Source organism: Carassius carassius, chromosome 5, assembly GCF_963082965.1.
Source record: "Carassius carassius chromosome 5, fCarCar2.1, whole genome shotgun sequence".
Classification (NCBI taxonomy): Eukaryota; Metazoa; Chordata; class Actinopteri; order Cypriniformes; family Cyprinidae; genus Carassius; species Carassius carassius.
In genome coordinates, this window is record NC_081759.1 from 16,563,406 (window position 1) to 16,673,253 (window position 109,848).

The window sequence follows — 109,848 nt, forward strand, 5'->3', positions numbered from 1 at the left end:
ACACATTTGGCTCCCAAACTCTGGAATTGCCCTCCTGATAATGTTCGGGGTTCAGACACACTCTCTCTGTTTAAATCTAGATTAAAAACGCATCTCTTTCGCCAAGCATTCGAATAATGTATCTTAAATTGTGAGTGTAGTTGCATCTGATCAAATTCGCATTTTATTCTTTAGCTTGGGTTAAACTAATTAATTTTACTTTGTTGGATCAGCAGTTATGCTAATGATGTCTCTATTTGTTTCTATGTTTTGCCACGGGATTTACACAAGCTCCAGTATGGATCCAGAACACCTGAGAAGAGATGATGCTGACCCTCAGAGGACCCCAGATGATGCTAACCCTGAATCAACAAACAGAACTAACAAATTTTGCTTCAAGTGTGACTGCATCATATAATCACATGCAATTAACAAACGCGCTGCAAATAGCACTGACCACTATGGAAATGTTTCAAGGAGACCTCAAAAAGTGTCGGACCCGACTTGGATTTGCTTATCGTGCAGTGGCTACTGGTCAGTGGAGTTGTTGGTGAACTGAAAGGTGAGTTTTTTTTTTCATGGTGTTTTTTTTATGTATTTGCAGCGCGTTTCGTGTTGTGAAGTATTTGCAGCGCGTTTCACTATAGGGCTTGGGCACCGTGTTGCATTCTGGGACGCGGCGGCCATGTTAATGGCCTCGCGAATGTAAAAATACAGCAAGTTGAACGAGAAGAAGCAGAGTTGAGAGAAAGAAAAAATATGTTAAAATCACAAAAAAGGTCGTGGGATTTATAGGGATACACTAAATAGGCATGTAAGGGACCGGTATGTGGACAAAATCGGCACTATTAACGGTTTGGATCCATATGAAATTTCCAACAAAGAGTGGAGCACAGACGACGACTTGCTGCCGCACTTTTGCATTACAGAGATCTTCGGCTACCTTGTTTGTTTTGTGAGTGCCTACACTTCAGAATAGCTACAAAGCTACAAGTCATTGGAGTCTAATGTTCAGTTCACAAATGGATGAGTTCAGGAGCTGCAAATCATAGAACTGGAACAGCGTCAAACAGTATACAGTAATCCGGTAAGCTGCGCTCTACCTAGCTGCTAGTTTAGTAACCGTTAGTGTTAACAACCATTCACACATGGACTTTTAACTGTGTTTCAAAAGTGTAATTAATGACTGTCAACCCTCCCGTTTTTTCCACATATTTGAGCTCTTTTCTCGCTGTCTTCCCATTTTAGTATTTTCCTGTAAAATAAAATAGCCCCTCCATCAGACCTGTCAAGTCTCTGTGCTGTTGTCCTGTTGTCACACCCTTGCCCTTCCAGCGAACAGATGTTTTCAAAGCATCGTTTTGCTTACTTTAAAGCAACCTTAGTGTGATGTTGGGCTTTTTAAGATAGCGTGGTTGTTGTGAGAGCACGATTTCACACCAATCTGTAACTAAAGTCACGTTAGACCTAGCTTCACAAATCGCTTAACGTTAGTTAATACAGTAGTTTTGTTGTACGGATTTCTGCTGTCAGCAGAGGGATAGCAACAGAAAGATGAATGTTGAAATTTCCCGTATTTTGGATGAGTAATCCGAGAAATTTCCCTTATTTTCAATGTTGACTTAAGCTATATAAATTAATATTCAGATGTTATGGTCTCCGTGGTCGCGCCTCCAAGCAGGAAAGCGGTGTAAAGTTAATCCATTCTCATTTTATTTTCCCCATGGCAATTATATATTGCGCTATTACATCCCACAATACAGCAACGGTTTAACATGGTTGAAATAGATTTTTAATTAATCAAATTAAGACACACGGATGAGAGGGAGTAGGTCTAAACACTGTGCAGTAGTCCGAGTAGCAGTAAAGGAGGCCATCAACATGGCAGCCACGCCACTAATGACGTCACAACGCCCAAGCCCTATTAGCATTTGTTGTGATGATTTGCAGCGTGTTTCGCTATATGCATGTGTTGTGAAGTATTTGCAGCGCGTTTTGTTGTATGCAAGTATTGTGAGGATTTGAAACACTTGTGTTGTCAAACTGAATAAAGATGTTTTCTTCACTTCACTACAGTTTTTTCAATTTGCATGTGTTTTCTTGTTGCAGCATGTTGAGCTGTCTCGGCCACCGTACTGATCCCCTGATTTAATACTAAGGATAAAACAAAGGACCAGAGGAAGTTACAAATGATGATTCTATCTCATATCAATCATGAGAGACTCATTTTGGTCTACCAATTCACCATACTTAATAAATAACCCCGAGCGAAAATTGCACTTGATAAACATTCTGTAATTAAGTTCATGATATGTAATTTGTTCTTCTTGAATTTTACCCATGGATGGCTTTGTTTTTTTGCACATGCTGTCTGCTCGTTTTGGCATCAAAATCAATGTAGGAATTATACTAAAACAACAACAGTGTAATAATTATTAATAATACATATTTGTGGTAACAATCAATTATGAACATTAGTTAATGCATTAGATAGTTTTTGTTTGATCAAACACACAATATTATTCAAATGTGAAATATCTATTTTAAAGTGTAGTTTATTCTTGTGATTGCAAAGCTGAATTTCAGCAGTCTTCAATATCACATGATCATTAAAAAATCATTCTAATAGAATGATTTGCTGCTCAAGAAACAAAATGCTGAAAACAGTTATGCCTCTATTATGCTTTTTTGCAGGATTTGTTGATTAATAGAAAGAACAGCATTCTTTATGATCACTATTGATCAGTTTAAAGCATATAAATGGGGGACGGTATGATGACAAATGTATTAGTGTATTCATATTATTTTATTTCTTTATTTAGCTTTGTACCCTGTTGCTGTACTTTATAAAAGGCCAACGATTATGTAACAGTGATTTTAACATGGCTAGGAAGGTTGCACCACAACAAAGAGGTTCAGCATCATTGTATTTGCAGATTGGCCTCTGCCAACTTGAAACCTCAGATTACCCTTATCTTTCCCGTGTCCTAAAAGCTATAAGTCTTTAAGTTCAAAGGATTCTGTTTAAGTCGTTCTCTATCCTTTTGAAAACGTCTTATAGTAATACACACAGACAGACTGCCTTGATGTTTAATGCTAGCTGAAATATTCAAATGAGAGCCCATCATATCTCACTATTGTCAGGATGGGGTATGTGAAAAGAGCCTCAAATACAAACTGTCACATTTTTTCCTTGTTTTGACGGATGTTGGGTAGGCAGCCTGCTGAATGCAGTATCAGCTGGAATGTAATGAGAAAATGAGAATGATGTAAAGCCACCTTTAATCCTCCACTGCTTTTATCAACTGAATCAACTAGCTGCAGTGCACAAGGTTGTAAATTTGGCAAGCTGTTTATACGAAAGGGTGTGAGAGAAAGAAATATGGAGAGAAGGCAGAACAACAAAGCCATTTATCACAAACCACTGAACCATATCAGATATGATAAGTCAGTCCCATGTCTCTGTTTAAGATGCTGCAGTTTTTTATCAATGTTTGGTTAAAGGCAAGTTGGATTATGCGACGGCCATCTTGGTAATACAAATAGCCATATAACCATTTTGATTACTTCCTCAAACATCTCTAACAAGGCAAATACATTTTTTTTTTTACTGTAGTAAAATTGTAGTAACCATGTTTTTTGGCATTTTTAACTTTTATATAACCACAGTTTTACTACATAAACCATTGTTAAACTATATGCTTAGTGTAGCAGGCCATTTGTTTTTGTTTTTTGTTTTTTTAGTAAACAGCACAGTTAAGTTTTGTAAGGGATTGCTATTTGAAAGTTAGAAGAAAAAAAAGTAAGCTACGATTGCAAATCAATGTAACATACGGTAACTTTTACTTTTTGGAAAAGAAGATTATAACCAGAAAGCTGCCTTATTTCTAACAGATGACCTAAAAATTAGTTGACTACATTTAGTTAGTGACTCCCCAAAACTGATATACAGTATTCCTACTATCTACTTAAATGGTAACTTCCAACACTGTCTAATTTATGAAAACAAGACATTTTCTGATCATCAGTAAAATTTGGCAAAAAAATATCATACATGAAACCATGTCTTGAACACTGGGAAGACTTAAATTTTTTATTTGAAGAAATATAATACTTAAAACATTAAAGGCATTAAGGGGAAAAATTAACAATTATTTGCAAATAACACTTTCATTTTAAAATCTGCTCACATTCACTATTAACCTTCGAAAATGCCTTTGTTAATGTTTCTTGTCGGCACATTTAATGATGAATCATCTCAATCAGAAATGCTTATGATAGCTTATATTTTTCTTTAAAATGGCAAATTTTAACAAAAATTAGTTGAGTAGTTTGCATTACCGTCAGGTCTCTTAAAATTTCTGACTCAACAGTTGAGAAATACACCATTTTTACCCACTTACATCTTATCTCACACCCACTTACACTCACCACTAAAACGGAAGAGAGTTGCACTGGAACGGTTAGGCCAACCTCCTTTAATTTGATCATCTCAATCATTTTGACATTGACGAGCACTGTTGACACAGACCAGACTAAAATTGAAAACTTGTTGCAACAAACAGAGAAGTGCGTAATGATGTGTAGAATCAAGAATATTAAACTGAATTTTAACACTGGGGTCGACAATTCACCATGATTGCAGGTGGTTACAGCTACAGTATGCAGAAATGTAGGTTCTTCAGTTCAACTCGCACAACAAAAGAAGAAGAAAAACAAGAGTTTTTCAGGCTGGTCCACAGCAGTGTTGTGTCATGTCTGTGAGTGCTCTTTCTCCTCCTCTTGCATCAGCTTGCACATGTTTCGTGCTTCTATAAGGGAACATCATTCTATAGACTGATCACATTTGCCCTGGAGGGCAGTGACAATCTAGTCTTAATTAAGTGACATTATGGGAGACAGCATTGTTTGAGTCATATACTTCGAGTGTATGGTACATGCATGATGGACTGACATTCAAGGGCAAGACAGCGAGTGCATTTAACCGGTGTAGATAGGATTCAACATCTCACATTGGCCTACAAATAAACACAAATGAGCTATATAGCATATATGCATCAAGTCTTAAGCACATAATAGCATGTAGGCCCTACATCTATACTGAGACACACACATATTTGCACACGTGTACTACTGGGTGCACACGTGTTTTTGCCCTACATGAAATAGTGGAGGCTGGGTTATCACACGTTTTAGTAAACTAAAACATTTTCCTGGCTGGGCTGATTTTTTAAACATCTCTTCAAGTTTGGCTACACAAATTGGTTATTGCACAGAAAAAAAAAAATACTGTGCAGTTAATTAAACACATTTTGTTTCTGACAATATGCCCCAATAGTGTTTCCTATGTTATCCTGATTTATCCTCTTAATGCATAGTGATTTTTCACCTGGCTATTGATAGTATTTTCTGATTTATGGAGTGTTAAAAGAGACATCCAAAATCCCCTTGATAAACATTTTGACAACTAAATTAAACCAAACTTTGGAACCTGTTTATGCAATGTTCATAAAATGTTGAAATCTATGCAGATTAATGTATATTTAAATAGATCATGAATTAGATCATGAAAACATCTTATACAAAACAATTGTCTTTACTGTGGTTAACAAGAAGTATGGTGAGATTTAACTGTTACAATTTGTACCATATCCCTCAATAGTTGATCGCTGAAAGCCTAAAAGACATTTTACTGGAAGACAAGACAAAATACTTTTTAAGAGGAAGATTTAAAATGAAAGGCAAAAAAACAGCAGGAAGACAGTATAGGGGTATATCATGCAGTGATTCCAGCTCGCTCCAGCATGTAGGAGGAATTGCCCTACACGCACCGTTTGTGATTACAATCGGAAAATCAACAGCTGCATTGAGTGTGGATCAGATCTCACAATCACAGCCGGGTGGAGATGTGAGATACTGCTATGGTTGAATTCTGCTGAATATTTCACTGCACACTGATAGCTAATGAAATCCAAACAGCCCGTCTGCTGAGCTATCATGCTCACAAGGGACAGTACAATGATTATAATGACGGCTGTAGCCTGGGAAAGCCTATTGCATTTAACATCACATACCGCTGGCATTGACACAGTGTGCAAATTATGTAGCAAGGACACAATACACTTTCTGTTTCATTCTTAATCACTTTTATCAAACATTCTCTCTGTTGCCACTAATCTCACTACAGTCTGTCTTCACTTCCTGGCACAAAAGGGTTAAAGACCCTGGCAGTTATGTCAACACGTGTTAGTGCTGTATGGGTTGATGATGGTGAATGAGTATATGAAGATTGTCCAGGGTTTGTTGGGTCACACAAAGTGTTATGAGATCTGATCTGCATATTCATGAAGACATGTACTAAATTTGATAAGGGTGTAGAATAATATTTGAGCCATTTTAAGGCATGAAGAAACCAGAAAATAAATTTTCAAAGATTCATTTTTAAAGGATAAATCAGTGACTGAAGGGGGATTTCAAATAAAACACACTGGTTCAAATATGTGCAGGTGGTTTAATGATCTGTATAGGGTATGTATCCTAATGCATTTAAATAAAATGGTATCATTATTACTTTTATACCATAAACCCCCATTATCACATGCAGGGCCAGAGACAACATTCCTGTTTTCCTTCTTTGATTGGTTTCAGTGGGTGGTTTATTAAAGCTCTGCATGTGTCAGTTTAACACAGAAGTATTTGAGGAAGGATCTGATGTATGAAATATTTGTTTTGATGTATAGACTTAGTAGAACAAAACAGACTTGGTGGAAGTGGGCTCTGAACAAATAAGGGTGGCAGCTGGCAAGCAATGAAAATGCTGATGACCTTACACTGCCTGTACGCAGGAAACTCCTGTGTCCTGTTGAGGAAGGGTGAGGTGATATCCATAATAAGAAAGACATCGCTGGATAAACTGCACCTTCTCTGCGATAAAATTATTTGCACCATTAAAATTTCTTAAACGGAAACCGGGAGCATTTCCTATTTTAGTGGTCAAATATAGTGGGTTCCCTATACTAATGTTAAAATTAATAATTATGATGTCATCACCCTATCAAAACAGTTAACCACACTATGAAAAGTCAGTAGTGACCACTGTAAATAGCAAGCAGTTCAGAACAATAACTAAATTATGACTTTACAAAAACTCATTATGAAAATATAACCAAATAAATATCAGAAGATATGATAAATAAACTGTAATTAAATTGAATATGTGGAATGATATGAATAAAAAATGTGGTTGAATGCAACGCTTTCTGATTACTTCATGTCTCATACACCAGTGCGAAAGCATTACAGTATAAAGTATGTCTGAGTGAGCAGGGTGCTGAGGTATGCAAATACATACGTTGACGGGCAGTTAGGAGCCTATCGCAGCCCTCGGACCGAGGGATGTGATTGGACGAACATGTTACGGTCCTACGCCTTCCACAGACGATAAATAAATAAATATATTATAAAAAATATGACATTTATACCACTTAAATTAGTGATTGCTGTCAGGATGTGAAGAGACTTTCAACCAGCATAACAAGAAATATTTTTGAACCAAATCACCTACCCTGACACAGTCAATAAACATGTATCTGAACATAAACATCTGATTTTATACAATTAAAATACAAAATAAAAATATGTGCATTTTCTTTACAGATGTAACATAATAAAAGTAGCCACTACTTTTAAAACCAATAATTAGTGTTTGGGACACGTGCTTTATTTCAAATTCTGAACTTATTACTGGAGCATTACTGTTCTTTATTGAAATAAATAAATATTGTGCAGGCATTTATGTACTCCGTAAGATACATGTTATGGCTTATTGCCAGATGCTTCACATTTTACTAAAGATTAAAAGCTGCAGACGGTTAATTAAAGGGTACATAACATACACAGTTTCACCTAATCTCATGTAAATCTTGAGTACCTGTAGAGTAGTACTGCATCCTTCATATATCCAAAAAGTCTTTAGTTTTATCATTTTTTCATAAAAGAAAAATACAGCTTTCCGATTCTTTCCGGAAAAAGCAGAGCTCCTGGAGGCGTGCTGTGAGCGGAGCTATAATACTGATGTTTCGTGTTGTTTCCATTAAGATATATTCACTTATGTGCTGATTTCCAAACAAATACAGAAATCTGATGCAATTGTACTTACGTGAATGGGGTCTTTTATCACAGGGACGGCTCCATGTTTTAATAGCAAACGATGTGCAAATCCAGCGTCGACTTGGGCCTTGTTTATAAAACATTCATCACTCAAATGAACAGAACGCACTTGATACACTCCGTTGCTGCCCCGGAGAAACAAACTGCATCCACTGTTCATGTAACGCTGGGTTATTGGGGAAGCTGAACATGGTAAACTGTTCCTCACATCCAAAAACACACTTATTTGGAGGCATTCTCGAACAAATCCTATGCAGCGCTGATGACGATTTTGAAGCGCATTGATGTGCGTGGTCTCCTCTCCTCTGGTCAAATGTGTGCATGGGTGCGCTTTTCCAGGAGAAATGCTCATTTAAGGACTTCCGCTCTCGTCTACGTCATTAGATCCACGATGGAAAAAAACCAGCCGAAACTTGTACCACCCTGGAAGTAAGATTTTTCTTCACAGAAATTCTCAGTCATTCTTCTAAATTATTTTTTAAAACTTTGGCCATGTTTAGCATGAGAATCCATCTCTTTAATACTGTGAACAACTCTGAATACATGAAACATCACTGTATCCCCCCTTTAAGGAAATCATGCCTCAACTGATTACTTTGCCGTTTTGGACGTCGACATTTTTAATATTTACTCTAGTATCTGTCACTATGGTTACAGGTGCACGTTCATTCTGTTACTTTTATGATGTCATGCACTCCAAGAGCAGCATTGTAGTTGCTTTGGATCATGTTTGACTGCGATGATTCAAGATATCTGTCCATTTATGAAGGTAAATCTCTATAAAAAATACATTAATAGATCGAAAATTATCGCCTTGTTCAAGTTGAACCTTTGATTCTTTCATTATTTCTGAACATGTTCGTTGTTTCTGTCTTTGCATGACCCTTTCCGTCTGCATGTTATGGTTTGAGCCATTACAATGACAAAATTGTGAAAAAATGTCATACGACAGCAGTAAATGGTAAGTCAAATCTCAAAGTTTTATATGAATACATCGAAAAACGTTATTAACTGATGCCTAAAGCATGAACCTTACTGGGAAAATCACTGTATTTCTGAACATATTCTTCTGTTTATTTCTTTGCATGACTCATACATGCTTCTGTTTGATCTGAAATAATGTTATACATGATGAAAAACTTCATGTGACAGCAATAAAGGCAAGTCAAATCTGAATTATGTGTATGTGAATACATCAATAGATTGTATTACAGTGTAGCATGAATCTCACAATCTGGAAAATTACTGAACATGTTTTTCTAATTTCCTTTATTTGCTTTGCTCTTTATGCCTGCATGCCATGGACTGAGGTGCCACAGTGGTGAATATGGTCAAGTCACCTTTATTAATATAATGCTTTTAACAATACAGATTGTGTCAAAGCAACTTTACAGTATTAAATAGAAAAATAGTGTCAATAATGCAAAAATAACATGATTACATGAAAACAACCTGTCTTAACATGCGTAAAAACTGCAAAATGATTTTTTTTTTAAATTATTATTATTATTCTAGAAAATCACTGCATTTCTAAACATGTTCTTCTCTATTTCTTTCTTTGCTGGACTCTTGCCAACCACATGACTTTCATATACTAACTTGTGTTAAAATGGAGCAGAAATCAATGCATTTCTGAAAATGGTCTTCTTCTTTCTTTTTCTTTTTTGGACATGGTTTGAGCCATCCCAATTGTGAATATGGTTAAACAGATCACATGACAGTAATAAAAGGTAAGTCAAATCTGAAGGTTTTGTATGATTATATCAAAATCTGCATTAAATTGTTTTAAAGTACATAATCGTATTTCTAAATAAACATGTTTTTCTCTGCTTCTTTCTTTGTCTGACTCTTTCCAACTACATGCCACGGTTTGATCCACCTCGATGATGTGGTAAAGCAGATCATCTAACAGCAATAAAAGAGTCTATAAAATCAGCAATAATAGTCTAATCTGAATGCTTTTTATATGAATACATTATAAATAAATAAATAAACTGTATTAGCTTGTTTTAAAGTGCAGTGTTTTTCCGATTCTATGCATGACACTTTCCAGCAGCATGTGTTTGAGCCATCACAGAGACAAACATGTGGTAATGCCTCAAAAAACTTTGCAGCATGATTTTTTATTATTATTCTGAATATTATTCTTTGTTTCTTTGCATGATTCTGTCCATCTATGTCATCGTCTGAGCCGTCACAATAAGAAACTTAGTGTCATATGACAGCAATAAAATGTAAGACAAAGCTCAATGTTTTATATGAATACATCAAAAACTGTATGAACTGATGGTAAATTCCAACATGCATGAACTTTTATTTCTGGAAAATCACTGTATTTCTGAACTTGTTTTTTGTTTTTGTTTTTGTTTTTTTCTTTGTTTGCATGACTTTCCAACAACATGCCTCTGTTTGATCTGCTATAATGATAAACATGATGAAAAAGTCCATGTGGCAGCAATAAAAGGCCAATCAAATCTGAATGTTTTGTACATGAATCCATCAAAATGGTAAGATCACATGACAGCAATAGACAGTGCTTGAGTTGGGGCAATATGCACAACAGTACCTGCACTTTACTATACTTTATACTTTATACAATACTTTATTTATAAAAAGGCTTTAATCTTTAGTGTACCTTTACAAGTCATTGTGCTACAACAAATTACCAAAATTTTCCATCAATCAACTTACTCCCCAAGTGCCCATATACCTTTTTCCATCCAAGTACCTAAAAACAATGATTTCCTATTACTCAGAATATATCTGTTGTTCCACAAATGTGTATTATATGGTGTAAAGATGTGTTTAAACATTAGGTTCCAGTACAGAAGAACTTGCTGGTGAAAATCAGATCATTTTACAAGTAATTTGTTTAAATCCGTCACATGGTACATGTTTATTAGATCCGTTTATACTCAAAAAATGATGTAGGTCCACATCCGTCCAGTAGGTGACAGTATATGCGCACTGCCATTGATAAACAAAAGAAGAACTCGAAACTTGGCTCGAAGAAGGCTCTGGAAAAATCATGGCGGCGGCCGATAAGAAAGATGAGCGAGCGGGAAAAGCTCCTAAAAAAGAGTCCCAGCCTTTAATTATCGCCAAAACTCCAGCAGAGGAGCAGCGTTTAAAGTTGGAGAGACTGATGCGAAACCCCGTGAGTTTACTCTTTAACGCAAGTTAGCGGTTTTATTTAGAGTAACTCGTGCTAATGATGCTACTGAACTATTGCAGGAGCACTGAACATAGTATTGAGTTTTATTATTTTCATTTTAAAGGATAAACCTGCGCCTATTCCAGAGAGACCGAAGGAGTGGAATCCTCGCGCTCCGCCAGAGTTTGTGCGCGATGTGATGGGTTTGTGTTGTTTGTTTACGCTTTTAGATTTAGGGATGACGCTAATATGAATTGCTACATAGTTCTAAAATGTCGTAAGTTTTACTTTTTCAATTTGACTTTCAAAAGGAAATTTATATTATCGGTTTGTTTTTGCTAATAGGAAATATATATGTAGGTCTGTTCATCAGACTAAATGGAGTAATTGAAAACCATTGTTTTTCTTATTTTCAAACAGCCTTTGTTTATTTAAAACCTGCAAATGATTGCATTAATTCATTCAAGTCAGTTCTAATATTTTCAGGATTTTTTTTTGCCCTATCAAAAAATCTGTCAGGATTCATTTGTGTTCTGTGTCTCTGTTGAATGTGTGCAGGCTCCAGTGCTGGAGCAGGCAGCGGTGAGTTCCATGTGTATAGACATCTGCGCCGCCGGGAGTATCAGAGACAAGACTTCCTGGAACGTATTTCTGACAAGGTACGTTTCTTTTTCCCCTAAAGCATATGATAATCAAATAGATGTTGCGTTACCATTTATGGATGTTACTAGTTCAATTTGCACTAAGAAAAGCTGAAAATATAGTGTTCTCATCATTGTTCCAAAACAGTACACGTATGAATGATGGGAAAAGCCTGTGTCATGTGTAATGCTTATTGGGGTTATACAGAGTTTTTTCTTTCCCAATCCTCCCTGAGCCTTTTTTTTTTTTTGCATAACTTTAAATTACTGCCACCAAACAGAAATAAAAGCAGGTGCTTCAGTGGAATGTGGATCCACCTGTTATTTGTAGCGGCTTAAAAATAACAGAATTTAGCTGTGAGCAGCTGTGGATCTCACAGAGGTTTTACTGCTGCTGTGACAATCATGTCACTTGATTCATTTCATTGAATTTGTCAGTGTAATATTCTGGTGTGTTATGAGTTGTTCCCCACTATTCCTTTGGAAATACACTTGGGTCACATCAAAAATCAACTCCTATAAAAATTAACTCCTTAACTCCATTCAAGTGAAATTTGATTGAAATTTTGATTTACACTACCATTCAAAATAGGGCTGTGCAAAAAATCGAATGCAATTTTCATGCGTATCTCGTCAGTAAACGCACTCCAGTGATAATAGTAAATCTTCAGCATGTGCGTTCAGATCAGGGTTGCCAGGTTTTCAAAACAAAACCTGCCCAGTTGCTTCTCAAAGCTAGTCCAATCGCGTTTCATTCCATGCGATAAAATACAAGTTTTTTGATGGGGTTCCCTTGGTAAAATTAATAATACTTAATATCACGCTATTGGGATTGGGGTTGCTTCGACCCCCGGACATGAAAAACAGCAGCAGACTTGGCAATGCAATTTTTATCGGAGAACCCCCCTGGAAAGTTTTTAACTAGTTTTGGGAAGCAACTGTGCAGGCTTTGTTGTGAAAACCTGGCAACCCTGATCGGAACGCTCATGCTGGAGATTTACTTCTAATCACAGGAGCGCCTTTACTGATGAGATGTGCTTGAAAATCGCATTTGATTTTTTGCACAGCCCTAATGCAAAAGTTTGGTTTTTGTACAATTTTAAAAGAAGCTTCTTATGCTCAACAAGGCTGCATTTATTTAATCAACACAGTAAATACACTAATATTGTGAAAAATGATTGCACTATAAATGACTATTTTCTATTTTAATTTATTTTCAAATTTAGTAATTAGTCTTTCATGATCTTTTGGAAATCAATCTAATATGCTGATTTGGTGTTTAGGAAAGATTTCTTATTGTTATTATTAATGCTGAAACGTGTTTGCTGGTTAATATTTTTTTTTGTGGAAACGGTGATGCATTTTTCCCCCTAGATTCTTAGTTGAATGGAAAGTTTAAAAGAACAGCATTTATTTGAAATAGATTTTTTGTAACTTTAGAAATTTCTTTATCCCTTGATAAATATAATGCATTCTGGCTGACTAATTTAAAACTTAAAATAAACTCGTTTCAGTATGAATTGATTAAAAATAACACAATAACAACAATAATAGTGTTGAATTTTTTCAACACTATTTATAGAGTATGTTCTGGGTCTTCAACTTCGACTGGGCTGATGGTGGTTCCTCGCCAAAAAAAAAAATCTAAATGTATTACAGTTAGTATTGGTTCACAAACTGTTTCTTTTACTCTTGCAGCAAAAGCTGGATGAAAAATATATTGAGAAGGTGAAAGAAAACCAAAAGGCTGCTGAGGAAAGAACAGCCAAACGCAGAAAGAAGAGGTTTGCAAAATACTGTCTCGTCTGTTTTAAATGCTTTAGAACTAATTGAGAAGTTTATTTTGTGTGATTCTGAATCGCTGTTCTTTTGTGTCATTTAGGGAAAAGTTGAAACAAAAGAAGCTGATGGCCAAGAAAGCCAAGATGGAGGGCCAGAAAGAAGAAGGTACGAGATAATGAAATGATCTTAGAAATCCATCCCATTCTTCCTTGAACGCCAGCTGGAAGACATCTACTAAACTTTGAAGTGTCTGAACACTTAAGTAAACCAATACATTTTAAAATAATCAAATTGTTCATTAATTGTAGTTAATCAAACTGATTGATTTCTATATATTTTCCCTGTTGTGTTTCAAAAAAGCTAAATAAATTCTCTGTGATTCATTGTTGTAAAATAAAACATAAAAACATCGGTAAGGGTGAACGTTTATCATGAACGCTATATTTAAAAGTGCTGTTTATGGATGGCAGCACGGGTCATTGTAATCATCATTATAGTAACTGCAGTTCTTGAATTTCAGCATTCATCAAGCAGTGAGTAATAATGTGTTTGTGTCAGCAGGCTCCGAGGAGAAGTCTTCATCCTCTGCTTCTGAAGAAGAAGAGCAAGAAGATGATGCAGAAGTGCCCAGCTTCATCATGGGGAAGAGGTGACCGTACAAAGAATGGAAGTATCCAGCATATACTACCGTACAATAGCAGAAACCCCTCCAGCAGAGAACTTTAGTGAGCTGTGACGAAAAATACTCCAAATGATGTCTCAGAAGTGCTTTTGTCTTTTGTGCTTGAGTCAGATGTTCAACATTTGAGGTGGACATTGGAAAAGCTGAATGTTTTTCTTTCATTGGAGAGCTGGCGATAAAATAATGTGACCAGGATAGACTTATTCTTGTGTAAATGTTTCTTTTTTTTTTTAAATAAACAACAAAGGGAATAATTTTGGCATTTCAGTTTTTCATGGAACATTGTTCTCACTGTCCTTTAAGTGCTTCTGATTTTCCATTATAAATGATATTTAAAAAGATGTTTAAAATGGTAATATTTTCTATATTACAATAATCACAATTATATTGTTTTTTCCCCAATGCTAAGTATGTTTTACATCACTTTACAGGGTTTCTGCAAGTCTTAATTCACCCTTTAAGGCCTAAAAAGGTCTTTAAATGAGAGCACAAAGGGTTTAAAATCTTGGTGATGGCGTTAAATGTTGCACGTGTTAAAAAAAAACTATTTTATTGTAGTTTGGTCTTTCAATACAAATATCTAAACAACATAAAATCAGGATACTTTACTCGGAACTGCAAATATAAAATGAAGTCAGTGTATAAATTTAACAAATAAATGACAGTTAATTAAAGTGAGTTAAAAAAAAGTTGGCCAATGGCAGATAATTGTTATTGTTTTAATCATAAGCTTTATTTTGATCAGTTTCACACATAAAAAATGCATATAGGTTTGCTTCTAAATGTCTGAGAACATGTCTTTTTGTTTTTTAAACCTGAAACTAAAATGTTGCTCTTTTTAATCATTAATCATGCACACAATTTGTCTTGCCTCATGTTAATGGAGATGCATAATAGATATAGTTTTTGAGTGAGAGAAAAATAAAATCATTTGTACACCCAGGACTATTTAAAATGGCAAAATCTCTAATTGGCAAAAATCACCTAAATGCAAAATAATCTCTGCATTTAAAAAATGTAATTACTGAGAGTGGTGTAATTATTTGTTAGTCACTAATGGACCCTGTTGTCATGTGTACCACATTCCTTTAAAGCACATAAAAACACAAAAACAGCATATTTCTCTCCGCCCTGTATTACCACTCGGCAAACACTGTTAATAGCTCTAGTTCATAGTCTGATTCACCACAATGGGATTCTGGATATGGGTGTTTAACTACTACGTCATTATTTCAACTCGCCCGTCCAGTCTTTGCAAATAATATGAATTCTGAATTTTACATGTTCACACAGAGAGGGAACGTTACAGAGAAGAAGTCAGTCATTTATATCTATAAACAGTGGTTCATTTGCTTCACGTCAAAGCAGGTCTGGTTAAGCTAGTTTTACCAACAAACACAATTCTGATTATTTGATCACAAACACTTCAGACAGTTACTTAGTTTGTGGGGTAAATTAAAAAAAAACATTTTAATTCATATTACATTATTAATTACCATGTAAAACTTCCCTCAAGAAAACAAGAATCTAGGATTATTGATATATTGGATGAATAAACTCCACACCTCTGTTTCTGAAGTCATGTTAACTCCAGTCATGTGTCTTGTTTGGTGGGAATTAAGTCACCGGTATGTGGAGGGTTTGTTGACTTTAACATTAGTCATTCAAACAGACTTTTGCTTTATTTTCCATTTTAAGCGCCAGATAGTTTGATCACAGCTGCCTTGACATTGTAATTGTAGCATGGGCAATGAAAACCTGTTCTGTGCTGTAAGATTAAAGCTAAAAGTAATAACATGATTCAAGCATTTTTGAGAGCTTACAAAGTAGCAACAGTCAGACTTTGGAATTTCAAAGCATTTCTTATGTCCAAAGCACCTCCCAGTTTTTACCTGGGATTCACACACCCTCACGAAAACCTCTCTCCCCTCCCTTCAGCTACTTTTTATAAGAGTTGATTCGTATCTGCCAGACATATTTGTGAGCACAGACACCAGCCAGGTTGACTTGTACTCCAGAATCTATCTGTATCCTTGTTACAAGATGAAGACAAACACAGTGATCCGTTGGATGTCATTGATGTCTATCTGGATGTGGACTGGAGAAGGCAAGTGCATTTTAGCCTTAATTATCCATGTTTGTTCATTTTAGATGGAGGTTACTATAGAGATCTGGTTTCTGCATTATATCACAAATGCACTTCAGTTATATTTTCATTACATTGTTTGCCTTATTCTTCAGTTTAAATGGAGAGAGGCTTTCTCAGGTAATAGCTCATTAAAGAGAGTAAAGTGTACACAAATGTCTCATTAAATTTCCATCATGTTTGATTAGATGTTGTATGTCGGACAGAGATGATTGCAAATTAACAGGCTACGAATCTTCCTTCCGTTCAGCAAAAATACCCAGGCGACTATTATGAACAAATGAGTAAGATCATTTATGAAATCTTTTTAAAGATGTGTACTAATGGCCCGCTGTCCATGGGTCTTATATAAAGTCTGTATCTAAAAATCTGGAATCTAAGGGTGCAAAAAAAAATCGAAATATTGAGAAAATCACCTTTAAAGTTGTCCAAATGAAGTTCTTAGCAATGCATATTACTAATCCAAAATTAAGTTTTGATAATCTTACAGTAGGAAATTTACTAAATATCTCAATGGAACATGATCTTTACTTGATATGCTAATGAGTTTTGTCATAAACGAAAAATCAATCATTTTGACCCATACAATGCATTTTTGGCTATTGCTATAAATTTTACTGTGCTACTTATGACTGGTTTTGTGGTCCAGCGTCATATTTAAACTTTTGAATGGGGTCATTTTTTAAGCTATTATTTCATCCTGTGTGCTATATTTGTTATAAATAGGTGAAACAGCTCATAAGTCATAGGAAGTCACACTCATCACATATATTTTTTAAATGACCTACTACAGAAATAAATACTGATACAATGATGCCTTTCATATGTCATGGTAATACTAGTTGTAAAAAGAGAATCTATATCGAGACTCGAGGGGAAACACACACACACACACACACACACACACTAGTATGCAAGACTGAACCTGTATGTTTTGTGGCCAGTTTTCCATCAATACACCTGTAGCACTGCAGTTACAGCATTTAGGGTTGGTAGGTGTTACACAATCCTTTTTTCCCTGGGACAGGTGCATGTGAATCAGACTGAACCTGCTATTATTCTGTGACAGACTTAAATGGGGATCAAGTTGGAACAATGAGGTCACTTTAAAAATGCCTCATCAAATTCTTTTTCTCTGTCTGCAGGTCAGATATTCCAGCCTGAGCTTACATCTAATGCTTTCCTAGCCAAGGTCACCAGTAATACAGTGATACTGAAGCAGCCATATTGTGTTTTTAATCAGCCGTGTCCTGGCTGTGAGATATGGCTGGTGGCTGGGCTGTGCTCAGGTAAAAACATCTTTAGAAATTGTAATACTATTTCACAATATTGCTCTTTTATGTATTTGATCAAATAAATGCAGCCACATATTGAGCATAAAAGGCTAAAAAAAAAAAAAAAAAAAGATCTAATGCAAATTCTCCCATCTGCTTGCATTATCAATCCTCTTTCACTTTTAGCGAACGGCACCTTTGATGCTCTAGTAAACAGCTCAACTACCAACATCCTCAGCTTGTCACCCTACCCAACAGCATTCAACCCATCATTAAACAACTTCTTTCTGACCAGAGTTGGACTTCTGTCAGACTTCCCCTGTAATCAGTACCCCAATGATCGCTACTTCGTAGTCGGCGCTGATGGGATTTGTAGTGGGGTCAACTGTAACGGAGTATTACCTGATGGATCCACCGTTTGGTAGGACCTTTTGATGGATTGTGCAACATGAATGGAAGAAATTATTTAAGAAAAGTTCCAAATTTGTCATTCTAAAAACCCATAGAACAATTGTGTTGACTCTGAAATTTTGTTTCGTTTTAGATAACAAAAGCTAACTGAACTCTCATTTTGATGTAATGTGGTCATATAGCTACATTTAGCTGAACTACAGTGCGTAGTGATGACAAAACACGAGGAAAAATTGCCAAAAATGTCCACCGCCGTTAGTTACATTTTAGTGAAATTTTGCGGGCAAAAATAAAATCCGAGACCCTGCATCGACTGCAACACGTTCAAGGCCCAGAAATGTAATAAGGACATTGTTAAAATAGTCCATGTGACATCAATGGTTCAACCTTAATTTTATGAAACTACGAGAATACTTTTTGTACGCAAAGAAAAGAAGCATAACGACCTTAATTAACAATTTCTTTACATTCATTTCAGTCTTCGCCGTATGTTCTAGAGACTACCAAAACGCGAGTGTCATATCTTTTGTTTTGTTTTGCAAAATGTTAGGGTTTGAGCCACTGATGTCACATGGACTATTTTAAGTCCTTACTTGGTTTCTGGGCTTTGAATGTGTAAGTTCAACGCTATCTCACGACCAGTTCGTATGTGTTTTACGAGCTGGCTAATGATGGTCATATGAATTTGTACGAATGACCTACAACTAACCCCGCCCCTAAACCTACCCATAACTGGGGCCTAGACAAATCGTACAAAATCGTACAAGTGAGGTACGATTTGTCTACTTAGTTTTTTCTCTTCAACAAAAAATAGTTGAAAGCTCAGTCAACTTTTGCACATTTCTGAGCAACACAGAGCAGTTCTATTCATTCCTGAAATAATCAGTACATTTGAGCCAATCAGAATCACTGAATCATTCACTCATAAAAACAAACACTTGTCGCCACCTACTGGTGTAACAATGTAACCTGCAGAAACAGTTACTGAAAACCCCCACATCTAATGCGCAGACTTACGATATTTATTTACATGATTCTTTTAACAAATCTAAAACCATTCAAATGCTGGTATTCTTATCCAATGATGTCCTTAAAGGAGACTGTTATCTGAATCATTGATAGTTTTATGTTTTAAAAGATTTTTCAAATTAGGCCCTACTTTACATTGTCAAAAGGTATCTTGCATGCAGTTTCAAAACACTAGATTTGCGTTTGCTTTTAATGTATTGTAACTATTTTTCACTGACAGTTTCAAGTATCTTCTAATCGATGCTAATGGGACTCTTGTTAATTCGTCAGACTGGTCTGGCAACATTACTCTTCCCAAACGTAAGAATTCATATAAAATCCTTTGAACTACTGCTATATAATATTGGAGTCATCCTAACAGCCGTTGGCATTAATAGATATCTTAATAATCTTTTTATACAGTACTAGCCCTTAACACCATTTCTGATGGTCTGAGTGCGAGATCTGGTGCCATGGTTGTCATTACTACCATCCTATGTGTGGCTGCGGCTCTGCTTTTACTGCTTTTCCTCATCATGTTATGTGTAACCTGGTGAGTGAATTACACTTAAATCACACTTGTGTACATATTTGATATGTTATCAATATATTATTTCTTAATTGTCCAAATGTAATTTGTTTTTCTAACACATGACTGAATCTTGTCCCTGCAGCTGTACCAAGAAAGACGGTAAGAAAATTTCAGTCATGAACTCAATCCGTATCCCCCGCTATGACACCCACAACCTAAAGGAGCGTGTGCACCCCTACGACAACCCAGCTTACCAGCCGGATTTGAAAAATTACTCCACATCATCCACTCTGCCCAGGGATGGCGCACGAAAGCTGTGAGCTCCCAAAGACACCGTTACTGCACTGCATATTTCATGGGAAGGCAAACTACTTTGCAGTATTTTCTCTTTCATTGTTAGTTACAAGGCAAAATAGAGGACAGAAGTAAACTTGAAATTAACCCATCAAATATCAACATATGTTACATTGCTGTTTTGCACGGTTGTGCTAAAAGCTTCTTTTTAGTCATCATCTTCCATGTTTTTGTAATGTCTTGTGTCCTCAGTATTGTTTGTGATCAAAGGAACACTGCACTGCACTGACTATAACATGCAAATTCACTAGATGGCACTGTTTAGTGGGAAATATGTGGCAGAGTGCCAGTCATAGTGTAGTAGTGCTTTCTTGTCTTAGGGGTCAAATAGGTCTAAATAACCCTTTATTAACAAAGCAGGTGAACTTGTTTCTTTTAACTCATATTACACTGGATATATTTTGTATTATTGATATCCTTTCTTTTTCATGTTTTAATCATGATCATAGTCATCATTCTCTTAGTTAGTGGTTTTATAGTTTTAATCTTTGTCGGCTGTGTATGTGCTGTATGTATACAAAGCAGTTACCCTGGTCTTTAATCCTTTAGGTTAAAACATTATGAAGTTTAAGTATGAGCTTTAGGTTAAAATGTTATGAATTTACTCATATTACAGGTGTTTTAAGTTTTTTTTTGTTTATGATTGTTAATCACGTTTTATGCAGAAATCTTGCTTAGACAGTCTTGGAGTACAGTCAAATGTTCAGCCATTCCATGTAGTTTCTCAGTTAAGACTTAATAAAAACAGCATGTTTAATAATTAGCCTATACAGTCAACTTTTAAGGAAGTATCCTAACTGTGATGCAGCCTCATAATCGAGTAAAGTTTAATGATACTCTAACAAGCATAAAAATAATAAGCAAACACAAATATTGGATAACTCCAATATTTATATGACTCATTTTGTTAATACTACTCAGTATTTAATTAAGTAAAAGTTTATAATGCCACCTTAAATTTAAGCCTTCAGTTATTTTATATAATATAAATATAAAATCTGATTATTATTTGCTTATTTGGACATAATCCACTTTACAGTTTATTGTCTGGGTAATTGCACTCTATACCTTACTATACTTTCATGGCAATTTGAAACTGTTTTAATTTTTGGCGAATAGGAGGTGAATAGGAATCATTTGTCAAGTTAATTTGTATGTTTTTGTACTAACTGCTTATGGCCCATTAATGGTCAGATTTATTCTTGGGCTTAATGCTTACATTTCCATACAAATTGCAAAGTACAAATTGAAATTTCCACACCGTTTTATCATGACTTTTAACATCACTTGCTGACCAATGGATCCTCTGCAGTGAATGGGTGCCGTCAGAATAAGAGTCCAAACAGCTGATAAAAACATCATGTTTGTAATCATGTTTCTCACCTGATTCAGACTAGATGACTGTTCACTGGACAAAGCAATATTGAGAGGATTCATATTTTAGCCAGAAGATAAATTTCAAGTTAAAAGATGATGAATCTATAACAAACATTTAGCTTTTCGCTGTACAAAACCTTCATTTGATTAATCTAGATTACTTGTGGATTATTGAATTGTTTTTTTTTAATCAGCTGTTTAGACTCTTATTCTGACGGCACCCATTCACTGCAGAGGATCCACTCACTGGAGCAAGTGCTACATTTGCTAAACAATAATAATAATAATGATAATGATAATTATAATTATACATTTCTCCAAATCTGTTCTGATAAAGAAACAAACTCATCTCCATTTACTGTAAATTTTCAGCAAATCTAATTTTTGGGTGAACTATTCCTTTAACATTAACTAACATAACACATAGCCGATTAACTAATGTGATCAGGATTAATAAATACTGTAACAAATATACTGCTCATTTAATGTTTGTAATTGTTAATTAATGGGAGCTTATTGTAAAGTGTTACTTGAAATAATATGCAAAAAAAGGGACATCCTCATATTCCAGATAAAAAAGCCTCTGCTAAACGGCAACTCACATAGCCTCTGCTAAACGGCAACTCACATTCACACACACACACACACACACACACACACACACACACACACACACACACACACACACACACACACACACACACACACACACACACACACTTTATATCTAAAAACAGGGCTGTGCCGATAACTCTTTGATAGACTGGTGAGTCACAAGAAGCCCACACAGTGTATCCCCTCCTCTGGTCACAGCTCTAAAGGTGCGTCTGTATTCCTGGATCAATGAGTCAGCTGTGCCCACACTCACACGCATGAATTACGTGGCCTCTCGCCTCTCGCCCTTTATTTTGTATAAACATATAATTTTAAGGAAAACTTCACTGGAGCCTTTACAACATTCTCCTACATTTTACCATGTTTGAGAATGTTTTTGAATCAAGACTCCTATTGTCCTATCAAGACTTCCCTTTTTCATTTTGGTCAGTTTATTTATCTCCGTCTGGAAGGAAACTACGTTGTGATTTGTCAGTGAATCACCTTCCTTTTTCCATGATAAAGGAGCACTGCTCATGTTGACAGCACTTGTGCATATCAGAATATGTGAGTGCTGACATTATATGAGAGTCTATGCTTTGATTTCCTCCGAGACCATAATCAAGGAGTCGTTCAGTTTTCCACCTTGTTTATTCTGCTTTGTGCATTTAGCGAGGCTGTTAGCCTTCAAAAACAGCTAAAAAGATATTTTCTTTCAGTTTTCCTAGTGTTCTTACATGAGTCATTTCAGTTAAAGTGAAGTGTCTTTCCATTACGATGGCAAACTGGGGATATTTGGTCAGATCATGAGGTAATCGGTCAGAATAACTTAAAAATAACGTGTTAAGGAATAATACCTCTGTGAAAAGGAAGTGCACAGCCATAATATTACACTTACAGCTCTCTTATGTTCTGAATCACCATTCACCATTGAACGCAACATTTACTCTTCTGCTTTTTTAACACTAAATTATATTTACTTAATCATTAGAAAAAAAGCACTTTAGCATTTCACCAAGGCTTGTGCCACGGAAAAAGAAGGAAGGGTCTAGCAATGCCTCTATAAAGATTTGAATTAAAGAAATAATAGAGATGTGGATAGCTCTTAAAAATAAAGGTTCAAAAGGGGGGTTTTCATAATGATGCCATAAAAAAACAGTATGAAGAAACTTTTCTGTGAACAGTTCTTAAAATAACCTTTTTTTCCCTTAACATTAAAAACATAATCTAATAACGGAACAGTTCCATGGATGTTAAAGGTTCTTCAGGAGCCATATAAGTAATAACAAAATAAAAGATAGTAAAAGAAAGAGATCAAAATGTGTGTTCCTATTTTGGTTTCAAATATCTATTTCAAAATCCTCTTAAATTAGGGCATTCTTTAGAATTATGCCCTCTAATATCATCATATATTTGGCTAACCAAGTGAACACAGTAAAACCACACTGACATACATTCAGACAATTTCAGCCTAGTCTTTATAATGAAGGAACTAGACTTTAAATCAAAAGGTGAGCTGTAAATGTCAAGTCAGGGCAGGTTGTCACATTTTTTATTAGGGCAGTTGTCAGATACACTGGCAACGTTTAATATTTTAATCGTTTTGCGTTTTATATTTATTTTACTGTTTAAATTTACAGCTGAAAATCCTGTAATAGGATGGTTCCTTTGTTACCCCAGTCTTAAGTGAGAACGTGCGTTCAATAAACTATCTTTTAGACAATAAAAACGCTGGAAATGTTCAACTGGTTCCTGTAGCCAGCCCTTCGAGGTACAATTGATACAAAATTTGACTTTCAAAAATGAACCAACGCTGAGAAATATTTACTGGAGTGTGTGACCTAGTGTTTACTGTTCAGTAGTCCATCAACTCCACTGTTTGTTTGCTCATCTCAGCTATGTTTGCTCTTGTTAAGCAGGGTTAAGAAATGACTGCTTTTCCCCTCACACTGAGAATTCATTTCACGCGTCGCGTCGCGCCACACCTCGTCTCCACTTGACGCGACGCAACAAAAGTAGCTACAACATTCAACACAGCCGCCTATACAGTCGCGCAATTGTCTTGTAGTTCATAACCAGTAGTGTTGATTCTAAAGGGAGCGTTGTAGTTCTGTCGCGTCGCGTCTGTTTAATACCTTCTCTCTCAAGTGTGTGATCCAGTCAGTCACTCCTCCTACAAACAACCCACAGAGATCAAACCCACCCGCTTCTAACGCGTGGATTGTGTGGACGACCGCTGGACCGAGCACAGCGGTGCTGCTTCTCAGTACAGCGTTGTGTATGACGAGCTTTATTGATAGAACAGTTTATTTGCCATTTGTGCAATGCTTGGAAACATGCGTGTTATTGAAGGAATAAGAAGTGTCGGCGCGTGAATATCCTCTGAATGACAGCATGGCTAAACGAAGCACACTATTCATCAGGATTGTGGAAGGAAAGAACCTGCCAATCAAGGACATGTAAGTGCCGATGACTTTATGTGATAATTATAAGATCAATTACACAGAAATATGTTGGAAGACGTGTTCAGTATACATGATGATAAAGAAACTGAAAACAGTATGGGATTTGACAGATCTTTTTTGACTAATCATGCTACTGTACTTCCATTTTTTTAAACAATGGATTACGTGATAAAACAAATACAGTTTATAAATTGATTACAAAAAGAAAGGAAAAAAATGCCCTTCTGGCATTTTAATCATAAACATGAACAAATAGCCTATATGTCCTACATCTGTATCTGAAACATCTACAAGTGTTATGTGTATTATCATTATATTATGAGCATTATCATATAAATATTAAGTTATATACATATTTCTAAATGGATATTTCAGTTATTTTTAGGAGACATTGTGTAGAACAGTTGAAAAACTGAAGAATTAAAGTTAAAAAGCTGTTTTAGTGTGTAATTTGTTCACTTTTGGCACAGATGCCCCCTTACAGCGAAATACATAACAGATATATATATATGTGTATATATATATATATATATATATATATATATATAATGCATTTCTCTTAATCATCAGATATTATTCATCAATGTAAAAATCACACCATGAGATTCAGTCAATTTAATTATATTCAGATATTTTACACTTTATTATTAAATTTTTTTCAAAGCTCATGCCAAAACACTGCATAAAAACTCTTTTCAAACCCTTAATGAACATTATGAATGAAATAAGCTTGTTAATTGGTTCCCTGTTTGGAATTGGCAGCATTCCATTGTGAATAACACAAATTCATTTGGTGCTCAGCTCAGTGTGTTCTTTGTCTGGCATGAGGTTGGAAACTCACATGGTTATGATTTTATAACGGTAGCCCAGATGACAATGGTTTATATGTTTCTATTTGTGGAAAGGACAGCTCTGCCACATTCTGTGAGGAAATGACTTTATTGGTTAGTAAGGTCATCCATATTAACATTTCAGCACTGTGTTCATGTCAGTGTGAAGAAAATGTGATTCGCTGCCCTTCTCTTCCTGAGTTACTGATTCCACTTCCTAGTATGATTAGATTAAATAACTAGTCATTTATCAAATTTGCTGAGCTGTTTAGTTGGTGGGCCGAACAGCAGGAGCAGATGTTGCAAGGAGTGTTTGCATTTAGACTGTGGTGGTGGTGACGCTGCCAAAAGTGCACAATGGCAGATTGCACACGTTCTCTACAAACATGCTTTATTTACATAGGACCTGGGTGAGTTTTAGTAAAGAGTGCGCACCTTTTTGGATTTCATTAGATTTTTCTTTAAATGATTGCAAGGTTCTGGAAAGCTTAGCTTGTATATTCCGAACTGTTTAGGTGAGCTCATTATAATCAAGCAGGCGGTGAGCAAACAGCACCCAGGCACAGGAAATATGAGCACTTGTTTTCTGAGATAAATGTTCCTTGATTGGGACATTTACAAGATCAAAGTAGAGAATGCAATCAGATAGGCCAACTAGATATTGTTGTCAGTCATCATCATTTTTTGTTTGTAATTTTTGTAATGATATATCAACTTGAATATAAAATAACAATAATAATTGATTTATTATAATTATTATATTATATTATTATATTATATTACGCGGCTCTGTGGAATACTCGATTCTGATTGGACAGTCACCACATTCCGAGGTATGTTATTTCCTGATAACAACCGGTAAAAACTAATATAACACATGCTCATCCAGGTGACTGCAACTGCGGGTTAATACTATTTCGCTTTCTGCGACCATTTTTTCTTCTTGGAAGCTTTGCGTTTGGTTGGCTAATAACATTTTAAAACTCTGTACAAATATTCAGTAGTTAATGGCTTGTTCGAGTCTGTCCTCCAACAAAAAACGACCATATAGAATGTTGATAGCAAGAATTGGACCTTAAAATAATGTGTCATCGTAAAAGCCATTGCGATATGTTTTCCAGCAACTTATGCAATAATCGCATGCATTATAATATTTGAAGAATCCTTGTTGCATCTGAAATTGGTTCTTTGTTTTTATTTATTATATTATCTCAAGGTCTCACGATGAATAGATCAGTGTTATAATGTATATGGTTGCAACTGTTAATAGGAAATTACTTTAATAAAGCCTTATATAAATGCTTCAAGTAAAGTGTTAACAAAATGTCTTATTACATAGGTTATATTTGAGTCAGGTGGCATTTTTAGCATAAAGTCAAGAATTAACAACCTGTTACTTAAGGTCATGTTGAAATGAACATAGCGGCAGATATTTTCTTATGTATTGCGATGTGCATCCGAGTTTAACAGATTTTAGAAAAAAGAAGAAAAAATATAGGGGGACTTGTTTCATCCCATGAAAAATGAATTTGGTGGATTGAGAAGGGCTGGGATTGAGTGCACTAAATGAGTTTGACATATGTCTGCCATTTTCACTGTCAAGTTTTGATTCTATTTTTTAATAAAGATTACATGGTCAAAGATGCTTTTACAAAATAGAGTGTATTTTCATTTCATGCTGACTTTAAATTTCAAGTATGTGTTTAACATATAAAATGTGTCAAAGTCCCCAGACAGAACATCATGGCTGCAGAAGATAAGAGAAGCAGAGAGAATGAGAGAGGATTCTCTCCTCTTCCTTCTTTTGTCATCATCTCTATCCTGCTCCTGCAGGTGTCTTGAGGATGATAGTATGTGGTTCAACTGCCAAGCTACAGTGCTGTTTGATGTAGCACCTGATTCTGACAGCCACAGGTTTCCCCATTACACTGATAACAACAGGCGAAGATGAATCACCGCACGATGCACTCATTCTCCTCTCCCTCAGCACACACACACACGCATGCACGCAAATACTCATACAGCTCACCAAAGTTGCCAAGGGCAGTCATTACCTCCACAGAGGAATTTCAATATCCTCGCAGTGACAACAGACATCTCAACACATGCTCTGAGACGGCATGCAATGATAAAATGCTCACCTATCAGACAGCGGGATGTCGAAATGAAAATAGGAGTCATAAAAAATAAAAAAAAACTTGGAATGCCCACTGTATAGTTGCAAAAAGGTGACAAAAAATAGCATGTCATGATTTTATATCTGAAATTTAAAGCTGAGGAGTGTATAGTTCCTAGGAATCTATGTTATTCATTCCAGTGGAATTTGCTTTGTGCAGGATGAAGTAAAAAAAAAAAAGATCTGCAAATATTTTGGCATAAAGTTTAATTAAATACACCCTCACATTTCAGGGTCTCTCAGAAGGTTAAGTCGTCATAGTTGGGTACAGTTTTACAGCTGTGAATGGGAGACTACATCAAATATATTTTTGCATTCCTATTTACTCAAATAGTAAAGACAAATAGAGCGAGACTGACAATGGTAGTCAGAAGAGGACCTTATCGAATTTACTGTCCCTATAGCTGCTGAATTGAAAACTTCCTCACAGCATTATTATTATTATTATTTTTTTGTAATTTGATGCAAAGGTAATATAATACTAAGAGTAGTGTTATAAACAAATGTGATGCAGATGATCCTTGAAACACAAGGTCTGTGAAATTGGTCCTTGAAGTAGTTGTGGTGAAATGTTATTTTATTTTTTCATGTTGTGTCATGTTGTGTGAGCAACAAAGTAAAGGGAAGAGTGTGCAAAAAAAGGGAAACCCATAAAAATAGGACATTATTATAATAGAGAGGACCCTTGAAGATCCTCCTAATTATGTGTCTATATCAGTAATTCTCCTAACATATGACATAATTTGACAAGGTCAATGTTAGCTCAGTTTGTAAAAAGTCATGTGCAGCAGCTCTCCAAAAGCTTAATGATTTATTAATGACTAATTCATGATATTTAAAAAAACTATAATAACCAACATGAATACAAAGACTACATTTCTATGTGTTTTTAAACTAGATTTTTAAATATATCTAGGAAAGTCTTTGACCCCCATAAATGACTTTCCTCTGGAATCTCATTAATATCATGGTTGGATAGATAACGATTCTGTGAAATAAAAGATTAATAAGTAATTTCATTATTTTCTTAAAGCTCCAAAAAGGAAGATTCTTTGTGGGACTTGAAAAGGTTCTTCTATGGAATTTTTTTATTATTAATTAATTAATTAATTTATTTTGTGTGTGTGTTTATAATTAAACATTACTTTTGAAGTGTATAAGGAGACAAAAATATTTTCCATTGAACCTTGTAAACCATAAAAATATAAAGTCTTTCTATATTTAAATATGCTTTGTTGATCTGAGAGAGCAACTGCATCATAATTAGCATGTAATTATTTCCTATTTGCATAAACCAACCATGTGTGATCATGAGATTAATACCTATTGCCAGTATGCAATAACATTATTGTTCATTTCACTTGCAGAACTGGAAGCAGTGATCCATACTGCATCGTGAAAATTGATAACGAGGCAATAATTCGGTAGGTATGATTTTTTTCCCCCTGACATTTCAGTTTGAGTCCCAGTCTTTGGGGAGCTAATATTGGTCCACGTTGCTATACAGCCTATAATAAGTCAATTATCACAAATTGAACAGGTTAGAAATGAAATTTTCTGTGAAGCAGAACTAATTTCATTTGTGCCACATAATTGAAATCTCTGCTGTTCCATAGATTGCTGTGTGGTTGTTCCAGAGCTTGTGTACCTCCACATTTGGCAGCTATATAAAGGCCACACTAAACAAACCTAGGATTTAAGGAGTCTGAGGTGGAGGTTCAAAATGCAAAATATATATGCTGTGACCATAAGTACAGTGTGGGCATATTGATTGGTGGTGCTCCACACAGAATTAAGAGTAGCAGGTAGAAGGTAGAAGAAATGAAAATCCATCTTACATGCATGAAAACCCTGCTAGGAAGGAACCACTAGCACAATGAGAGCAGTGAGAATTCTGTGACTCACTTTATTCCTAGTGCATATAAAAAGAACTTATTTTCCAGCTGAACTGAAAGGTTTATCAATCACTCGATTGATATCAACAGTGAATGATACAGAGTGGGAGTGTTTTCTGAGCCACTGTGATTTTTGGGGTCAATAATATATATTCTTTCCCTGGAATACCAAATCTGAAGGTGAATAAATGTTAAGTATGGATTGTAGTCTGATGTTTGTTTCCACAGGATCATTACCATGGTAAATAAGTCTGTTGCCGCAAGAGTGAAAATCTGATATGCTGCGTTTACGAAACATGTTTGCCTTAAGAGATTAACAAAATGCTAATCTTTTTTGATCAGATATTGACATTTCTATCTGAACCACCTGTCTGCCTATCACTGTGGTTAAAATAAAACCACTGTCTGGTTTTGTTATTGTTTAAATAGAAATCATCATGTTTATACCGATTCTACAGACATTGTTTATTCATTTAGACTAGACATATATCAAACAGGGGTCTTTGCCAGACTTCAAATTCATTCAGCGATTGCTTTTTTTTGTTTTTATTATTTTTTTTACAAATATTTCTATTTAGCTTTTTTTTTTTAATTTTTTTTTTTTGTAAGTTTAGTATTTTTTACTATTTAATTTAGTTGCAAATTCAGCATTTCTTACTTACATTTGAGGTTTTTTTTTAAGTTAAAGTTTTTTCCTAATATATTTTATGTTATTTTAGTTGAAAAGTTTTTTTTTTACAGTTTAGATTAAGTTCGTTCTTTTTTTTGTTGTTGTTTAACTCTTTCCCTGCCAGCATTTTTGAATAAAAGTTGTCAGCCACCGCCGGCGATTTTGATGAGTTTTACTCAAATATGAAATATGACAATACAACAACAACTACAACAAAAAAGATCAGAGACCCTACTTTTAAACAAAAAAATCTGTCTTATTCTAGCTTAAAGCATTCTTTTTAATCAAAAATTGAATATAGGTAGGTTTCATAAAAATGCATAATTTTGAGCAAAAAGCTGAGAAAATCACATTTTTGTCAAAAACTATTTCTGGATAATATTCAGTACGATTATAAAACCATAAATCCAGTAAATAGCTTCAATCAATACCTTCAAAGCTTCCACAGACATACATATACCACTTCCTGGATCAACATTTTACTCTTTAACATTATGCATTTTAATTTATATGCTGTCTATTGCTGATGATCGCATTAATTTTTAATACGCATCTGTTTACATAAGAGAAGAGCTCATTTCTCCGTCCTGTTCACGTGTGTTTCTGTTCAAGAGGTTTTGTACTTGATCAGAAGATGTATAGTAGCTCCCCCGAGTGTATTACATTGAAAACACGAAATGCTGTAAAAACTCGTCAATGCTGAGGAAGTGTTGTCTTCTAAATGGCGAGATAACTCGTCAATGGCGGGGAAAGAGTTAAAAAAACATTCAACATTCAGCTGTCCAACATTTCAGAGGATGACATTTTTAATTTATAGACACACCAGGCAGATTTTTAACTTTCCCTACATTGTGTACAGAGTAATAATTCTTGTTTGTTTGTTTTTTCATCTATTTGTTTGTTTCATTCATCTTTTAGGACAGCAACAATATGGAAGACATTGTCTCCATTTTGGGGTGAAGAATACACCGTCCATCTTCCTCCCTACTTTCGTACGGTGTCTTTTTATGTCCTGGATGAGGACTCTCTCAGGTCTGACCCTACACTAACCTATGTACTACTTACTTGGTTGAAGGTGAAGTGTGATATTTGTCTGTAAAAATACCGTTTTAACTGCTGATACGTTGTAAAATTTAACAGCACTATAACTGTGATTCAAATCATACTTAGTACTTATGTTTGCTTTACGGATACCTGCTGTCTGAAAAACCTCATTCTGTTCACAGCCGAGATGATGTCATTGGGAAGGTGTCAATCAGCAAGGAGCTTCTCACTGCTAAACCTCAAGGTAAGAGAGAGTATTTACACCCTTTATTCACTCGCTGTGGTGAAATGGGAAATCAATATCCAGAGCCAACAAGGCATTTCTCAGTGTCAACAAGATTGAGACAGCAAGACAAGTGTTGCAAGAAAGTTGTGACAAATAATGGACGTAAAAGCGGACTTTAAACTAAAAGACATTTGACTGTCATGTGACTGTGATAAACCACAAACTTCCTCAAGTCATATTTAGTTAATATTGCTACATCTAATCATAATACTAAGTTTAGAGATTAGATTAACCTCCAACTTTGAGTATTCAAGACATTTTCACATGGTTGACATGGAAGAGCTGAAAAATGCCAGAGATTTACATTAAAACAACCATCAAACAACATTGGCTTCCTAAAAAATCCCAGAAAGCACAGTCACAATCAGTGGTTATCAGTTGTCTTCTATTCACTTACCAACAATGCAGATGTTGTACAAATGTATATAAATAAAGCTTTATTTTTTTTTTGATTTTTGTAATTATCTTTCATTCCCAATGTGCATTAAAGGAGAACCGTCCTTCAAACTTAGAAGTATGACACAGGAGTGACAATGTAGGAATTTGAAGGAATTCATTGAATAGTTCATTTATTTATGATCTGCATGGTTCGGTTTAATGTTTTAATATGTGAACGTCATTATGCATGTTACACTACCATTCAGTATGTTTTAAATTTTTCCAGAAATTCATTGAGCATTGATTCATTTTTATTGAGCAAGGATGCATTAATCAAAGACTTTTATTTCAAACAAATGCTTTTTTTTTAAAATCCTTCTATTCATCAAAGAATCATGACACAAATGCATTATATATATATATATATATATATATATATATATGTTTTTCAACATTAATAAACATACAGTAAGAATGTTTCTTGAGCAGCAAATCAGCACATTAGAATGATTTATGAAGAATTATGTGACACTGAAGATGGAAGGATTTCATAGCAATGTACTTTTGTACACCAATGTACTCCAGCTACAGCAAGCATCCATGATGCACAGGGATGTTGTTAATAACACCAGCTGCGTTTTAATGTGTGACTTCATACATGTGTCACAGGTAATCGAGTCATCAGTGTCCCAAATTCATGTTCGCAATATACTGATTCACAACATAGAGAACTAGGGAATGAAATGAGTCACAGACATATTCTCTTCAATTTGCAAGCAGATGTAATTTATTTACTCTGAAAACAGGACAACAATACTGATGAGAAAAATAGTATAACTGCATGAACTGATTTGAAATCAACTGGAGTAGGACTCCTTTGTGTACTATGACCACACGTTTTAGTGAGGTTCCTGTGAGGTGGTGTTTTGAGATTGGTGCTGGTGAGTCATTGAGGTTGTCTGGGCTTGCAACTCGTGTGTTGTGCCTGAGGGGCAAGGACACGGCAGGGTTATCCATTATCATGGCACAAAATAGAAGAGAGCATCACTCTTTGTGCCCCCTGTGACGTGTTGATGAATAGTCAGACAACCAAGGCCATCCGTGATGAAATAGAAAAGCAAAATGACAGCAGTCATTAACATTGTTTAGTTCACTGTGTTGGTGTCTCAGAGAGATAGGGTATAATAACGATTGTTTGGATATGCAGCTCAGCTTGTTAGTGTTAACAATAGTCTAAACACGATCGAGAGCCCGTTAAATGTTGCCCAGCAACCCTAGCCTCATTTCAGGACTGCAGCAGCTTTGTCAGAGGTAGTGCACTTCTCAACATATTGAGCTTTGCTTCTCATGTGGGTAATGCTGGTTCGAATTTGGCTCACAACAGTTTTTTATCTGGTTCCCTAGAATTTGTATCTTACATATGTATTTGTGTGTGTGTGTGTTTGTGTATATATATATATATATATATATATATATATATATATATATATATATAATCTGTATTCCTGTGATGGCAAAGCTGAATGTTCAGCATCATTACTCCAGTGTGTCACATGACTCTTCAAAACTATGCTGATTTTGTAAAACATTTCTTAGCATTATCAGTGTTGAAAACTGTCTTTAATGACTAATTTTATTTATTTATTTATTTTTGAAAGCCATAAAAATACTTTTTTTTTCCCACCAAGGATGGATTGTAGTGATCTGAAGTGTCAGTAAAGCCATGTATAATGTTACAAAACATATTCATTTGCATTTTCTATTAATTGAATCTTGCCGTTTCCACAAAAGTATTATGCAGCAAAAACTGTTTTCAACATTGATATCAGTAGTAACAATCATTAATAATAACTGAGCACCAAATCAGCATATGAGAAGGATTTCTAAAGGATAATTTGACACTGAAATCTGGAGCAGTAAAATTGTTCTATTTAAATATATATATATATATATATATATATATATATATATATATATATATATATATATATATATATATATGTATATTTTAATAATGTTTTACAATGCGATTGTTTTAATGTATTTTTAATCAAACAAGCATGTGAGCATAAGAGACTTTTATTGAAAACATAAAATTTAAATAGGGTACATATCCTAACCAGGCATTATATGATGAAAATGAGCCGATAAATATTTAAGATGCATCTAGAAGAAGTAGATCTGACAGTAGCTGTAACTCAAGTCAGTCTTCATTGACTTTTAAATGACTCTTTATGCTGGTCCTCTTCTCACCCTCAATCTCTCTGCAGCTACAACAGCAAATGGCCTCACATAACCTTTCTCTCCAAGGGCTCTGAAATAGCATTTAGTGAAAGGACACATTCTACAGAGAACAGAAATAGCCCTGCGCTCAAGTTTCCTTTGGTTTGACAGGGTGTGAACATTCAAGTTAGCTATAAGTCAAATCATAGTCTAAGCATAGCGATAGCAGCGTGAGATGGTGTGTAATTAACTGAAAGGGGAACGGTGGATTATTATGCAGGTTTTCATCTACACTCTAATTATGACATCCTTAGAATAGAGATGTGCAAGCACTGATACAGTAGATATTAGAAAAAATCGTTTACTTGCATTTTACCCTTGCATTTCTTGGTGTGGATCTTAAAGGAGAATGGTCAGTTTCTTTTTTTTATTCAAGCAGCCGTTTAAAAGGGGTGTGCGATATTGTTGTTTTAAGGGTGTGAAAACTGACATTATTGAGAATGTCACGCAAAAAACAAAACACCTTCGACACCGCAGAACCGCTGCATATTTCTGAGCAACACAGTGAATAAATCATTTCGTTTCTGAATGAATCAGCTGTTTTGAATGAATTGTTTGAATGAATGAGGTGAACAGTCACTTATTACAACTGGTGTTAGTTTCATAGTTGAAATATCATTGCATGTTATAAATCATTTTATATTTCAATAAATAGGGCAATAATTGCCTCTTAATGGAAAAGTAAATTCTGTGCTGTGAATTAACCACCGCACAATATATGAAGAATATGAAAAGCTTTTTGAGTCATCGTAAATCATCTGTCCATGATAGGCATAAACTGAAGTACCAGCACAAAAACATTTAGCAGAATATTGTCTAAATATAATTATCAATAAAAAATATTTTTGAAATATTGCACACCCCTAACAGCAAATTATATGAATGTCAAATTAAGTCTGTAATGTGGTTTTAATTAAGTATTGCCAACCAAAGCATTGTAGCAAAAACCCAGTGATGTCTTAAAAACTGTACATTTAGTCTGTGCAGATGATGGAAGAATGCATGCTATTATAAAGGACTTTGGCTAGTGGCTCAGCATCTGTTTGAAGCAGAGACCTTGAAGGTTGGCCCTGTGTGTGTGTATGTATGTGTGTGTGTGTGTGTGTAGGCAGGCCACTGTTTTTGAACATATTTATGAGGCAGACCTTTAACTGTCTGCCAATGCTTCCTGTGTCAATGCATGAATACTATATGAGTGAAAAAATTGTTTCCAGAAAATAGCTGTTTAGTTAAATTTAGTTGACTTTAATTTATTTTTCCTGGTTCTGTTCTTTACTTTAAAAAGATTGTTTGCGGACAGATTTGTCTGTATGAGTGTCCTGTTTTTGTTGTTTAGTGGTTGGATGATTGAAGTGAAGAATGGGCTATTTTAGGCTTTTATAGTGATTTTGCATTCCATTTCTTTTCAATTTATTTCTTTCGAGTAATACCGAGTAACAACAAATAGTATTTTCCTGGAATGCTTAAGGTCATCTCTCTCTCTCTCTCTCTCTCTCTCTCTCTCTCTCTCTCTCGCTCTCTTAAAATCTGACAGTATTGTCTGGTGTATTGAAGATACAAATTACATCTGAGCTTCAAACAAATATCTGAAATGTATGCATAATCAGATGCTATATTGACGTTCCGTTCCACAGAATAAACTGAAAGCAGCCGAAATGTTATTTCCATTCAGCTAAATGGAACGGATTTCCTTGGCAGGCCCAATTTTTTGGGGGGCTTCTCACCAGAGCAATAAAGGAAAATGGACCTTGACGAGTGATACACTGGAATACTAATTGAGAGGAAAACCTGCTTATCAGGCCACAGGAATAAACAAGCCTCATGTCCACACCAGGAAAGCCAAAAGAAGTGGTTTGATGGTCCTTAAGTCATTCTCTCAGTGAAATATATTAAACATGGCTGCTACCCTTGATATCCTAAATACAGAAGCTTTCTAAAGTATGGAGCCCCACAGATGATATGTGAAAAAAAAATAGCATGGCCACAAATGAAGAATTAATTCCCATGACTAATTCGTGGCCATGTTTTATTAATTAATTCTCTTGTTTTAGTTCAATCATGGCCACATGTATTAAATTTGTTTCCGCATTTTATTCCTTCAGTTTAATTTAGTTCAAATCAGGGCCATGATTAATCCTCAGTGAAGGAATAAATTAGGACAACATGGCTACTATTTACCTAAAACAAGGAAAACAAAAATAATAATATAACATTTCTTAATCATGGGGAAAGTATTTCTTGCATGCAAGGCTAAAGTGAAAAAAAAAGAACATAAATATTAAACTTTTTTTTTTATTGATCAAACAAGTAAAATTGCATTGACGCAATGTGTATCTGTAGCTCAATCAGTAAAGCATAAAAGTCATCATTTCCCACAGAATTCATGAATGAATTATGAATCATGAATTTAAGTCACTTTGGATTAAGTAATTTAAATGCCTATACCTTAGTAGCAGTTAGAAGTTACCTTTATGATTATTATATACTAACATTAGGTGGACTTGTGGAAAAGAAAAGAATATGCAGTATGGCTTGTTTTATACATTATAGTGAATTGTATACATATTTATACACACATTTTATTTAAGTTATTATTCACTACATCCCCTCCCTTTCTCCAAAACTCTGAAATGTACATCCTCGTGTGTTACATGACTGATTGTGACACAGCAGTTTGAATATGCTGAATAAAAAATGAGATTTGAGAGCACATTTAATGAACATCCAACATGTCAGTAAATACTCTTGGTCTATCATAAGCTTAGAAATACAGCAAGGCCATTAATTCTATTACCCTAAGCCTCTTAAAGCCAGAGATACTGAGGAGGGGCGTGATATATTATATTTATCCCAACTGTAGGCCTACATGCGTATGTTTACTGACTTTCAGGTCATATGGGTGTGTTTGCAGGTATACAGTAATGTTATGGAGCATTAGAAGCCGTAATAATACTGCTCCTGTATCATTATGGCACTGTGAACTAGATCGCTTTAGGGTCCTTGAACTTTCCCTGACTTGATTGGCTGCTAAATGATTCATATCGACGGCAGATATGAACTCTCGTTTTTCAGATTCTTGTCATTTTTTGTTTAGGTGTTGATGGATGGATGAACCTTACAGAGATTGACCCAGATGAGGAGGTGCAAGGGGAGATTCACCTCCAGATTTCGGTGCTGGGAGATGGAGATATTCCACAAAAACTGTGCTGCCAAGTCCTGGAGGCGAGGTGAGGAACTGTGAGGAGCGGCAAATGATTTGTGACAGAAACTTGTTATTTGTTTGTTTTCGTGCGTCTCTAATGATTGGTATATCCATTTTATCAATCGATGGGCAGGAATTGTAAAGTATATAACAGTTCTGGTTATGATTCCTTTAAGCAGTTCCAGTTCCTTAATGATTACATTTACATTTCTTTTAGTACGATTCTTTTAGTTATTTTGAGAAATACATATTTAGAATGCAAACAACATCAACAAAATCTATACTTACTAATTATGAACTTTCAATGACCAATATTTCTACAGCATTTATTTATCTTAGTTAATATTCATTTTTACACTTTTAAATCAAAAGTTGTGTCTGCTAAAATTAGTTCATAAGTTAATTTAATTAATTAACATTAACAAAGGTTAATAAATGCTGTAAAATATATATTGGCATAATTAGTTCATAACTAATGCTTTAAATAAAGTTAACAAATAAGACCTTATTATAAAGTGTCACTATTCACTATTTTACTTAACTAAAAATAATAATATATTAACAATACAAAATCAACGTAAAATACAAGTTCAAATACTATGTTGACAAAATGTTAATGCTGTTGAAAAGGAAATATGTTTTATTTTTAGGGCAGTATTTTTCGTGGTGATCACACTTTATTTTATTGTCCAATTCCCATTGTTAACAAACCATTAACAATGACATTTGCCTCAATAAACACCTAATTTGCTGTTTATTAATTAGTAATGGTAGTTGTTAAATTTAGGTATTGGGTAGGATTAGAATATGGTCAAGCAGAATAAGTGCTTTATAAGCACTAATAAACTAAAAAACTCTTATTAAAATAAAATACTAAGGGAACTCTTTAGTATATAGGCCAATTTTCACTATTGGCATGTGTATTATTAACATATGGGCTATATGTTAATAATAGACATGCCAATAGTGAAAATTGGCCTATATACTAAAGTGTTCCCTTAGTATTTTATTTTAATATAGTGTTTCATCTGCATCAGTGAAAGAATGCAAGCCGTTTAGCATGGCTAGTGCCACAAAAACCCAGAATGTTAGTGCCAAAGGTATACTTGTTTGAATTAAACTGTGTGGGAAAAGCCTGGGTTAGCAATTTGATGTGTAAATACCATTTAGGCAATGTATTTAAAATCTTTTGAATCAAATCAAAAAAACATCTTTTAGATTTTATCTTCATAGGGTACATCTGGATTTGCGTCTAATAGCTTTATGTACTTTCTGCTTGGTTTCTAGAGATCTTGCAAAAAAGGATCGCAATGGGGCTTCTGATCCTTTTGTCAGAGTGAGATACAATGGCAAAACATATGAGAGCGCGGTAAGGATGTGTCTGTATATTTCTGATTTCATCTGCCACACACTTAGATCTGTCTGTCTGTTACTGATTACCATGACCCTGCTTCCTCCAGGTGGTTAAAAAGTCCTGTTACCCACGGTGGAATGAAAGTTTTGAGTTTGAGCTGGACGAGACGCTTTCTGACACTGGCCTTTTGAGTGTGGAGGTGTGGGACTGGGATCTGGTCAGCAGAAACGACTTTCTGGGAAAGGTGACTGTACAGACATTTTCTTGAGCATTTAGAGAGTTCATAGTCCAAAAAAAAATAAAAACACCACTTGATGAACAGGTTCCACTTCAAGGCATAAGCGTGTCTCATAGATGGTGCTCTCACCAAAGTGATGGTGACAACCACCTCCTGGGGTAGCTCACCTAGAACCTCTGCATCCCATCCAGGGACCAGAAACTGAGTTTCCAGAGGTCTGGATGCGGGTGTCACAGGGTGCCCCATCTCTGAGTCAGTAGATCTTTCCTCAGAGCAATCTCCAAGGAGGGGGGTCTGCTCCTTGTCCTCCCTGATATTGCACAGTTTCTGTGCGAGAAGGCTCACTGGGGGAAACGCATACTTGAAAAGGCCCTGTGGCCAGCTGTGTGCTAGTGCGTCCGTGCCGAGCATTCCTTCAGTGAGGGAGTAAAACAACTGTCAGTGAGAAGTCTCTGTAGACCCAAACAGGTCTACCTGAGTGGCTCTGAAACGCCTCCAAATCTGGACCATCTGGGGATGGAGTGTCCATTCCCCGGGGAGCGCAGCTCATGACAGCTTGTCAGCTGCCCAGTTGTGCAAGCCCAGAATGTGAATGGCATGAAGCAACCTCAGATGCTTCTGACTCCAGAGGAGGAGGTGGCGGGCGAGTTGCGCCAGGCGACGGGAATGTAGACCACCTTGTCGGTTGATGTACGCAATGGTCACAGTGTTGTCTGTGCGGACCAGTATGTGCTTGCCTTGCAAACACCTTTTGAGTCGGATCAAGGCAAGACAAACTGCCAGCAACTCTAGGTAATTAATGTGCCAGTGCAGTTGGGGGCCCGTCCAGACCCCTGAGACTGCAAGCCCGTTGAAAGTGGCCCCCCAGCCGGTTGTGGTGGCATTCGTGTGAACCACGTCATACCTGGAGACCTGTTCTAAGGGCACTCCTGTCCGGAGAAACGCAAGGTCTAACTACGGGGGGTAGATTTGATGGCAGGCTGGTGTGCCATGTTGCCACTGGAGCCAGTGTTGAAGCGGTGTCATATAAAGCAGCCCCAGCGGCGTGACTGCCGCTGCAGTACCAGCCCTGAGAACCAGCGCGAGCCACCCCGAGCGCGAGCTCCACCAATCATCCAGCCTCGAGGTTTCAGGAAGCAGTGGAGGTTTCCAATCGAGCTCAACCCTCTTGGCGGCCCGGGCAAGCATAGCCACCATTTGTGGATCCATCATCATCTCCAGAAAGGTCAGTCTCAGCCTCTGATGCAGCGATCGACATCCAATCGTCAGGGGGAGGATCGAAGGATACAAGTGGTACCCCACGAGAGGGTCCAGCCTGTTTCCTAGGTTTCACCACTGGCTCTGAAGTGCCGGATGAAGGAAGAGCCCTCGGAGGTTGGTTCCTCGGAGGAGAATTCCTCACCGTCACTGTAAGACTATTCCAGCTATTGCCAGAAGTAGCATCCTCCCGGCAGCTGCTAGGTGGTACCCTTGATCTAGGCAGAGGCAAGGGCACCTTCTCCTTTGCAGGAAATGGAGCCTGGTCCGCATCTCCGGGATGGCCATTTTCCTGCATTGAGAGCATGACTCATCCACAAATGCCACCTCTGCGTGTTTAACGGCCAGACACAGTGATCGTGATCATCAACCAGCACCAGGTAACAACTGCATCCAGAAGCGCTAAGTATGCGGTGCCTCTGCTGCCTATTTATACTGGCGCTGTGATCAGCAGCTGGATGCAATCATGGCATGCCAATGTGCATTGTCTCATTTAGTTTACACTCTAAGTGGATTGGTCTCTCTACAAAGATTCCCAATTCGTCGGTCACCAACGTGACGGCAAAAGTGACTGACTGAAAGGGAACTTTATACACGTGCACTTTCAGGTATAAAACTTTGCAGGCTGTTTTCATTCTCTTACAGCTGTGTTACACCTGCATGAAAGGTAATAAAAAATAAAGAAAAATAAAACTTCATAATAGGGGCACTTTAAAATTATACAAATTTACTTTTAAAGCTCAGCCACCAAAAAAATCTGATATTAACACCTATTTTTACTTTGAGATTGTTAAATACAGATTTATCATAAAATCATAAAATCAAGATATAATTTAATAGCTATGATACTGTTTTTGAAATATAATCTTTGCATAGCTATGAGAGGAAATGCTGGCATCTAAAAATGCTTTGGAAAAACAGATAATCTTAAAAAATAAAGCATATACATAATCCCAAATAGTAAATAAAACATTTCGCCTATCGAACGAGCATGTGTCCTGTTCTTTGTCCTAATCTCCTAAAACATTGGTGTCATATATTTTAGAGCAGTCAATGCAATTTGAGAATGAAATCAATCAAATCTGTATGTGTGTGAAAAATATTCAGATGTAACCCCCTTTGTAATCGTTAACATTTGCATAAATAACTGTAATTTAATTACAGTTAAATGTATTTTGTAATTCAGTTATGTTATAGCTAGTTACAAACTGGTCTATAATGCAATTCCTGAATTTAACAATTAATCAACAAATGAAGCATAGTCATAGTTTTATGACATTGCATTTGTGCCTCTGTTTGACAGATGTTAACTGTGACATTGCCTTTGTCACCCAATAATAAGTGTTCCAATTGCTGTGTTTAGCTTTGGTTGCTTTGACAGCTAATTGTCAAATCAATTGATGTGTTTTCCTTCAGGTCCTGTTCAACATCAACAAGCTTCAGTCTGCCCAGCAAGAGGAGGGCTGGTTTCGCTTGGGGCCTGACAAATCCAAACACAGTGAATATGAGTGAGTGTATTTGGAATTGTAGCAAATATTCACGCCGCCTAAGCAAACCTTGAACTATGGTTGCCACAGCAACAGATATTCACCTTTAACAGTTGCCAGTGGCAGAGCACATTAAGCAATTGGCAGAAGGACAATAAAATATTGATAACAAAACTATACTTTCATGCAAAAAAAAAAAAGAAAAAAAGTGTAACTTCCCTGGGAATTAGTCTGAGCTAACATTGGAGGATTGTTACGGACTCTTCCCTCAGGCTTTCACAGTGTTACGCTTGTGTGTTCTGGTCCATGTGTTTACAGGAAGTACTAATCCTTTCCCTGGCTAAATCCTGGGATTTTTTTCTGTTCGTTTGCTCTATCTCCCCCTCCACCCGTCCCTCCTCTCCACCCATGAGAGATCATTTGGCCACGTGGATTGACAGTGGGGATTATATCTCAAGCTGGCACAGGAGGAGTGGGATGGAAAGGCTTATGTAAAAACTCCAGTAAGGGGGATTCAGTTGGGTGATGATAAAAGCTATGCGTCATCTGAGAGCTTGTGTGAGTTTGTGGGTAGATTAAGACCGAGATTTTTCAGGGACACAGCATGTCAGTGTGACAGACTTGTGTCCACATGGGCAAAGGAGTCATTGACATTGATTCATTTGTTCATTTATTCATTCAATTGACATGATTGTGCTGAAGAACTTATTGTTTAAATCCTTCTGCGAGTCACGTAGTTCAAGCTTCACTTCTACACAGATAAATGGATCAGGCTTGAGCACCTTTACACAATGTTTGTAGACAAGGTGTAATATTCTGTAAATGTCGGTAGCAGATAAGGGCATTTGAGTGTCATGTGTAGACTTTGTTGCAGCATTCCATATTCATATATCTTCTTAAAGGCCGAGGGATTGTATTTAGGATGTACATGGACTATATATCCATGATTTCAGGATTAAGCCGCATGTTCCATTGAGATTGGTTCACAGTTTGACTTTGAGTGGACCTTGAGCTGAGGGGTCGTAGAGATAAAAAAATAATAGGAGTATTTCCCGAAATTAAAAAAAAAGAAGTTCTATCATCATTTACTCACTCTCATGTTGACTTTCATTCTTCTGTTGAACTCAAGAGAAGTTAGAATGTTGGAAACCAACTACTTACGCTTCCATGACTGTTTGGTTAACCTCTGTTAACATCTGTTATTCATTTCAAACTCTTGTAATTTGATACTCTGACCTAATATAAACCTATTTGACAGATGTTATTGAAACACTTACCCAAAATGAATTAATACTTTTGAAATAACTTCATATTAACCTTAGAATTTACATTTTGGAGTTTTAATATGATACTTCAATCTTAAGTTTTTGGAGCTATTAAAAGGGCCTTGCCCTTATAATAATTGATTTTTACTAATGGATGTTAATCTACACCACTGTTTAAAAGGTTGAGGTTGGTAAAAATTTTTTAATGTTTTTGAAAGACATTTCTAATGCTCTACAAGGCTGCATTTATTTGACCAAAATACATTAGAAACAGTAATATTGTGAAATATTATTACAATTTCCAAATACTTGTTTTCTATTTTATTTTAACATATATATTATTCCTGTGATCATTCTCCAGTCTTCAGTGTCACATGATCCTCCAGAACTCATTCTAATATGCTGATTTGCTGTTCAAGAAACATTCATTAATTATATCAGCTGTGCAGTTCTACAATTTAAAGCATATTTGCTGAATAAAACAATTAAACTCGTAAAAAAACAAAACAAAGAAAAACACACCTCAGTAAGACCAATATTTAAATGGTCATTTATGTTTGTGTATGACTGCTGCAATATTAAATTGATATCAACAGTTCCTTGGTAAACCAAAAGGCTGGTTTTAAACATAGCTATACTTTAAGAATGTTAAACTGTATAAAATATTATTGTTATCACAATTTTGTTTTCAAAATTGGCAGATTTAGGCTGCTTTGAATATGCTGATGCACAACCGTCTGTTCCTGCTAGACAGTTTTTACTTTTTTTCTACTCTGACCGGATTTTAAAAAAACAAGATGGGAATTAAAATGTCACAGCCAATCCTGAACAAAGGATTATTTGACTGTAGGGTTTTTTTTTTTGTCCACATGCAAAAAAAAATTAATAATAATAATACATTGTTTGATGATGCCCTTTATATATCTGCATCATCTAAGATATTGTTATTAACTTATTTTTATATTACTTCATGCTTCGTTAGAATGTCCCTGAAGTTATTCATGATTTTTCTGTAGGAGTTTTTTTTTTTTTTTACTCATTCTGATGAAAAGTTTCCCATTAAGCTCCTCTAATCTCTGGCTCCCCTCGGGTGATCCGCTCTCATCTCAGTGAACAAATCAAGCTGTTGTTGTTTTTGTTTATTTTCTCTTTCTTTCTCTTTTCACTCCCTCACCGTCTTCTTCCTGATTGGATTTTTGACAGCCTACCATCTGTTGCCTGCTGTTCAGTGACTGGCTGTTATGGCGGCACTCACCACACACACACACACACACACACACACACACACACACACACACACACACACACTCTTGTCTCTTCCAGTTCCCACCTTCCCTTGAGTACTACCCATCTTTACAGTGAGAGCGCATGTGGTGTATGGAGTGACTGCATGTGCAAGTTACAAAATATGAATGTTATTTCGAAAAAAAAAACAACGCTTTAAGAGGCTCATATAATGACAAATCTAGTTTTCTTAATCTTTCGAAAAAAATTAAATAGAAATTAAATAAATAAATAAATAAGAGGAAATGTTAGATAATTCCAATCTATTTTTAACAGTTTGTGTGCCACATTTCAGTGTGGAGTGTTTTATGAATCATATGTGATAAAAGCAGTTTACCCAAATTAAAAATACTATGGGAATTTCCATCAAATATTGACAGAAAAGTTATTTTTGGGTGAACTATCCCTTTGAAGATAGACCTTTATTATACGTCTTCAGAAATTTGCTCATTCATTATAGCAGTATCTTGATTTAATAGGTTTGGGATTAATTTCTCCCCAAGAGGAGACTATAACAGATTGGATCTTTTTAGATCCCTTTCTCCAGTGCTTCTGACAGTTTCTGTCCCTTCTTTTACCTTGGACCCTTTGCTAAATTAAGCAGGTGCAACTCTTACTAACTTCCTTGTGGTTTGTGAGTTCTACATGTAGAGCGATTAAAGAGAAAATAGCTCACAATACTATTTACACTATGAAAGCACTAAATCAAAATACAGTTTGTGGTTATGTGGTTTAGTAAACACAGCATCAATTTCTGCTTGTTTGGTGTGAAAACAAATCGCTGATGCTCAACAGACTGAAACTTTGTGTGCTGTGCGGAGGCAGTATGTTAAGTCATCATAGGCCTATAAAAAACAAAAAATGTAGGCAACTTAAAAGGATAGTTCACCTAAAACTTCATAATTTTCTTCAAAATTCACCTAAAATTTCATAACTTCTTAACTTCTTAATGCGGCATAGAAAAGAATTCTGAAGAATTCCAAGATTTTGGATGAGACCAGCAAACTGGTAATTAGAAACACAGTTTCTGTTTATTTTAATTTAATAATAAATGTAATATTACCTTTTACAAAATCAATGTTATTAATAATTGTTTAAATAAATCTATTAATTGTACTCATAAAATATCTAGTTCAGTCATGAAGCTCTAGAGGGTGCAGGCTCCTGCACAAACAATGTGACAGCAATTATGTTATTTACTACATGGCACAAGCTGATTATGCAGCCAATGAGATTCCTTATTAAACATTTAAGGCGAGACACTGCAGGTGAATAGGGCAAAAAAAATAACTAATAGTTATCACCTTACTTACCCAGTTGATTGATTACATTGATTATTGCAAACATTTTTTGTATTACAAGTTTTCAAAAATGTTATGTTTAAATATGCAAATGAGGCATTATTTAATGAAATATGTGCTAATTTGCATAAATGTCTAGTACAAAAATCTGAACACTAGATGAAGTCAGTTTCAAATTTTTTGTTTAATTTTTTTGACATATTAGAGTCAAATGTTTTTACAGAGGGAATTCTGGTTATCTTGTTTTGTCACTCCATAATTCAGAAAATACTCTGAACAGCCAGAAAACAATATATTTTCACAATTTTGGGGGGAATAAAATGTTGTATATAATCAAGGAAAATATATATGAACAAATCCCTCTGTAAAAAGCTTCAGAATATAGACAGGAATAAAAATGTCATGTTTGGTGTGTGTAAGTGCTACTGAAGTGGAGATTTATGGCTCAGTGTTGAAGAAAAAACTCATTTTGAGAAAACGGCCTTTAAAAATATGTATTGTAATTGAAATCTATTGACACAAACAGATAAAGTGCTATAAACGAAACACTTAACAGTGTCTTTTGGATGTTTTCCTTCCACTAGTTTGAAAAAGCACTTTATGAAAAACCAAAAAGCCCAAAATCTCAAAATTGACCGGTGCTTGAAAAAACAGTCTTTTTGCCTGCAGTGTCTCACCTTAAATAGTTTTGTTCAGTATTGGCTGTAAGCTGGTCCTGCAGTGTATCAAAGTTCCTCTGAAACCTTCCACCTCCCCTAGCTCCACCTGTCTAGATCTGCTATGGGATTAATATATGCCTATTCATGCAGCAGCACATTTTACATTTTCACAGCAGCATGTCTGTGCATCTGTTGGCAGTAGCAAGTGTGTGCAGCAGAATTATACATTACCATGCTAAAACTTGAGAGTTGAAAGTTGGCATGGTTGAAATATATCAATATTACACCAATATCCATTCAATATAAATTCAAAACAGACAGTCTTTTGAAATTTAATGAGACTCATGTCTTCCCTGTGGAGTGTTTTTAGTGTGGTTTGCCGTGTTCTGCTTATAAAGTGTTTCAAAATGATCATTTATGAGTTTTTATGTTGATTTGGATGCTACCTACGCGAGCAGTAGGTCTGCAATCATGTTTTGAGGATCGTGCGGCTGCGGTCAGCATAAACCGAGTGCCATTTTTACTTTAGCGTTAAACATACATTTCTAAAGCCAACTTGTCTTCAAATGCTTGCCGCAATATTGTGTTTTTCAGTTGGGCTGCCACGGTGTCCTCATTTTCTGTTCCATCATGACAGAGCTAGAAAACACAGCCACCCACATTCACAGTAATAACATTTACTGTTTGGCTTTTTTATGTATCACTGAACAAAGCAGTGTCCTTAATGGAGTCATTCTAGGTAATATTGTTTGTCTGCCATGCTGAGTTTTATTTCCGGGAAAGGTTTCACTTTTTTCATTATGAGTCAGCCCTCACAGAACGTTTTCTTAGGTCAAACTAAAGGTAAATTATATATATTTTTTCACAGTTTTTTTGTCAATCCAACATTAAAATCAAATTTAATCCAAAAAGAGAAGAAGCTTTATGTCAGTAACATAATTTAGTATTGCTGTGATTCTCTCATTCTCTCCTAGAGGAACTCTGGGTTCCTTGCGTCTGCAGCTACGGCTTCGAGACGAGGTTGTGTTGCCATCCAGCCATTACAAGCCACTCACAGAGCTACTCAGCCAGTCGGTCGGCTCTCAGCTCAACGTGAGTCTGATGCCATTTGGACTGAACCTTATCTCAGGGAATAGGCCTGTGCATTATCTCTTAAATTCACATGGCATATTCCTCATAACAAGATAACAAGACATAATTTGGTGTATGGATTGTGAAATGTGGCACTCGTTGTTATCTGATCTCATTTGTATTCGTGTGACGGATACTTTATTCGTGCCTGCTCATGTTAAAGGGACAGGTCACCCAAAATTTCTCACATCATTTATTCTCACTTACAGTATGTTGTTCCGAACTTGCAATGGCTTTCTTTTTTCTGTGGAACACAGAACGAAATATATTTCTATATTATGTCTCATTTCTACGCCTTTTGTGTTCCAAAGTCATATGGGTTTTGAACAACATGAGGGTGAGGAAAGGGCCACTGAATTGTCTTTTTTGACATGTGCTGTCCCTTTAAAATGTTGCACAGTAAAACAAGCCATCATGTTAACATGTAAGCAATTTTATAGTTTATTGGTTATGGTTTTAGCTCACAGTGCTGCATTGTGTATATCTTAAGTTAATTTTAAGCATAACCTCATTTGTGACTGAAATAATTGTGTTAATTGTAGGGCAACTGGCCTGATTTCATCATGCTGATTGATGAGACCACTACAGCGGAGAGCAGACAGGAAGTAGCTAATAATCTAGTCAAGCTGTTTTTGGGTCAAGGGCTTGTCAAGGAGTTTTTGGATGTTCTGTTCAAACTGGAGCTGGAAAAGACTAGTAAGCAAACAAACAGGAAACATGTACATGTGAATTACCTGTTTATTTTAGTAGAACCCATACTGGTAAGGAGCTTTCTAAATCCTATGTGCAATGTCATGCTATTGATGCTATGATTTTCATGTTTTCATGTTTTTTTAGCTGAACCCAACACATTATTCCGCAGTAATTCATTAGCATCCAAGTCTATGGAATCATTTTTGAAGGTAAATCTGCTTATATAATATAATCCACATGATTTCTTAAACCAGAGAAATCCTAGTTCAGTGATAAAAAAAACCTGAATTTTGTTGAATTTGATATGATCTATGAATTAAAATAAAAAATAAGAATTGTTGTGGTTTCTCTATTATTATTAATAATTTTTTTTGTATCAAACTAACCAAAACTAGTTCAACAAAAATATTAAATTTAACAAAGAATTTCCGCTTTCTAACATTTTCATATTGTATTATATTTTTATTTTCACAAATTATGAATTCACTGTAATTGACATTTACTGTAGCTATGAATTGGCCACATTTTGAGAAAAGTTTTTAAAGATTAACATGAATCAGTAAATATGTAAATTTGGATTTCATGTTAAATTAAACATCATTTTTGCTGTGTTGCAGATCTGTTCCAGTTAAATCCTCTTACTGTTTTATTATATTTTATTCCAGCATATTTCATAATGTGATCATATGCAATATTACACAAAGGCACCTTTGTCTTCATTCACTCACGGCAGGTGGCTGGGATGCAATATCTACACAGGCTTCTGGGCGCGATAATAAACCGAATCTTTGAAGAAAAGAAATATGTAGAATTGGACCCAAGTAAAGTAGAACTGAAAGAGGCAGGGTAAGACAAAAAGAAAAGACGAATCCTACTTCCATTTAGCCTTTTTATGGTTGGTAAAAAGAATTTTCCCTGGGTCTTTTGGTATTATAGGTGTGCAGGTTTGCACCGTCAGCAGACAGAGTCTGATATCATTCAGCAGAGCACCAGCCTCCTGCAGTCATACCTGTCTGAGCTTCTCACCTCCATCCGGCAGTCGGCCTCCTACTGCCCCCTGCTCATCTGCCAGGTTTTCCATCAACTCTACCTCAGAGTTCAGGAGCGCTTCCCTGACCCAGAGTACCGGGTCAGTCACATTCATTTTCATAAATGATACTTAAAAGTTCACCTGGAACAGTATGGGTTTTCATGGTGTGTCCTGACGAGTCACTTAGAATGTAAATATGTCCAAATTTCAGTTGATTTAGTTAGCCATTTCTTGTTTCAAAAATTCTATAGACTTTACTAGAACATAATGCAGATTTATGGGTGGACTACTTTGACTATTTTCTACTTGTAACACAGTTCATAGTTTGCCACAGTACCATTTTAAAATGAGACATATTAAAGGATAGTTCATAGTTTGTTGTTAAAAATTTTTTTATGTAGGAGCAGTAATAGATTAATTTATGACAAGAGTGAACCTCAAAACATATACACCATAACAGGAGCTCTGACCTTTGACTCAAATATTTTATTTGTTTCCTTATTCTTATCACATGTTTTAGTAATTATAATATATTATATGTCATTTTAAAGCTTAAAACCTCAAAACTGAAAACCGTTTTGAAATCGGACATTGTGTTAACATAGACATTGTATTTTTTAAATCTTTTAGCGGACTCCTCTCCCTTAGTGTGGTGTCATATTACAAAATGTATTACGGTCTTTTTGGAATCAAAACTTTTTAGAATCTTGACAAAATACATATTGTCTCAAAGGACTGAGTCTCAAGATTAAATATTTGGTGGTTATTTTGTGATAGGATTAATACTGAAAGAGTAATTATACATTCGTGACAGAAAAATGCATCAAAAAATTCAGTAGAGTTTGGATTGCACCTGGTGGCTGTTTGTGGTATAACACCTAAACAAAATTGCATAGTAACCTCAATTTATTTTATAAGAACTTCAAATTTGGAACACAAATTATTTATACATATGGCTTTAATTTTATACCAAATTTGGATTAAAACCTATTTGTCAATGAAATAAAAATAGTACAGTATATTTTCTTTACAGTAAATTGAAAGTTCTATATCTTTTTTTACTTCAATTTTTTTTTAAATGATTTCACCTCTGCAATAATCTGCTGATTGTGTTCTTTAAAAAGAGATCAACCTTAGGTCAGTATTCAAAAGTGTTCATGAATTATAATAATTTAAGTTTGAATAGTGCACTTTCAAGTTTGTATTCAAGTCTATTTTCTATGTGTACAATATTTACAAAATATTATTGTAAAAATAAAAAATATTTACAAGGTTTTTCATTTGTCCTGCTGGTGCATTTTTCCTAAATTTTACCTATTATAGCCATTTAACATTACAGTATAACTGAAAGCCATTATTGTATTTAATAGGCTCTGAAATATATAACAACTTTTAATTTAAGTGATTTTAAAACAATCTTCACATAAACTATATTATATATGCATAAACTATACAGATTCATCTTTATTCAAGCTATAAAAGTTAATAAGCGATTAGAACAGTCCAAGGATTTCTCTTTTTCTTTTGTTCTTTGATTTACATCAATTAAATACTTCATAGGTTTCACTTTAAAAGCAGCACTGTCTCTTTAAAACCTGATGCACGTGACATGGATCTAACACATATCCGAATTTTACTGCGGTGTTTAAGCGGTGTAAACCCAGGTATGTGTCACAGCATTCTCGGGTTATATAGAAAAAAGAAGGGAAAAGTTAATCTTCCGAAATGAAGCAGCAATATGTTGACAGGTAAAAGTTATTAGAACGCTTATGACAGAACAGCTAATCACAATGATCTTGTCTTCGGAAAATGTCATTTTTTTTCACTTATGTCAGAAACAGTGGATCTCTTTAAAAACTGGCTGTTGTTTTCACTTCACTGCATTGTTATAATTCGTAATAGTTGAACCCACCAACTTGCGACTGATACGGTTACACATGGCTAGTGTTAATTTTATGCCCTGTATATATGTATTTATAATATATTTATATTAAACCATATAAAACATATGATATACAATGAAAAAAAAACATTGCTTGTATATTGCTATTAAATTCTACAAATAAACAAGTAACACACTGAATTAAACGTGAACACAGTTCTACATTAAACATGGTATTATTTTGTAAAAATGTACTCCAGCTTAAAAAAATCTTTTTTACAGTGTAATGCCACACAAGCAAGAGTGCTGTTTTTCTCAAATATCAGCAAAATTACAACTGTAATATTTCATTTATAAAACAGTTCAATATCCAAGAAGTTGACATTCAGTGCCTTACATTTTTTTAACACAAAACTGTCTGTTTTTGCTCTATATCACCAGTAAAAGAAGTTCCACAAGGCCATAGCTGATCCATTTCATGTCTCAGAGCAGCTCACAGTAGTGTTTTGTTACTGAATGAATCTGCATTTTTGAATGAATCGGTTGACTGATTCGACGACTCATAAAGTCAGTCACTTGCTTCATTTCTGAATAAATTGGCTCCTTTTGAACGATCAGCTGAATTATTTTATGGCTAACTCCTTAAGATTATTTCATATTTTCTACAAAATTGAATATTTTTACTATTAAACATGAATCATGAAATTGTAATAGCAGAATAATGCATTAATGCAGTGCAAAGATGACCAGCCCTGTAGTGTATTAATATTCTATTCTAATTTATTGAATAAATTAAAAGATTTGACATGAAAGATCACACATACATTTAAAAAAGTTAAAATATATATATTTATATTTAATAATGAGCTGTTTGTATATATTTCCTCAGAAGGTGAAGTTCATTGCTGTGACCAGCTTCCTGTGCCTGCGGTTCATCTCTCCTGCCATTATGTCTCCAAAACTATTTCACCTTCGAGAGAAACATGCTGATGCCCGTACCAGCCGCACACTTCTGCTACTTGCCAAAGTATGTTTCTTTTACATATCTACAGTAACATAACTGCATAGTCACATTGTTCAGCTTTTATGTCACTATAATAGAACAGAAATCAAACTCAGATCCTTCAGTTAGTGGAGGATACATGTTGCACTCACTTCTGCAATAACATCCACTATTTAGGTCACAGTGTAGTCATGGATTACGACCTCAGAACATTCATAGAGCTCATTATTCCATTTTACGTCACTGGGACTGCCTCGTGTGTTTCCTCAGGCCGTGCAGACCATTGGGAATATGGACACTCTTGCATGCTGCTCTAAAGAGCCATGGATGGTCTGCTTGCAGCCAGCCATACAGCAAGGCATCACCCAACTCAAAGACTTCATCACTAAACTGGTCAACTGCCATGATTCAGAGGGTGAGCTGCGCTCAATCAGAGATTAGATGAAAAACTGAGTGGATCCCGGTGCTTGGCTGGAGACTCATACCTGTCAGATCTGATCAATCTTTAGATAGTCAATGCTTTTTTTATGTTGGAGTTGCAAGTTTAATTGTGTAGTTCATCCAAAAATGAACTGACCCTTAAGAGATGGAGCTCAGAGTCAAGACCCTAATTTGATTCACTTCTCTTGATTCACACTCTCTCTTGTTTGCTTTATTTTTAAAACAGATCTTGAGCTTCAGACACGAATGAGTCTCCAGTGTGGCACTATGGAGAAAGAAGGCTTCCTCTTCCTTCACAGGACCAAGGACAAGTGCATGCCCATGACTTCACCCTTTAAGAAGTACTATGTCACGCTCAGTAAAGACACTCTGTCTTACTCGCGGACGCAGCACTCTAAAGTGAGTAGCAAAGTATTCATTATTATTACTATGAGATCAACATTACTCCTGACTCATAATAGAAGTTTTTATTTATTTTTTTACTTACAATTAACTTTTATGTATTGGTCTGATCATAAAATAATAAAAACCATTATAACTGTTAAATATTATTTTATTATTACAATTTTTAATACTTATTACATTCTACACTACTAATATTTCACCATATTTATGCTGTTATAATTTTATTCGTTTTTATTTTATATTTAAATTTTTTTTATTATATTTTTTTTGTTTTGTTTTAAGTTTAGTTAATTTTTTTACAAAATGTGTTTTTGTCATTTTTTTTATTTATTTAGTAAATATTACTATTTATATTTCATTTATTTTTGTTTCAGTTTTACTTTTAGTTTTGATTTATTTCTGCTTAATTTATTTGTTTATTTCAGTGAGGCCCAAAGGCAATATTTCCAAATTTTAATAAAATATAAATCTCAATTTAATAAAACATAAATATTATATGAAAAATTGCATGGAGATGTACTTTACTTCAGCTTTATTTCAATTACCTAAAATGTCTTCAATAGTTTGTTAACAATAAATTATTTAAAAATAAATGATTTCAGTATTATTTATTTCATATGAATTTAGTACAAACTAATAAAATCCTTCAAATATTCTGCATTATTTACATCACAACCAACAGTTTTCCAATCTTAGTGTGCCTGGGTACAGTGTAGGAGCATACTTGAGATGAAATTAGTTTTTTTTCTTTCTAAAATTGGCCAAAAGTGTCTATAGAAACACCCACATACACTTTACAGCATCTAAGATAAATTAAGCAGACTCCGTTCTCTGAATCTGCAGAAGAGCTCTTCTATTTCGCTGCCAAAGATCCGGGCCGTAGAGAAGGTGGAGGAGAAGTGCTTCGGCAGTGCCAACGTCATGCAGATCATCTCAAGTGAAGATTCTGGCCTGCAGGAGACCCTGTACCTCGACTGCAAAGTTAGTGTTGCACTGAATTCACAAATAAATCAAGGATGTGGCTATTCAAAGACAGTGACTCAGATATTTGTTTGTTGTTGGTGAGCTTATAAGAATGAGCCCTGAAAAACCTCAAAAGGGTTATTTGATGTCTCATTGTTTGATACTCTTTGTCTCTCTGTGTGGCTGTAGAGTGTAAATGAGTTGAATCACTGGCTGTCAGCTCTGAGGAAAGCCTGCAGTCACAACACAAACACTATGAGCTGCTATCATCCTGGCATCTATAAAGCAGACAGATGGAGCTGCTGCCATCAGAAGGAGAAATCAGGTACTGCAACTATTGATAACCAAACCTTTTGGGGGATTGGTAAGATTGTTTTGCTCACCAAAAATACTTTTATTGGATGAAACATAAAGTAAAAAGGTTATATTGTGAAGTATAATTACATTAAATTTTTTTCCAATTTATTATATTTTGAATTTGTAATATGTAATGTATTCCTGTGATGGTGAAGCTGACTTTTTAGCACCTCTCAGTGTCTTCAGTGTCTCATGATCCTTCAGAAATCATACTCAAGAAACATTTCTTACTATAACCAATGATGAAAAAAATTGTGCTGCTTAATCTTTTTTTGGAAACATTTTATGATTCTCTGGTGATTAGAAAGTTTAAAGAACAGTATTTATTTGTAATGGAAATATTACATTATAAAGGTAACATTCGTAGCATATTTGTAGCAATGGCCAACAATTTTCTTTTATGCCAAAAATCATAAGGATAATAAGCAAAGATATCTTGTCAATTTCCTACTGAAATTATATTCAAAATTAATTTTGATTAGTAATATGCATTGCTAAGAACTTCACTTGGACATCTTTAAAGACAAATTTCTCAGTATTTAGATTTTTTTTCCAGATTTTCAAAAAGTTAAATATTTCCCTATTGTCCTAACAAACCATACATTAGTGGGAAGCCTTTTTATTCAGCTTTCAGATGATGTATAAATCTCAACATCGACAAACTGACCCTTATGACTACTTCTTTTGGTCCAAGGTGACAGATGTCTTTACCATTGCTTTTCTTCAGTTTATTGTGTCCTTGTTGAATAAAAGCATATTTCATTAAAAAAAAAAAAAATTTGTTCATAGACCCAGGCTGTGATAAAACCAGGCATGGAGTGACCCTGCAGGAGTGGTATGACCCACTGGACCCAGATCTGGAGGCTCAGCTCATCTATCAACATCTGCGTAGTGTCCAGCATGCCATGCGGTAATGCAGCATTAACATCCTGGCCCTGTGTATTCATTTATGTCGGCTGAAAGGATTGACAATAAACACATAATTATATACAAAAATAGACAATTACAATTCTATCCCTTCTATTCTTGTCTAAAACCCAGGTCAATTTACTATAAGTCCAGGTCATCTAAAAATGATGCCTTGTACTTCTTTGCAGAGATAAGTATTATAAGTTGAGAGAGCAGCAGGGAGTTAAGGAAGCAGATTCAGTAAGAGGTAAGTTTTCAACCTATCAAAAACATTTCCCCCTGGTTTGACAGACAAGGCTTAAGAGTACTAAAATATAATTCTGAGCTGTTTCAGCTTTAAAAAACCTGGACCGAATGATCTTAAAATATATCATTGCCTTTGTTTTGTCTCAAGATGCACACCAGTTATGTTTTTTTAAGGCATGCTTATAAAAACAACTTAAGTGACCTAAGGGGAAGTTGTGCCCTAATGGTTAGAGAGTTCGACTCCTAACCATAAGGTTGTGGGTTCGAGTCTCGGGAAAATTTGAAATGTTGCCTTTGCCAATTAAAATAAGTTTAAATAAGTCCTATTATGCCACTTTTTACTTCACTTTTTTGTGTTGCATATGGCACTTGCATATGGCAGCTTCTCATGAATAAAGGACTGTTTTGATTTTACAGACATGAAGAAAGTAGATGGACTATCAAAGCTCTTCAGTGTTCTCCAAGACCTGCATGATGCTCATGCGGCGGTGGAGGAGGAGGAAAGGTCAAAGAATAAAAATGTTTTCTTGGAGTTACAAACGTAAACAAAAGGACTTTTGAACTGGTTGCATTTCATACTATAATTCACAGTCACCAAGCTCATACGCAGACTTCAAACCTGCTATTATTTGACACATAGATAGATGAGAAAAGAAATACTGTACAGTAAGTTGGATTTGTTCTTGTATTCTTTTGAACCGATTCTTCATGGTTAGATGGATATTTAGAGGGCTGCGATCACAATCCCTTTATTAAAGGATAGTTGTGCTGTATTTGCTAAATATTTGGTATTAAGGACAGTGATGATTCAAGTGGGTTGCTAACTCAAAACTGTGTCTTGTTAGCATTTCTGCAGCTTTTACATGCATTCCAACAAAACTGTTTGAACTTTTTCTACATTAACTTCGCACATTAATCAGCATCGGTCCTTCTTTAACGTGCTTTGACTTTACAAAGCACCGTGGATATGCATCTTATAGCTCTTCCACCGTGTCATTTTTCATTTAATCAGTTTTATTAGAATGTTTATATAGATTTTAAAAAATTTTGTTTTTCATTTCTTTTTTAAATCTGTAGGTTGATGGCAAGAGGAGAATTTTATTCTTGGATTTGAATACCGTGTAAAGCTAAGTCTCAATGCCTTGTCTGTATGTGTCATGTTTTGTTGTTATGTCTTTTTATGATATGAACTGTAAACCATTATGCATTGTGCATTTCACAAAAACTGTATATTTCTGTCATTTTTAAATGTGGAACTTTACTTTTTTTCCTGAAGGGTGGTGATGTTTAGTATTTTTCCACTAGGTGGCATAACAGTGTTTCTTATTGTTCATTTGAATTCAGGCCTCATTTTCAGTACAGAAGTGCTTATAAACACACACACACACACACACACACACACACACACACACACACACACACACACACACATTTAAATAAATAAAATCTTTAAAACTAATTCCAGTGTTTTAAATTCCTCTGCACTGCAGCCATGTTTAATTATGGCTGTAATTTATTACCTTTGAGTAAATATTATGTGTACAAATCTCTTAAGAACAGCCTGCATTAACATAACTGCAAAATTATAAGTGGATTATTTCAGACTTTTTTGAGGTTTGAAATGTTTGTTTTAACCCTCAACTATGTAGTTTAATTTGCATAAATTCACAATATTTAATTTGTCTTGAGGGGACAAAAACAATTCTGTCAAAGTTTTGTGTTTATAGCTTTGGATACTCTGAGTTTTGGAAATACAACTGGATGTCTTTTTATGGCATATCAATAATTATTTACTAAACATATTCACTGAATATGACCAAGTCAGGTGACAGTATGTGGGCAATATAGATTATGAATTGACTATACTACTCATTAAGACATTTGGACCACTTTTTCTTTATTTATTTCTTGTATTTTTTATTAATTCAGTTATGCATCCTTTTTTTCATTATTTGTTTCTACATTTTCAGAAATAAAGGTACAAAACTGTCCTTTGCTGCTGTACCCTTTTAAAAAGTAATGTACACGTCATGTTCTATTACTACTTTTAAATTACTAATATGCATATTTAGAGTACTAATATGAACCGTTTAGGCGTAACAAAAAGGTGCAAAGATTTTAATTTTAGCTGTTGCCCCAGTGACAGCTTCGTACCTTTTATAAGAGCATAGGCTTCTTGTTATAGTTTTGAGTGTGTCATTATCTGGTTTGAGAATGTGACATGTACAGCTCCTGTTATTAAAGAGTCAAAGTGGTGCCTTATGTTTACAAGAAAGAATTTGCTTCCTTTTTTCTCTTCAGTAGTCATCTGAAACATTACCAGCCCTCTCTGTTCTTTTCGCTTTCTCTCCACCTCAGTTCAGTCTGTTTTCCTCTCTCTGTGTTTTCTTTGGAGGGAAACACATAATTGTGTTACACCACCTTCTGTACTATTAAAGACAGGCACTATTATTTCACATGCTAAAGAAAAGGACACCAGTTGGAGGACTAGGATGTGTTTTTTTTTTGTTTTGTTTTTTGTATTACGGCTAAGCTCTGTGTTTTGTTATGTAAGAGGATAAGAATAATAACTATTGTTTATTTTAAAATGGGAAGATGACATGCAAAGGAGTCAGTTGATGCATTTTTGGTTATGATGAATTTAGCTAATTACCTGAGCAGCTGATGATTTGTTGGTTCAGTAATATAGCAGGATCTTCATTACTTTCAACTTCTACTTTTCTGACACATTTCTTACATATTTTAAAGGTATTTTAAGCATGTTTTAATTTCCTCATGATCATGTTTGTGGAATTGTATGCATCGACAAATCAATAAAAAGGCATGAAAATTAAGTAAAAGATCTTAAGATCTTTTTTTTTTTTTTGCACCTTTTGTATTTTTTTATATTATTATTTTATTTCATTTTGATTTCATTTTAAGAATCTTCAGATGACGTGTCTGTGTTGTGGACAAGCGGTCTTTATTCAATAATTTAATCCATGGCCGGAAATACATAAATTCCACAGCAGCTGGACTTGTTGCTTGAGTTTTCGGCTAGGATGCCCATGCTTCTTTTATGTTTGTGTCAAAAAGTCATTATTTAGTGGTAGATACTGCTATAACAATTATATGGCCAAAACAAGCTTGGCCTGTTTTTAAAGCAAACCCGTATTCCAGTAGGGATAACAGAGTATCCAAAACTGTAGGAATAGGAATAGGAAGTAATAGGGATAGGAAGTCCGATTCGTTTCGTGGGAATCGGTTCTTTCAAACATATGTTCAAACCGGTTAAGCGATTCAGTAACGATTATTCTTTATGGTCCCTGTCGTCCCCCGGCATATGCTACATGCTCGTTACAGTAAAGCCAGGAATATTTATTTATGTTTAATATGTCATCAGTTAGGGTTGATTACAAAGAGTGTAACAGTAATTTTGCCTCAATGTTCAATTTGCTGCAGTCAATCCATCTTACAAAATCAAGCGACTAAATTAACTTAAGACATGCAGCCCTGGTTCGTAGCAAGGTTTTTTTTTCATATTTCCATTGTTTTACCGCTGCTATCATTTGACTCAAGTAAATGAATTCGAATCTTCGAATCGTCCAAGAGTCGGACGAAATCAGTGCGATTCGTGAGCACCAGTTTTGTTCGCCCGATTCATATAAAAGATTCGACTCAAAAAGAACGATTCACGAATCGGACGTCGCTAAAACGGCATGTGAGCCTGAAGACATTTACCCCTCCTGTTTAATGACCCTCACCTATTCAACAACCATTTGCTCACCCTACACTTTGACACACTTTCGGTGTCATTCTTGTCATTTTACATTTCTAGGTATCTGTGTGTAAAAGAGGTTTCCTAAAATGTGCCGGTGTCTGTGAGCCTCGTATCCTGTCCCACTCTCACTGCCAGCTTAGCTCAGCATCCATATTTTTCGCATCCGTGTGGGAGCGAGCGAGAGAGAGAGAGAGAGCAAAGGGAGTGGCAGACGCTGACAAATCTCATGCCGGGGAGCCGACTGAGCCATCCCTACACAGACTGTCTGAAGTTCGCCGGAGCCGACTTCTTGACAATTCACAGGATTTGGACTTCATAAGGTAATGGTGCTGTTTGTGAGAGCGGGTCGGCTTTATGTCGCTTGACAGGGGCGTGTGAAGACGGTCGCGAGCACGCCGCAGTGAAGAGCCAAAACAATAGAGCAGCAGAGTCCACGGCGCAAATGAGCCAGCAGACTAAACTTCCGCCTGTTTTAGGATATATTATACGTTTTATGCTGCAGTCATCTGTCTTTTGAAGTGAAATTCGCGGAGTTGGTTTTTAAAGAAGCAAATATAGGGTTTGGACGGTAGCTGTGATGACAGAATATCGAAACTGCCGACCATTGGATAATGGGTTTCACTTCACAGATAGGCTAAAATGACCTTGCTTTATTACTGATTTATCACTCATTGGCAAAACAACGCATTCTCAGTCTGTCGGTGTCGATAACATTGTATTAGCCTCATCCAAACGATAAAATGTTGCTTTTGTGTCTTTCTTTGCCTTTAAGCGTCACATTATTGATGCTGTGGCTCTGCCAGTATCCTGTTATGAACTGAACATGGGTCATTTGTATAGTAAAGTGCATCCAGTCAGTGGGATTTAGCTGTGTGTTTCAAACACTCATGATGGTTGTCTTCAGTCCCGCAGGTAGAATGGAGACGGATATCCGCCATCCTCACATCTAGTGCCTCGAGAAAAACCCTTAATAAGCTGCAAAACTTGAAGTTTCTCCAGTGGACATAATGAACATGCTGAAGTCCAGTGGCTTGAAGATCCCTGGCAGGGGTCCTAAACACTCCAGTCCAGTGGGACGAACAACTGCTGGCCCATCAACCAGTCCTGCGGCTCAAAAAGACAGTAAGTCAGCTTCTTCTGTGCCTCGCTCGCCTCCAGACCCACATAAGCCAGTGATATGTCTCATCTTATTAGCCATCACTAGGGCCAGACATAATCTTCAGACACACCTCTGCACCAGCATTATTTGAGTATCATTTATATACTTTTTATGTATATTAAAAAATTCATCAACATTTTGAATTTGCTTTATATATATATATTATTGTTTTAATAAAAAATTTTGTATTAGTAATATTATGTGATATTTTTTAATTAGTTTTTGGTAACAAATTAAACTGGTTTAGTTTAAATGTATTTTTATTTCTATTTCAGTTTTAGAAATCAAAGTACTTAAACATAAAATTTAGTTATCAGCAATGGCAATATTTCAAAAGTTATTATAATTTTTTAAGATTAAGCTTTTAATTAGATAATTTATTTTATTGCGGTTCTAATTAACAAATAACTGTTTTAATAGTTTTAGTTAATAACACACATGTATAATACATTCTGATTTTGTGTGTAAACTGGATTGGAGCATGATAAAACACAAAGTAACTGCATATAATAAACAAATTTAATTTAATAATAAGTAATGAAAATATTGAAGCAAGTGTGCATTTTGGCAGAAATCTGTGTCATTTCCTCTTGAATTCTAATGTTGTAGATTCCATGTTGGGTGGATTATTATTAAAAAAAAAAAGCTACAATGTTTTTTTGGACACAATGCCCTGGTATTTGATGCCGAGGTAACTGTACAATGCAAATATCATGGTATATGACCATGTTTATCATGCACTACAATGGTTCGTATATCAAAGCACCACCTCAATGCCTGCAAGGGATGAGTCAGCTGTTGTCAGTTGAACTGCAGTGGTTTGACTGAAATTAGACATTTTTTACTGAAATGGAACCAGAGAGCCTCTGTTGCATTTTTACTACTGTCAACCGTTTGAAAGTTTGAGGTCAGTAAGATTTGTTTTTTAATAAATTAATACTTTTATTCATGCTAATATCGTTATCTTTATAGTTATCTTTTTTGGTGTGAACAGGCTTTTAGATTCTTACAATCATGAAATGCAAAACATGTTTTAGCAGCGCAAATGTTTTCAACATTGATGATAATAAGAAATGATTGCTGAAGGATCACATGACACTGTATATTTAATCAAATAATTGCAGCCTTGGTGAGCTTAAGAGACTTCTTTTCTAAAACAAAAAGAAACAAATCATACTGACCTCAACGTATGAATGGCAGAGTAGCACAATTTGATCACTCTTCAACTCAAACGGTAGACCATTTGTTAATATCAGTGTGTGCAGATTGCTTTATTCCTTGACAGTTTGATCTGGGTTGTGGTTAATTGTGATTAATGTGGTTAATTATCTTTGAGCTCGGATGACAAGTGCTGACACTGGGGACACAGACACTGGTTACATAAATCACAGTGAGATATTCCCTGCCTCTGTGACGTGGCCACAGCCAGACCAGACCATGTTATTTACATTAGTTTGTGTGTCGTGGTACAAACAGACTGCGGAATGCTTTGTTCGTAAAACACACACATACAAGAAGTGCAGTGAAAATCAGGAATTCTTGTTTTTTTCACATAATGAAGTGGTCAAACATGATTTTCCTTAAGGGGAGTTTAAAAAGCCATTTTACTCCAAACTCTTATTTATCACCCTCTAAGTCTTTTTATATCAACGCTTTGTTTTTCTTCAGTCTCTACCAATAGTATGTGTTTAATGTTTAGCAAAGACGATTCATGGTATTTATAACTGCGTGGGTAAAATTTGGTAGCCTGCTCTTTTTAACATTTCACACCATAGTATTAATGTGTCGTGTCCTGTGGTCTAATGATAACCTAACCATCTGTGATATGAGAGAAATGCACTAGCATTGATTATAGTCCTATGGCTGTTCTGAGAGATTGAAGAAGAAGAGTGTGTGCTTGTGGCAAAATGGGACTTCAGGAATGCAAGTATTTCAGCTAGTACTTTTTAACAAGGTTTTATAAAAACATGAAGAAAATATTTCAGTGTTGTGCAGGAACACAAGCATGGTTTATATGTCACCAAAAAAAAACAACCAACAAAATAAGCTAATAGATAAATAAAGAGCATAAAAATCAAAAGAGTATATATTTCATTTGTGCTGAACGATGAAAGACTTTTTTTTTTTTTTTTTTGCAAAGTTTGCTGCTTCAGTATATCATAAGCATATCATAAGTTTTAAAAGTTTTAAAGGCTTTTAGAAGAGGTTAGTTTTTGTGCGTTATTCAGGTTCGGTCGAGCTGCTGCTTATGTTCACTGATCATAATGTTCACTGATGACTTCATCATAAAAAACAATCAGTGTTCTAAAGAAGATTTGGACTAAACCGCTTCATATGGATTTGTTTTCCGATCTCTTTATGAAGTTTTTGAAGCGTCAAAGGTGTAATTACAAAGGCAGTCAATGAAAGGAAATCTGACTGCATTCTGTCATCAAAAATATCTTAATTTGTGTTCTGAAGATGAACAAAGGTCTTACGGGTGTGGAATAACATGAGGGTGAGTAATTAATGACAGAATTTAAATTTTGGGGTGAACTAACCCTTTCATCTACATAGCAATTTTTGTTTTTCAGTCCCCAAATTTAAGAATCTAATAATTAAGACTTTTTGTACCACTTAAGAGTTTTCATGGCCTTAAATTTTAACAATTAACCTAAGGACCCATGGAAACAAGAACAGGAACCCCCAAGATCCCACAGTTAAGTGCAAACATTTCTGTTCAGTCTTTCTATGCTACGACCAGACATTTTTCAAACATTTCTCTCATGCATTTGACAAAAATGATTTTGTTTACTATGCATTTTACCTTTGAAATTTGAGGCAAGTGCACCTCTGGCGTCCCCGTTGTTGTTTGTGAGCAGTGGTGTAATGGCCAATTAAATAAAAATACAGATTTCCAAACATATGGGTATTCCCCTGAGCCTGGTAAAAAGAAAATCTGTTTACCATCTTGACCAGAAAAAAAAAATGTTTTCATGGTCTGTTTTTAAATCTTTTATATAGTAAAAGGGATAGTTCACCCAAGAATGAAAATTCTGTCATTAATCACTCACCTTCATGTCATTCCAAACCCCTAAGACCTTCGTTTACTTCCCAGAACACAAATTAAGATATTATTTTATAATTTAAAATCTGAGCGCTCTATGACCGTCCATAGACAGCAAGAGAACTAGCACAATCAATGCACAGAAATGTAGCAGCCAAGGACATCTGTAAAATAGTCCATGTGACATCAGTGGTTCTACCGTAATTTTACAAAGCTACGAGAATACCTTTTGCGCACAAAAAAATCAATAATAACATAATTTATTCAGCAATTCTGGAGAATTCCATTTTGGATCAAGAACGTAATCAACATAATGAGCAGTGTTTGCGTTCAGCATACACATGCTTTCAAAGTTAATAACTAACCATTCATTTCGCAAACATCCTCTGGTCAAGTAAAACGGCATGTCAGCCGCCCCCAGACTCATGCTCTGTACACTCCCAAAACCAGAGTTTCCCCCCGAGGATTTCTTACATATGCAGCCCAGGCACAGGAAATGAGTTGCACATTGTTTTAGACACAAGACTCTCTGAACCAGCTTTTTGTGTTTTTCAAGTGTTTTTAGACCAGAGAATTGTTTTGTATGAATTCTTTATGAATGCTCTGGTCGTAGCATTTTTTTGCATTAAAATAGTGCCACATAGTTCTTTACCTTATTTCCTAAATGTAGTTTCTCAGTTTCTTTCTGCTTCAAAACGACCCCCATTAAATCCGGTTGCCATTTACACACTGACTGATGGATAATATAGACTGTGATGATAGATTTTCAGTCTGATTGGCTGCCCACAACGGAAATCAGGGTCACAGATTGTCATCAGTTCACCAGAAAACCCTAAAGGAAAAAAAGTATCCCCACCACCAGGTGGTTTGGAGAATGAATGAAAAGATGGATGGATAAATTGTTTTCAAGATATATGTTAAAGAGTAATAACACCTCGATTTGGACAAAACGGTCTGATTCAGACTTATATTTTCCTACATACTATCATCCAGAGTATGCTTTTATGATTAAGCTAGATGGAATTTTCAAGATTCTACTACCAGAATTGTTTGATAAGTGAAGAAAGCTGCATGAAGTAAGCGTTCCCTTCATATTTTTAGATATGTTAGAAAAGCACCGAGTTGCCTAACATCAGCTGAGTCTGTCACTTTCATTGACAGGACCACTGACAGGTCTCAAAATATTTCTGATACAGTGGTGACGCTAACACTAAATGTTTTCTTCTTATGTTACATATGTTATGTTACTTGATTTAAAGGGGACATAACACCCAATCTCATGTTAATCTTCAGGACCTATAAAGTAGTATTGCATTTTTTTTAGATTAGATTCGACTTTATTGTCATTTAATGCAGAGTACAAGTACAGAGCTAATGAAATGCAGTTAGCATCTCGATGGAAGTTAACTGGGTGCCGGTGATCCGTTGAGCAGTTTTCACCACCTGCTGGAGTGCTTTGCGGTCAGATGCAGAGCAATTGATGTACCATACTGAGATGCAGTTTGTGAGTATGCTCTCAATGGTACAGCGGTAGAATTCAGCAAGGATCCTGGGACTCAGGTGAACTTTCTTAAGGCTCCGTAAGAAGTAAAGGCGCTGCTGTGCCTTTTTGACCAGGGTAGAGGTGTTTAGGGACCAGGTGAGGTCATCAGAGATGTGGATGCCAAGGAACTTGAAACTCGACACACGCTCCACTACATCCTTCATATTTCCAAAGAGTCTTTAGTTTTATCATATTTATAAAAGAAAGATAGTTTTACGATTCTCTCTGAAAACAGCCGAGCTCCTGGAGGCATGCTGTGGGGGGAGCTTAAGAGTCACAAGCACTTGTGCGACGATTGCCAACAAAACAGAAATTTGATGCAGTTTCACTTACCACCTCCAGTTCCGAATCATGGATTGCTGATTCGTTTATCACTGGGAATGCTCCATCTTTCAGCAAAAGAAAAATCTTGACAAAATCACTGATTGAGTTCTTCCTTCAGTTTGCTCAACCTCCTTGGACTCAGTGTTCATGTTGACAAATCTCTGCACATCAACATGGTCATTAAATATTGTGTAAAATGACTGAATAACAATTGGTCATTTTGCATTTCAGTCAGTTATTAGGGGAATCAATCTACAAATTACATTCAAATAACACTTAGTTACATTTATACCTGCATATAAAATAGTGATGGGAAGTTCGGATCATTTTACCGACTCGGACTTTTGAGTCTCGTTCAGCAAAATGAACGAATCTTTTTTCGAGTCATTTCGTTCATTTCGTTCATTTTAGCAAAATGTAATGAAAATGTTATGTGTTACTTCCCCAACACATCTAGTACTTACGCAAACGTTGATCCCACTAAAAACAATACAAAACTAAAATGCTATAAGATACAGAAAAAAAAATTCCTTCTTTACCTGGGTCTTCAGTCTGTGATTAGCTCACCTCACCTCTTATCTGACAAGAGTCCTCGGGTTTAAGTCATTCCTTAATCACGTGACAGCCCCATACGCAAAACTAACGCAGTCTTGAGCCGGAAAGAGAATTGATTAGTTCATCTCATGAGTCTTTCGGGTCTCGGGTCGAGTTTGACTCGTTCCTTAATCACGTGACAGCCCCATACGCAAAACTAACGCAGTCTTGAGCCGGAAAGAGAATTGATTAGTTCATCTCATGAGTCTTTCGGGTCTCGGGTCGAGTTTGACTCGTTCCTTAATCACGTGACAGACCCATACGCAAAACTAACGCAGTCTTGAGCCGGAAAGAGAATTGATTAGTTCATCTCATGAGTCTTTCGGGTCTCGGGTCGAGTTTGACTCGTTCCTTAATCACGTGACAGACCCATACGCTATTTCTGACATTTCTGTCACTGTGTTTTTGTTACTGTTTGTTGAGGATCTGTGGTTTGTTATTATTTTATAAATAAATAAAACCCTGTTATAAATAAAATATTGATTAATTTGTCTTTTTGACTGTCTATCGGTAAATAAACACTAGGCTATATAATAATATAATAATCCAAGCTTACAATAAAAAGTATTTATAGACTAGTTTGTTCATTTTACTCCAATTTTGAGTTTGCTGGTATAATAATTGCTTTTCCTAGGCAGACTTGACATATTGGTGTAATATATGTATAAGAAGATTGCTCAAAAAAGGACATAATGCCATATACAATAAAAGCAAATAAAATTTTGAATTTGAATTATTAATGTTAGTTTAAAACATTAAGGTTATGATAACTTCAGCTTTAACAGTTTTAACCCAGCTAAGAGTGAGGAGGATAGTTCAGATCCTGGTGTGACTGCCAGTGCAGGGGCCATGTTTTGGGAAGACTTTGACGAGAGGGTAGCAAGCTTGAGGCCTTCTGCTACCTCTTCTAAGACCTCAGATGCTATAAAGGTGCAGGCCTACCTTGCAGAGCCACTCTTACCCCGCACATCAGACCCTCTGGCCTGGTGGAGGAGATGTTCACCAGTATACAAAAGCCTTTCTGAAGTCACAAAGACAAGACTTTGCATTGTGGCCACATCTGTGCCATCTGAAAGAATTTTTTCTAAAACTGGGCAGATTATCTCAGATAGAAGAAACAGACTCAGGGAGCTTGTTTTTTTTAATGCAAACATGCCTTAAAGCAAGTCTTAAAAATATAGCCACAGTTTGTTATTTATTTTAAAGCTTATTTATTTTTATTTATTTAGAAAAAGACTAGCTTGTTGTGCAATATTTTTGTTGTTGTTGTGATTTTAAAGGTAATTTGTTATTGTTATAAGGCTCCGTAGCTTTAGTATCTCTTCATTTTCATTTATTTTTATTTAAATGGTTTAAAATTATTTGGGGAATAGTTATACTCTTTGATATAAAGTTTTTATTTTGGCACAAAAGTGTTATTTATTTTAAAATGTATTCATTTTAAATTATTATATAAAAAAAGCAAAGCTTGTTGTGCAATATTTAGTTTTTCTTTTTTTATATTGTACTTTTAAAGTTCATTTGTTAAGGTTATTAGACCCTGTGGCTTTATTATCTTTTAGTTTTATCTTTATTATACTTTTTTATTATTTTGATTTATTTTGGAATAGTTGTCCTCTTTGTTACAATGGCTTTAATGGCACAAAAATAAACAATAAACAACAATTCAAAAGTATGTACACAGTGTTTTTTAATGTTTATAAAGTGTCATATGTTACAAAAGTATGGTTTATACAGACAATCTGATTTAATAATTACTCTAGCCAATGTTGTCACATCACGGGACAAAAGAACGAACAACCCGAAGAACCGAAAGATTAACTAATCAATTCTCTCTCCGACTCAATACTGCATTCTTTTACTGTCTATGGTTTTAGCGTATGGGGCTGTCACGTGATTAAGGAATGACTCGACCCGACCCGAAGACTCATGAGATGAACTAATCAATTCTCTTTCCGGCTCATATTGCATTGGTTTTAGCGTATGTGGCTGTCACGTGATTAAGGAACGAGTCAAAGGCCCTGTCCCAAATCGCGCACTTCATGTGGACTTTCGGTCTCGTGGACTTGAAATGCGCGTGCTCGCCGAGTCTACGAGTCCGTAGGCCGTCCCATTCAGCATTTTAACGCTCCGAAGTGTGCTCAGCAGCGCCCCCTTTGTACCCTTGAAGCGGTCTTCCGCGAAGCCCGCATAGAAGCAGGCTCCACGCACTTCAACTACCCAGGAATCCTTGCGAAAGACCAATCAGACAACAGATGGGAGGATATTTCGCTCACGGACTGTAAACATGGCTGAGAAGAGAATATTTAAGTGTAAAAGTATCAATGTTTTTTATGACATAGGCGTACATTTTACCAGTTGTTACTTACAGTTATACAAACATTATCGACCCGTTGATATCTCAAACATAATAATAGCGCGTTAAATAATACGATCGCATTATGATTCATTACATAAATAGAACCGAATGTCATGGCTTTATGAGTCATATAAACGTAGTATGAATATTGAAACCTATACATTTTTCTTAAACTCATTTTAATTTTGTGTTAAAATTTAACATTATGTATTATTATGTACAAATGTATTTATCATTTAAATAACCATGACATCTATTCTAATGCCCAGGTGGCATTTACAATTATAGAACTGTAAAAGCAGGCTGTGTATTTCACATGGACATATTATTTGGGAAATTAAAATTAATCCTGTTCTCTATGCTAAAGACTGTAATTTGTTTAATGATATTTGTGATATTTTTCTAATAAAGGGACTGATGAGATGACCTTTAAGTTTATTCAGCTCCGTATGGAGAGGGATAAGTCAACCAGACCTTCTTCCTGTTTCCGGCGTGACGATCGAGTCTGTCCCAAAATACCTCTCAATGCACCCTCGCGGACTCGCGCTAAGGGCCCTATAGGTCTGCACTACATGACGTCACCGAAGTGTGGACTCTGAGGAAGTCCACAAGTCCGGAGTGTGCCATTTGGGACAGGGCCTTAAAACCCGATAGACCCGAACTATGAACTAATCAATTCTCTTTCCGGCTCATATTGCATTGGTTTTAGCGTATGTGGCTGTCACGTGATTAAGGAACGAGTCAAAAACCCGAAAGACCTGAACTATGAACTAATCAATTCTCTTTCCGGCTCAAGACTCCATTGACTGACAGGTGAATCCATAGACATGTATGGTGAATCACTACTACTAGAACAGAACCTATAGAATAATGCGCATGCGCGACTGAACGAATCACTCCCCGAGACGACTCGTTCTTCCCGAGTCACATTAAAGATTCGTTCAAAATGAACGAATCGTTCAAGAACGACACATCACTAATATAAAACTGGAATAAAAAAAAAATCTAAACAAAACAGTTAACTCTTTATTCAACAGTGTTCTTGTTACACGTTGCATATACATACTATAGCAATAAAAATAAGTTATGCATAAAGAAAAAAAAAAACATGTTGTTAATTAATATTGCCTCATATTTTGTATAATTGTCTAAACTGTAACAAGGCCATCTTAAAATAAAGTAACCAAAAATTACTATTGGAAGAGTTACATTCATATTATGAATCCAAGTTTTTAATATCAGGAGAAACTCTTCCATTTCCAGTGGGGAAAAGAGGGAGTGTTTACGGTGGAGACGTGAGTTCACAGAGAGCTTCTGAGATAGAAATGTGTGTGTGTGTGTGTGTGCAGGGGGCGGTTAAAGGCTGAGCTGGGGTCATTGTGTTAGCTTGTGCTGCTGAATGATGGGATTGAGATGGTGGGAGGAGGAGTGCAGGCACAATAGTGAAGTGAGGACTGTGTTCTTCTCTTCTTCCTGCATCACTCCTTTTTCTTTTTTTCCCTTACTGATCTAGTGTTACCGTAGCAACCCAGCCACTTGGGCAAGAAATGCACCAGAGCCTCCGCTGGAGCTCCGCAATGGGCCGGGACTTCCTGAATGGGCCTAGTTTTCTCTACCTTAGTGTAGTGCTCGTGTATTCCTGGCATATGCACATGCACACACACTCCTGCTTTTGTTTCACTGCGTTGAGAAAAATGTATATGTTGCTTTTGAGGATACTCATTTGCTGCTTTGGAGGAAAGTGACTGCTAAATAAATAAATGTGAATTAGGAGGAAAAAAAAACAGTTCAGTAATTTCTAGGGCTGGGAATCGATTCCAAAAAGAATCAATTCCAAAAAGAATCGATTCCTTGATCCCGAGGCGTTGGGAATCGAGAGTCGATTCCTCATTCAGAGTCTTTTTCAGTTCAACAAAGCTTATCTATGGGAGTCTCTCAAATGGAAGGCTACATCCTACAAAGGCTGCACACATTTAAATTCATGAAAATAAACAGAAACAAAACAAGTCGGTACTGATCATTGAAATTTTAGGATTGTAGCCTTCCGTTTCAGAAGCACAATTCACCAAAAGCCATAATTACAAGAGTTGTGAGATAAAAGATTATTTTGTATTTTATATTTTAAAAAACGATTCAGAGGTTATTTTACGGTGGAACTGGCTTGTCCACAATTTTGAGCCCTGCATGACAGAATAGATCATGACGTCATTGAGGGTCTTGATCTTATTACCATCTAAAATACTGTTTTTAAAAACATTTCTATCAGCCAATGATAATTATAAAAGAACACGTCACAATTTTTTTTTATTATAATTTTCTTTTCTTTTTTTACAAACAAAGCTTCATATTATAGGAAGGATACATTCTACGATCAATCCTGGAGTCATCATGGTGAGATTAGGTTCCTTCAATCTAAAAAAACAAGAATTGGAAAAGAATCGAAAACAACAGTGAGGAATCGATTCCCATCAATTCCAGGACCAGGAATTGGAATTGGAATCGATTCCAAAAATTGTGGAATCAAACAGCCCTAGTAATTTCACAAAGTAGTTGAGTAAAATGGACAGTTCTGTCATCATTTACTCATACTTCTGTGGTACACACAAAAATATAATCGAAAGTTCAGGCTGCTATGTTTCATGCAATAAACAGTGAATGGGAATGTGTTTTGGAGCGTCAAACACTGCCCCAAAACAATAAAAGTATTATTAAAATAGTACAGTCCACTTAGTACATTGTATTTAAGTTATAATTAATTGACAATCTGCTGCTATGTACTATATTGTACTTGGCACAACAGAGCTGTTAATCAGTGGTCCAAAATAAACATACAACTTCATACAGAATGTACCCGGAATGGGTTTTAAATTATATTTCTGACCCTCCATTGGAATATACTAATAGTTTTAAACTTCAAATATTCCATAAAGACATGGTTAAAGTAATCCAAATCATTACTTTAAATGATGAACATATATAATTTAGACTTTTTCTTGACATATAAATATTGATTAAAGCATATACTTGGAGCCTATCAAATATGGTAAATGGATGCTTAAACATGTTTGCTTGACCCGCAAGATCCAAATAAGTTCTTGAATGGTTAGCAAGCTGCAGTTGGCCTTATTAGTTTTGTATTCTACTCTGTTTTCTGCCAAAAAAGGAGATTAGTTTATATATTTCCATCACTGCTGACGTTTACACATCTGCTTCTGTGTGGTAGACTACTGACCTCAATAATAGTTGAATAACATCCAAAATTCTCAACGTAGACAGTCTGTCAGCTCTTAAGAGGCACACCGGCCCTGTGTTGCTTTGCACCATTTATAAACAACAGCGAATGTCAGGATGTTTTTTGATTGATATGGAGCCTAGAAATTCTTCATATCAAAGATCTTTAATCACCATTTTTATCAATCCAAGAACATGTTGGAGCAATTGAGAAACAAAAGCAGTCATCATCCCCTCCCCAGCATCAATAACCCCCCACACACATATGCTGAGATGTGACGGACAGACTGAATACATGCTAAATAAGCCGTGGCTCACACATCATCACTGAAGTATCCTTCAAGCAGTATTTGGTAAGAGGCAAATGTGCAAAGCACCCAGGTTCATAAACTGTTTCACTGTAAATCCCATTGACCCAGATTCGTTTAGAAATTAGAGTTCTGCTCAACCTTTCACGGAGGCTGCAGACACATCCAGACATGAGCCAAATTATGAAAGTTTTCTGATGCCATGCATTATTAAATGAGCTGTGTAACAACTGTTGACTTTGACAACATATGCTGTGAAATACAGAGAACATTACACTTTCTTAAAATGGATGTCTTTCGATTTACCTCATTGATTTATTAATAACCAGTTTCAAGTCCAATTTCATTCTGAAAATTCACATTACAGAATTAAATACTTTTTAAAATCTTAATCACCTAATGTTGACATTGTTTAATATTTTTTCCAAACTTTGTATGATGAAGATTAAAAACATGCTGTATAAGGAAAATGATGTTATGATCAGGTGTCAACATCGAGGAAGTAATACACTGTTGTACCATGGTACACTACTGTTCAAAATTTCTTTAAACTTTTTAAATATTTATTTAATGTTTAATCAGCAAGGATGCATTAGTGACAATTTACAATGTTACAACTGATAAAATTTACAGTGATAAAATGTGCTGTTAAAATTGATTAAAAGTGACAATTTACAGAGTTACAAAAGATTTTATGTATCAGATAAATGCTGTTCTTTTGAACTTTGTTCATAAAATCAGAAAATACTGAAAAAAGTAACAATTTCCAAAAAGAATAAATAAAAAACAAACAACTGCCTTGATGGTTTCTGAAGGCTCATGTGAAAATGAAAACTGAAGTAATGGTTGCTGAAAACTTAGCTTTGCCATCAAAACAATAAATTGCATATTAAACATTAAATTAGAAAACAGTTCTTTTAAAGTCCCTGTGAAACGGAAGTTGCAAACGACTTTTCTCCAGTGTTGTGACGTATTTCCGAGAGAAACGGAATAATAAATGAGGAAAATAGTAGGCGTGGCTTATTTTCCAACTAGCACCTGATTGGATCTAGATAAGTAGGTGTTTAATTCAAAAAATGGAGGCAGATCTAAATGCAAGTTTACAGTCGGTTGTTGAGGATTACTTGCCACCTGAATCACCGCAATTTAGTTTGCAGAAGGAGGAGGAGGAAGATGAAGAACAGGAACACACGGAGGATCATTTCTCTCCTTTCACGCGCTGTCAATGCTCGCAAACACACAGGCAGCCTGTCTACTGTCAGTTGGAGGGGCGTAGTTACGGATTAAGCAGACACCAAATTCCTCAAGCCTACGTTATCAGTGAAGGTACTCCAATGCAGCGGGGAGGGGCATTTTCAGATTTTGATTAAAGATTATGAAGCCAAAATATTTTTTTGTGTGGATTGACTCTCATGGATGAATTGTTCAGCACAAAACGATCAATTTAGGCGAACAAAGTAAATATAGTCAATTTTGATTTCATGTGGACTTTAAAATGCAATAATATTTGACAATATTGTTATTTTAATCAAATAAATGCATTCTTCTTTAAGAGATTCCTTCAAAAACATTGAAAATCCCAAACAGATGAAACTGACACACTATCAGTTACTACTAGAAATAATTTCCACTCAAGATTTAAGAACAAGGTTCAAGATTTTTTTATTTGTCACATTCTCAGTTAAATATATGATACATAACCAGTAGTGAAATGTAAGTTGGGCCTTCTCCATAGATTGTGCAAATTTAGACAAGTATAAGACAAAGAAAGTACTAAACATGGAGATAAGATAAAAAGACTATACAAAATAATATAAAGAGCCTGAGAGTACAGGGCATTACACAATAATCTTAGAAAGGAGAATATATAATAAATATTTAAAGAAACAGGAATGTACTGTACAAGTGAGGAATATGCTGAGGTATGTACAGAGAAAAAAATTGAAGTAAAGAACAACAGTGCAGGTTGTTACACAGCAGCAATGAAACCAGAAAGTGCTTTGTTCAGCGACAGTGTCAAGTAACGGGTATGGCGAGTGCGTTAATGAAGTCCTTTAGATGTTAAGAGGCTGAGTTTAGGAGCCTGATGGCCTGAGGAAAGTAGCTTCTCCTAAGTCTCTCAGTTTTGGCCATCAGACTATGAAAGTGCTTTCAGATGGAAGCAGGGTGAACAGAAAGTTACTTGGGTGATTGGATCTCATGCCTTATTTTGTAAAAACAAATGCACCGTTTTAGTATTAATATCCAATAAACTGGAAAGACAGAAACAATCAGTGTTGGGAAAGTTCACTTTCTACATGAACTAGTTCAAAGTTCAATTCACAAATTTTAAAATGAACTAGTTCAGTTCATAGTTCAAACTACAAAATTTTGAACTAAAGTTCACAGTTCCAAAAATGAACTAGTTCATAGTTCTTTTTTTCCATACATTGCTGCGAGCTATTATTTTTTTAAAATTATTGCCACAGCCCATATAGAATCACAGACAGCAATTATTTTTCAGTTTTAACAATGAAGCTATGCGTCAGATTTCATCTTCATATCCAATTTTGAATCCTTATCCAACCAGGGTTTACATTAGCATTGAGGGGACAGCATTTCCCCATTGTTGCTTTAATGCTTTGTCTCCCATTCTCACCGACCTTGTCATAAACATCATAAAATTATTTTAAATGATCATACGCCTTCTTGCTACATGCTGCTGTCGTTTGCCGTTTTTTTTTGATGACGCGTCACGCATGCGGCGGACGGCGGTGCGACACTGGTTGCCGCTACATATTAAGACCCGTTTACGGTGTGTTTTAGCCGAGTTTTCGCCTGGAAGGCTCTATAGAAATCTGGCACCCTATTGAACGAAGTTAACCTGAGAGAGCGTGCCATTCACAGACACCAGAATGAATGAGTTCACAGTAACGTTCATCAGGCATTAATACAGCACGTTCAGTTCACGTTCGCCCAAAATATGAACGAGTTCATGAACTATCGTTCATTGAACGCGTTCAGGCACAACACTGGAAACAATACACACAGGGATACAAGAAAAGGGACTGTGGCGAGTGGGGCGGGGCCGAGGGACGTGGGAACACGAGTGAGGCCGGCAGTGATTGCGCAAATCAGTGGCACCTGCGGCCCACCGCCGGTCTCGAGTCCCACGTAGGAGATGGAAGGATATAAAACTGGAGCGACGACAGTGAAGGACGAGAGAGGACCAGGCCTGGGCATTATGTTGTGTTTTGGTTTTTATTTTATGTTTTGTGTTTATTTTGTAATTAAAGTCTTTGTTTGATTATCCGCCGGAACGGGAAGGAAGCGGGAACCGGCGGACAATCAAACAAAGACTTCAATTTTAAAATAAACACAAAACAGCGCACCAGCCCCCTATCCTTCCATCTCCTACGTGGGACTCGAGACCGGCGGTGGGCCGCTGGTGCCACTGATTTGCCCAATCACTGCCGGCCTCACTCGTGTTCCCACGTCCCTCGGCCCCGCCCCACTCGCCACAGGGACATAATGCAACTATATAAAACACTGTTTATGTGGAGCAAACTCTGCCCACAGTAATTACATCGGTATTGCATAATTAGAAGTTCATCCACCTACACCAGTAGTTCCACCACTAAGAGATGGTTTAGACTTTACGTCTCAAATAACAAATTTTTGCATGGCAGAATGAATATTAATACTTCAAAATGTTCGAGCTACCGAGAACCCTCCAGAATGCCTTGCCCCATAGACCTCCATTGTAAGTCTGTTACTGTACACACAGTTCTGTGAGAGAACACACAGGCAGTTCTCTTGCAACTGACAATGTGCCACAAGTTATGTCAACTGAGCTTTGTTGTGTTGAACCTGGACTATTCCTTTCATAATCTACTATCAAATCTTTTTTTATTCACAGGCTGCTCTTACAAGCAGACGACTCCCACCCCCAGCAGCAATGCCTCAGACAAGTCCAGCTCCAAAGCCTCTGAGGTGGGTGATGAGGTGGCTGGGGACTTTGTGGTTGGTGAACGTGTCTGGGTGAACGGAGTCAAACCAGGAATCATTGCCTATCTTGGAGAGACCCAGTTTTCCCCAGGACAGTGGGCTGGAGTGGTACTGAATGACCTGGTTGGAAAAAATGATGGCTCTGTCAATGGAGTGCGTTACTTCGAGTGCCAGCCTTTGCAGGGCATCTTCACCAGGCCTTCCAAGCTCACGCGACAACCCATTGGAGACGGGAACGATGAGCAGCAGCAGAACGCACAGCTGCAGGGTGGTGCGGGAGCATCTGGTCAGCGTGTGGTCATGCCACTCAGAGAAGGCATGCTCAACAGCTCCGTCAAAACCGGCAATGAGTCAGGATCCAACATGTCTGACAGTGGATCTGTGAAGAAAGGGGGAGAGAAGGACCTTAAGGTCGGAGATCGAGTGCTGGTGAGTGTTGGAAGTTTTTCTCAGGGAGTATAATAGTATAAATATGATATATATATCAAGACGGGTCACTCGTATTACTATAAATTGGAGAAACTGCAAAAAGAATGAATAGAAGAATAGAAGAACCAGTCGCCAATTGGGATAGTCATGACATCAGTGCAGCTGCTGGTAGAAGTTCCATTTCCTGTAGAAACAGTCTGTATCCTGAGACGCACACCAAAGTCCCTTTCAAGAAAATTCTGTTCACTCTGCAACACCTCTGGGCATCTGTTTTGGGCATCCAAAAGTAAGTTCTCCTTACTTGAATGGGCAACAAAATCTGCCATGTACTGTTCCATACTGTAAAGGGTTAGTTCACCCATAAATGAAAATTCTGTCATTAATTACACACCCTCATGTTGTTCCAAACTCGAAAGACCCTTGTTCATCTTCTGAACACAAATTAAGGTATTTTTGATAAAATCTTAGAGCTCTCTGACTCTTCATAGACTGCAGTGCAACTGCAATGTTCAGAAACATAGCAAGGACATCAATAAAATACAAACCCGATTCCAAAAAAGTTGGGACACTTTACAAATTGTGAATAAAAACAGAATGCAATGATGTGGAAGTTTCAAATTTCAATATTTTATTCAGAATACAACATAGATGACATATCAAATGTTTAAACTGAGAAAATGTATCATTTTCAGGGAAAAATAAGTTGATTTTAAATTTCATGGCATCAACACATCTCAAAAAAGTTGGGACAAGGCCATGTTTACCACTGTGTGGCATCCCCTCTTCTTTTTATAACAGTCTGCAAACGTCTGGGGACTGAGGAGACAAGTTGCTCAAGTTTAGGAATAGGAATGTTGTCCCATTCTTGTCTAATACAGGCGTCTAGTTGCTCAACTGTCTTAGGTTTTCTTTGTCGCATCCTGATTACGTTTTAGGGTACTCTCCAAAATGGCGAAAGATGGTAACTTGGGAAGAAGAATTGTTGAATAAATTATTATTGTTTTCTTTGCACACAAAAAGTATTCTCGTAGCTTAGTAAAATTACAGTTGAACCCCTGATGTCACATGGACTATTTTTCCGTTATCCTTACTACGTTTCTGGACCTGGAAACAGTGCAGTTGCATTGCTGTCTATAAAGAGAGACAGAGAGCTCTCAGATTTTTTTTTTTAAATATCTTCATTTGTGTTACGAAGATGAACAGGTCTTGCGGTCTTACTGGTTTGGAGGGTGAAATTAATGACAGAAGTTTAATTTTTGGGTGAACTAACCCTAAATACTTTTATTTCATAATAATATGTGTGCACCATCTTGGTATATCTGAAGTTTTTGGATTTGTTTGGAACTGCACATGTGCATTGGCTGGACCAATGTAATATGAAAAGTGATATTAATACTTTTAAAACTGTATACCGAAAATTAAGCAACCAAGAGCAAACACCATGCTGAAACAGATTGCTGCAATCATTGTGGTTGCATATAATTTACATTTCTTTTGCCTTGGAAACTGACTCTAGCTCAAATATTAACAGCATTTCATGACCACTTTAAATGTAAGTTTGGCAAGCAGTTTTGACATTTCAGTATTTGCCCATTTAAGTAGATGGGAGAGGTGTTGCAAATATGGCTGCCAAATATATTGACATTGTACTTTGTTATAATAAAGAATAGAAGTTTAAGTGCTCTGTCTATATGTCTGTAGTTAATCTCTGATGAAATTGTCATAATAATTCTGATCCTCAGACTGGAGCACTGTATAGGATGTTATGGTTTTGGAAATACTCCATTTTGTTAGTATCTGATGATGTGGAGCTAGTTTCAACCAAACCTTTTGTAGACAGAGCTACTCTACCCATTTGCATGCTGTTTTATAATTGTGCTATCATCCATTTCAGATTAGCCTGTCCTTAAATGTCATGTAAATTTTTTTTTTTTTTTCTGTGGTTGACTAATGTGTGGCTTTCCTTTTGTTAGATTCCTCATGTAGGTAATAGATGCTGCCCAATAGCCGTCTGCTTCACTATACAGTTGATTGGCTGTGGGTCAAAATGCGTTCCATTTAGTATAGCACAGCCCTAAAGCCTTTTAGGCAGTCAATATTCTTAATCAGATGGGATTACTGCTCCATAAACCATTCAGCCATTGATCTCAGCTATCTACTTGACTGTATGCTTCAATCCTGACTGACACCTGATTGTAGGGCTGCACGATTAATCGAGCGTGATTAATCGCGATTGTCATGTGCATTTAGTCAGTAAAGCTGGTTCTGTGATTAGCAGTAAATCTCCATAGCTGTCTTCGGTCTAATCACGATTTATTGCCTTTGTGATTTAATTTTGATTAATTGTGTAGCCCTACCTGATTGGTTTGTTTAGTGAGGAAACCCACTTAGACCCAAGCTGTACTTTTTTAATGAGATTTTTGCTAATACAACATTTTATTTCAGTGTTTATTGTATGAAAATGTTTTATCTCTAGTTTTTCTCTTTTTTGTACACAAATTAGCCCCTCTGGGGCTAATTAACTGCTTTTTTGTTTAGCTGAGGGACAAGTAAAAGTTATCGACTAGAGTCGATAGAGCCTCAGTTGAATTTAATCTAGTATATTCCTGTATGTGAACTCAAATTGTCAAATCCTGTAAGATGACCCTGTAGAACTGTGCTCAAAATGCACATGCACAAAAGGTTGTATGAAATAGATTTTTTATATAATTTGAACTGTATTAGAAAGTTGTCAGTTCCCTGTTGTTTCCCCCTGCAACTGGTATCTTATTACCATGACTGTGCTGTAGTGCATGAAGGACCTCTCAAAGTCAGTGCTTTTCCATTGTTTGCTCTCCCAAGACTTCCAAATGCACGTTGTATATCAGCAATATATGAGCCACAGAGCAGGACTCAACAGACCTGTGACAATTCCTTGTAGCGCTTTCACCTTATAGCACTTTGCACAAAATACACACCAAATGATGGAATCTGTTTCCTCTTCACGTGATCAAAATTATTTTAAAGCTTGAGACTCATGTATGTCACAATATAGAAGAAATGATTTGTGGCTACATCTTTCTAATCACAACTTTAAATATAAATGCGAAAAGTAATTAGTTACATCACCCAGGCTGTATATACAGGTCCTTCTCAAAAAATTAGCATATTGTGATAAAGTTCATTATTTTCCATAATGTAATGATAAAAATTAAACTTTCATATATTTTAGATTCATTGCACACCAACTGAAATATTTCAGGTTTTTTATTGTTTTAAAACTGATGATTTTGGCATACAGCTCATGAAAACCCAAAATTCCTGTCTCAAAAAATTAGCATATCATGAAAAGGTTCTCTAAACAAGCTATTAACCTAATCATCTGAATCAACTAATTAACTCTAAACACCTGCAAAAGATTCCTGAGGCTTTTAAAAACTCCCAGCCTGGTTCATTACTCAAAACCGCAATCATGGGTAAGACTGCCGACCTGACTGCTGTCCAGAAGGCCATCATTGACACCCTCAAGCAAGAGGGTAAGACACAGAAAGAAATTTCTGAACGAACAGGCTGTTCCCAGAGTGCTGTATCAAGGCACCTCAGTGGGAAGTCTGTGGGAAGGAAAAAGTGTGGCAAAAAACGCTGCACAACGAGAAGAGGTGACCAGACCATGAGGAAGATTGTGGAGAAGGACCGATTCCAGACCTTGGGGGACCTGCGGAAGCAGTGGACTGAGTCTGGAGTAGAAACATCCAGAGCCACCGAGCACAGGCGTGTGCAGGAAATGGGCTACAGGTGCCGCATTCCCCAGGTCAAGCCACTTTTGAACCAGAAACCGCGGCAGAAGCGCCTGACCTGGGCTACAGAGAAGCAGCACTGGACTTTTGGACAAATTTAGCATATCATTCGGAAATCAAGGTGCCAGAGTCTGGAGGAAGACTGGGGAGAAGGAAATGCCAAAATGCCTGAAGTCCAGTGTCAAATACCCACAGTCAGTGATTGTTTGGGGTGCCATGTCAGCTGCTGGTGTTGGTCCACTGTGTTTTATCAAGGGCAGGATAAATGCAGCTAGCTATCAGGAGATTTTGGAGCACTTCATGCTTCCATCTGCTGAAAAGCTTTATGGAGATGAAGATTTCATTTTTCAGCACGACCTGGCACCTGCTCACAGTGCCAAAACCACTGGTAAATGGTTTACTGACCATGGTATTACTGTGCTCAATTGGCTTGCCAACTCTCCTGACCTGAACCCCGTAGAGAATCTGTTGGATATTGTGAAGAGAAAGTTGAGAGACGCAAGTCCCAACACTCTGGATGAGCTTAAGGCCGCTATCGAAGCATCCTGGGCCTCCATAACACCTCAGCAGTGCCACAGACTGATTGCCTCCATGCCACGCCGCATTGAAGCAGTCATTTCTGCAAAAGGATTCCCGACCAAGTATTGAGTGCATAACTGAACATAATTATTTGAAGGTTGACTTTTTTTGTATTAAAAACACTTTTCTTTTATTGGTCGGATGAAATATGCTAATTTTTTGAGACAGGCATTTTGGGTTTTCATGAGCTGTATGCCAAAATCATCAGTATTAAAACAATAAAAGACCTGAAATATTTCAGTTGGTGTGCAATGAATCTAAAATATATGAAAGTTTAATTTTTATCATCACATTATGGAAAATAATGAACTTTATCACAATATGCAAATTTTTTGAGAAGGACCTGTATATATATATATATTAGTGCTGTCAATCGATTAAAAACTTTAACTAGATTAATCACACATTTTTTCTGTGGTTAATCGCAATTAATCGCAATAAAAAAGAAATGTTTTTGTACGTTTTTAATATATTTTTTAATGTAATAATTTCACAGTTAAATTTAAATACTTGTTTAAATGACATCTTTTTATGAATGAAGGCCAGTATTACTGATATTAATACAGCTACTGATTTTTTTATTTATTTTTTTTTTACATTTATTATTAGGCTTCAAAAATATAACAGTTTTTAATTTAAGTAAACTTAAAACAATGCTAACATAAACCCATAATAAATGTCATGTTTACTCCTGCCCTTCCTGTCTTAACAGTTAGGAAATATACAGAAATTTAATAAAGTTATCAAAGTTGTATGCAGTCTGCACTGCATAAACTATAAATTAAATAGTTAATCCTTATTAAAGCAACAAAAGTTATTTAGTCAAGAGCAGCGAGTCATTTTCTCTGTTCCCTTTGTTCTTTAAAGGGTCATTCCACCCGTGGAGACATGAATGTGTATTGAAAGTGGGTCATATATGTAGTAGAATAGTATCATTTTTTTATTTTGGTCCTTCTGGGCCTATAAAAGGCAGAAAATAACTTTTTAGAGCTTGTGGACTGTAGACAACAATCCCCATAGTGCATTGCAATACTCAGCTCCGCAGGCCACTCCCACTACTCCGCCCATCAATGTGGATTATAGTTGAGCTCTCCTCTACGCTACCGATTGTAAATTATTTGGCACAATTTGTTGTGAAGAGTTATTTTGCGACCCAATTAATGTTTTTGTGACAAAATGGTGTGCACTTGCATAGTACCGGGATGTTGTTCAAGAACAAGGAAAATACCCGGAGTAAGTATTCAGATTCCCGAAAGATACGGACTTGTGCAAAAAGTGGCTACGGGCTAACGTTATCAATAACCCTAAGTTCGGTGAGGACACAACACTTGAAGCACTAAAAAAATCAGACGGTGTGCAGTTTACATTTCAAGCCCGAAGATTATGAGCCTAACCCCCTAGGATTGAAGAGACCCGCGCTTTTGAAAAACGCAATTCCTTCAGTATTTTCCTTGCCAGACGATGACGACGAAAAGCCAGGAACGTCGGGAACCACCAGCACTAAACGCATTTGCCTGGAGGTAATGTTATTTCTGACTATTTCTGACTGTCTGCTGTAAAGAAACACATCTCCTATGATTTTTCTGTTTACGAACTAAATATCTTGTATGTTTTGCTCGCTTGTTGTTTTAATGTGTCTGCCTCAGTAACTAACGTTACACTTGTCAAGAAATGAGTAAGTAAAGTTAGTATGTAACGTAATAATGTAACGTTAGACACTTAGCTAAAAGTTATATATAAGTTTGCTATTATCGATGTAAATCAACCATGTTTTACTGTGTTAGTTTGACGCTTTTCATGTTTTTTTAGCTGCTCGTCGCTGTACTGTGGCTCATAAAGGAAGCTACGAACATCTGTTTCTAACATAACTTCGTCTAAATCAAAATCCTCCCCAATGCATCCGTCTGAAAATCTGTATTTTCCTCCATATTTTCGAAAAGTTTCTCCCGGTGAAATCAAACGCACGGGCACTGATCTGTGATAGGTCTGTTAGCGCATTAGGTACAACCCCCTATGGGCAGACTACTTGTGCTTGTAGTCTTTACAGAAATCCACCCTTTTTACACTTCCTCCTACAATGACGTCAAATGACGATTTTTGCTTCATTGTAGGAGGAAGTGAAAAAGGTAAATAGTGGATTTCTCTCGTCTCAGGGGAAAATGAGAGAATGTTGCACAACCATTCAATAGTATGACTGGTTTTCTAACAATGGACCTCTTAATGCAAATGGGTGGAGTGACCCTTTAACTTTACTGACAGGAAGCTTTATTGGCTGCTGTCCCTTTAAGAGCAGACAGACACGCGGATCTCACCGTTTATATACTGTCTATGGATCTCGCCTCATTCTCTCACAACTCTTTTTGTTCATTTTAGACTTTATATAAATCATTTAAGATTGCTCTTATGAGGATAATCGACAAAACTGGCACTTTGGGATGTTTATTGTTAGTTCAAGCGCTTAAGAGAACTGGATTCTGGCGCCCTGTCTAAGCATTGTGTGTGTGTGTGTGTGTGTGTGTACGTGTGTATGTGTCCCATAAGGGCATTCACAGACAGCGCATTCTCTTTTGTCTTGCCGCGCTTGAAATGTTTAAAAGCATTTAAATGAATAAGAGCGTGATCATATAATGTAAAGCTAGCCAATGGATGGCAGAAAATACGGATGCTGCGTTAATTGCGTTAAATATTTTGACACGTTAAACCAGACAAAAATTAATCGCATGCGTTAACGCGTTAACGTTGACAGCACTAATATATATATATATATTTGGCCTTAAAAAGGTCTTTAAAATCACAAATTGAGCTTTATAAAATGTGCAGAAGCCCTGATGGAGGTGACAGGAAATGAGTAGATAGATCACTATATGTCAGTAGAAAAACTCAAATCTACTCATTTGTTATGAAGTTGCAATTTCACCTACATCCCTTCTAATGGTAGATAGCTATTGAAAGTCTTGAAGAAAAGTTTTGGAAGATGTCCTTTTTGGGAAAAAATTGGGTGAATTTGTATTTTTATTTTTGACAGTCATACTCTGTTGTAGCGTTATGTAGAGAGGTTCTTCACTCTGGTGTTATTAAGCAGACTTCTGAAGGTGCTTCAGTCAGCTCAGACAGTCCGTTAAAGGAACCGGAAGGTGGATCAGGTCTCTGCCAAGTTGAGGCTTATGCTGACCGATTGTGGATCTGCAGTGTAGTGAGTGAGAGATATTATGAGCAGGGACTGTCTGAGTCAGCTTTCTCCACTCTTCACCGCTCATCTCTGTGCTGTGCTCATGTATTCTGCTGAATTTAGAGTTCTTCTCATACTGTTAGACGATAGCAGCTCAAAACCATATTGTTCTTAACTGACTTGGAAGATTTTGCCAAACATGTGTTTGACGTGTGTTTTTACCCTCTGTTGCTGCTGTTTTGGTCTGGGACTCCAACCATTCCAACATGAAAAAACAGTAGTGAGATGACATGATAAAGTAAATATTGCACATCTGGAACATTCCCTCAGGAATGTTTGTATTATCAGCTTATCCACACTGAACCGTACTGTGGCTCATCTGCCACGTCAGTTACACAGACTCGCTCACTGGCGGGAGGAAGTGATGCATCTGTCTGAATAGATTCTCTTCCGGACACTCTCATTTTTAATGCCAAACCACAGATGTCTCTGGAGCAGAATGTCTCGCAGTGCTCAGAACACTACTGACAGCAGGAAAAAAATTGAATTTTACCTTTGGCATGAATCAGTGCAGATTTGTATCAGTGCATGAGATTTGTTCTCATGTAAGTAGGGATTCAAATTTTAAGGAATTGTATTATTCTGGTTATGATTCCAATTTTATTTTCAATTTTCAGTGGCATGAATACTTTTTAGAGAGACTCAAAACAAAAACGAATTATTCCTTTGAAATGTTAAATAGTTTAGAAGAAATAAAGCATTTCCTTGTTAAAATGTTAAAATCTATTTAGCAAACTTTTACCAAGAGCACTTGTTTAGATCTAATACACTTTAAAGAATATACTTGAGTGTGAACTGAATGCATGTTATTTACAATTAAATAATAAACAAAATGTTTTATGGTTTTAATTTATGATGAATCCAATTAGCCAAACTTTAGAGTTATTTTACCCACTGAAGTAGGGCTTACATCTTCATGTTTAATTTTTTAATAACTTCTATTGTCTTTGACATATGGTCAAAGTAAGTTCCAAACTGCTCTGGCAAGCATTTAAGGTAAACTTAAACTTTAATGTCATCTCTACTGAAACTTGTGTGTTATGTACGCCTATTGAAATGTATTTGCAATTGCACATTTGAAATGATAAAGTTGCAATTTAGCACATTTAAAATATCTTAACTACAAATGTAATATCAAATAGCACACCACAGTTTTAATAAATAAATTATAATCAGAGACTTTGCTTTTGTATGTTAGAAGTGTACTTATTTTTACAGCACAACAAAATATTCTTAAAACAATGATTTATAATGTACTTTAAAACATTGAAATTGACATTTTAAATTAAAATTAAATTAAAAAATAGTAATGAACATGTACTATCTTAAAACACATTTAATTGCTCTTTTATTATTGTCAATATTATTATTTGCAAGTACAGTTTTTAAATACTTTAAATATTTGAAGTACACTACAAGTGCACATTCAGTATAATTAGGTACACTTCTTTTTCACAAAGGGTTTACAGAGCTAGGCTTTTAATCATTGGTACACAATGTTGTCCAGCTGGTTCACACTGCAGCTTATGGCCAAGAACCTCCCACTTAGACAGGATGAGGCTGTATAACCAACATGTAAAGCAACCAACCACAGCTTATTATTTGTGTGTCATTTAGGGGGAGATAAATCTGATTTCAGTCATACTATAATAACAGAATGGTAGTGTTGGAGGAAAAAAGCTCAAATAATGGCATATTAGTCTCTAAAATTAGTTGTACAAACAGTGTCTTAGAACATGGCTAAACTGTATGTAGAAAATTGACCTCCAGTAGTGCATAGAGACCAGATAATCAAATTGGAACTGCAGATTTTCATTCAACATTTGCAACTCTTGTCTGCAATATGCATCATTCAGTCAGTGAACAGACTGTGGGAGGTATGTGGGGCATGCTGTCTGAGTTTGAGTCAGATTAATACATACATGTGGGCACAACTGTAGGCCATGCATGTAAGCATGTGTTTATACATTTATGGTCCACTGTTTACATATCTCCTTCGTCACACTCTCTAGTAATGCCTAAACCTCAGACCCTCGCCAAAAGACCTGTGTGTGTCTTTGGCTGGGAGATATTATTGTATTTGTGTGTACTTTTGTTGCAAAGCAATTCAAAGCAGACAGGCTTTTTATCCCTAACCAAGAGGGTATGAATTAATTGTTTGTTTTATCTGTTGCTTTTTCTTTAGTTATTGCAATCACTAGATAATGGGTCTCGGTGTGGAATTGAGCCAAAGGATGGATGGTTTCCTGCTTTTTTGTGTTCTGTCTTGCTGTGTCATATGACTAAGCATTAATAGAGAGACCCTTCTGGTGTAAGGCTGGTTTATAAGGAGCAGTAAAAAGATGTCTTTGTAGAAATATGCCTCAAGGTTTCATACTAGGACCATTTGAATTCTTCTATTTTTAGGTCTCTATGTAAAGTTAAATGCTTCAAAATTCATTCATAATGAATAATTGACAAACTTAGAACAGCAAAAATATATGCATTTGATGCATTCAAAAGATCGTAATGTTTTGAGAGAGTTTATTTCCTTTTTATGGACAACATATTGGTCATTAGCTCTTTTAGAATCAGTAGTGCTTGATTTCAAGATTTTCAGTCTTTGTGTAACGGGTTGATTGGGCTGAATAGTTTATTAATGCAAATACTGCAATATTCATCCATGATTTTTTGTCTTTCTGCTGTCAATCTAAATTTAAGAGCATCTATTATTTAACAGGTTTTCTGTTTCTGAACAGATCAAAAAACAGTCTAATGGGTATATGTCACAAAAAATGCCTGTAAATGTCCCAGTCATAGATAATAATGACTGAAGTAATTTTAAGGAGAAAAGTAATTTCTCTTATTTTTTTTTATTTTTTTTACAGTACTATGAAAGCAAGCTTTTGAAGCGCACACAATGTGTGATATACAGTTCTTTGTTTCTAAAGGACGAGGTATGCTTATGTGTTTGGGCCATCACTAATGAATAGCCTGTGACCTCCTTTTTTCCCCAGTGCTTGGTTGATAAATCTAGGCCAGTTCAACCAGCACAACAGTCATCCCCAGTTACATTTCAGAAGCAGCTGGCAGACTTTACTACACTACAATGCACTGCTGACATTCGGTGGGACCAACTATCTCTATTTACCTAAATGTTAGACTTTTTAGACAGTAGTGGTAGACAAATATTTGACCATTTTAAGAGCATCAAGATGAGTTGAAGCCAACTCATATTACCTACCTCCTATTGGTTTCATGTTATGTAATTTGTAAAGACTGATTAATAAAGATTTATTTTTATTTTTCAGTTGAGTGTTTCAGTTTTGTTATACAGTTATTAAAGTAAACCATGTGTCCATGTTACTGCTATGTACCACTGAACATCCTCTGCCCTCTCCTCAGGTTGGCGGCACTAAAACAGGAGTAGTGCGTTATGTGGGAGAGACTGACTTTGCCAAGGGCGAGTGGTGTGGAGTTGAGCTGGATGAGCCATTAGGGAAAAACGATGGAGCTGTGGCTGGAACCAGGTACATTATTAGTCTTCTGCTAACATGTCCTGTCTTTAGGAGCACCATCAGTGGCCTTCAACATTAGGGGCTCAATGTTTAAAGACTGTTTAGCATGTTAAAATATATCAGCTGTAGTGGGACCTACAACATGGAATCAAATGGCACTTTTCCATTGCATGGTATGGCTGAGCTCGGCACAGGTCAGCAAGGTTGGCATTTCCACTGCAGTTCAGTACCGCTTTAGAGAGGCCGGGATTATTCACACATCATTATAGTTGCAACACATCTACTGTTGTGACTTCTGAAGAAACTTTTAATTCTGCGTCCCCCCCCCCCCATCAAGCTCTCGCTGGATCCGCTCCTAGGCTATCAACGAGAAGAATGTCTGTACTTTCTCAACAGACATTGAAACAGCCACTTTTGGTTGTGAAAAAAGATACGTTCGTTTAAAATAGTTGCATTTGCTCCTTTCGCTGGCTGTTCTGATGTAAATCTAGCAGTTCTGTTGTGTTTGTGTCTTAAGTTCAGTGACGCAGTTAGTGACGATTCTCTCCAGCCAATCAGTGATCAGCAGAGTTTACAAGTCACTTTTTGGTAATGGTACGGTTCAGTTGGAACCTCAACCGAGGTGGTACTAAAAAAGCAACAGGTACTGTACCCAATGAAAAATCACCTAAAAGTGAACCGTACCAAGCCGTACCATTCCATGCAGTGGAAAAGCGCCTAAATGTTTTTTCAATACATCCTGGTTTTATTCAGCAGTTCATCAGTTCATGTCATTCCTGAGGCAAAAAAGTGGTTTGTCTTTTTTCAAAATCTAATGAACCGATCTTAACCTGATTAATGGACACTGTTCCCAATCCAACCAAATCCTGATGGACAAACTCTCACTATATATCTCCTATATAGTTTTTGGGGGAAATTCTGTCATATTACTGAAGTAAACTGGGTTACAAACGTAGTTTCATGTTGAATTTTATTGGTAAAGTACAGGCCAAGTAATTTGAACATGTAATCATTCACATGCTGAGCCAAAGTTAAACCTCCGCTGTCTTTTCAGTGAAGAATGGGGATGGTTGAGTTCCAAACAGGAATAAACCGCTTCATAGATACTTGTTAATTGTTGACATTTGGCCCAAGGCCGGATTTAGTAGATTAATTCATGTGTTTTTATATTGATAGCTTGACATCAGGCTGGAGATTTCCCTGTGTTCAGTTCAGAGGATAAGAAAAGAAACATTTTATAATAGAAAACATTACCATTCAAAGGTTTTGAAAGTGCTTTTAGACTTACCAAAACTGCATTTATTTATTTATTTATTTATTGTAAAAACAGTAATATTGTAAAATATTATTACAATTTAAAATAACCATTTTAAGTACATAAAATTGTATTATTTTAATATGGAGTTTAAAATGTAATTTATTGCTTTGATTTCCGATATGAATTTTCATTAGCCATTACTCCAGTCACTATTGTCACATGATCCTTCAGAAATCATTCTTATTTGCTGATTTGCTGCTCAAGAAACATTTCTTATTATTATCACAATTGAAAATGATTGTATTGCTTAATATTTTTGAAAAAACTGTTATACAATTACTTACTAATAGTGCACATGTTGACATTTTAATGTTAATCCCAGCTACTCATGATTTATTTTACTCATCTAGTTCTTGATTTATAATATTACCATATAAATTAACAATCTCTGCATTACTGGTAAAAGGCAAAAACTTGTATCTAAAAAGCAAAACAGTGAAATTCCTAATATTAATTCTAATAATTCCAAGTAAAAACTATTTCTTCTATTAAAACAACAACAAAAATATTTTCTGTTGTCACACAGAGGTTTCTTAGGTGCATTTATTCAGTAACCTCAATCACAGACAATATAGTTAAGATGTATTTTTGCATTTCTCACAGTTTATCACTGAGAAGGTTTGATTGCAGTTATTTCCTCCCTCACTTCCTTTATTCTCTCTGTCTCTCCCTAGATATTTCCAGTGCCCTCATAAATTTGGCCTCTTTGCTCCAATCCACAAGGTGATCCGCATTGGCTTCCCATCCACCAGTCCAGCTAAAGCTAAGAAGAGCAAGCGTATGGCGATGGGTGTGTCGTCTCTGGCTCACAGCCCATCCAGCTCCTCCATCAGCTCTGTCAGCTCTGTGGCCTCCAGTGTGGGGGGGAGACCCAGTCGCACTGGCCTGGTAAGGGATGGCAAAATGGCAAAAAGAGGGTGCCAATGCAAACCAGGTCTTATGTTGACATTTTGCAGCATTGCTTCTTGATGTGACTGTTAAAGGCCACCGATCATGCCCCTTTTAACAAGAGATAATATCCAGAATGTGTCTGTGAAATATCAGCTCAAAATACCCCATAAATCATTTTTATATAATTTTATATCATTTCATGCATGTCTGCTGCAAATGTCCCCTTTTCTAGAATAGGGCAGTGCCTTTACAGCTCGTACTAGTGATGTGTCATTCGCGAACGAGCTGGCTTTAAGAGCTGATTCTTTGTAGTGAAAGATAATAGCCGACTCCCGTCTGGGAGAGCCGAATCTTCAGCCGGAGCTTTCTATTTTAGCCCAATTTTGCAATTGTGAATGGTTTGTGTGTTGGTAAGCAATTTTTTATTCAGTGTTTTTATAAAAGCCTTATTTTATGTATTTACTTGTTACAAAAAAAATATATAGACTAGGATCATACCATTATGTGAAAAAGGAAGGGGGACACACGCTCCAAAGATAGCGAGTGTAGTGGTAAAATCCAGGTACACCGAGTGACTGTGTTCAATTGTTTAATTAAAGTTTTATTAAAATGTTAAATAATAGTAAAAGTATTTTTTTTGTAACGGAACGATGCATAAAAATAAGGCTTTTATAAAAGCACTGAATAAAATATTGCTTACCAACACACAAACCATTCACAATTGGGCTAAAATAGAAGGCTCCGAGTGATTCTAAAAGAAAAGCCATTTATGAGCCGTAAGTGCCGGCTCTTCTAAGGGAGCCGATTCAAAAGAGCCGAATCTTTGAAAAGAGCCAGACTTCCCATCACTTGCTCATACCTCAGTTACACTGCTAAAATTCATCTGGTTTTGATGTTCATGTCTATAATGCTGAAATCATGCGTTTTAAAGCCATGCCAGTTAAGGCTTCTTATAGACTGAGTGCATGCATTGGAAGCAAGCGCACAGAAAGCAGCTGTCACACGGCAGAAAGTTCTCTTTCATGTCTTATTGTGCTTATACTGTCAAATTCACAAGTTTATGTTAGAAACACACAAGTTACAAAAATGCAGTCTTTTATGTCTGTGAAGGTAAATTGCAGGGAAAGAAATCACAAAAACCAAATGGCAACGCTGTAGGTGGAAACGTGCAGATTAAGGGGTGGTCATTTTATAATTATATTCCCTTCTTATGTCATGTATGAGCAAAATCTGACCAGCTAGTTTTTTCACGAGCTTGTCGAGAAAGTCTTAGCAAAACATAGTTAAGGGGTTTACCTTTTTTCACTGTTTTTGGGTTAGTAGATGCACCTGTGACCTGATTATATATTAATTAAACTGCTAAAAATGCATAAAATAAAGAACCATTTTTCCTTTTTTCTTCTAAAGAACTAATGTTTCTGAGTTTGGTTATTAAAAGAGATTAAAAACAATCAGCTTTGACAGTTATAGGAGAAGCTTGCAGAGAAAGGCTTATCAAAAATAATTATTGTGTTGCTTTTAGTGTATGGTTTTATGTTTTGGGGTTTGTTTATGTTTTTTGGTTTTGCATGGTGGGGAAGTCATGGCTAGTTTGACTCCTAACCCTAAGGTTGTGGGTTCGAGTCTCGGGCTGGCAGTACCACGACTTAGGTGCCCTTGAGTAAGGCACTGAACCCCTAACTGCTCCCCGGGCGCCGCAGCATAAATGGCTGACCACTGCTCTGGGTGTGTGTTCACGGTCTATGTGTGTGCCCACTTTGGATGGGTTAAATGCAGAGCACAAATTCTGAGTATGGGTCACCATACTTGCCTGAATGTCACGTCACTTTCACTTTTTCTTTAGATGCACCGGAGACCTGATTATAAAACGTAAATGATGTTTTATTAACAAGATTCGGGAGAAGTGCGTCAGATACTTAGCCTAATCAACACAGGTGGACCACAATCTAGTAATCAATACCATAGTATAAATATCACCGACTTACCTCTATCCATTGACGGTTTATCAGCATCCCTCCTCCACCCCATCTCCTCACTTCGAGTTCACTTTATAAATAGACGGGGAAGGGGGGGTACTCTAGGTTCAGGCCATTTCCGAGCTCGGAGCCATTCCCTGGACAGCACGCCAAATACGCATACCATACCTCAGCTAATTATATGTAAGCGTGAACTCGTGAAACATGGAACAAGTCAGATTTTTATGATATGAGGGTTCATTATGTGTTGTATCACTTCATCGCTTTAAACCCTTAATTCATCGTCAAATTTGAATCTAACAGTCTCATTTCATTTCACTCAGTGAGTTTTTCCCTCATTTCTGGCAGTTGACAGAGACGTCCTCGAGGTACGCGCGGAAGATCTCGGGGACCACGGCTCTGCAGGAAGCCCTGAAGGAGAAACAGCAGCACATAGAGCAGCTCCTGGCTGAGAGAGACCTGGAGCGGGCTGAGGTCGCCAAAGCAACCAGCCGTATCTGCGAGGTGGAAAAAGAGCTGACGGCAATGAATGCCCGACATCTGCAGGTGTGACTCACACATATAAACACAACACTTAGCCTATATGTGCATTACATTTACTACATTTACTCACAAATATAAACTTACACTCTCCATTTAACACTGCATTCAAATCAATTTCTGAAGAACAATGACCTTTTCTCATATCTCTTTCAGTATGCAACAGAGGCAGAGAGCAACCTACAGCAAGTCCGAGCCCTGCTGGCAAGCACACAGAAAGACAAGATGGAACTGGCCAATCAGCTTGAGGAAGAGAGAAGGTAGAGTTCTGCTTGTACACTGTAGCCTCATATGTTGTATCCTAACATTTACTGTTGTTCCGTTTAGTTGCTTTTGTGTTGGTACTTGAGTTAAAGGTGCACTAAATATTTCTTTTTAATCTTTTTTTCTATATCTTAGGCCCATAGAAAGAGCTATAGTGTGATTCACAGAGGGATGAGTTGGATCAGTAAGAATACCTATACTATGTTTAAAATAAATAGTAAAGCGGTCATGAACTGAGAAATCAAAATTCTCTAAATTAATATTCAGAGTGATTGGTTTTTCCATAATATTTCCTGCATTCACCACACAGATTTTGGGGAAAAATTGTAGGAAAAGTCTTATCTAAAGATTGGCCATAAATTATTTACATGATTTTAGAATTTAGTAATCCACCGGCCATGTAGAAAGTTGAATTTAATGTGTTGTAGCACAAAAATGTTCAAATGTTCTCTTAATCACAGCTAGCAGTATATATGATGAGATATATAATTGGGTATCATTTGCTAGATTAACAGAGATCCACTGTTAACCTACTCTTCACAAAATATAGGATATATCACAGCCATGAATGACAAATAGACCTGGAAATAGAGTGTTTCTACAATTATGTTTGGTAATTAAACCCTTTGTGTGTGTGTGTGTGTGTGTGTGTGTGTGTGTGTGTGTGTTTGTGATCCAGCATGCATGCCAATAGGCATCAGTATAAAGTCCAAATCTGCTGTCCATCTACCAAAGAAACAAACAAAAAAGTAAATGAGGAATTTCCTGACACCTGGTTGTCATTATTTGTTACGACAGGAAAGTGGAAGATCTTCAGTTCAGAGTTGAGGAAGAGTCCATTACCAAAGGAGACCTGGAGGTATCTGGCTTTTTTTTACCACTTTACTATATTTTTACAACTTTACTGGGAGATGATGTTTTGAATTTTGAGAATTTCTGTGAATTCTGGTAATTTAGAATGTCTTTCCAAACATCTTCAGTCCTCAAACACTTAATAAACAACCTAATTTAAATTTTGATTTTTTTTTAAAATAATGTCTGTTCTGAATAAGATCTGTTTAAATGTAAGTAAATTTAATTTAATTTAATTTATGCATATGGCAGACGCTTTTATCCAAAGTGGCTTACAGTGCATTCAGGCTAACAGTTTTACCTAACATGTGTTCCCTGGGAATCGAACCCACAACCTTTTATGCTGCTAACACAATACTCTACCACTTGAGCCACAGGAACGAAATGTATCAAATATGTCTCTGTTTATCCAGCCCTATACTGTCATGCTGAATTTGAAAACATACTCTGTATTGCCTTAAAATGTCTTAACACTTTGGTATTATGATTGGTAAATAGTTCATACCTGTTAATCTTTTTCTGTGCCACCTATGTATGTCTCTTTTCTCTTTCTCTCGTGTCTTTCCATTTCCCCAATCTCTTTCTCTCTGTAGACCCAGACCAAACTGGAGCATGCCCGTATTCGGCAGCTCGAGCAGTATCTGCATTTGGAAAAGTCCAAAGCAGAGCGGCTTCAGAAAGAGTTAGAGGAAAAGATGGTAAACATGCAGGGAGATGAAACACCCCAGCCTGTAGCCATCTCTCCCATTGCCATGTTTCTGTCCCTTTGTTAGAGCCCTTGTCTGTGCAAGGTTACCACTGCTTGTGCTTGATTGACCAGGCCTGAGATCTCCATCATTTGACATGTTTGTAACTTGCAACTGATCATATTTGTTTAATGCCACTTTTTAAATTTTATTTTTTAACTAAGCTAGTTGATCAGAAAATCTGTGTTTTAGATGTTTTAGGCTTATTTTAATTGCACCCATTTATTTTTGCGTTTAGTGTCGATTTATTTGGAATTTACTCCAGCTCTGATCAGAAATTGCATTGCTGTGAAACCCTAAATTCATGAGTGTTGGAGATCTTTGCCTGTCTACAGTGGGTGAGCATTGCTCTTGATAGCCAGGAACTGCTTTCACCTTTCCTTTGCAAAATACTTTCATGTTTGTCTTTTCTTGTTCACTAAGCATCTGCCTGAGACCCTCAGGTGAAGTTGAGGAGTTATCTTCACCACAGTGATCTCATTTCCTCACATTAGCCTTCATATTGTGTTTAAGATGCTGAAATAAAGCCTCCATCCTTTGAAAGAGTTGTGATACAAACCCCCTCTTGGAATTGCTCCGTTTATTAGGGCCCGAGCACCGAGGTGCGAGGACCCTCTTGTATCTGCTTTGCTTATTAGGGCCCGAGCACCGATGGTGTGAGGAGCCTATTGTATCTGCTCCGTTTATTATTATTAGGGCCCGAGCACCGATGGCTGTGACAAAATTTGTTGTCTTGCCATGGGAATAGAAGTTGTTGTAACTTAGGCATAAAATGTCCGATCTTCTCCAAACTTCAGATATTTTGAAAGTCATAGCCTGAAGACATGTAAAGGCCAGTATTCAGTTATAATCATAGCGCCACCTGTTGGCAATATATTTACAACTTACAATGCGTATTTCTCGACGTTCACATTTTAATAAAGCCATTTGCTTGCGGTGAGCCTGGGTACGAGGGCCCGTTCATCGCTGCTTGCAGCTTTAATTATTCTTATTCCGCTTCTTCTTCTCCAAAATGAATCGCATTTTTCAGGCCTTAAACATGCTCAAAAAGTCATGAAACTTTGCACATGCGTCAAACCTGGTGAAAATTTACATCTGATATAGGATTCAGAAGAGGGTGTGGTGAAATGGCTCGACAGCGCCACCTATACTAAGAAAATCAACAGCCTTCCAGCTATGTTTCACGTACATGTACGAAAATTGGCATACACCTGTAACACACCAATACCTATAAAAAAGACTTTTGGAGCAAAATTCTAACCCCAACAGGAAGTCAGTTATTTTTAATATTATGAGCAAATTTTGTTTAATTTTGATCATTTCCATGCGTTGTATTTTAACAAACTCCTCCTAGAGATTTATTCAGATCAACACCAAATTTGGTATGCCTAATCTAAAGGCCTTTGCGATGTTAAATTGGGAAGATCTTGAGTCCATGGCGGCCTGGTGAATTTCGATGATTCACCATGAAAAATGAAGTAGCTATAACTCAGACATACAATGTCCAATCTGCCCCAAACTTCAAATGTTTGATAAGACTCCGAACCTTAACAGAAGATGTTATAACTCAGGCATAAAATGTCCTATCTTCCCCAAACTTCACATGTGGGATAAGAGTCCTGGCCTGAACACATCTGAAGGCCAATATTCCATCGGGTGTGGCAAAATGGCTCAATAGTGCCACCTATACACATTCAACGGAGTGCGCCTCGAGCTATGTTTCACGTACATGTATGAAAAATTGGAAGACACATGTAACACACCAATACCTACGAAAAAGTCTCTTGGTACGAAATCCGAATCCCAACAGGAAGTCGGTTATTTAGAATTTTCTCTGCAAAATTGTTGTTTTTGCCATTTTCAGGGGTTGTACTTTAACAAACTCCTCCTAGAGATTTATTCAGATCAACACCAAACTTAGTCAGTGTAATCTAAAGGCATTTGGATGTTAAATTGCGAAGATCTTGAGGTTTCGTTAAAGGGCGTGACCATGGCGCTGTGACGAAATTCGATGTCTCGCCACAGCAAGAGAAGTTGTTGTAACTCATAAAATGTTCAATCTTCCCCAAACTTCACATGTTCGATAAAAGTCCTGGCCTGAACACATCTGAAGGCCAATATTCCATTATAGTGATAGCCCCACCTGCTGGCAACAGGAAGATTGGCACATATATGGAATAAACTTTGATATATTCCACTTATATTTATGAGTTTAAAAGCATATTTTTCACCCTTGCAGCTTTAATTTTGATGAAATTCAAGAGCTTTCTGACCCTGCATAAATGGAAACACAACTGACACGTTCAAGGCCCAGAAAGGTAGTAAGGACATTGTTAAAATGGTCCATGTGACATCTGTGGCTTAACCTTAATTTTACGACGCTACAAGAATAGTTTTTCTGCGCAAAGGATAAAAAAAAATGATGACTTTATTTAAAAAAAAATGTGTATCTCTTTCATGTCAGTCGAATGTTGTGAACATGCATTGAAGACTTACACCTAAGAGAAGAAATCATTGAATAAAGTCGTTATTTTTGTTTTCATAATGACCACTACAGACACCCTAAAAACAGCCTAGTGACCACCCGGAAACACCTTAAATATTTTTAAATACGACTTAACCATCAAAACAGTTTTGCAACACACTAGCTTCTAACCAGAAAACCCTATCAAGCAATGCCCTGTGACTACCCAGAAAACCCAAGCATTGCCCTAATGTCCACCAAGACCCTAGCAGCTGCCTTAGCAACTCCTAAGTGACCATTCAAAACACCCTAACATCTATTAATGCCTATAAATACCTAGCAATTTAGCAACCACCCATACCACCCTAGCTAAAACATCCTTACTAGCTAAAACATCCTTAGCACCCTAGTAATTTACTAACAATGCCTTTGCGTACAACCAGAACGACCAACACCCTAGTAACCACCATGAACATCCTAGCAAGCGGCTAGTAATGTCCTGTCAACCAACTTGCAACACTCTGGCAACCACCTAAATTCTAGCATTGTGGTTTTACGCAGACAAACACCACTCAGGCCCAGTAGTAAAGGTTCGATGCAAACACATATGAACAACAAAATACAGGTGTAAATAGGGTCTGAAAAGTTTTGAACTTGTCCACTTTTGACTACTTCCAGAGGTTCTTGAAAGCTCCACTAAAGCATGCCTCCTCTTATTCTTAAACATTATGGGATGTGATGTTGAAACAGGCTAGCCAGACATGATTTAACTTTGCCTTCTGAAATTGCAAGTTCATTATAAAGATGAAAAAATACCAATTTTGTCTTACCAGTCCTGATTCTAACACACATTCACAGTATTTGGTGTAGTTTTGCAGCAGTCAGAGGAAAAATTAAAGCTCTCTGGAATAGTTTTACAGGGTCTCCCTTTGCAATATTAGCTTATTTTGCTATCTAAGATAAAAAATAAAATCAGGAATAAGCCAATATGTACACCCGCCCAAAGACCCTCCCTTGAAAGCAATCGGGAAAGTTGTTGAAAGTGGACAGAAAATTAAAACAGAAGGTGTAACCAGGAATGTGTCTCCATGGTCAGCTTGTGTTCCGATCGACCAAATCACATCAGGATTGGTTCACTCCAGAATAAAAATTTCCTTACAGTTTATTAACTTATAGTTAAGTGTTATCCAAAGTGTGTGTGACGACTGGGATGGGGAACGGAGTGAGGTGAAAATACATGACACCTGTGCCCCTCACCGGTCTCGAGTCCCACGGAGGGGTTCCGGAACCATAAAAGGAGGAGTGATGACAGTGCAAGACGACAGAGGAACAGGCCTGGACTTTATTTTGTTTTGGTTCTGTTTGTGCGCGGCAGTCGCCGTGAGGGGCTGTCGCTCTATTTTAACTTTTGTTAAAATTGTTGAAATGTTTCCCGCTTTCTCCTTCACGTGATTGCGAACTGTGTTACAGTGTTCATGTCTTTCTTTCTTCTGTTGAAAAGAAATTAAGGTTTTTGAGGAAAACATTCCAGGATTTTTCTTCATATAATTCACATCAGCTAGGACCAGTGGGTTGAAGGTCCAAATTGCAGTTTCATTGCAGCTTCAAAGGGCTCTTAAGAACCCAGCTGAGGAATAAGGGTCTTATCTAGCAAAACAATCAGCCATTTTCTAAAAAACAAACAAAACTCCAATTCCTGTACTTTTTAACCACAGATGCTCATCTTGCACTAGTCTTCACACATTGTGTAATCACGTTGGAAAAGTCACATGCGTGGTTAGTTCTTCACCTGTGTACTTGGGCTCAAAAAGTGAGGGCCAGGGTGAAAAACTCCATCTTATTTTCTTCTCCAGCTTCAAAATCGTCCAACATTGTTGTTTTACCTTTTTGTAAAGTGTGTTTAACTTTTTTTGCACGTTTACTTTGTAAACACTGGGTCGGTACATGCATGCATGACCTTTCCAATGTGATTATGCAATGTGTGAGGTCAAGATGAGCATTTGTGTATTTTATGTGTACAAGTGTGTTTTTTGTTTTTTTTTGCTATACAAGTTCCTTATTCGTCTGCTGGGTTGGGGTAGAGCCCTTTGAAGCTGCATTGAAATTGCAAGTTGGACCTTCAACCCATTGGCCTCCATTGAAGTCCAGAGAAAAAAACTGTATAGAGAAAAATCCTTGAATGTTTTCCTCAAAAACCTTAATTTCTTTTTGACTGAAGAAAGAAGGACATGAGCATCTTGGATGACATGGGGGTGAGTATATTATCAGGACATTTTTATTCTGGAAGTGAACTAATCCTTTAATATCAGGCATAAACAGGACCTCACATTTACTTGGGTACATTTAAAAGTGTGGCTTTGGCTGTCATTTTAAAAGATGGTGAATGAAGGCAGCACAGTCCTGGCACTCTAATCAACAGGATTTCACATTTATCAACAGGTCAGAGGCAGGCTCCAGCCAACACCCATGAGGCTGGGCAAGAGTGTCAAGGTGATATAAAGGGAGTAACATGCTGTGTGGTTATCAGAGTGATCTTCTACTTTAAACATGAATATTATATTTAGATCTGTCAACTTCTCACTTCTCTCTTATGGTTTCAAACTGCATCTCTGAACTCTTCTAGTAATATCTGATTTCTGATAACCTCTTTTCTTTGAACTATCAAATTTGATAGATGACTTCACAGTGACTAACACTAATATTTGTTTGCTCTGTGAAATGAAAAACATCTTTGAATATTTTTTCTTTAAACATGGTTTGAATCCTAGTAGTGATTTGCCTTTGTTCCTTTAGACTGTACCATTCCATCTCATATGTGCCTGGCTGCTTTTAGATGGTCAGACTGAGAAAGGCTTGCTTGGGCTTGAATTCAACAGGAATGCTGGTGTAGTTTCATAGGTTGCACTATATCTGCTTTTTTTGCACATGCAAGAGTCATTTTTCAAGAAATGGCCATTCACTGAAATGTTTGCAGGGCAAGTAAATGCTTTGTTTGCTTCTTATGTACTGTATGTTACTGTATTGCCATCCGGTTGCTAGTTCTAGTGGGCAACTCTCCAAGATATTTCATACTGATTATCAACAACATTAAAATGTTTATTTGGGGGATGCACAATATATAAACTTATTTATATAATAATATATTATAATATGTAAGCTGTTTTCACAGAAAGACAATATGATGGATGTTTTTTAAAACCATGTGCTAGAACTTTTTTTTTAGTTGGAAAAAAAAAACTATTTTTGGTCAATGGATTATTATTATTATTATAAACAGCTGTTTTCAGTATATTATATTTTCTACAATCTACAGTAATGCAAAAATAATAATATTTTATTAATGGTTCTGATTCTAAAGTACATTTATATACATTATATCAAATTTATTTTAATTAAAAAAATATATTATGTTCTTTCAGTATAATAATAATAATAATGATGATGATGAATCTCAGTAGTCTTCTGTAACTAAAAAAACAAACAAAAAAATCATTACTATAATGCAAAAATAATATAAATTTATTGGATTTAAATTTTACAGTAAATGAAATCGTACAATTTTTAAAAAAAATTAATGGTACAGTATTACAATTATTATTTTTTTTAAGTTCATATGTAAGTGTGCATCATGGAAGTATTTCACATATTAATGAAAACATTACTTACAGAATTACCTTTTTTATATGACAATTGTGTATTGTTTAGTTTTTTTTTTAGTGACATCTAATTAGTCGCATAAAATAATGGTCCTAAAATGTTATTTTCTTAATTGTTTTAGGACCTCTACAGATTTAAACAATGTTGGCCGCTACCGATATGGTTCTCAGTGTGCATCCCCATTTTAATTGTCTGTATTGTTATTTTCACCACATGTGCTTTTTCCACTCGATGTCCATTAGTTTGCTCTATTTTAAACTTTAAAAGTCCAAAGGTCTTGTTGAAAAAATGACTAAGTCCTTTGAGGATTGCCCATGAACAGACTGGAGGTTTTGGCATATAAAAGATGGAAGATGCAGGATTTCTGACCCTCTTTCTGTCCTCTAGCAAACTACAGTTGAGGAGAAGAGTCGTGTTATGCAGCTGGAAGAAGAATTGGCATTGCGCAAGGTTGAGGTCGAGCAGCTCCAGGCTCGGTTTCAGAGAGGTTCCTTCGGTCCAGTCACAGGCGCTGGAGACAGCAGACCAGGCATAAACTCGGAGACTCTGGTTTTGCGGGAGCAGCTTCTCTCAGCAGGCCGTGAACGCCGTGAAGAGAGCAGCCTGTTGCGAGAGAGGTATGAAGCATCCTTGAGCAGCAGCCAGAAAGAAGTTGAACACCTTAAAGCCACAAAAGAACGTCAGGGCCAAGAGATCTCCGACCTGAAGCAGAGACTTCAGCAGGCCACCCGTGAAAACATGGAGATGATGGACAGCTGGAAAGTCAAACTTGACGCTTTGTTTGGAGACCATCACCGTGCTCTAGAGGAACTGAAAGCCTCGCTAACAGGAGATCGCGGGTCCAGTGAGAACAGCGGAGGAGAGGGTGAAGGAACCACACCTGAGATGAGAGCAGCTCTGGAGAGCTTAAAGATGGAGCAGCAACTGGAGTTAGAGAACCTGAAAGCCAAACATGAGATCGATGCTGCCGTAATGGCCAAAGAGCGCGAAGATCTACGCGCTCGACTTCAGGAATTACGGGATCAGCTAGAGGAGAATGAGGAGAACTGGAAGATCCAGGTGGAAGTCAAGTGTAACCAGCATACTCTGGAGCTCAAAGAGGTTTTAGAGAAGCTTCAGAAGGCTGAGTTGAGGATCAGCGAGTTGGACAAGTCCCATGAAGAGCATGAGAAGGCCACTCAGTTTCTCAAAGAGCAGCTGGAGCTGGCTGAGAAGAAGATGGTAGATTATGAGGCTCTGCAGAAGGCTGAAGCTCAGAGCCGAGCAGAGATCCTCTCACTGCAAGAGAAGCTGAGAGTCAGTGAGAACCGACTGCAAGCTGTAGAGGCTGATCACACCACCCAGGATGTTAATGTTAGTGACCTCTGGAACAAACCCAGAGTTTTTTAGTTAATGTTATCCAGGCTGTTTTGTAGATTCCAATGCGTACAGGGCTAAAATTGTAATTTGATTGTATACATTTAGAACCAGTCCTAAAGAATCCTAATGGGATGAATAAGAATCAAGATCCAATTGGACAAACTAAAATCCTGAAAAAATCATATGAAATTTTTATTTATCCGGAAGGATCTTATCTGATTCTTAGATTATCCTCATGCGATCCCATTGAAATCGCATGGCATTAGCTCCAAATTCTAACAGAAATTCTAAAACCTTGAGGATTGTTGACTATAGTTCCGAAAGAAATAAAAATCCTAAAAAGTGTTTTTAAAGTTCACTTAAATATAATGTTTTCTGCCCATCCAGATGATCGAAAATAATGACAACTCTGAAGAGAAGATGAAACTAAAACAGAATATGGAAGGTACGTGTACAAATACTGAAAATGAAAAATGCTTACTTCTGTAATTGTACTTCTATGGCTCAACTTTTTAGGCTTTGTATGATTTTTTAAAAATGTTTTTAAAAGAAACCTTACCAAGGCTGCATTTATTTGACTAAAAAGTATAGTGAAACCGTAATATTTTGTAATATAACAAATGGAAGTAAAGTAGCGTGAAAAGGTTTTTGCCCCCTTCCTGTTTTGTTTTTTGCATATTTCTCACACTTAAAAGATTCAGATAATCAAAACAATTTTGATATGACACAAAGATAATGCAAGTAAATGAAAAATGCAGTTTTTTAATTATTTTATTTATTAAGGGAAAAAAGCTGTCCAAACCTAACTGGCCCTACTTGAAAAATTAATTACCCCATCCTGTTAAATCATGAAAGAAATGTTATTAACTACATTATTTTAGAAATCTGAGTTAAATTTCTCTAGCCACACAATGATCCCAAACACACCAGCAAGTCCACCTCTGAATGGCTCAAGAAAAACTAAATTAAGGTTTTGGAGTGGCCAAGTCAATGTCCGGTCTTAAATCCAAATGAGATGCTGTGACATGACTGTGACGAGTGGGGCGGGGCCAAGAGACATGGGAACAGGAGCGAGGCTGGTGGAGCAAAACACAAACTAAAACCCAGGCCTGGTCCTCTCTCGTCCTTCACTGTCGTCGCTCCTGTTTTATATCCTTCCATCTCCTCCGTGGGACTTGAGACCGGTGGGTCGAGCAGGTGTCGCTCATTTCCAATCACTCCACCAGCCTCGCTCCTGTTTCCGCGTCTCTCGGCCCCGCCCCACTCGGCACATACCCCCATCGCCCCTCGCAGGCCGGGGGTACTCCCGAGACTGCGCTCTACTCCACCCATAACACCCCCCCCCCCCTCCAGGGGGGACCGCTCACGGTGACCTGGGGGAACCTGGGGGTAGGACAGACGAGGCGAGAGAAAAGGAGATGGAAGGAGGAGCGACAGAGACGAGAGAGGGGAGAGAGAAAAAAAAAATCCGGTTCCCAGACGCACTGCTGCTCGGCCCTCCACCAGCTGGGTGATCTCCTCCGCGGTGCCTGGCGGTGGCACTGGACGGCCCTCGGCGGACGGCACGACACTCCTCCGCCGCCCGGTGGACGGCGACAGCTCCTCCGATTTTGGGCAGCCGGCAGGAGTCCCCCGTTCCCTGCCCCTCCGGATGCCTTCACGGAGGCAGCAGGCTCCGACCCCCTGGCAAACGGCGCCGACTCCTCCGCTCCCTCACGGGCAGCAGCCGCCCCTCCACATCACGGGTGGCCGGCAGCGAGCTCGCCTGTCCCCGGCAACTCACTCCAGCCCACCGCCTCGAGCGTCCATGGCGGTACACTTCCTCGCTAGCTCGATGGCACCGCGGATTCACCACAGCGGCGAGGGATCTTCAGCAGTACGTCCCTCCTTCTCCCGGGCTTCGGCACCACTGTAATGAATTAAACTCCATGATCACGGGACAAAGGAGGCGGGAACCGGCGGACAATCAAATAAGATTTTAATTATCAAAATAAAGACAAAATAGACAAAACAAATAAAAAGCAAACACAAACTAAAATCCAGGCCTGGTCGTCGCTCCGGGTTTTATATCCCTCCATCTCCTCCGTGGGACTCGAGACCGGTGGGTCGAGCAGGTGTCGCTCATTTCCAATCACTCCACTGGCCTCGCTCCTGTTCCCACGTCTCTCGGCCCCGCCCCACTCGTCACAATGACCTTAAGCAGTTTTTTCATGGTCAAAAACAGTGTGGCTGAATTAAAACAATTTTGCTAAGAAGAGTGGGCCAAAATTCTTCCACCGCGATGTGAAAGACTCATTGCCAGTCATCACAAACGCTTGATTGCAGTTGTTGCTGCATTGGGTGGCACAACCAGTTATTAGATTTAGGGGATAATTACTTTTTCACGTAGAGCTAGGTAGGTTTGGACAAATTTTATCCCTTAATAAAAAAATAAAAATAATAATAATTCAATACTGCATTTTGCATTTACTTGGTTGTCTTTGTGTAATTTTAAAATTTGTTTGATTTGAATCTTTTAAGTGTGATAAATATGCAAAATGCAAATTTTCACGGCACTGTAACTGTTTTCTGTTTCAATATAATTTAAAAATGCAACTTAATACGTTTTAATTTGTTTTAATTTATTTAAAAGCTGTTTTTAGCAACCATTAATTCAGCAGAAATGTTTAGAGTTTTTATTTTTATTTTATTATCAGTTAAAAACCATGATTTATTTATTTAAGAGCAGCATTTATATGAAAAATAAATATTTTATAACATTAATGTCTTCATCTAAATTTAAAAAGTATCTATAGAGCAGTTTTCAGACATTTCAGCATGTGAAAGTTCTCTAGACCTGTGTTTATAATTTCAAACTTTCTGTTAGAAACTCTGGAGAAACTCACAAAAAGGGAAAAAGAAGTATCCACTCTAACAACCCAAGTAGATGCTCTGAAGACCCAAATAACTGGTAACTATCAGATTTCAAGTTTTACATTTATAGCTAAGAGAGCTATATATAACATACCATAGGATGATGCTAGTGATTTTTTTGTTCTACTTCTAACAATAAATGCAAGTGCATCTTGTGTGTAGCCTTGGAGGAAAAGGTTTGTTTGGGAGAGAAGGTGGCAGATGGACTCGTTAAGGAAAAGACGCGCTTGGAGGCGGAGCTGGAGTCCATGACCAAGAAATCCCATGATGCATCAGGCCAGCTTGTGATTATTAGCCAGGAGCTTCTGAAGAAAGAGAGGTAAAGAGCATAACATGGAGGAGGAGAGGGCTTTCTGGGATTTATTACAAAGCACTTGAGATGATAATGACTGCATATGGTCCACATGGAAATAATTGTCTCAGTTTTTGAAGCACATTTCAAGAAATGCTTTAATCATCTAACTTACACTTGTAAACTTGAATATAGTGTGTACTTGAGCCTCTATTTTATTCCTGTCATGGAGAACCATCATCTGGATTGTAATGCTTCCCAATACACTAGGATAAATGGTTAGCCATGAACCATTGCTGATTGTAATCTACTCAAGAGCAATTTGAGTTAATGAAGACAGTTAGGCTGATTAAAACTGTGGCCAAAACGTCATTTAGCCTTTTTAATCAATGCTACATGCTGACAGTGGATATCCTGTCAGGGGTTTGGGCCAGAGACAGTTTATAAGAGACATGCCACTTCCTCGATCCTCAATACAACTATATAAGGAAACCCGTAACAGCAAAGATGGCGGTTGTGTGCACATGTCCCGCCCCTCCCACTGGAAAGCCAATCATCTGCTTTTAACAGTCAAGCCAGGAAACATTTAAGCCTATCGTGTGGTTCCACTGACGTATGCGCACAGTTGAGGAACCCTTGCGCATGCATAGTAAAGGTATAACCTGTGGGGGAAAAGGCGTTTTAAACCTTATTTTGGGGCAAAGAAATTCAAAATTTTTCATCAATTTTTATCATATTTCACTGCTGTTTCTATACATGCAGTTTTTATGTCCCGGTGACCAGTGAAAGTGCAGTTCTGACTCTCTGCCCATTCATTTAGATAGGAGCTGGTATTGTTATTCTGAAATAGCTGCCCGGAGGCGTTGCCAAGATGGCGGCCGAGTGGCACGACTTGCCTGAAAGGACTTTGTTTGGGCTCTGCCCTTAAAGGGATAGTCCCCTAAAAATGAAAATCTCGTGATCATTTGCTCACCCTCAAGTCTTTCTTTGACTTTCTTTGCTCTGTGGAACACAAAAGAAGTCATTCTGAAGAATGTTGGTAGCCAAACTTTTTTGGTTCCCATTCATTTCCATAGTAGTACCAAAAATACTATGGGTGTCAGTTGGAATAAAAACATTTTGGTTACCAATATTTTTCAGATGTGCTTTTTTGTGTTTCACTGATTCACATTGAGAACTAAAAATATATATATTCAATAGCTTATTACACAGAGTTGATTGGCTTTGATTAGGTCCAGCGCACATTGCAATAACGAAGGATGTTGCCCTAATATATTAATTTTATATTATTATTATTTTATGCAGTATTTTGTCTTTCTCTTTGTGTGTGTGTATATCAGGAGCCTGAATGAGCTTCGGGTGTTACTGCTGGAATCTCCACATCACTCTGCGGGAGTGGAGCGGGACCTCGGCCGTGAAGTCCACAGAGCCGAGTGGAGGGTGAAGGAACAGAAACTACAGGACGACATCAAAACTCTGCGAGAGAAACTTTTGCTGCTGGTGAGATACATGAACAGAAATCTACTTACTACTGTACTGTATTAGAACTTCTTATTCTAACATTTAAGGTCTTTAAAGTTTTTGGGCCGTTATGTGTTTGCACAGTATCTGTCAAACACACTAAAATCAAAAGCACAATATGGTTTAATCCCTTCATCAGGTCTGTTTTTGCTGCGTGTTTTAAAGCGAAGAGCACACATTGTTGAGGCTATCAGCTCGTGATCCTGTTTTCTGCACCTCAGAGCGGCTCCGTTCACAGCGAATGAACGCAGCGAACTCATTTATTTCATGTGCTGAGTTTAAGAACGTAACGGCCACCAGTTCTGCTTTATTTTCTGTGCAGATGTTTGATGATGCAGACAGCATTTCACTAGATTTGTAGCGAGACGTGTTTTTGTAAGCATGTTTTCACTGAAGCTAGAGTTTTCCTTCAAAATAAAAGCTCTATTGCCGTTTCTGTCAAAATAAGAGCTTAAAAGTGCAGCATGAATGATCTCTACAATTTCTTTCCATCAGGGTCAGGAGAGGTCATCTACAGACCACCGTCGGTACTCGATGATGGACCCATCTGCTTCAGACACAGAGGTGGCCCGTCTGCGTCAAAGGCTGCTGAGCACAGAAGATGCCCTGAGGAACGCTCTGGAACACAACCAACACGTGGACCAGCTGGTGCAGGCCATGTGCACCCGACCGGACAAGAACCAGGTAAACAACAGACGCCTCACCTCAACCCGCTACTGCTTCACTACCTCAGGTGACACACTAACATGCTCCAACAGTGTCACAAATATTGCTCTTTCTTTCATTCGTTCACAGGCACATGCTAGTGCAAATTCTGCTAATGGAATCCATCAAGAAGACACTTCCTTCACAAAAGAGGTGAATAGATCTTTATTCGAAGATGATTTAGAATCCTAATATTTCTGTATCATCCTAAACTCTGCTTCTCTGTCTAGGAAAAACACTGATGAGGGCCAAAACGGTTCTCAGGTGTTTAGGGAGGGAAGAGTGGAGGTGCATTGGGAAAGAAGATGCCTAGACCTTTGGACTAATGCTTCACTGGACATCTTATTTTCTGTTCACGGTTAACACCAAAACTATGACTTTATAGATGAACAAACAGAGACCACAAATGGAAGATTATCTCAAATGATCCGAAAATGCTATAAAAAGACATAACGGAAGTGGTTTTTAAGGTCAGTGGTACAACACGGACAAACCGACCCTGTAGACTACCTCCGAGATGGACAATATTGTCTGACTTAAAAAAAAAAAAACATAAGAATGTTGGTCAGGATACTCTCAGTTGGCTGTAAACAGTTTGCAGTTTAGAAAACACTTTTGGCCTCGATTTATACCTTTTAATTTATTTGCCATCTATGCTTTTTAAAAATGGTGTATTCAAAGAGAGAAACTGGCCAACTTCCAGCAAAAGGTTTGAAGGTCTGGTCACTAGATACTGTAGCAAACAAGTAAATAAACCAGACAGGCTCCCTTATTCCATTCCTGCTCATTTTTGTGTTGATTTTCTTCAGAGACATGCTTTTTAAGGTATGAATCATACAATATTCCACAACCATGTTCAACAGAATTAGTACCATCAAGCTTCAAGAAGCAGTATTGCAGATTCAGTCAATATCAGTGCATACTTTTGTAATATTATAATGTATTAGCAGACAATGTCAACTCCCATCCTGTAGTTAATTTAAATGAAAAACGAACCAACAGTTTCCTTTGGAATCATTCGCTGAATCATTTCATTCTTTTTGTTCAGATTGGAGAATCTTTTCTTGACACTCTTAAGAGGAGGTACTACATGCGCAAACGATAGCTGAATTGAACAATTTAAACTCTATGAACTATTTTTCAATGCAATGACATTTTGCCCAAATGATATATCTTTTGTTGGTTTTGATTGCTTCCATTGTCCTCATTTGGAAGTCGCTTTGGATGAAAGCATTTGCCAAATGTACTGTAAATGTAGCTGGATTTTCATTTGCCTTTTTAATTTTATCTTTACAAAAGCACAACAAAACATTAATTTACATGCACACATCATTTTATTTAATATTTAAGTAAAATAAGTTAAGAACCTTTTTAAAGTAAAAAAAAAAAGCAAAAAAAAAAGCATTTGTTTTTGTTCATACCCAAGTAAGTATTTTGATACAAGGAAAGGATCAACTGTAGTACTTCGCCTTAAAAGATCAAGAAAGACTGGTTAGCAATTTCACTCTGATCAGATTCCTCTGTCCATACACACCTCTGTAGTAATAAATCTGATTTTAAAACCAAAACAGTACAAAACATAACTGCAATCCTGTAAATCAGTGTCTCAATAGTATTCCAGAATTGATTCTCTCCTTTGAAAAACTATGTGGATGAACTCCAGTGCAATTAGGTTCATTAGACAACTTCATACTGATGCGATTGTTATTACGACCAAGAAAGCATTTTTTTTTTCAAAAAGAATAGGGAAAATGATAGGGCTGGCCCCAAGTTTTGCAGTTGAAATTGCTTTAGATTGCAGTTGGATTCGATAAAAATGCCTTTTATCTGTTGGGAAACAGTTCACTCACCACTTGCTGTAATGCTTCCCAAGAATCAGTAATTAAACATTAACAAAAGAGACACTTTGTTGTGTTTTATTTGTAACAAATGGTTTCCTCTTTTTTTCAAAAGGGAAGGTTTGTGTATAAGCTCTTTCCAAATCATCACTTTATACTATATAAAATAATCTATCTGTCATTCTCAAGAAATGTTGCCATTTGAACCGGAAAATGTCATGCGTTTATTTAACATTTTATTTGAAAAGGTTACGGTCATATTTTTCCTTCATGTTGGGATGCATTAATATTCAGATTAGTGGTCAGTAATATGGGATTTTTAATGGCTGATTCTTACACCATTATCTTAATCCTGCATGTACTGTTTAAAGCAATAGTTTGCCATATATATATATATATATATATATATATATATATATATATATATATATATATAGAGAGAGAGAGAGAGAGAGAGAGAGAATAATAAGTTAGTGGAACCTGAAATACTTTGGTTACCCACATTCTTCAAAATATCTTATTTTGTGTTCAGCAGAAAAATAAAATAAATAATAATAAAAATTACCGATTTGTCCCTTTAACTGGTACCAGTAGTTATAGTTCTTGTAATGGTAGCTAGTAGCTACACTTGTTCAGTCAGCTGGACAAAAATGGAAATAATTAAACTTGTGAGTGTTTAAAAAAAATTGTTTCAAAATACTGTAACAGTTTAAACTCATAGTTTAAAACTCCCATATATCATCAAGAGACATGCTTAATAAAAAGTTAAATTAATTCTCGTTTCACAAATCGTCTGGAAGATACAGTATGAGCCAATATATTTCTAAGTAACTGGTCTGTGTATTGTAAGGGCAATATCCGAAAAGCAAAATATGTTGGCCATATAAGCACCAGGGCCATCTGAAGATCCATATCTGTAAATAAGAGCATGATTTCCACCAGCTGACCTAATGAGCAGCCACTGCACAGAGACAGAGCGGAGGGATACACGCATTACAATGTTACGCCGCTAGAGGGAGACATTGCATACCAAACAAACCAGCCCAACTGTTGAAGGGTCTCTGAAACCCACACCGTTTTAGTGAAGTGAATAAATAAACGAATGAATTCATGCAATTTTCGTTATTTATTCTACGAATAATAAGAAAACGGATATAATAGAATCCTTCAGTGCGTGTTTACTAGTAACAAACTCTTCCATGGTTAAAAGTGGGATGATTTAAACCGTTAAATTTGTTGTTTCATATGATACTTCTGAATAATTTGACTTGAATTTTAATATATCTGATAACAAATGAGCATTTTTAATTTAACTACAAAGGACGTAACAAATATTACATTTAAAAGGGGTAATTCATATTGCATATTTATATATTTCTGTGCAAAATATATTTTTCATATATTTTTAAATTAATGTATTGCAGTGGAAAAGATCAGACAGTCTACTGTATTTA

General features: G+C 36.6%; 4 protein-coding genes across 7 annotated transcripts; all 4 read left to right on the forward strand.

The window, feature by feature from the left end:
- The first annotated feature begins 11,137 nt into the window (after positions 1-11,137).
- prkrip1 (PRKR interacting protein 1) lies at positions 11,138-14,661 on the forward strand. The gene is made up of 6 exons (XM_059549910.1): positions 11,138-11,305; positions 11,427-11,505; positions 11,861-11,961; positions 13,642-13,727; positions 13,826-13,890; positions 14,287-14,661. The coding sequence occupies exons 1-6, from the start codon at positions 11,177-11,179 to the stop codon at positions 14,376-14,378; spliced, it is 552 nt and encodes a 183-aa protein (XP_059405893.1). The 5' UTR covers positions 11,138-11,176; the 3' UTR covers positions 14,379-14,661.
- A 1,837-nt stretch (positions 14,662-16,498) lies between these two features.
- Positions 16,499-20,431, forward strand: upk3b (uroplakin 3b). The gene is made up of 6 exons (XM_059548998.1): positions 16,499-16,514; positions 17,699-17,842; positions 18,014-18,248; positions 19,488-19,567; positions 19,670-19,799; positions 19,921-20,431. The coding sequence occupies exons 1-6, from the start codon at positions 16,499-16,501 to the stop codon at positions 20,096-20,098; spliced, it is 783 nt and encodes a 260-aa protein (XP_059404981.1). The 3' UTR covers positions 20,099-20,431.
- Positions 20,432-24,071: 3,640 nt separating this feature from the next.
- Positions 24,072-57,117, forward strand: LOC132140872 (ras GTPase-activating protein 4-like). Its single transcript, XM_059549911.1, has 21 exons — positions 24,072-24,562; positions 28,942-28,998; positions 31,058-31,171; positions 31,366-31,427; positions 37,225-37,357; positions 38,620-38,701; positions 38,793-38,930; positions 41,598-41,689; positions 47,152-47,269; positions 47,851-48,004; positions 48,146-48,210; positions 48,735-48,847; positions 48,938-49,130; positions 51,803-51,940; positions 52,187-52,331; positions 52,584-52,756; positions 53,606-53,743; positions 53,915-54,050; positions 54,872-54,992; positions 55,180-55,238; positions 55,655-57,117. The coding sequence occupies exons 1-21, from the start codon at positions 24,498-24,500 to the stop codon at positions 55,780-55,782; spliced, it is 2,424 nt and encodes an 807-aa protein (XP_059405894.1). The 5' UTR covers positions 24,072-24,497; the 3' UTR covers positions 55,783-57,117.
- A 1,811-nt stretch (positions 57,118-58,928) lies between these two features.
- LOC132140873 (CAP-Gly domain-containing linker protein 2-like) lies at positions 58,929-107,068 on the forward strand. Of its 4 annotated transcripts, XM_059549912.1 has the most exons (18): positions 58,929-59,317; positions 59,902-60,119; positions 75,460-75,977; positions 86,946-87,070; positions 89,051-89,264; positions 91,592-91,789; positions 91,940-92,043; positions 92,846-92,906; positions 93,493-93,597; positions 98,549-98,599; positions 100,154-101,119; positions 101,513-101,570; positions 103,992-104,075; positions 104,201-104,357; positions 105,671-105,830; positions 106,347-106,535; positions 106,647-106,709; positions 106,787-107,068. In XM_059549912.1, the coding sequence occupies exons 2-18, from the start codon at positions 60,005-60,007 to the stop codon at positions 106,796-106,798; spliced, it is 3,180 nt and encodes a 1,059-aa protein (XP_059405895.1). In that variant the 5' UTR covers positions 58,929-59,317; positions 59,902-60,004; the 3' UTR covers positions 106,799-107,068. The 4 variants fall into 4 exon arrangements, with proteins under 4 accessions (XP_059405895.1, XP_059405896.1, XP_059405898.1 ...); XM_059549913.1 differs by lacking the exon at positions 98,549-98,599; XM_059549915.1 differs by lacking the exon at positions 93,493-93,597 and having other exon boundaries at positions 58,930-59,317.
- The last annotated feature ends 2,780 nt before the right edge of the window (positions 107,069-109,848 follow it).

Bases quoted from the DNA above. Each gene is read 5' to 3' on its own strand.
- LOC132140872 (XM_059549911.1), top strand. From the start codon at position 24,498: ATGGCTAAACGAAGCACACTATTCATCAGGATTGTGGAAGGAAAGAAC. The intron at 48,848-48,937 runs GTAAGACAAAAA...TTGGTATTATAG, and splicing joins GTAGAACTGAAAGAGGCAGG to GTGTGCAGGTTTGCACCGTC. The intron at 55,239-55,654 runs GTAAGTTTTCAA...TTGATTTTACAG, and splicing joins GGAAGCAGATTCAGTAAGAG to ACATGAAGAAAGTAGATGGA.
- prkrip1 (XM_059549910.1), top strand. From the start codon at position 11,177: ATGGCGGCGGCCGATAAGAAAGATGAGCGAGCGGGAAAAGCTCCTAAA. The intron at 11,506-11,860 runs GTTTGTGTTGTT...GAATGTGTGCAG, and splicing joins GTTTGTGCGCGATGTGATGG to GCTCCAGTGCTGGAGCAGGC. The intron at 13,728-13,825 runs GTTTGCAAAATA...TGTGTCATTTAG, and splicing joins GCCAAACGCAGAAAGAAGAG to GGAAAAGTTGAAACAAAAGA.
- upk3b (XM_059548998.1), top strand. The intron at 17,843-18,013 runs GTAAAAACATCT...TTTCACTTTTAG, and splicing joins GGTGGCTGGGCTGTGCTCAG to CGAACGGCACCTTTGATGCT. The intron at 19,568-19,669 runs GTAAGAATTCAT...CTTTTTATACAG, and splicing joins CAACATTACTCTTCCCAAAC to TACTAGCCCTTAACACCATT.
- LOC132140873 (XM_059549912.1), top strand. From the start codon at position 60,005: ATGAACATGCTGAAGTCCAGTGGCTTGAAGATCCCTGGCAGGGGTCCT. The intron at 87,071-89,050 runs GTACATTATTAG...GTCTCTCCCTAG, and splicing joins GGAGCTGTGGCTGGAACCAG to ATATTTCCAGTGCCCTCATA. The intron at 91,790-91,939 runs GTGTGACTCACA...TATCTCTTTCAG, and splicing joins TGAATGCCCGACATCTGCAG to TATGCAACAGAGGCAGAGAG.